A 141,962-nucleotide genomic window follows, 5' to 3' on the forward strand; every position below is an offset into this window, starting at 1 on the left:
ATAGGGATAAGATACAGACAGAGAAGGCACTCTTGGAAATGGAATATCGCCGGGCTATAGAAGATAGGGATAAGATACAGATAGAGAAGGCACTCTTGGAAAAAGAATATTCAGATTTACAGTTGCCTGAAGTCAAGGTGGAAGAAATTCCAGGATGGGAGGACCCTCCCTTTTGCACTCTGGCTGGGGAGTGGGCTCGTAGGTCAGGGCTATGTGAAACTTGGGATGCTCGTCTGCGACGATTTGAACCTTTGGATGTGACCAAAGCTTTGCAGACGGTGGAAAGGAAAGCGAAAGATGATGTTTCCTTTCTGGCACGGCGGGGTTGGTGTTTGTTGACTGCTTATCGCCGGGCTATAGAAGATAGGGATAAGATACAGAAAGAGAAGGCACTCTCGGAAAAAGAAAATTTAGATTTGCAGTCTCGTTTGGCTATGATTCAATGTCAATATCTTGCACTGGGAGATCAGGCTCGTAACTACCAAGCTATAGCAGAAAAGGCTGCTGTAAGAGTTGCCAAATATAAATATAGAAAGAGGAGAGGAAAGGTAAATGAACGAAAAGTTCATATGGCCATAGCATCGGCCGGTCCTAAGTGGGACCCGGACACATGGGATGGTGATATCTGGGATGATGATTCTGAAACTGATTATGAGGAAGAGGAAAAACCGCCCAAACGCACAGAGGCACGTCCTCTTCGCCGGCGGCGGATGGAAATGGATGGTAATCATCCTGTAAGGAAAGATGTGATTGAGGATTTTAACCAGCAAGAAATTTCTGATATTTTAGCCCGGGCTACACAAAAGCCTGGAGAAGCCATCATAACCTGGCTTGTTCGCCTATATGATATGGGCGCTACAGGAATTAATCTGGATTCAGGAGATGCTTTTAAATTTGTAATTTTGTCCAATGATCCAGTAATACGGGGAGCTTTCAGAGACTGGAGCATGAATGCTCACCCCCCAAATGATCGTGGACAAGACACTGATGGTACCACTTTATTGGCTCTTGCAGTAAAAGGAGCTCAAGATAAATACCCCACGGATGATATGTGGCCAGACACTAATAGACCCTGGTATACTTTAAAAGATTGTGTCCAAAAGATGAGAGAAGAAACCATGAAACGGGCTGTGTTTCTGGGGTGTGGTGAAGCTTTAAATGAAATGACTTTAAGTGTCCAGGTGCGAAACAAGTTGATAAAAACTGCACCTCCGGCATACAAACAAATAATTACAACCCTTCTCATGAATGAAACTGAAAGCCCTATATCAACACTTGCAGATAAGATTATGCAGCTAGCAGACTTGGGAGACTGACAGACAACTGAAAACTCTCCAAGAAGAGAAAAAAGAGAAACATTCTTTAAAAAAGATAAAATAACTCGAGGTGATATGTTTTTGGCCCTACTCCAGGCAGGAGTACCTAAAGACCAGATTGATGGAGTTGACACTAGAGAATTATGGAAACTATATAAAGAAAAAGGGCTGAATGTAAAACAAGTGAACAGAAGGGACAGTATAGAGAATGCTTCCAACCCAGTGCCTACTGCACCTAGTGCACCACCTCCTCCCTTGGATCCTCTTCTTGCTGACTTATGTGATTGAGGGAAGGCCAAACCTCTGTATCGATTAGTGCCACTATAAGAAAAGATATTAGACCACATGTACCAATTAAAATATTTTGGAAGAATGGATCTACAACTAGTGTGAAGGCACTTGTAGATACAGGGGCAGAGGCCACCCTTATCTATGGGAATCCAACTAAGTTTCAAGGTACATCAATTCTGATAACTGGATTGGGAGGAAAAGAAATCCAGGCAGTTACCACTAATCTTTCTATGCAAATTGGGCAACTACCCGGGCGCACATATCTAGTTATGATTGTACCAATACCAGAATATATAATTGGGATTGATATTCTAAAAGGATTGACATTAAATTTGGCTGATGGACAATACCAATTTGCTATTAGAGCTTTGTCTTTTCATATTAATGCTGTAATTGTGGGATGTTTGCATCATGAAGTAGAAATTCCACCTGCCACGCAAGTGATCAATCAAAGACAGTATCGCATCCCTGGAGGACAACAAGAAATATCTGAGACCATAGAAGATTATTTGGCTGTAAAAGTCCTTCGCAGAGTAACTACAGCCTGGAATAATCCTATCTGGCCTGTTAAAAAAGGTGATAGGACATGGAGAATGACTGTAGATTACAGAGAGCTAAACAAAGTGACTCCGGCTATTCAAGCGGCCGTCCCTGATTTGATTACTGATATAACAGAATCTCCTGTTAAATGGGGTGTCTCATATGACCAATTGACTGAAAAACAACAAAAACATACCTGGTTTATGGATGGTTCTGCCAAAATGATATCGGGCTCACGGAAATGGAAAGCAGTTGCCTATAACCCATCCACCCAACAAACAATTGTCACCACCGGAGATAATATGAGTAGCCAATATGCTGAACTTTATGCGGTGTATCAGGCACTTCAACAAGAACAGGGGCAACAATGTCATATATATACTGATTCATGGGCAGTGGCACAAGGTTTGGCAACGTGGATGCCACAATGGAAAAAACATGATGGGAAGATTAATGATAAAAAAATATGGGGAAAGAAATTATGGGAAGACATATGGTTATGGTGTCAAAATACAATTGTTACTGTATTTCATGTTGATGCTCACAGTTCTTTAATTTCTGCAGAACGAAAGCATAATTCTCATGCTAATCAGCTGGTGCAGATTCGTGCACCGCACAACCCAGGCTTAGCACAATGGGTCCACGAAAAGAGTGGACACTTGGGAGAACAAGCTTCATACAGGTGGGCACAACAAAGGGGAATCCTTGTCACCCATGATGATATTGCCACTGCAGTACAACAGTGTCAGTTATGCCAACAGTTAAATAAACGGGGAGTTCCACACCCCTACCAAGGTCATATCCAAAAGGGATTATTTCCCGCCCATACCTGGCAAATAGATTTTATCGGACCATTGCCAAATTCTTGTGGATACACTTATGCCTGCACTGCTGTTGATACATATTCTGGTTATTTATTGGCTATACCAGCTAAAGTGGCCACCCAACAGAGTGCCATAAAATTATTAGATATAATCAAGTTATATTATGGAACACCAAGGCAAATTCAGAGTGACAACGGTTCCCACTTTACAGGTAAGTTGATTCAAACCTATACCAAGGAAAATTATATAGAATGGATTTATCATATACCTTATTACCCCCAAGCTGCAGGCCTCATAGAACGAATTAATGGATTGCTTAAACAACAATTGAGGAAACTTGGTCATGGCTCATTAAAGGGGTGGCACAACCATCTAAGTACTGCTCTAAATGTGTTAAATAACAGGCCACTAGGCCCTAATGAGACTCCTCTGTCAAGATTGTTACCAGCAAAGATTACAGAAGTGGCAGCCACCACCCATGAGCTTATGACCTTAACCTATTGGCCCCTGACTCAGTCTGCTAAACCGCCTTTTCGTGCCACGGCCGAAGCGGCTGGATTGGATTTATCTACTGTTCATTCTATTCAATTGCCCCCTAAGAAGCAGTCTATAGTCCCTACTGGGATAGGGGTACAATTTCCCAAAAATACCTTTGGTTTGTTAAAAGGACGCTCTGGACTGGCAGCAAAAGGTATTGATGTACTAGGAGGAGTTATTGATCCAGATTATCAAGGAGAAATAAAATTTATATTATATAATGGTAGTGACACAGTACTAACTGTAGAGTCTGGGGAACGAGTGGGACAATTATTGGTGCTTCCCCTCCTGACTCCAAATGTGTCACAAGGACAACCTCCAAGTGAATTAACTAAAAGAGGAATGCAAGGATTTGGGTCTACAGATGGATGGAAACCTGGAGCAAAGGTGTGGGTGACACATCCACCCAATGCGGCTCCACGTGCCGCAGAAGTAGTGGCCCAAGGGCCCACTGCAACGCTCATAGTAATGTATCCAGGAAATGAACAATTATATCATGTTCCTAAAAATTCTGTTTCTTTGCGTGAATAGATATTCCTGCTGTGTTTGCTATGCTGTGCTGCACTTCCATGTCTGCTGCAGACCTACACACCAACTAATGTCTCCGTAGGACAACCTTTGACCCTGTATTGTTAGACCAACTGCTCTACACCAGTGGGACCTATAACCTGGACTATGAATGGCCGAGAAATTTGGTCTCAGAAACATCAAGCAATCTCTCAGTATAAGCCTATATCTGACCAGTCACGGAGAACTAGTTATGGGGGCTGGTCTGGACTTCTGCAAGCTAATTTGTTAGGCCTAAGTGTTACCTTATCTAATGTTATCTTTGATGCTCTACATGATTTGCAAGATCAAGTTAATAACATTTCATATTCTAAGGGGTTATTTGATTGGTTGCCTTGGGGTTTGGGTCCTTTATTGTGAGATAGTTTTATAATTATTGTAGTCATTGGATTTTGGATTCTTGGATGTGCCTTATGTACTTGTGTACGAAGTTCATTGTCTGTGCATATGGTGTCTTATGGTTAATGGAGACGGCCACGGCCGAATATGTCTTGACATGAGTACAGCCATGTTTGGCCGCTCCATTGACCTACAGCCACCAGCACAAAAAAGAAATACAAAGCTGCTTTCTGCGTGGTGGGAACTGGCCCTTCTCTCACGGAGGGAGTTGCAAGTTGTAACATTTCAAGGCTCTTGGAGCGTCGTAGCACGGGATGGACTGGCCATCTGTGCCGGGCTAGGACGATAACCAAAGAGAACAATGCACGTACGCAACTACTGGGCTGGGACGTTAGCCAGGGGGCTCAGTGCACGTACGCCACTGATAACCATTTGTGCATGGGAACACTAAATGCTTGCTCTGCAAACTCTGTAATTGCTTACTCTGAAAATTATTGATGGTAAAAAAACTGCTAGAAACTGAGCCCTAGTGAGAGAGTTCCACCTAGAGAGAGTTCCACCTGTGGAAGGGACACCTTGCCCAGGACGTGTGATCCTTGCCCAGCCGCGTCGATTGACAGGACTCTCCCGGCAGTGGGGCGTGGATGTTGTGAGTAATTGATTTGATATGAAGTAATTGATTTGATGTGTTCTCTTTTCGGTTAACCTGGTGTTTCTCTTTCTGGTTGATTTGTGTCATTTCTCTTCAGCCGATGTGGGTATTTTCCCTTTCCAGTCGGGCTGATGTTTTTTCCCTCTTAATATTTGACCTATTTGGATCTGTTTGCAGACTGTCACCTTTACTATCCTCTATATAATAAAATATACCTTCAGCCCATTTGTTTGGAGTGGAAAGTGTCTTTTACGTCTCCGATCGAATCCCCGAACCTCTGATAACACCTCCAGAATTGTGAGAAAATAGATTTCTGTTGTTTAAGCTGCCCAGTCTGCGGTACTTTGTTATGGCAGCCCTGGGAGACTGATCAGCACCCTTGGCAGGGGGAGACAACCTTGCAGCCCCTGCCTGAGAAGCAGGACGAGTGCTCCTTCCCTCTGAGGAAGCTCACCCAGGAGGGGTCAGGCTCCTGGACCCGTCTGTGGTCAGTCGGTCAAGTGGAGCTGGACCTGCTCCTCTGGCCTGGCCTCAAAGTGTAGGAACAGCCAGTGATATCCTGGAGGAGGGTTCAGTTATGCATCTTGGAAGTTCCATGCCTGCAGGTGTGAGGTGTGCATGTGGGTGTGAGGTGTGCATGCGGGTGTGAGTGTGCCTGCAGGTGTGAGGTGTGCCTGCAGGTGTGGGGTGTGCCTGCGGGTATGCCTGCAGGTATGGGGTGTGCCTACAGGTGTGGGGTGTGCCTGCAGGTGTGGGGTGTGCTTGTGGGGGTGGGGTGTGCCTGGGGGTGTGGGGTGTGCCTGTGGGTGTGGCATGCAGTTGTAGGGCGTGCCTGCAGTGTGGGGTGTGCATGCAGGTGTGGGTGTGCATGCAGGTGTGAGGTGTACCTACAGTTGTGGGTGTGCCTGCAGGTGTGAGGTGTGCCTTTGGGTGTGGGGTGTGCCTGTGGGTGTGGCATGCAGTTGTAGGGCATGCCTGCAGTTGTGGGGTGTGCATGCAGGTGTGCGTGTGCATGCAGGTGTGAGGTGTGCCTGCAGGTGTGAAGTGTGCCTGCAGGTGTGGGATGTGCCTGCAGGTGTGGGGTGTGCCTGCAGGTGTGGGGTGTGCATGCAGATGTGGGGTGTGGCTGCAGGTGTGGGTGTGCTTGCAGGTGTGGGTGTGCATACCGGTGTGTGTGTGCACAAGGGAGCGCATACAGCGTGTCTGTTCCTTTACATGTCTCGTGTCGGCATGTGTACAGATGGAAAAGGCGAATCAGGCTTAGCATTAAGACTGAATTCCCCCTCCACCCCATGGAGCATGCTGTACGCCCTTGCTTTCTTTCTCAAAAAAATAAATCAACTTTATTGAAGTATAGCTTTCAGAATTAAAATGCATGTGTTTTAAGTGTAGCAACCAATGTGTTCACCTGTCACCAACACCATAGTCAAGATATAGAGGTTTTTTTCTAGCCTATTGAGCTATAATTGGCAAATAAAATTGTAATATTTTTAAATTGTACAATGTGATGATTTGATATACATATATATTGTGAAAGGCTTCCCACCATCGAGTTAATTAACACATCCATCACCTCGTGTATTTACCTTTTCGTGTGAGAACACTTAAGTTCTACTCTCTCAGCAAATTCCAGCTATACAATACGCTATTACCAACTAGAGTCACCACGTTTTACATTAGATGCTCAGACCTTATGACCTTATTTATCTTATAACTGGAAGTTTGTACCCTGTTACCAACCTCTCCCTATTTCCCCCACCCCTCAGCCCCTGGCAACCACCTTTCTGCTCTCTGTTTCTATTAGTTTGACTTTTTTTTTAGATTCTACATGTAGTGATACCATGCAGGGGCTGGCCCGGGGGCGTAGTGGTTAAGTTTGCGCGTTCCACTTCTGCCTCCTGGGGTTCGCCGGTTTGGATCCTGGCCGCGGACCTACGCACTGCTCATCAAGCCATGCTGAGGCGGCGTCCCATGTAGAGCAACTAGAAGGATGTACAACTATGACATACAACTATCTACTGGGGCTTTGGGGAGAAAAAAGGAAAAAAAGGAGGAAGATTGGCAACAGATGTTAGCTCAGGGCCAGTCTTCCTCAAAAAAAAAAATTACAAAAAAAAAAAGTCATACCATGCAGTATTTGTCTTTCTCTGTCTGGCTTATTTCACTTAGCATAATGTCCTCCAGGTTCATTCATGTTGTTGCAAATGGCAGGATTTCCTTCTTTTTTAAAGGGTGAATAATATTCTGCTGTGTTTATCCAGTATCCAGTCATCCGTTGATAGACACTTAGGTCATTTCTGTATCTTGGCTATTGGGAATAATGCTGCAGTGAACATGGGGGTACAGATATCTCTTCCAGATAGTGGTTTCATTTCCTTTGCATATGTGACCAGAAGTGGGATTACTGGATCATATTGTGGTTCTATTTTTAAGTTCTTGAGGAACCTCCACCCTATCTTCCATAGTGGCTGCACCAATTTACATTCCCACCACCAGTGTACCAGGGTTCCCTTCTCTCTACATCCTCACCAGCATTTGTCATCTGTTGCCTTTTTGATAATAGCCATCCTAACAGGTGTGAGGTCATATCTCACTGTGGTTTTGATTTGCATTTCCCTGATGATTAATGATGCTGAGCACCTTTTCATGTACCTGTTGGCCATTTGCACATCTTTGGAAAAATATCTATTCAAGTCTTCTGCTCATTTTTTAATTGTTTTTGTGTGTGTGTGTGCGCTATTGAGTTGTATGAGTTCCTTGTATATTTTGGATATTAACCCCTTACTGAATATGTGGTTTGCGGATATTCTCTCCCATCCCGTAGGTTGCCTTTTCGTCTTGTTGATGGTCTCCTTTGGTGCGCAGAGCTTTTCAGATTGATGGAGTCCCACTTGGTGACTGTTGCTTTTGTTGTCTTTGCCTTTGCAGCGTGCCATTTCTACGAGGATGTCAGAAAATCAGTCGGTGTCCGGTCAGGGCAGGAGCAGCTGAGCTCGGCTTGTATTTCCTTGAGGGTGACTGTGCCAGATAATCTGTTCTGCGATGAGGGAAACGGAGCAGAGCTTGCGTGGAGCTGAAGGATGACTTCCAGCGCCCGGCTGGCCCAGTGCTCTGTGGGACTGAGTCATACTGTTGTCACCACCCCGCATGGTCACAGTCGTCCCTACCCAGCACCCGCATTGTTGGAGACCTTCTGAAGGTCACTGCCAAATTGCGATGCCCTAAATGCATTGTGAGTCAAGACAACAGGCAAGGTTAGTCTGCCCCTTGACAGCACACGGCCCAGCGCAGTCACCCTCAGGAGGAATCAGGGGTGACTGAATGTATTAGGGGGAGGAGGGGAGGGGTATGGATGTGGAGACACATCACCAGGAAGTCCTCCCTGGGACGGATTGGAATCTACAGCCCTGGGAAAGGGTGGTGGTGTGATTCCATTTGTGTAAAATATCCAGAATAGGCAAATCCGTAGAGACAGAGAGCAGAGTAGCGGTTCCCAAGGGCTGGAGGGAGGGAAGAATGAGGAGTGACTGCCTAGTGGGTAGGAGATTTTCTTTTGGGGTGATGAAATGTTTTGGAACTAGATAGAGATGGTGGTTGTATAAAAAAGTGAATGTAATAAATGCCACTGAATTGTATATTTTAAAATGGTTAGTTTTATATTATGTGAATTTCACTTCCATTAAAAAAAAAACAAGAATATATGCCAGAAAGATCCAGCTCACAGGAAGTGCTCTATGCATATACTGTGCATTCTGGAGGGACAGGAGTCCTGGGTGCCCCAGCTGAGTGCACGCTGCTGTCCTGTGTCTTCTCTATTGCCCGTTCCGCATCTGGCTTTCCTGGGTTCCAGAGGCAAAGTGGGGGTACATCAACAGTACACCTCCACCATGCAAATTAAACAGAGTAATGTGCCACATATACACCTAACCAGCAATCAAGCAAAATAGCACTTAGGAGCATCTCTGAACAACGCCCTACAAATAACTGTATTTTCAAAATGCCCAAGGAAATGACAAAGTCTGCTGTTAACCTCAGGCCTGCAGCGTCTCCAGGCTGGGCTGCTTGCAGATGGATTGTGCTGAAGGAGGTGCCGGAGTTGCCCGAGGAGCTGATGGCAAGTCTGATGTACCTCAGGTCCCTTAGCTCAGCAACTGCTTTCTTTAAGAGACAGGAAGAAGGAATACGTTCATCTCCATCTCTTAGGCCTGAGCGCTTCGCTGGTTGATAAACCGATCAAATTAGGAGAACAAGGTGTCAGCACCTGGTGACAGACCCTGCTGTTTGGGGAAGGTGCCATCAGGGTTTAGGTGCTAGATGTTCAGGGGGAGAGAAAGGACCAGAGTCTTGGGGCCTCCCTGGGATATGACAGTGCTCATTCCCTGAGCACTGACTACAGGTGCCTGAGCCGTGAGCTGCAGGATGGCATTGACTCCTCCCTGGCTGAGGACGAGGATGGAGGTGCTCTCAGGACACCCACTCACATGGGCGAGGAAACCAAAGCTCAGCCAGGGGGGAGATGTGCTCTAGTCTGCATGGACTGTAAGGGGCAGAGCCGGGATTTGGACCAGGGCTCTTTGACCCAGAGTCTGTGCTTTACACAAGACACGACCCCAGGGAGTTTCAGGGTTAGCTCACTGAGGCAATGCCCCCTCTCTCAACCATGGGCAAGTGGTATTTCTGTATATTTCAAACATCCCACGTGAATTGGCAAAGAGCCAATGAAGGCCTTTTGGAAGAGAATGGTCCTGAGCCATCAAGGGGTCCTGGAGAACCAGCAGCCCTGAGGCAGACAGAAGCTTGGACCATTAGGAGGGAGAGTCTGGGGTCAGCTCCTAGGTATCTGGGTGGCCCTGCCTGTGTCGACTCCACTCCTTCTTCGAGACAAGAGTAGCCTCGAAGGACAGAATCAGAAAATTCCACCATCTGAGTTCATTGAGCCTCCTCCTCCCCCCAGGGTAAGGCTGAGGCTGGACTGGCCACACTGGTGGGACAGGTGCCGACAGTGAGGCCAAGCACGGCCCAGGAGCAGAGCCAGGATTCTCTGAGACTTCCCAACGTGTTCCCCACAAGTTACACAAAATACCTCCTATTCCCATGAAGTAGAAGACTGGGATTAGGGGTGGGCGCAGTTCCAGGAGCCTGCCAGCAGATGGGAGAGACACAGGCAGAGGTGATGGGGCCTGGTGGAGAGGTGGGGGATAGGCATCATGGGGTTAACGGGACACTCTGGTTGGGGGCTGTCCTGTGAGAGAGCTCCTGCAGAAGTGACATGTCCCTGGAGGTGTATTTTCCCTCAGTGTCACCTCACTGAGCTGCCACTTTCTCTGATGTTCCTGAACAAAACCCAATTCATCATCATCCTAAAAATTGATTAAAAAAAAAAAGAGCCTTCAGCTCAAAGAACGGCTGAGATCTGGGATGACTGATGGCTTTATTAGCATACTTCAATTTTATATTTATCAAATTAAACCAGCAGCCAAGGGGCACTTAATTAAGATTCTTTCTCAGCAGCTGGAGAAGATGAGGGAGAGAAAGGGCTTGTGACCCATGGTCTAGGAGGAAAGTTTTAAGTGCCTGAAATTACATTCTAGAGACCCTCGCGGGGGCTGGGGTGTCACAGGCCGGGAATAAGAGCTGTCTTCACGCTGGGACTCCTGGAACCAGATCCGCGTCCTTTGCTCCTTAAAACTTTTTTCTCCTTTAAGTGTTCACTAGTCAGAGAAGCAACATTTATTCAGTGTCTGGTCCACAGAGTGCCCTCTGCGCTGTGTCTGCAAATATGTAAAAGCACGAGCAACCAGGAAGGGCAAGCTTGAAGAGAGAATCCGAGTTCAAATCCCACTCTTCCTCTTACTAATTGTGTACTCCTGGGCAAGTTACTTCATTTTTTAAAAATTGACATATAATTCACATAAAATCCACCTCTTTAGAGTGTACAATTCAGCGGTTTTTAGTATATTCATAAGATTGTGCAAACATCACCACTCTCCAGTCTTAGAACATTTTCATCGCCCCCAAAAGAAACCCCATATCCATTAGCAGTCACTCCCTATCCCCCTCCCCCAGCCCCTGGCAACCACTTCCTGTCTCTATGGATTTGCCTGTTCTGGACATTTCATAAAAATGGGATCATACAATACATGGTCTTTTGTGTCTGGCTTCTTTCACTTAGGGTAGTGTTTTCAGGGTTCGTCTATGTTGTATCACATAGCAGTATTCCATTCCTTTAAATTTTTTTTAATTGTGATAAAACACACTTAACATAAAATTTACCATCTTAACCATTTTTAAGCATACACTTCATTAATATTAAGTACATTTACACTGTTGTGCAGCCATCACCACCATCCATTTCTAGAACTCTTCATCTTGCAAAGCTGAAACTCTGTCCCCAATAAACAATTCCCCATTCCCCTCCCCCAGCATCTGGAAACCACTCTCCTGCTTTCTGTCTCTATGAATTTGAGTATGCTAGGAACATCATATAAGTGGAATCACACAGTACCTGTCTTTTTGCGACTGGCTTATTTCACTTAGCATAATGTTCATGTCAAGCTTCATCCATGTTGTGGCATGTGTCAGAATTTCCTTCCAATTTAAGGCTGAATAATAGTCCATTATGTGAATATACTGCATTTTGTTTATCCATCCATTCATTGATGGACATTTAATGTGCTGCCACCTTTTGGCTATTGTGAATAACGCTGCTATGAACATGGGTGTGCGAATATCTCTGAGATCCTGCTTTCAATTCTTTCGGGCATATATCCAGAGGCAGAATTTCTGGTCATTCTATTTTTATGGTCATTCTTTTTTTAATTTTTTGAGAATCATTCCTTTTTAAAGCTGAATAGCATTCCATCATATGGGCAAACCACATTTTGTTTATTTATTCATCCATTGATGATGAACAACTTGTGTTGTTTCCACTTCTTGGCTATTCTGAATCACGCCGCTATGAACATTGGGTACAGGGTTTTGTGTGGCTGTGTGTTCTCATTTCTCTCAGGCACAGACCTAGGAGTGAAATTACTTTGTCCTTTGAGCCTCAGTGTGTGTGAAACAGGAGTTGCGACCTCACAGGCTGAGGACAAATTGATGAGATGTGTGCCTAGTGCAAGGCGGGTGCCCAAAAAATGGAAACTAATAATAATAACAATGATTTTATCTTTCTTTGTGCCTGAATCTAGTTCTCAAGTAGTTAGTTATAATTTAGTAGGAAAATAAGACAAACAAAAATCAGCACTTCCTGTGCATCAGGCCCCGTGAGAAGTCCACAGGTGTGATCGTCACTTTAGAGATAGGAGACTGAGGCTCTGAGAGTAGTTTGCCCAAGATCACAGTCGGGAGCAGGAGGCAGGATTGGAGCACAGTCCCCTCTGACTCTAGACTCATGCAGGGGACAAGGAAGCTTGATCAGGGGCTGAGAAGACCCCCGTCCCCATCCTGCATGCTCCGCTGCCGTTGGCGCGCACGTGAGCATCCTCACCGCCTCCCTGTGCTGCATGTCCCGTCACAAGCAGGGCGGGGGCCAGCCACGCCCTAAAGGCTGTGTGGATAAACACCCAAGAAAAGCCAGGAACAGTGTAGAGAATCTGACCCCAGGGGCGATACCCAGAGTGAGTGGGAATTTGCACAAAGGAACCAGGTTTGGGGACGGTAGAGAGTAGGGGGGGTTTGGATGGTGTGGGGTGGGGCGTGGGAGTGAATATTTCATGAGAAGAGGGGCCTGCGAAGTAAAAGTGGGGTGCAAGAGGCAAAGTGAGAAACAACCCCAGCTGACCACGTGTCAGGATGGGCTTAGGGACTGGGGTTCTTAGAACCAGCCCCTCTACCTTCCCCTGCCCTGTCCCTGTACATATTCATTCATTCAAAACTTCTCTATTGAATGTGGCTTGTGTCAGATGCTCTTCAGGACATCTGAAATACATCAGTGAATGAAAGAGATAAACATGCTTCTAGTTGGGGGAAGTACATCTTCCTCCCTCATCTGCCTCCTCCTCAAACCTCTCCCGGGACCTAGAAGGAGTCACGGCTGTCTCACCACATGCTCTGCATGGCCAGGGAGGCTGGGGCAAAGAGGGACTGATGGTGGGGGGACCCCCCCCACGGTGCTCACTTTCATTCTGCCTGGTTTGGGGAAGTCATTGCTCTCTCAGGGTGTGAAGATCCCACATGGGACTGGGTGCCATGAGATCTTGCTAAACAGGGACAGATTCTGAGGCCGTCTGAGGAGGAACCCACCGAGGCTTGAAATCCTGCGTCAGCCTCACCTGAATAGAAACTAGAGAGGGGCATCTTCAGGCAGCTGCTCTTTTGAGATGATCCAGGAGTACTCAGGGAGCAGGAGGAAATCGAGGCAGCTGGGTGGAGAGAGAGCTGGGTGCTTGGTGGCCTGCCATGTCAACATCTCCTCAAGTGGCACCAGCAGCTCTCTGGTGGGAAGGAACTCTTTTCCAGGGGCCCAAACTCCCTGAAGGACACCTGTTCACGTCTGGCCCTCGGACCCCTGGACCAGGATTTTGAACCCAATGAGTGATAGCGGGTAAGGGCATGAGCTGAGGTCTGCCAGGCCTGAGTTTGGAGACTGGGTCTGCACTGAGCCCCTGTGCAACATACTTCAACTCTCTGAACATCAGTTTCCTCATCTGTGAAGCAGAGATATGAGCTCATGCGTGGGGAGTGTGGAGCTTCAAGGTGCCTGGCAGTGGTATCTCTAAGAGGATGGATGTCAGTTTTCTATGGCTGCTATAACAAGTAACCACACATTTAGTGGCTTACAACAATACAAATTTATTATTTTATAGTTTTAAAGAACAGAAGTCCAAAATGCATCTCATGGGGCTAAAATCAAGGTGTTGGCAGGGCTGGTTCCTTCTGAAGGCTCCAGGGGAGAATCCATTTTCTTGCCTTTTTCAGTTTCTAGAGGCTGCTCACATTCTTTCGCTTGTGGCCTCTTCCTCCATCTTCAAAGCCAGCACTGGCCAGTTGAGTCTTTCTCATGCTGCATCCTTCTCACACTCACTTTTCTTCTGCCTCCCTCTTCTAGATTTAAGGACCCTTGTAATTACTTTAGGTCCACCCAGGTAATCCAGGATGGTCTCCCTATTTTAAGCTTGGCTGATTAACACCTCAATCCTGTCTGCAACCTTCATGCCCTTTTGCCATGTAACGTAACACAGTCACAGATTCTGGGGGTCAGGATGTGGTCATCTTTGGGAGACCATGATCCTGTTAACCCCAGACGGCTGCTCCCTTATTCCTGCAGTGACCTGTGGTGCAACTGGGGAAACTGTCCAGAAAGAAAGGGGGTCATTTTTTTTTTTAAGTTGCCTTGCTAAAGCAAATTTAGGTAAAATAGCCCTGTGAACATGGCAGCATATTTAGAATCCCTGGGTCATTTCCTGACACGTTGTAGGTGCTCAATAAATGGAATCTCGGGGGCCGGCCCCATTGCGTAGCAGTTAAGTGCGCATGCTCTGCTGCTGGCGGCCTGGGTTCGGATACCCTGGTGCGCACCGATGCACCACTTGTCAAGCCACGCTGTGGCGGCGTCCCATATAAAGTGGAGGAAGATGGGCACAGATGTTAGCCCAGGGCCAGTCTTCCTCAGCAAAAAAGAGGAGGATTGGCAGATGTTAGCTCAGGGCTGATCTTCCTCACAAAAAAAAAAAAAAGGAATCTCATGATCATGTTAAAGAAGATCTCGCCTGTGTCTCCAGCACTGGGATGGGGTCCACTTGGGAGGGTCCCCTGTCTGGTCTGTCCTCGGCTTCTCTGTGGCACGCCCCCACACACATGCTGAAGCACACACATGCACAAACACAGACACAGACACAGACACAGCAGCTAACTTCTCTGCAGAACAGGGAAAGTACAATAGCTGTGCTCCCGGCTCCCACAAGCTGTGCGGCAGAATGGCCTTCTGGCATAAATAAAAATAAATCCCAGACGCTGCTTTTCAGTTGGAGGATTAGCCTAAATGTTGTGCAATGGAAAGCATGAAATATGCATCGGAGAAACAGCTCTCCCCGCATCTCGGCCTCCCCCAGTGACTCGAGGTGGTTGGCGTCTGTGTGGGGCTGCTTGTCCCCGCCCGGTGAGGCTGTTGATGGTTTGTGCACAGTGTCAGTAAATGCTGTTTGCTGGAGTACTCCGCACTCCAGCAAGGGACAGCGGCCTATTGCCTCTTAACGTGCTATCTGCTGCCCCAGTCGGAGCACATTAAGTGGGGATTTCAAACACTGTAAACCGCTTGTCTCTTTCTTTCCTCTTCCTACCCCAGGCCCCGTCTGTGAGCCCCAGAGCAACCTTGATGCCTTGAGAAGGTGGAGGTGGCAGTTAAGGCTCTGATGCCCAGGGAGGCTCCAGGGGGGGCAGCGAGGGGGCAAGGAGAGCATCTAGGAGCACTGACTTTTCTCTGGGGGCAGTGAGGTGTCTACTGGGGGAGCTGGCCTCGGGGAAGCTGGACTTGCTGGGTGGGCAGGGCTGGCAGACTCCCTGCTCTGCCCTCCGGTGACACCCACAGGGGACCCAGACAGCAGACCTTCAATGGATTTTATTGGTCTTGCACAATGTTCTAAAAATACTGAGTCTACATTTTTAAATTATGCAACTTCACATGAGAAGCCCAGATTTTTGACTCCCTTGAAATAACTGGGACCGCATTCACACAAAACAATGGTGGCTTGTGCCCCCGAGAGACCTCTGGTCCTCAACAGTCTCTAACTACGCTGGCCCCTTTCCACTAGGTCCCTGTAGCAGGTTGAACAGTGTCCCCCCCAAATTCATGTCTGCCTGGAACCTCAGAAAGTGACCTTATTTGGAAATAGGATCTTTGCAATGTAATTAGTTAAGATGAAGTCATTCTAGATTAGTGGGCCTTAATCCAATAACTAGTGTCCTTATAAGAAGAGGAGGGGAGAAAGATAGACAAACAGAGAAGAAGGCCATGTGAAGACAGAGGCAGAGACTGGAGTGATGTATTTACAAGCCAAGCAATGCCAAAGATTGCTGGCAACACCAGAAGCCAGCAGAGAGGCATGGGACAAATCCTCCCTCAGAGCCTCTAGAAGGAACCAACTCTGCCCATACCTTAATCTTGGACTTTTGGCCTCTGGAACTGTGAGAAACTAAATTTATGTTGTTTTAAGCCCCCCAGTATGTGGTAATTTGTTACAGCAATTCTAGGAAACTAAGATAGCCCCCTTCCCTTCTTTGCCTGGCCCACCCTCTAGGTATTTTGAGTAGGACACTCCTAAATAGTGGTACATCATCCACTTCTCCCAAATCCCTTCCCTGGATCCTGCTCCCCCTTTTTGGACAGAGGGCCTCCTCTGCATGGCCAGGGCCTCCTGCTGGCTCTGGGCTTCTCCTGACCCCTCTGGCCAGGCCAGCAGGTTCATCTGGAGGGGAGCGGAGAGAGCCAGGACATGCCAAATTTAGAGTGCCAGGCTGATGCAGAGTTTGCCCCCTGACCCCCAGGTTGGGCTAGCCTGTGGATCTGCTTACAGCCTCAAAAGAGAAAACCAGTGGAAAGGGAAGGGGTTTGGAATCCGTATGACCTGACATCATCAATCCCTGGATGTGCCCTCCTGCAGAAGTGCCGCCAATTCCTGCTCCCCTATTCTCCTCTAGCTTGCTGAGGGTGACTCTGCTTCCGTATCAGAAGGCCAGGGGTATTTATCTAGAACAGTGGGTCTCAACGATGGCCAGTTATGTTGGCATAATCTGTGGCGTTAAACAACAAATGTGCCCAGGCCCCAACTGAGGTACCGAATCAGAACAAGGACTCTGTTTTGTTACATTCTGAAGGTAATTCTGCTGCGAGTCAGGGCTGAGAAACACTGGCCTGTAGGGCGGGGTCTTGTTTGGGCTCCCCGGAAGTGGATTCTGAGACAAGGATTCAAGTACCCGCAGTGTATTTGGGAGGTGACCCCGGGAACACGGGCGGAGGAGTGGGGAATGGGGCAGGGAAGGGAAGGAAGCCAGCACGGGGTGCATTACAGAGCTGGGTACCACCGCGGGCAGCTGCAGCTCAGTCTCGCTGGGGAACTCTGGGAGCTGGTGTGGAACATGCCAGAGTATCCCACCTGGGTAACTATCCATTCCATGAAGGCTGCTTCCGGGGCACCAATTCCTTGGCACTTCTGTCTTGCCCCTGCATGTTCGAGCATATTCCCACAGCCAGAAGAAAAGCCTCAGGCAGTGTCGCATGTCTTCTCAGTAATCCGCCTTTTGGCGTGTAGAGGTATGTGCCCAGGGAACAGGGCATCTGCTATGGGCGAACAGTGACAGGAAAAAGCATAACCACGTGCTGCGAGGGCTCACAGATGCCAGGCAGTGGGCTGTTTACAGGCATCGACAGGCTCAATTCTCATAACCACCTTATGAGGCAGGTTGTAAATGGCCTGATTTACAACCAAGGAAACTGAGGCAGAGAAGTGGTACCCAAGGGTACATGGGGATGCAGATTCACAAGTGTTCTCCTAATGTCTGCAGCACAACAGAGAGCAAGCAGGACCATTTACACTGAACTTTCCTGCAGATGAGTGGCTGACAAGAGGGAAACAGACTCTGAAAGGAAGAGACAGCTGGGTGGTCTGGCTCAGACAGTTTCTTTCGCAGTTTGCCCCACACCTCCCTGCCCAGCCCGGGCCTGCCATCCAATGGCAGCGGTGCTCTCCCCCTGAGCATCTCAAAGCCTATATCCAAGAGGGCAAGACCCAGAGGGTGTGGGGAGTACCCTGTCCCACCTTCTGAATTCTGGCTTCTGGCTGAGGGAAGGCCACCTTCCCAGAGCCACAGCAGACACAGCCATGCCTTTTGAGGAGACTCCATCTACTCCCCTCCCCTTTGGCCTAAAATACCAACCAGGTGTAAATTCGACCCTCTGAGCTTGTGTGAGAGACACACACAATCGGAAGGGCTGTTTCATTCCTTATTGTAGCTATGGCTTTCGCCTTGACACCCAGGACTTAAATTATTGCCTGAGTGTGTGGCTGATGTAGGCACCCAGGCACAAGGTGTGATTCAGAGGCCCAGCAGAGGCCTCTGCCCTCAGATATCTCCTTGGCCAACCTGCCGTGATGCCCACATTTCCTGCCACCATTCGTCACTCTTCTGCACGAAGGCACGGTCAGCACGTCCTTGTTCACTGCAAATTTGTTACCTAGCTGGAGCAACACATTAATCCGTCAACACCAATTCATCATCGGTTTTCACATTAGCAGAGAGCAAAGCGATGAGATAATGGAACACGGGACAGGTGAATTTTGATGAAAAAGGAGCAGGAAAAGGAGGAGCATGAGTCACTGCTGGTGAGAAATGGCTCAGAAGAGGGGCTGGGAGGTGGGCTGGGCAGGCAGCAAAGGGGATGGGAGGGGTGCTGGTTGGACAGGGTCAGGGCAAGAGGAGGGGAATAAAGGTTTTCTCTTCTCCAAAACCAGGCTGCAGCGTCACTGCCTGGGATGGAAAGACCCTCAGGGTCATCCATGTCATTTTACACGTGGTCTGAGGGCTTGGGCTCTTCCTAGCCGGGGGCTTCCATGTCTGCGCCTGGCCAAGGTCTCGTCTCCAAAAGTGCTACTCCTGCCTCAGCGCTGTCCTCAAATCCAGGCCTGGCTCTGGGAGCTGCGCTGCCTCGGTGTGCGTGCAGGATCCCTAACCGTCTCTGCAATGGAAAACACATCTCCAAAGTCAAAACGGGGAGGGAGGTGGGGGCACATAAACGCGTTATAGAGAGTCTGGGCACTCTCATCTCATAGTAGAAAAACCGAGGCCGGGAGACTCCCCTGACTTGCAGGCACCCCCCGCCGGTTCATGGAGGATCCCAGACTAGAACCCAGGACCACACGCCCCTGCTTCTGGGCTCAGCAGAAGAGCCTGAGCGCCACAGGCCGAGTTTGAACTCAGATCAGAAAGCAAAAGGGAGCCGCGGCGGTTTCTGACCAGAGAGGCCAGAGGATGGTGAGGCTTGCAAAGCGAAATCAGAGGGAGTGTGAAGCGACCAGTGCAGAAGCCCACAATGGTTGCAGAGGCAGCGGTCCGCGGGAGGGCCCTGGCACCGGGCGGAAGGGAGGGGGTCTCCTCCTAGCACTGACCTCCTCTGTGCTCTGCAGGAGCCGAAGCAGCCCTCGGCCCTCGGGGCTAGTGGCACCCAGGATGCTTCCGAAAGCAGGGCCCCGGGAAGTTGCACCGCTGGAGGGAGGCACAGGGACCTTCGCCAGCCCGCCCAGGTGCCCCGCCCCGGGCCGGGAGGGCGCACTGCTGGGCTGCGGCCACGAGGTGGCGCCGCGCGCCGAGGAAGCGCGGCGGCCGCTCCCGGGCCGCCCCAGCCGCGGTTCGGCCGCCTCCTCCGAGGAAACAATGCGGCGCTTCCAGGTGTAGCGCGGCGCGGGCCGGACGCCGGACACCGAGCGCGGGCAGCCGAGCGAGCGAGCGGGCAGCAGGGCGGGCGCAGGGCGCCCCCGCCGGGAACCATGAAGGCGGCGCGGCGCCGGGCCAGGGAGCGGCGCGGCCCGGAGGCGCGGGGAGCCGGGGCGCGGGCCCGGGACCGCCTGTAGCCGGCACCGAGGGCGCGGGCCCGGGGATGAGGGCGCCCGCGGCGGGGAGCCCGTCTGCGCGCCGCGGCGCCGTCCCGCCCAGCGAGCGAGCCGGAGTAGGCAGACGCGCGGCCGGCGGTCTGGGGGCGCGCCGCCTCTCGGCCCCCAAAATGTGAAGCGGGAGGGCGGAGACGCAGAGACGGCCCGGCCGGGCGCCCTCGCCGCCCTCCGGCAGCCGCGCCGCGCCCTTCGCCTGCCTGCCGAAGCCGAGCCGATCCCGCGGGCCGCGGCCCGAGCAGAGAAGCCCCGCGCCCCCGCGCCCCCGCGCCCCCCGCCTCGCTCGGACCCGGTTCGGCCCGCGGCGGAGCAGGGCCCGGGACGGTGCGTCTGGCCTCGCCCGCGGCTCGTCGCCCAGACAAGTTTGAACAATGATCACAGTGAACCCCGATGGGAAGATAATGGTCAGAAGATGCCTGGTCACCCTGAGACCCTTTCGGTAAAGTTCTCTCCCGGTTGGCTCGGGGAGGTCTCTTTCTCCGAGGGGGCGCACGTAGGGGTGGGCGAGGTCGGTCTTCGCGAGGGCGTCTGTCCGGGTAGCAGAGGGGGCAGTTCGTGCTTCACCCCTTGGTCAGGGCCAGTGGGGTTGGGGAAAGGGCTGGGGCTGGGGTTCGGGTTCAGGTGGGGAGGGTGTGTAATTCTGGGACGTGTCTCGAGTTGGTGTAGGTTGGAGAGGACTCGGGGTGCGACGGTGGGAACGGGGACAGAGAGCGCTCAGGTTGTGGTCCTGGGCCCGGGAAGTTGCCCCAGCCAGGGCGCTCCTTCCCTGACCCTCGGGGTCTTTCCCCACCTCGCGGACCACCCCACCCCAGCGGCGAAGTTAGGGCGCGTGCCGGGCTGCACCCCCACCCCGCGGGCCGTCGAGCCATCGGTCGGCCAGCCCGCTCCCTCCGCCTGTGCCGCCCCCTTTTCCCCCGCCTTTGGCGCGCACTCCCCTTCTCGTGGCGGGGTGCGGGCTTGCCTTCAACGGGAGGGACCCTGAGATTGGGGCAAGGACACCCTCTGCTGGGGATCTGGCTTCCGATCGCGGGCAGTGGAGAGGCGGGGGCAGCGGCGGCGCTGCGGGGGGCGGAAGGGCGCGTGAGCCGGGACCACGGCGGGAGCGTGGAGGCAGGATGGAGGCGAAGACCGATCCCCCCCCGCGCGGCCAGGCCAGGCAGGGCTGTGGCCGTGCGGGGCTGACCGGGCTCTGCTGGTCCCACCCCAGGGGCCTCCAGAGCCCGGTGGTTCCAGGGCAGCTCCCTCCCTCCCAAGAGCCCGCGGAGCCCAGCCTGCAGTCGGGGCTGGGGAGGGGGCGCTAGGCGATGGGTGCCCAGCGGGGTCAGAGTGCCATCTCGCCCGGGGCTGGGCGGAGCAGGGCGCGGGGCCTCGGTGGGGGCCGCACTGTGGACCCGGCCACAGGTGGGGTCCGGGCTCGGGACGGAGCCCACGAGGGCAGGAACTGGTCAGGCGAGACTACCGAGGCTTGGGCTGTGGGAGAAGCCACCTTTGAGCCCTTTCCCTCTAGCCCTACGGCCAGAGCCCTTGCCCCTCCCAGGCCCCCGCTGGACTCCTTCTGGGCTCCGACGGGGGCGGGAGACCATGGCTCACATGGCTTTGGTCTCCGGATGGGCCGGGCCTGTTGTGAGGACTTGAGGAGACAGCTGCCAGGACGGCAGAGGTCATGCTGGGCCATCGCTGCCCAGAGGATGCAGGAGGATCGCAGAGCTGGGGGTCCCGAGGGTAGGGCCTTTGGCAGGTGATTGGGGGCTGTCAGGAGCCCTTGACATAAAGTTCCCATGGGAAGCAGGGCGGGAAGTGGGCATCTCTGGAAAGGACCTTGCTCCTCCAGGGAAATCCTTGAATCCCTGGCCTGACCCGGACTGTTGGAAGAGTCCTTGCCCCATCTTTCCCACCCAGTGTCGGCCCAGCCCTCTAAGGCCGCGGGAAGCCCAGCCGCTGACCCCAGCTTTGTCTGGACATTTCCAGGCGCAATCGAAGGCAGCGGGATGCCGGCACCACGGACAGCGCTGGCTCCCCTGCATGGCTTCCCTCTGGGGTCCTGCCAGTGGCTCTTAGCTGATGGCAGGATTCTGAGGTGGGATAGCATAGGTTCCCTCCCCCCAAGTTATGTAACCTCAGGGTCTCCGTAGGCTGCCCAGAGACCCACAGCCACCAGTGGAGTTTTCATATCCCGTTCAGGTGGGCGGAGGTGGCCTCCAACCACATCACCGCTGTTTGTTAATCCTCAAGGTCCCTATTCCCTCTGGTTCCCAGAACCTCTGGCAGGGATCTTATTCTGTAGCTGCTCCTGGAACATTGCTTGAACGATGCATGGGTGGATGAAACCATTTTAACTCGGGTCTACTGTAAATGGCCATAGGATTGGGGTCTGGCAGAGAGAGATGCAGTTGAGGTGTGTTGGGGGCTTCAGGTTCTGGGCTAAAGGTTTAGATGCTTTTCTCATAGCAGCTCTTTGGACCCTGGCAGCCCAGATCCCCAGCTCTAAGTACAGCCCCATAGCTGGGAAGGGGGTGGGGGAGTGAGGGACAAGAAAGTTGAGGGGTTCGTCCTTGTCCTCAGGCTGGGAGGACAAGCAGCTGATTCCCCCAGGATCTTCCTGTGTGTGCAACCCCCCTCCTCCTGCACTGTCCCTCTGGCTGCTGTCCTGAGACCAGCCTGACTTCATCTTAGGAATCCCAGGGCCTGAGCCCACCCCTGGGCTTGGTGGAATTCAGTGAGGGGTCCTTCGGTGCCATCTCTCCTGTCCTCCCTGTCATCTCCTGGGGGAAGCTCCCAGTGCCCTCACTGCTTCTCGGTTCTGCCCCCTCTCTGATTTAATTTTTAGCAGCTTCCTTTAAATGTGGGTTGGAAATTTTGTTGTGCTTTTATTTTCTTCCGCAATTATGTATTTTCTTTAATGGACCAAATTTTAATTAAATACTGCTCTGCCAGTTTCAAATAATGAAGATTAAAATGCATAAAATAAGTCTTGCATAGAGATACAAACAAATGTGGTGTTTGAGGATTGGGGGTGGAGGTGAGAGGTCTGGAATTCTCTGGCATGACATGTGGGGCTCCCTGTGGTGAGCCTGGCGCCACAGGAGATGGGGTTCCGTTCCTCACCCTGACCGGAGCGGGGAGTTCCCCTTTCAGCTCTGCCAGTTCATCTAGTCCTCTGATAGATTCAAGATCCCAGAACAGCCGCCACCTCTGGCTGTGCTGGTGAGCTCAGTTCTCCTGTGTGGGGCCCAGGATCAAGTGTGGAAGCAGCAGGAGCCTGGGGCTGGACTTAAGAGTGGGTTCTCTGCTGACTCCTGGTGCAGGCTGACAACCTACTGTGTGCTTGCCTGTGAAGATTTGGGTTAGGGAGAATCTGAGCACAGAAGGTGGCCATGTGGCCCTGCCCTTCTAGATCTCACCATCTAGTAGTGATAAGGGGCACATGCCACCCCCCTTGAACATGATAAGGAGGTGTTCAAGTAAGTTCATGACTGATTGCTGTGGCGAGGCCTGTGTACACAAGTGCAGAGCGGGGCCCAGGTGATTGATGGGATCCAGGTGGGTTTCACCTGCACCAATTACCTGCCCTCTGGCTAGCATCAGGTCCTGCTGTTTCCCTCTATGCCAACGGCTCTCAAACTTTAGCATTTTTCAGAATTATCTGGAGAGCTCGTTAAAACATATTGCTTGCCTCAGCTCCAGAGTATCTGATTCCATCAGGGGTTGGGGCCCCAAAATTTACATTTCTTTTTTTTTTTGGTGAGGAAGATCAGCCCTGAGCTAACATCTATGCCAATTCTCCTCTTTTTGCTGAGGAAGACTGGCCCTGAGCTAACATCCATCACCAATCCTCCTCCTTTTTTTTCCCCAAAGCCCCAGCAGATAGTTGTATGTCATAGTTGTACATTTTTCTAGTTGCTGTATGTGGGATGTGGCCTCAGCATGGCCCGAGAAGCGGTTCGTTGGTGTGCGCCCGGGATCCGAACCTGGGCCGCCAGTAGCGGAGCTCAGGCACTTAACCGCTAAGCCACGGGGCCGGCCCAAAATTTGCATTTCTAACAATTCTAAGTTGATGCTGCTGCTGGTGGTCTGGGGACCAGCTTTGAGGACCACAGCTGTAAATGAGCCAGCCTCTACCTGGAGGCTGGAACTTGCTCACCCTTACACCTAAGCGTGTATCGTCGGCCCTCAGGGTTTTAGTGTGTGGCTCGTGGCCAGTTCCTGGTAGGCGAGTTCTCTTTATCCTGTGGTGATGGGAGACCTCCTGGCCAGGAGCTCAGCCCCCTGATCCTGCATCTTCCATCCATCCCTCCCTTCCTCACTCATTCATTCATACGGAGCCCTTACTGGCTAGGGCACGCGAGCTGACTGCCCCGACCGCCCTCTTGCTCTCCACAGGCTTTTTGTCCTGGGCATCGGCTTCTTCTCGCTCTGCTTCCTGATGACGTCTCTGGGAGGCCAGTTCTCGGCCAGGCGCCCGGGGGACTCCCCCTTCACCATCCGCACAGAAGGTATCTTGGTGGGGAAAGGGGGGCGAGGAACATGTGCAGGTGTCTGGGGGTGAGGAGAAGGAGGACTTTGAGCCTAGCACTCCAAGGCGCTTTCTGGGGCCCTGTCCCAGGCATCTGCCCACCTGGTCGGTGGATGTGTGAGTGGAGAGGGGCCTTGGCTTGGGCTTCGTGACCTTGCACGCTGCTCAGCTTCGGTCCCAGCTGTGGTCATCAGGCTTCCTCTGGTCTGGACTCTCAGGCCAGGGAAGGGCCTCTGAGCCAGGGTCTCACAGGCACCAGAAGAGGCTGCCTCTGTTGCTTCTTTAGTGTGTGTGTGTGGGTCTCTGAATATGATGCTTATCTCTCTCTTTTTTTTTTTTGTGAGGAAGATTGGCCCTGTGCTAACATCTGCCAATCCTCCTCTTTTTTTGCTGAGGAAGACTGGCCCTGGGCTAACATCCGTGCCCATCTTCCTCCACTTTATATGGGACACCGCCACAGTGCGGCTTGCCACACTGTGCATCGGTGTGCTCCCGGGATCCAAACTGGCGAACCCTGGGCTGCCACAGCGGAGCACGCGCACCCAACTGCTTACGCCACTGGGCTGGCCCCACCCGACACCTGTCTCTTTGAGACACATATTCTATGCCTTTGGCCCAGGCTGCGGCTACAGCGGGGGCAGAGGGCAGGCCTGGCCATGGACTTTCATGTCTTATTTCTGAGCTCATAGGACACAGTCCAGACCTTCATTGCTCCTTTCCCACATGGTACTTGCAAGGCAGGGAAATGGAGGTTCAGAGCACGGCTTTGGGGACCAGATGGACCTGGTTTGTTCTCTGGTTCATCATCAACCAGCTGTGTGCCGTTGGCCAGGTCACTGGACTCACCCACAGGGAAGGAAAGTAATGACGTCTTCACGGGTGGAGTTGAGTGAGCTCTTAGGGCAGGAAGGTGTGACAGGGTGATGACCTGGGAGACTCCTCCTGACCCTGGGTCCTGCTCCCCTCTCGCCTACTCAAGGAGGGCTGGAGAACAGTACAGAGGCCAGCTCGGTGTGTCATGGGGCTCTTCTGGTCAACGGTAGGAAGCAGGAACATGGTGGGGAAACTGAGGCAAGTGGGGTTTCTGTAACTGTTCAGGGGGCTGGCTCTGTGGGTCTGCCCCCACCCCTCTGGGGAAGTCGCTCTTTGAAGCCCACCTTCTCGAACGCTCCGCTGTTCCCAATGACGAATATACCCTCAATAGAATGGGTTGTAACCTAGGGCGGGTGCTCTGAGGGGCACTCGTTATGCCATCTGGTGTCTCATCATTAGATTCTTTCTTTTGGTTTAACATGCACTTCTTTAAACTTGCAAAAGCTCCTGGCAGGAATTTCACATTTATTAGTCATTCAAGCCTGAATGTAAATTAATTTATCCCATCTCTGACTTGCAGAGATTCCTCAGTCTCTCTGAGCTTCCATTTTCTCCTCTAATAACTAGGTATAATAATACCTACTTTCCCAGGATTATCATGAGGAGGTAAAAAAATAACATATATGAAGGGTCTTGAGCAGCATCTGGCAAATAGTACAAGCTCCATAAATATTTACTGGGTGGTTGAGTCTGAAATGGGGGCACTGCAGAAAAGGATGTTTAGGGAAGAGGACCAGGGAGGTGCGGGGTTTCTATGCAGGAGACGCCTGAGGATTGAGGCTGGAGGAGGGTGGGGCAGTTGTGAAAGTGCGCTTGAGGGGGAACTTGGGGAGGGACACTGGAGGTCACGGGTGGGAGGATGGATGGTGAGGGAGGTGGAGCGTGGGGAGGTGGGGTGTGGGGAGCAATGCTCAAGCTACCTGGGTGCCACCCCTAGAAAGGGGGTGTGTCTGTCTGGGTGGGCTGCCACAAGGGACTTGAAGAAGATGGACCTCCAGAAAGCTCCAGGATCTGAGAGATGGGAAGCAGGGGCTGAGGGAGGAGAGGTATATGGCTGGGCTCTGGTTCTTCTGCTCATCTCCCTGAGGCAGTTGGGGTGCTGTCCTGGAAGGGGGTGGGCCCAGTGGCCCAGAGCCCTGTGGAGCCCTGCCCCGCTCTGCACTGTGTAGTTTTGCCTGGTAGAGGGGATAGGGGGTCCAACTCCAACCTAGATCTTGTGTATTAGTGGGGCGCAGAGCCATAGAGCGGGGAAGACTTCTCCAAGGTCATGCAGTTAGACTAGAGGCATCTGTGTGTCTGTGTGTGTGTGTGTGTGCGCGCATGTGCTTGGATGTTGTAGCATAATATTCACGGACTGAACACATCCATGCGGCCTGTAACCCAGATCAAGAAACAGCATGATCAACCCCCAGAAGTGCCCCCATGCAAGCCCCCAGTCACTTCTTCCCCAGGGACATCAGGACCCTGACTTCTAATAGCACAGAGGAGTTTTGCCTGTTTTTTGGACTTCATGAGAATGGGCTCGTATAGCAGGTGTTCTTCGTGTGTGCCTTTCTCTCAATACGACATTTGTGAGATTCTTCCGTCTCGTGTGTGTGGTCATAGATATTTGTTTCCACCGCTGTGTGGCATTCCTTTGTGTGACGGCGCCACACGTTTATCCTGTCCCGTTGGCGGACATTTGGTTGTTTCCACTTTGGGGCTTTTGTGCACAGTGCTGCTGTGAACCTTCTAGGACTTGTCTTTGGTGGACACATGTAGGCAGTTCTGTTGGGTATGCCTCAGAGTGGAGTTGCCGGGTCTCCTATGTGTTGTGACATTAGCTCTCAGACCAAGTTTATCTGAGCCCAAGTCTTCACGTGTGCCGGGCTCCTGGGCTGTAAGCTGAGGGCCTGGAGTACGGATTGAAGGCCTGGAGGAGGGGGTGAGGAGGGAGGCCTCTGAGAACCCCGGAGGGGCTCTGCTCAGGTTCACATCCCACTTCTCGTCTTCCCCTTGATTTCTTTCATGCCTTTGGATTAAGTTGGTTTGCTTGGAGAGACCCAAAGCAGGGAACCCGGGGAATATCAGAGAAATATTTGGAAGAGCCCCAAGTTTACATGGTGGGTTTAAAATCCTGATCCTGCGGGAGATGCCCGCCTTAAACGACACCCCGACACCGTGCCTTGGGGAGCCCTGCAGAAAACCTAGGAGGTGCCAGCTTTTCTACACAGGAGCCGCTGGAGGGAAAGATTGAGGTTGGAAAGGGGGGCAGTTGTGAAGGGGTCTGGGGAGGGGCGCTGGAGGTCACGGGTAATAGTGTTTATTCCTGGGGTCTGTGCAGCCCCAGGGCAGAGTCAGGAGAAGGAAACCTACTAAGGCACCACCATTTAGGAAAAAAAATCCTTGCATTGCTCAACAAAGCAACGTGAACACAAATGGGAAAAACTATCTCTCCCCACGTTGCGTGTCAGGCCTGTGAGGGAAGTGGGTTCCCAAGAGGACGTGGCCGGGGAAGGGCAGGGAGGAGAAAGGTTTCTTTTTTTTTTTTGGTGAGGAAGATCAGCCGTGAGCTAACATCCACGCCAATCCTCCTCTTTTTGCTGAGGAAGACTGGCCCTGGGCTAACATCTGTGCCCATCTTCCTCCACTTTATATGGGACGCCGCCACAGCATGGCCTGATAAGCTGTGCCTCAGTGCGCCCCTGGGATCTGAACCCGGGCCACCAGCAGCGGAGCGTGCGCACTTAACCGCTACGCCACGGGGCCAGCCCCAGGAGAAGGGTTTCTTTTTTTTTTTTTTTTTTTTTTTTTAATAGACATAAAGGTAGGTGTTTAATATTATGGAAACACAGATGAAAAAGCAATTAAGTCAGTTTGGTGGGAACAGGGGAAAATAGACATTACGTATGTAACGGGAAGGGAGGGAAGAGAGATATTGATGCTTAACTCATAATCTCCAATCTCAGCTGAGCCCTCACCATCTCCTGATGATCCTTCTATGTGTCACTTCCATTTTTCCATTCTTCACAGCTACTATTTCAAATCTCCTCCATTCCTCTCACATCTCCTATCCAATCCCCTACAGCCCTACCCTCATCAGCTGTTCTTGCCGCCTTCTGCAGAGCAGAGAGAGAAGCACCAGCCTCTGGTCCACTCATCCCACAGCTGGGCCTGCTGCCCCTCCCCCTTCCATCTATGAGGAGGCCAAGGCTGATGTCTCCACTAAGATTCTACAGCCCCTCTGTTCTCCCTTCTCAGGAACCCCTGCTCTCCAGTCTCTCCCAACCTCTGCCTCACTCACATGCTGGTGATTTCTTTTTTTTTTTTTTTTTTTTTTTTAAATTTTTTGTTTATTGCAGTAACATTGGTTTATAACATTGTAAAAATTTCAGGTGTACATCATTGTACTTCTATTTCTGCATAGATTACATCATGTTCACCACCAAAATACTAATTACAACCCATCACCACACACATGTACCCAATTATCCCTTTCACCCTCCTCCCTCCCCTTCCCCTCTGGTAACCACCAATCCAATCTCTGTCCCTATGTGTTTGTTTATTGTTGTTATTATCTACTACTTAATGAAGGAAATCATACGGTATTTGACCTTCTCCCTCTGACTTATTTCACTTTGCATCATGCCCTCAATGTCCATCCATGTTATCACAAATGGCTGGATTTCATCGTTTCTTATGGCTGAGTAGTATTCCATTGTGTATATATACCACAGCTTTTTTATCCATTCGTCCCTTGATGGGCACTTAGGTTGCTTCCAAGTCTTGGCTATCGTGAATAAGGCTGCAATGAACACAGGGGTGCATGTACCTTTGCAAATTGGTGTTTTCAAGTTCTTTGGATAAATACCCAACAGTGGAATAGCTGGATCATATGGTAGTTCTATCGTTGATTTTTTGAGGAATCTCCATACTGTTTTCCATAGTGGCTGCACCAGTTTGCACTCCCACCAGCAGTGTATGAGAGTTCCCTAGGAGAAGGGTTTCTAAAGGGACAGGACAGCCTGACATAGCCTCTTATGGTCTGTGGTCTCGCTGGGGAGGCTCCGAGTTCCCCCTGGGCTGGTTTATATGTTGTGATAAAGTCCTCTACTATGGGGATAAAAATGTGACCGACATCTCGTTCTATATTCTGCACATTCGTCTTAAGATTCAGGGTAGAAGGAGGCTGACGGAAGAATCATAACTTGGAGGAGGTCTAACCTAATTCCCTTCTGCTGTCACTGGGCCTGGCTTAGGCTTTGGTGAGGGTTTTTTGCACGCTCCCTCACCAGGCAACCATCCTCCCTTCCCAGCCCAGTCCCTCCTCCTTCCCTCCTGCCTCTGCCGCCCTTACTTGTCCTGGGAGGAACTTGTTTAACCTCCTAACGACAGGGGACATGAAGTGTGGCTGAGACCTCCTTCCCAATGTTGCTGCAGGTTCCCCAGAGCACGTGTGGCAGTTCCCGGCTTTCTGTCTTGTCTTGAGGAGGTAGAGGTTGGAGGCCATCCCTGGGGACAGGTCTGTAGGCTAGAGGTCCTCGGTTCCGCTGCATGTGTCTGCTCTGAGGTTCCCCCACGGCCTGGCCCTGGCAGACCTACTGGCCCCTGGCCAGGCTTTGAACCTGGGGAATACCAGAGAAATATTTCCTTGCTCTATGGCTGTCTCTGGCCCTGGACCTTGATGCTCAGGGACTCTGGGCCTCTTCCTCTCAGAGGCTGGCGATGGACGGATGGGCCAGGGCTCAGGGCCTGCCCTTTTCTCCTCTGCTGCCCTGAGCCCAGAGCTCCAACGGCCTCAGCTGGTTTCTGCAGTGGCCGTATGCAAAGAGACAAATGTGCACATCGCTCCAGCTGTGCAAACACCAAGTCACAGCCCCCATCTGAAGTGCCACGGAGGTCTCTTATCTGGCAAGGTGGGGGCTTGTTCAGTTTCCAGGAACCAGCGGTAAAGGGTCGGGGGAGTGGGGACAAGAAGCAGTCAAGGGAGGACAGGAGAGGCAGAGAGAAACAGAGAGCGCATCTGGGGAGGGGCCGGTGCCTCCTGGGTGGTAAAGCACCCCCGTCTGTAAAGGTGAGGAGCCGTCTGTATCTCTCGGCATCCTAGCTTTCCTTATTTATATGGAAATGTGGAGGGAACATGTGTGAGTTCTCAGATTGTTGCTGGGGCCTCGTATTGAATACATTTCAATTTAGCCGACACCAAGAGCAGTGAGGTGACTCAGGGAAAGCCATGTCAGGAGCCTGCACTGCTGACAGTCCTGGGGTCAATAGTGGCATCCAAGAGCATGTCACGTGGGGAGGGCCAGCTGGACTGGCTGTGCAAGGCCTGCTTCCCTCCCAGGGACCCACCCCCTGCCTTGTCCTGGGCAGAAAGTGTGCTTGGTGCCCCAGGAGGGCCCCGAGAAGCGGTGAGGTCTGTCTCCTGGGGTCTCAGGAGCTTCCAGAGTCCTGCGCCATCTGCAGATGATGGGAGCTGCCCCTGAGCCCCAGGTGCTGGGGGCGTGTCTTATGGTCTTGGTCCAGTCTGATGGAGGTGGCCTTACAGACCATCTGAGAGGGAGGATCTGTCTCCTTAGCCACATCCATGAGCCCTCAGTCTTCTGGGCTCACTCCTTCTGTTGACATTTTTTAAGAAATGGCTTAATGCCTCCTATGAAGGGCAATCCGGAACCCCCAGATCTCTCCCAGGACTGTCAGGGGCTCATGTTTCCCCGGTCTCCTGCTTCTGTTGAATCTTCCTGTTCAGCGTCTCCCCTCCTGCCTCCTCTGTGTCCCCCACATTGACCTAGTGGAGAGGGTACCCTTTTCCCCCTAAGCCCCTTGCACAGAGATGGGGGGCTCAGACCACTCCTCGGCACAGCAAGCAGATGACAATTCCCTCCTGCATCCCTGCCTTTCAGAGCCCCCTTTCATCCCTGCAGCGGGAGGTTCCCCCATCCTGCTTAGCCCCTCTGGCCACCCATGCCACGGTGTCCCTGTGCCTTTTTCTCTCTCCTTGTCTCCTAGGCTGAGCGGGAACACTCCAGTCTTCCTACCTGACTGTGCAGAGTCCTTTAGCTGTCTCTTCGTCTTGAAGCTCTGGGCACCTAGGCTCCGCTCTGGCCCACCAGGGAGTTAGCAAAACAAAACAGAGCTGTCCCCAAGGGGACTCTGCCAGCTTTTATAGGAGCCATTCTCTCCTTTCCCATTACCCTAATCTCTAGAGGCAAGCAGGGAAGAGCCGACACAGGAGTCCCAGCCTGCAGAACCTCAGGGTTCACTAAGTCCAACCCCCTCATTTTACAGGAGGGAAAACTGAGGCCCAGAGAAGGGAAGTGACATGCTCCCCCATCCAGTTGGTGGCAGAACAGGCCTAGAGTCCAGGCTTTCTGACTTCCACTCGGCCTGTTCCAAGCCACTTTGCTGTCCCAGCCTCTGTGCAGCTCTGCCTGGCTCTTGGGGCCGCCGCAGCTGTAGGCCAGATCTTGCAGCTGTTGGCCCTGTCAGTTATTTTGCAGCCAGCGCAATGGGGCTGGGGGTGCGGGTAGGGGCGCCTGTGTCAGTGAGCTCCTGAGGAGGGGCGCAGGCAGTGAGGAGGGGCAAAGGAAGCTTGGGATGAGCCCAGAGAGAGGGGCAGCAGTGTGACAGGACAGAGTGCCAGCCTGAGGCATGCCGGGGAACACAGTGTCACCCCCGAAGCAGTGATGTGGGCTCAGCATCGCTGAGGTGCTGCCTCCGCAGGTTTGAGCTGCTGCTCAGGCTCTGTGGTCCAGCCAGGCCTAAGTGGTCCGGCCAGGGCATGGCTGGGAGCCTCGGTTAACAGGCTCTGACTTTAGAGTACCCTCAGCCGTGGTCTCGCTCTCCTTTTTTCATCCCACTCCTTTGGGGAAGGGGCCACCCCTGCCTGAGCTATGAGCAATGGCTCACCAGGGCTGCCCGGTGAGGCCAGGCAGGCCGTGCACTACACAACTCCAGGATGCCCATCTGGCGGCCCACACCCCGGGCGGTGCCCTTGGAGTTGTGCAAAACAGCGGCCAGGTCACATCACCTGATGTTCTCCTATTTTTCGAGCTGAAATGATGGGAACCTCCCTCTTTTACCCTGTGCTCCAAGCACTGGTTGAAAGCTAGGTATTGCATTTGGACGACAGGCTGGGCTGGGGGTCTCGGGGATGAACGGGATTTGAAAGACTCAACCGTTCCCTAACTCTGGAGCCGAAAGAGAGAGGGAGCTGTTTGTATCTCGCTTGCTTCATTGATTAACTGATTGGGTTAGTGCGTGAGTGGAGAGGGGCAGAGTGGCAGGAGAGACCCACGCTTGCTTCATTTACAACTATGGTGAAATTTCCCTATCCCAACTGATTTTTTAAAAATCCACCCTGTTTTCCAAGAGGGTAGGTGGGAAGACCATCAGCTGTTTCAGCTGCTGAGGAGGGAAGCGATGGAGACAGTGTTGCCTCCCTTCCTTCCTTTAGATGACCCCCTCTTCCTTTGCTGTCCCCCCCCCGCCCCCATCCCCATTCATGCTCCTTCCCTTCTCTGGAGCTAGGGGCCCCACTCTTCACGGAGCTGTGGCTCCTCCCTATGGCGGATGCGATGCCCAGCTGGCCCTCCCTGGCTCCCCGCGGCCTCCTTCTGACTACAGGCGGCTCAGCTGGCGGGGGACCCCAGCGGAGAGGTGCCTTAGTCAGTGTGAGGAAGCGGCGGCAGCCACTGGACTGGGCCCAGAGCCAGGGGAGACGGGGGACAAGCAAAGCAGAAATGTGATGTGCAGCCCCAGTGACGTGGAGCCTGTCTCGGCTCCCCCTCCTCGGCCCAGTTCCCAGCTTGGAGCAGAGGAGAACAGCCCCCTCCTGCCTCCCCTCACTTCTCCCCATCTCTGCCTCTTGTTCCCAGTGGCCTGCCATGCTCTCTCCCGCCCCGCTCCTGGCATGTGACATTGGGCTGCAGACCAGGCTGGAATTGTTGCCTTGAGCTGGGGACCCTGAGGCTGAGAGTGTTAGTTACCATGACTCTCCCTTGGCCAGACGTGGGCTGGTGGCAGAGGCAGGCGAGAGCCCCAGTGTCCGCCTCCCAGGCCTCTGAGCCAGCTGGGCCCTGGCCCTTTCTCTCCTGAGAAGCAGATGCTGTGGGTGCTCACACCCCTCGGCCCTCATCATCCCCATGCACACGTGTGGACTTGCAGCTGCTGGCGCCTGTGGTTCTTTGCCTGGGGGCTTCCTATAGCCACCAGATCTGGCTCTGCCAGCCCAGGCAGGTGGAAAGTACCAGAATATGGCTGTTCCTGGGAGCAACTCTCAAGCAGTGACTGGTGGGGGAGGGTTCCTGTCTCTAGCTGGGTCTCCCCCAGCTCTCTCGCCCCCCCCGAGGTAGAACTCTGAGGGGGGTTCTACACCTGCTGGTTTCCCCAGCTTGGTGACGTGCCCTCTCTGGGCTGCCTCCCCTTCCATGTGTCACCTCCCCACTCCTCAACTGGAATTTCCTTCGCCTCCCAAATAAACAATTTGCTCTCAACCCTTGTCTCGGGGTCTGCTTCTGGGGAACCCAACCTAAGGTGCCCCCTGTCCCCTCTGGCAGCTTGGGAAGCCCCTAGAAGCACCGGCGTCCCCACTGACTCTGCTCATTTGTTATGAGAGATTCAGAGCCTGGCTCTCGGGGTTTGCAGGGAGCTGGGTTGGGGGTTGCAGTGCCTGGAAGTGAGTACTTCATGGACCATTTGTAGGGGCTGTTTAAACCCTCCACAAAGTTTAATTAAAAAGGAAGGCGAGGACTTGCTCTCCCACACTGGCATGTGCAGCCCTAATGACGGGAATGGTTAGAAAGGAAGTCGTGGCGAGTCCCCGGCTGGGTAACGGGATCTTGGTTGAAGCACCTTATTTTCATTTAATTTTGTTCTTCACAAGGTCTCCCCTTGCCCCTCAGCCCTGGAGGTGATCTTTGGGAACCTGAAGACCAGCTGGAGAGTCAGGACAAGTTCACAGTGGTTTTCTACAGTGGGGTCTGGGGGAGTGGATGGGGAAGGAAGAACAGCAGGACGCTGAGCCCCTCGAATACAGGCTCACGATCTCTCCATGCATCCAAGCCACGTGGGGAATAAGCAAAGTGCGGGTTCCTGGGCCCCCCGCCCTGGAGATGTGAGTCAGCAGAGCTAGACTATGGCCTGGGAATCTGGGTTTTAACAGCCTGGCTGGGAGATTCAGATCCAAGTGTTCTGTCTGGACCTTGATGCTGGGGGGCTTTGAGGTTCCTGTCCCCCTGCCGGGCCTTCCCTGTCATCTCACAGACCTGAGACTACATCTAAAGCTCCATTTTGCAGGCGACAAAACTGAGGCTCAAAGAAGTTAAAAGGTCATCCCAGTGTCACACAGCTGGTAGGGAGTGGGGTCGGCCCAGGGTTCTCTGGATTCCTGCCCAGCAGGGGTTGGGGGTGGCGCGGGGTCACTCTCCTGACCCCTCCTCTTCCTGGGAAGATGGGAGTGGGGCTGCAGTCTGAGCCACCCTGGCCTGGAGACCAGGTGGCCTCAGGTGGCCTCCAGGCTGCTCGGCCCGCCCCTGACTGTGCCCACGCTCTGCCCACAGTGATGAGTGGGCCGGAGTCTCGCGGCGTCCTCCGCAAGATGAGTGACCTGTTGGAGCTGCTGGTGAGGCGCGTGGACGTGCTGGCCAGACGGCAGAACAGCAGCGAGCCGCAGCGGGCTGCTGGCGACGGGCACTGTGCCATGGACAGGTGAGGGGGCACGAGGACACGGGAGGGAGAGAGGGGGAGGGCTGGTACCCCGTGGTGTGCTGGGGGTGAGGGTGCAGCCTCGAAATGCGCTCCCAGAGCACAGCGGGAGGGAGGGCGCTGTTGGTCATTCCCTTTGTGTTAATCTGGAGAGAACTTTAAGAATACAGAAAACCACAGTAATGTGACCCAGAGCTCATTTCTACCACACAGATTCAACAACCGTTAACATTTCGTCACATTGGTAACCCGTCCTTCTTTTTTCCTTTTTAATAAAACATCATAGATGTAAGCTGAAGTGTCCTGTAACTGCTTCCTGGAGGGACAGGTGCCTTCCTGAATTTGGTATAAGGTCTTCCAGTCCATTCTAAATGCTTTTACACATGCATTTTATACACACATACATGCACCCACACGGTAAATGCATAGTGGGTGGTTTTCACAAATCTTACGTAAGCGGCACCCCACGGTGCATATTCTGCACCAGCTTTTTTCACTCAACGTGACGACTTTGAGCTCTGTGCGTGTTGACGGGCGTGTGTGGATGTCCACGTGGGTTGATGGCCACGGTGATCATCTGTCCTCCACCCATGGACCTGGGCCATCTTTGCCAAGAAGCAGTTCCTGGTTTATTCATTCTAAGTTGTTCCTCTACTGAGGCCGGAATTTGCAAGAGTCCCAGGAGTTTGTGCTGCAGTCGCACGTGCATCCTCAGGAGCCTGTGGTTTGTTGGTGTGCAACCAAATCGTGTGTCTTGGGTGTGAGAGTGGTCTCCGGAACCCCGGAGAACAAGGGAGTGTCAGGGCCGTCCCGACTGAGCCCTGGTCCCCAGGCGCGGATGTGGAGGGTGGGGGCTTGGACCCACCCACGCCAGGGAGGCGGGCTCCACCTGGCCCTTCAGATCTCGGGCTTCTATATGCAATGGGTTTGCTCAGTGTGTTCTAACTGCTAAAAAGGTAGTTTGAAACCCACACTTTTGCCCAATTTGGGAAAAGCTATACCTCGGCCAATGTAATTTGCTAAAAGTGTTCTACTGCTAAAAAATATGTTTGGAATCCACACTTTTAGACAATTTTCAGAAAAGCTATACCTCAGCCAATGTGTGTGATGTGCAAGCTAAAGTTTCATGCATTTCTGTGGTTTGGAGTTGGGCAAAATCAGAGAAAGTGACGGTATCGAGTCCTCGTCACTGTTGCGGGGCCCTGGCCGGCCTGAGGAGGGTGGTGTCTGAGGGACCCCTGCTAAGTAGGGCCTAAAACACGGCCCGTCCCTTTGGACTGGGGTGGGATCCTTTGCCCTGTAGGCTGCCTGTCCTGGGCGGCCGGCCGTGGGGCCACCTCAAGCTGGCCTCGCTGATTGAATGTCCTGGATGCCCAGTCGGGTCAGCCTATGTCGGCATCACTGTCCTCATAATCAGTGACATTTACTGAAAGCTCACCAAGTGCCTGGCATCGTCCTCGTTGCATTACCTCCATGATCTCGTCAGTCCAACCCCACAACCTTTAATCTCCGATGCATAGAGGAGGAAACCAAAGCACAGAGAAGTTCAGGAACTCGCTCAAAGTTGCACAGCTGCTAAGGGGCTGGGCCTGGCTCTGGGCCCAGGCCAGCTGGCTGCAGAGCCCACCTTTCTAACCTCTGTGCTCTTGATGGCTGCTTGTTGAACATGTGGCTACACGTGGGTTAGTTTTTTCTCTTTGCAAGACCTTTCGTATCAATTAATTCACAACTCAGAAAAAAAATCCTTTGTTAGACCTTTGCTGGGGTTTTTTTGGTTTGGAAAATGTAGGTGCTGGAATAACAGTGCTGGAGCCTGGGATTCAATGCCGTAGTGGCTGTGAAGGGCCCTCCACTGTGCTTGGCTCCTCGTGGAGCTCTTCATGGGCAGGAAGTCGGGCCTCCCGGGTGGGCTGCGTGGCCATGTGCTGGGTGCCCGGTGCTGACAGAATAAACTAAAGAGATCTGCTCCTGAGATGCGTATTGGACTTACTAGGTGCCAGGCAGGGCTACAGGGGCTGGGGACACAGTAATGAGCCTTGTCCTCATTGCTGTGGGGAGACGAGCAGTAATGAAGAAAAAGAAATAAATGTCAGCTACTGCTCCACACTCTGAAGGACTGGGATGGGTGACTAGGAAACGGTGGTTCAGGAAGCCCTTCCGAGCTGGTGATATTTAAGCTCTATTCTGAATGATGGGAAAGAGCCAGCCATGTGAGGAGTTGGGAGTAGGGAATTTGAGGTAAAGAGAGCAGCGGGTGCAAAGGCCCTGGGGTAGGAACAAGCTTGGTATGTTGGGGGAAAGGAACCAATGTGAAGGCCAACATGGTGGAGTGTGGCGAGGAGCAGGAGAGGTCAACAGGGCAAGTGACAGAGGGCTTTGTCAGCTGTGGTAAGTAGCGTTGGGACATTATTCTAAGCTGTGGAAAGTAACCGGAGGGCTTTCAATGAGGGGGTGATAGGATCTGACTTCTTTTTTTGAAAGATTGCTCTGACTGATGAAGAATGGATTAGTGGGGTACAAGAGGGGAAGCAGAGGAGCCAGTAGCAGAGATGGGGAGGTGGAGGCAGAGGTGTTGGGCTCCCCTGGAGTTCTTCCTCCTGAGCCCATTTTCTCCTCCATGTACACAGGTCGGTCTTCCCCGATGCTGCTTGTGTCTCCTCTGGTCTAGCCCCTCGCCCTCTCTCATACTTTCCCCTTTCCTGTCTGCCCCCTGCTGTGCTCCTGCCTGTCTGGGCTGCGGGTCCAGCCTCTGTCCACAGGTCTGCTCCCCAGGGTGAGGGCAGAGGAGCCAGCTGGCTCTCCGCTGAGCGTCCTGCTGTGGACAGCAGAGCCGAGGGTCACGTGCGCCCGCGCTCCGGGCTGGTCTTTTGGGCTGAGGGTGCTACCACCAGCATATTCGATGTCTCTCTGGTTTCTTCCAGTCCTGGCCTGTCCCTCCCTCCCCTGCCCTGCCCTTCCTCTCCTCGGGGGGAGCACGCGCCCGCCGCCTCCCAGCTCCATCCCGGGAAATAGCAACAATCCATCATGACCAGCAGAGCCCATCAAACCCCACAGGCAGAGCCATAAATTTCAGAGACACTGTTGCTTCTGGTTTCAGGGAGAGAAACGATGGGTGTGTCCAGGGCACGCAGGAGGCTGCTTCTCACACCTCCCCTGTGCACAAACACGCCAGCCCCCTCCTTACCCTCAACCCCCTCCGCCTGACCGGCCTGCAGCTAGAAGCGCGTGCGGCTGTGTTTCCAGCAAACTCGCAGTTACCTGCAATTGGATTCCTCACTTTGAAGAAAAAAAAACCACCCCACTGTCCTCCTCCTGCCATTCTAGAAGCTTCTGGGCTGTCACCTCCCACCCACGGCTGGTGTGTCCTCAAGGAAAGCAAATTTGGTTTTTTAGCCTAGGAAAACATAATTAGCGATTATTTGCTGATTTGCGGCTAATGGCACCGTATTATGTATCCTAAAGCCAAATGGTAATGATCTTTGAATTTTCCACAAGGCTTCTCTGCAGTAGCAAAGATGATGGAAGGATGAGGCAATCTGCATTCAATCAGTCCATGTTTGTTGACCCTCTCCTGTGTGCAGAGTCTGGGCTGGAGTTTGGGGAGTAGGTGGAGAGGACACGGGAGCCAGAGGTTGGAGCTCTGTCCTCAAAGCGTGTCCGTCTGACCCTCGGGGGGAGGGAGGCAGCGCCCGTCCCTGTGCACAGCTGGAGAAGCAGAACAGGTCTGTGTTACGAGCCACTGCACACCCGTCCTGGCCTGGCCTGGGTGCAGAGAGTCCCAGGGAACAAGCCCCGGGGTCTGAATCCTGGCTGCTGACTGGCTCAGGTCACATCTGAGCCTCGGTTTCCTCATTCATCAGTTAGAGACAACACTGACGGAGGGGAGGACCACCTGGCCCTGCGCCCGGCACTGAGGGGGACATTTCATCTCCCTTCCCTGCTCTGTGAGGGTGCAGAGCGGGGGAGACCTGACCAAGTCCCCAGGGATGAGGGGGCCTTTGGGGTGAGCCTGGAAGGAAGGGACATTTTGACAAAGGAGACACAGCCAGGCGGTCCAGACAGGGAATGAGCAAAACCACCTGGAAGACCCAGACACATGCTGAGGCCGAGAGAGGGTGATGGGGAGGAGGGGCAGCCCGGCCACGCTCTGTGGCTGAGGACCTGGTGAGTGACGGGGAGTGGTGGGAGTGAGCCCCAAACTTGACAGCTCTAAAAACAGCCAGCACACTCTAGATTCCCCAGTTTGTGTCTCCTGCTGGGCCGTAGTCCTGGACTCCAGTCTCGAGTGTCCCCCTGCCCGCCTGCCTTTGTGTCCTGGGAATGACTCAAATTCAGCATCTCCTGGACGCACTAGCCCTCCCCTCAGCCCACGTCAGCAGCATCATTTCCATTGCTTGGACCCCCAACCTCGGAGTCGAACTTGACCCTTCCCTCTCTCACCCACGTTCAGTCCATCAGCAAATTCTCTCCACCTTCAGAACGCACCCAGAATCCACCTCTTCTCACCTGCCCTACTGCCACCTCACCCCCTCCTGTCTGTTCCCAACTCGGCAGCCAGAGGGATGGTTTTAAAATATCAATTAGATCAGGTCCCTTCTCTGCTCTCCACCACTCCCTGTCTCACTCAGCTAAGAGCCGGAGTCCTTCCAGTGGCCTGTGGCCCTGACATGCCCGGCCCCTTGTCTCTCTGGCTGTTCCCTGCTGTCTTCCCACTTGCTCCCTCTATTCAGCCCACCTGCCTCCTTGCTGTTCCTGGAGCACAGTGGTCTCCCTCTGGCCACAGGGCCTTTGCACTGGCTGTGCCCTGCCTGGAATGCTCTTTCCCAGATCTGGCTGCGTGAAAGAGCCAGTTTTCTCCCTCTCGTGGTTTTCTCTCTCCCTTTCTTTCAGTGTTTGCTCAAATGTGTCACTAATGAGGCCCTCCCTGACGACCTATTTCAAACTGTACCCCACTCTCCGGGACTCCCCGTCCTGCTTCCCTTATCACCTTCTCACACCCTGTGCGTTTTCCTTATTTGCTTGTTCATTGTCTGTCTCCCAGGCTGGAATGGCCGCTGTGTGAGGGCAGCACTTCTCTACCCCAGCCCCAAGAATAGCAATTTGTACATTCTTGTGTTCAGTAAGTACTTGTTGAAGGAAGAAAGGAAGGGAGAGAGCAAGGAAGGAAAGAAGGGTAGTTTGGGTGCCCTTGGGTCTCTGTTAAAGGTAAATCCCAGGCTTTGTAAGTGTGCCACGGTGCACGGTGTGATGGGGAGATAGAAGCCGCGTGTAGTTCCAGCCAACTCCACCCCAGACGAGTTGGGCCTCGGTCTGTTCTGTACACTGAGAAGGTTGGACCACTTGGGCATCTCGAGTTGTTGCTGCATTGCCTCCAGGAGCCTGAGCCGGCTCAGCCCCTGGGGCACTGGCTGCTGCGTGGGTGGAGACTTTCGAACAGGGTCACACCCTTGGACCTGGTCATTTCATTCTGGGAATCCGTCTAAGAAAAGAGGCTTAATTTCTATGATCATCTTGGTCATTGTGGCCTTTAAAGTGTCCAAATTTTGAGCAACAATTTAAATGCCCACCAGTGAGGAAACAGACAAATTACATCAACCCTGCTCGGTGGGGTTCATGCAGCCGTTAAAAAGTATGTTGACGGGGAAATGCTGGGATTTTAATAGTAAATGAAAATATGAAAAAAGCAGGTTATGTAATTATAAATAGAGTGGGATTACATAGAGTGTAAAATTCAATAAAAATAAAATAGTGCAGAAAAGATGGCAGAAAGGACATACATCAAAATTCTTGTCTGTGGGTAATGAGAGAAGGTTTTTTGTTTGTAAAAAATTTTTTTTAAAAAAGCTTTATTTAAAAACTCAAAAACGCTTCTAGACATTGCTGCCATGTCTGTGTTGGCGGGACACGTGGCTGGGAGACTAGCTTCCCTGAGGGCCTGTGAGGAAGTGTGGCGGGGCGGGCCTGGGACACTTTACCTGTTAAGACAACTTTGGGCTCAATTTTAAAAGACATGCCTCATTTCTCTCAGACCCTGTGCTGGCCCAGCTCCTGGATTTGCCCCCTCCTGACAGGACAGCCTCGTGGTGGATGATCTGGGAGTTCGTCTGGCTCCAGGGCTGGAGAGACACCAGACTCGGGGGGAGGGATTGGCAGCTGGGTGAGAAGGTCTGTCAGTCCTCTGGGGTAGAAACCTATCAAACACGACAATAAATGTGAACGGGTTAAACATCTCTAATAAAGGCACAGATTCCTGTTGTTTGTAAGACAGGCCTAAACCCAATGACTCAGAAATTTAAAATAAAAGGAAGGGCAAAATGTATCTAAAAACACAAATGAAAAGAAAGTTTGGATGGCAATATTTACGTCAAACAAAGTAGAATTTTGAACAAAAGAACATTTAACTGGACGAAGAATGTGGGAAAAATTTCAACATCAACTGATAATAAAAATTCCACTTTTAAGAAACAGTTTAACTTATCAAACTGGCACATATGTTTTAATTATAAGACTTTCATCATCAAGGGTACAGCCAAATAGACACATCTATGTGCTACTATTGAGAAGACAATAGGAAAAGGTCCATATGGTATGGATTATTCTATATGGAATACATTATTCCATACATGATGGAATAAAATGTAACCACTGAAAATCATATGTTAAAAAATATTTAATGAATAGCTATGTACTCGTCACACGATATAAGTAAAAGAGACAAAAGACAGGCACCTACAGTAGGATCTCAATGTGTCTTAATTATAAAATATACATACGAGGGGCTGGCCTGATGGTGTAGCAGGTAAGTTCTCGCACTCCTCTTCGGTGGCTTGAGGTTCACGGGTCTGGATCCCAGGCACGGACCTATGTACTGCTCATCAAGCCATACCGCAGTGGCGTCCCACATATAAAATAGAGGAAGACTGTGCTACATATGCGATAATCAAAGAAAACTCTTCAGGAGAAGGCAGGCCTGGGGTGGGGGTGGAGATGGGGACCCTTTTCCCCCCGGGGCAGCTTCGACACCCTGGCTTTGCCCCACTCATGGAGCACCAATCCCTTCCCCAAGTGATGAGACCACACACAGCCCAACTCCCGCTCTGTTCCTGGCACTAATGGGAAGGTTATCATCTACCTAGCTATCTAATATAAACATCTATGTGTGTATGTATGTGTGTGTGTATGTACAGTCATGCATCACTTAACGATGGGGACACGTTATGAGAAATGCGTCATTAGGCGATTTTGTCATTGTGCGAACATCACAGAGTGTACTTACACAAACCTAGATGGTACAGTCTCCTACACAACTAGGCTGTGTGGTACTAACCTTGTGGGACCACTGTCGTGTGTGCTGTCTGTCGTAGAGCGTCGTCATGTGGGGCGTGGCTGGATGTATGTATGTATGTATATTTCTTGGTGCAGAAGAGAGGAGTCCTCTCTGCTTTTGCTCGGGGAGGAGCTGTCAGATCCTTGCTCATCTGTTTGGAGCCCCCACAGCATCAGGGACTCTGGATGGGGGTGAAGAGGGGCTGAAACTAAAGAGGAGAGCAGTAAAAATGCAGGGAAGGCTGGACCCCAGGGCGGGGGTTTCCTGTGTCCCGCGTGGTGTGTGTGAGGAGACAGAGACAGACAGACAGACAGACACAGAGGGATCACGTCTCCCCGTCCTCGACGCTCGAGTTTCTGGCTGTGCGTGTTTGTGTCTCTCGGTACTGTGTCTGCAGGCACCTGTGTTTTAAAAGGAAAGTGATCAGTTTCATAATAAAATAACAACTCCCAGGAAGCACGCTGGCCAGCTGCTCGGAAATCGATATCCCGCTAATTGAATGCAACCCTCATAAATCACGAGAGGAACGAGAAATTAGACCTCCTTCCTGAGGCGTGCTGGAGCGCTCGGTCACGGGCCAGGGCAGTGAGGACGGAATCGGCGATTACCTCATGGGGCTGGGAGGAGGGGCTCAGCCTCAGCAGGCCCCTGGGGGCCTGGCCTGAGGGGAGCTGATGACTGGAGCGGTGTCCTGAGGGGAAGTGGCCGCTGGTGGCCGGGGCGCTGCAGAGCTCCCGGCTTGGCTCTGGCCCATGGTCCTGGCCCTGGGTGGTGGAGTGAGCCAAGTATCCTGTGGCTGGCGGGTGGCCTGTGATGTCGGCTGCCTTTTCAGGGGGCCCAGAGCTGGCTGCACCAGGGTCAGCCTGGGGGCCAGCGGCTCCAGGAGACCACTTGTGCCCGAGCAAGAGGGGCTGGTGGTCAGTCTGTGGGCGTGAACTCGAGCAGGCATGCAAGGACTTAGAATACCATGGATACTTAGAATATCCCCTGGGTGGCCCCCTGGGGTGGGGAGTGGGGTGGGCAGGTGACCAGAGGCCTGGCTTGGCTTCTTGTACTTTCTGAGTAAGAAATGATCATTTTGGTGCTTATTGGTTTCTGAAAAATTACACAGGCCCAAGTCTCACACTCTGAGCTCATTTAGCTGTTTTACAAATACAGTGGGAGGGAGCACAGGGGGCCAGCATCTGAGTCTCTGCCCTGACCCCAGCCCCACCCCTGGGAAGTTGTTTTACCTTCTCTGGGCCAGTTTCCCCTCCGTAAAGTAAGGCGCGGGGCGTAAAGTAAGGTGCGGGGCGGCAGGTCTCTGAGGTCCCCTCTGGGCTCTCAGAGTGCTGACTCTTGAGCCGGGGGAGGTTCTCAGGAGGGCAACATGACGGGTTTGGGCACACTGAGGGATGGCTCCACCACGCAGGGCAGGTCAGAGCTCCCAGGATGGCACCTGTTAGCCCACAGGTCCTGGGGAATTGCTTGCCCCCTTCCTGCCCCTGCCTGGGGCTGTTTGCAGACCCTCATGTTTCAGAGACTGGCTTGGGCCACCATGGGCACCTTTACAGGAGAGAGAGGTCAGGGGCCTCTTCCAGCCAGTGTCACGCCTGTGGTGGCCCTCGGCCCCAAGGGGTGTGTTCTGGATTCCAATGGACTTTGTTGCAGAGCTGGCTGAAGTAGCAGTAATAATAATTAATGATGACCATAGATAATAATAACCGCCACGTGCTGTTGGGTTCTCTTGAACTTTGATCTTGACCAGCGGCCGAGTGAGGAAGATCCTATCCAGGTCTGTCACTCACAGAGGAGGGAACTGGGCTCAGACGGGAAAAGGACCACCCCAGGTCGTAGGGCTGGAGGGTAACGGGCCTGGCCTGCGTTGTCTGCACAGCCTGTGGTGCTGAGAGCCTGGGCAACCACCTGACTGCCACATTTGTGGGGAGTGGGGTGTGAAAAAGTCCCATGATTCTGCGTGGGGTCTCCGCCCAGCTGGGAGGGATGGTGGGACCCTTCAACTCATGTATGAGCCCTGCTGGCCCCAAGAGCTTCCTGATAATGCAGAATGTCCCCATCTTTTCTGCCCCTGCCCGGCCCCACAGCTTACAGGCTGGGGCCAGAAAGCCTCACTCCGCTCTGCCTGGCTGTGCCCGTAGGGGGCCTCCTGGCCTGGCTCAGGAGTGACCTCCTGCTGCAGCATTAAGTGCAAAGGCTGGGGCCAGATTCGCCTCCGCCAAGAGCACAGGCCCTTACACAGTCCCAGCCTGGAGGGAACAGTGCCAGGCACGTCTCCAGGTCAGCCTCCCAGCAGGGGCCGGAACCCTGTCCTCGCCTCTCAGATCCACTTACACATCTGCTTAAGCAATCTCGGTGTTGGGAGACTCGCCATTTTCAATGTGGTCCATTCTGTTGTTGGGCACATCTAATGGGGGCTTCATCCTATCCGAAAGGGGTGGGACCTAACTTGGAGTGCCCACCACAAGCAGTAATAATGACGACAACCATAGAAGTAATCATTGAAACTAAGTATTGAGCACTCCAGGCAAGGTTAAGTGTGTCATATCATTTATTCCTCAAAGCAGCCCTAGGAGAGTTGCCTCCTGTATTATATTAGTCAGGGGCCTCCAGAGAAGTCCCATGACCTGCTGTGTGCAAGCTGGAGGCCCAGGGAAGCGGGCAGTGTCCTTCAGTGTGAGTCCCAAGGCCTGAGAAGCAGCAGCACCTATGGCCAAGGGCAGGAGGAGATGGACTTCCCGGCTCAGGCAGAGTGAATCAGCCCCTCCTCCATCTTTATGTTATTAGGGCCTCAACAACTGGCTAATGCCCACTCGCATTGATGGAAGGGATCTTCCTCAGTCCGCCAATCAAATACTAATCTCTTCTGGAAACACCCTCACAGGTACCCCAGAAATGATGTTCTACCAGCTACCTGGGCATCTCTTAGCCCCATCAAGTTGACACATAAAATTAACCATCACACCTCCTTTGACAAATGAGGGAGCTGGAGCTCAGAGGGCTCAGATCAATGCCCCTGGCTGGGACGTGCAGCGCAGGGTCGGCCTAGCAGGCTGGTTGGCTCCTAAGCTCACAGTGTGTCTTACACAGTGTTGCTCCCCTTTAAGCCCTTCATGGCTCTCGCAGTCCCTGAGGAGGGCAGGGGGATTCTTGGAGTGGGTTGACGAGATGTGACTGTGTGCATTCCCCCACCCCACCGAACAAGAAAGAAGCCAGCTCAGTGTGGCGGGTGTGGGATCAGGGCAGGAGGTGGGAAGCCTTTCGTGGTGTTGCAGAGAAGTCTGGAACCCAAGAAGATCTGGAGTGTGCAGCCACATTCCAGATGTGGGGAGAGTTCTGACCTCGTCCTGCCCCTTGGGAAATGGAGCAGAGGGCCTGGGGGCAGAGCGAGGTGGGCCTCGTGTACCTGGATAGGAGTAGCTGGGGGGGAGAGTCCCACTTGGGCTGTGAGTGGCTCTGCGCCTCCTTGTTCCTGGCACAGCAGAAGCGCCAGGGCACCCTCCCCCTCAGCCACCCTCTCCCAGGCACACTGCAGGCCCCTATGCTCTCACTGATATGTGCCAACGAGCTGAATTCCCAATATCCGTTGCTCAACAGTCGTTTTTCCATATGTCAGTAAGTCAGGAGTCTGTATACCCTGGGCCACTGGGACTGCTGGGCATCGATGTGCAGGAGCCTCTGGGGCTCTGGACCCCGCCTCTGCTGAAGGCAGAACAAAGCTCTAGGTGCTGGGCCTGGGCCAGCGTTCTCTGCACCCCCACATGGCCCTGAGTGCCGGGCAAGAAGGGAAATGGCAGACTCTGTGTGGCGAGGAGAGGGCGACCCCAGGGTGGTCCTGATGGGGCTCCAGACACGGACACTGACACAGTGGGTTCGGGGGTCCCAAGACCACCATTGATTGGGTTCAATGCTTCACTAGAAGGAACCGAACTCAGCAAAGCTGTTGTTCTCACAGTTACGGTTTATTACAGGGAACGGAGATCAGCAACGGGGAGAGGCGCGTGGGGCAGGGTCCAGGCGAGACCAGGCGTGAGCTTCCGGGCGTCTCTCCCGGTAGAGTTGTGTGGACAGCGCTCAGTTCTCCCAGAATGATGCACCACCACAGGGACGCTCACCTGAGTTTTGGCATCTAGAGATTTTATTGGGTCTCAGTCACGTAGACATGACTGACCACCCACATGGCTGACCTTGGTCTGCAGCCCCTCAAGAGGTCCAGCTGATGCTGTGTGGCCCAAGGCCCCCACCCTAAATCACGTCGTTAGCATAGCCTATCTGGCTGGCCCAAGACCCCCAGGTAAACAAAGACACTCTTATCAGGCGGGACCTTCCAAGGGCTCAGAGGTGACCTCCGTGAGTAGGTGAAGGGACAGACCTTTCTTTGGAATGTGCAGGGTGAGGGTTCTTGGGCGGCCACATGTTGCCCCCTCCCTGCCGTTAGAGGGCACAGTGACATGCTGTGATACGCCTGAGGGTCGCCCCAAACAGACACCCCCCAAGCTGTCCTCACCCTGTCCCTTCTCTCTAATACCACTCAGGGCGACCTTGAGACTGGGCCTGCGTCAGATCCTCCTGTGTGTCCTCCACGCCCAAAGCAGAGCAGGCACACAGTAAATATGAATGGAAGGCTCACGGTCGGTGGGACCTCCTCCCGGGGCATCTCTTCTGGGATCTCCAGCCTTCCTTTTCTCTCCCCGCCTCTCCCTGAAGCAGCCCTGGGCCTTCACTGCTCACACTCATGCCACCCTGCCAGAAGCCCGCCGGTTCAGGCTCATCTGGGTTATCCACTTTCTGCTTTAAAATGCACGCACCAGAGATAAAAAAGGAAAGGAATGAAAATATACTACAAGTGGGAGGATTAAAGGGCTCTCAGTCATTTGTGCTGTTGGAGGAAGACTGGAGGTGCATTGGGCAGTGGGAGTGAGGCTGAGGGCACCGTTCCCCATCCCCCTGCCCGGGCATACAGAATTCCAGGTTTGTACCCTGGTAACAGGCCCAACAGGGTTAGGGTGGATGTTGCCAGGGACACTCCTTCGCCAGAACTCTTTCAGGCTTTGCCACCTGCAGGGGGTGTTGGCTGTTATCCCAGCAGAAACGGCACTGACCAGGCTGCCTCCTTACCGAGGACAAAGGACTGGGGCCCTGTACCACCTTGTAAACTCTGCATGTGTGCCCAGGCATGTGTCTGGAAGGCCCGGCTCCCTGTCCCCCAGAGTGCCTGTGGCTCAGCCTCCCCCAGGAACATCTTCCCCCATCTGCCCCTCTGCAGCACGGCAGCCAGTTTCAGCAGGAACCAGGCTGCCTGGTTGGAACCTGATTTTCCCACGTAATAGCTGTGTGACCTTGAGCAAGTTACTCAACCTTGCTGTGCCTCAGTTTCCTCATCTGTACAATGGGGCCGTTAAAAGGAATCGTGATGTTGTCATGAGAATTAGATGAGACAGTATACACGAAGAGCTTGGCAAGTGAGTGCTCAATGCGTCTTGCCTGTTGTATTATCCCGATCATTTGCGGGACACTTTCCTCATGTCTTCCTAGCCGTCTAGGATAAGCCCGGCCTCCCTGGGCTGCATCATGACTTCAGGGGCCTTCTTTCAGAAAAATTATTAAAAATTGCATTGATCTCCTAGGGCTGCTGTAACGAAGTACCACAAACTGAGTAGCTTAGACAACAGAAATGCATGGTCTCACATTTCTAGAGAGTGGGAGCCCGAGATCAAGGTGTGAGCAGGGCTGTGCTCCCTCTGCAGGCGCTTGGGAAGGGTCTGGTCCAGTCCCTCTCCCGGCCTCTGGCAGGTCCTTGGCTTTGGCAGCATCACTCCGACCTCACACGGCGTTCTCTCTGCGTGCGTGTCTGTGTCCAGATGTCCTCGTTTTGTAAGGACACCAGGCATGTTGGAGTTGGGGTCCACCTCACTCTAGTATGACCTCATCTTAACTTCACTAATTACATCTGAAATCACCCTATTTTCAAGTAAGGTCACATTCTGAGGTAGTGGGGGTTAGGACTGCAACATATGAATTTGGGGGAGACACAATTTAACCTGTAGCAAAATTATATTTTATGGCTGCTTGGTATAAAGATGAATATATTAACATTACATGTTAAAATGTTTTCTTTGATCTACAAGGTTTATTTCCTGATTTTTAGAGAAACTAAAACATGTTCGTGGACTACTAGAAGCGCTGCGTGCCCTGGCCCTGCCCCTTGACATGTCAGCCCCCCGCCATAGGGTGACAGCCAGGGGGTGACAACCCCATGGCTCAGGGTTCCGTCTGCTGGAGGCAGCTGTGCTGTCTTCCCAGCCATCCCGCCTTTTTCTTTTCTACTTGGGCATTTCCCGGGTCACAGACGGGCTTGGTTTGAGGCCTCGCAGCACCTACTTTTATCATCCTTTTTATTTTTATTTTTTAATTTTTTTCCCCCCAAAGCCCCAGTAGATAGTTGTCTGTCATAGCTGCACATCCTTCTAGTTGCTGTACGTGGGACGTGGCCTCAGCATGGCCGGAGAAGCGGTGCGTCGGTGTGCGCCCGGGATCCGAACCCGGGCCACCAGTAGTGGAGCGCGCGCACTTAACCGCTAAGCCACGGGGCCGGCCCTATCATCATTTTTTAAAAAGCTTCTCAGGGAGAGAAGCCTAATCATATATTATTTGAAAATAGAAAGTGCTGCGCCAATGCGAAGTCCAGTGTAATAATAGTGACGCCATGTGATTCTGTTGTGAGCAAGTTGAACTTGTCAAATCAGACAGATGCCATCAGCGCTATTTAAAGCCCCTGCTAGTGGTACGTTGTATGCAAAAACGCTTATCACGTGAAAACTGCTGAATCCCCCAAAAAGTAAAGTGCTTTGCTCTGTAGTTAGGCTTATGATACTTCCTCTCGGGGATGGGGTGACTGCTGTAGGTAGGGAGCAAAAGCATCTCAAGCATTTATTGAGCGCCTACTGTGTGCTGAGTACTTTAATTCAGGCTTATGTCTAATCTTTGCAATACTCTGTGAGGTAGTTGCGATGATTCAGATTTTATAGGAGCTGACCCCTGAATTCAGAGAGGTTAGGTAACTGGCCCAAGGTCACACAGCTGTCAAGTGGAGCCAGGATTTGAATCCAGGACCTCTGACTCTAAGGTCATCACTCCTTCCAATAAATCTCGGAATAATGTGGAGAGTCGCAGACCCAGGGCTGAAACGTTAAGGTGTCCCCCAGCTGTTCTTCATCTCCCATGAAAGCAGCAGCAGAATTAAGCTTGGGCTCCAGCAAGGGGAGCATGGGTTGGAGAGAAGTTCCTGACAGCAGGGTTCAGGGGAACCTGGACTCCCTTTTTGTGATGGATTAAAAACCATTTTCCTTCAATTCTGCAGATGGTGATTGTATTCGTTTCCTGGGGCTGCTGTAAAAAATGACCACAAACTGGGTGGCTTAAAACAACAGAAATTTATTCTTTCCCAGATCTGGAGGCTGGAAGTCTGAAATCAAGGTATCAGCAGGACTTCCTTCCTCCCGAAGGCTCCAGGGGAGGATCCTTCCTCACCTCTTCCAGCTTCTGGTGGCTCCAGGCGTCACTTGGCTTGTGGCCACACCTCTGCCTCCATTGTCACACGGCCACCTTCTCCCTGTGTGTCTTCGTGTGGCCTTCTCATAAGGACACCAGTCATCAAATTTAGGGCCACCCTAATCCAGTATGACCTCACCTTAACTAATTACATCTGCAAAGACCCTATTTCCAAATAAGGTCACATTCTGAGGTTCCAGGTGGATGTGCATTTGGGGGGACACTATTCAACCCAGTACAGTGATGGAGCCCCGGGCACGTGGCCCAGGCTTGGCAGTGCCAGGCTCCACATAGGAAAGTGTGCCCCTGTCCTTGAGGACTCAGTGCTCCATTGGAGGTTTCAGGCTAGCCTCACAACCACACCCAGGTGTGGGGGCTCAGAGAAGTGATCAGGCTCCCGAAGGGTGGATGGAGCAGAGCCTTGAGGGAAAGGTGCCTTCAGGAAGGCTTGGAGTGGAGTGGGCTCCCTTCCAAACTCTCTGGTGGCCTGGCAGGAGCCCCGGCTGGTCCCCGATGCGGGTTGTGTGTGCCCTGGGGTCTCTGTTTAGAAGTCAGGAGGGGCACCTGGTCCTTCCCTGCCGGAGCACCTCCTGTCGTGCCCCGGCCCCACCGCACCATCCCTGACCTGGCAGCCGTGAGGCCTGGCCATCTGCGCTGTGGCCGCCTCCTTCGATCATCTAAGGGGCTCCCTCCAGTCAGAGGAGTGTCCGTCCTGCCCCTGTCGGTCGGCGGGGCAGGCAGTTCCACAGCCTGCATTGGGAACTTGTTGCAGAGCCTCGTGGACGTCAAGGTCATCGCGCTCCTTCTCTGGTCTAACCCGCGCATGCTCAGTGGGCGTGGATCGCCCCCCAAAGGGAGAAGATTGGCTCTTGAGGGTGAAACAATCTTAGACATCACAGTGGTCTGTGGTCCTCCATCGTCTGTAAACGGGAAGCAGAACATCTGTGGTTTTAACATTTCAAGGGGGAAAGTGAATAGTGGAAAAAAAGCCAAAAAAGGCTCTTTTGGGGGACAATAATGAAAAAAGGCAGAGAAACCCTGGTCCAGCCAAATCCCTTTTGCTGCAGCTCCAACCACACCAGTGACAGTACGATCACTAACACGGACAGTGCTTCTCTCACACGGGCGCTGCTCCTCTGCGCACTTTCCGTCTTTCCTTATTCAGTCCTCACTATGACTCTATGAGGGAGGTGCCATCATCTTCTCCATTTGAAGAGATGAGAACGCCCAGGCACAGAGAGGCTAAGTCACTTGCCCAGGGTCACACAGCTCGTAAGAGACAGAGCTTCAGCTCATCTCCTCTTGTATTTCTATAAATTGATGATGAGCCAACTTCTCTTCCCAACAGCATTCCTTGACGAACTAAAGACCAAGGAGAAATATTTCTACTTCCTTCTGCCTGAGGACTTTTTCAGCAAAAGAAGCATCCGTCTTTAAGTCTCTTCTCATTCTCATTAGTAATCTCATAGAAGGCCATTGTGGGTGGAATTGTGTCCTCCAAAAAGGTGTATTGAAGTACTAACCCCAGTACCTAGGAATGTGATCTTATTTGGAAATAGGGTTTTGGCAAAGGTAGTTAAATTAAGATGAGGTCATACTGGATCAGGGGGCCCTAATCCAATGACTGGTGTCCCTCCAAGAAGGGGAGATTTGGACACACAGAGAAGAAGGCCAAGCAAGCACAGGGCCAGAGATGGAGCAATGCATCCACCAGCCAAGGAATGCCAAGGATCGGGGCTGGGGGAGACTCTCCTCAGAGTCTCCAGAAGGAACCAATGCTGCCAACACCTTGATTTCGGACTTCTGACCTCCAGAACTGTGAGAGAATAAATTTGTGTTGTTTTAAGCCACCCAGTTTGTGGTACCTTGATACAGCTGCCCAGGAAAGGAATACAAAGGCAATGCCATTTTCCATTGGAGTTTTTAGTTTGTTTATTTTTGAGAGGATTGACCAGATGGTGTGTACATGTGCGTGCACATGCATGTGTGTGTGCGGAGGGCTCATCTCCCCCTCCTGTCACCCTCTTCCCCCCTCCCTGTGTCTGCCTCGCCCCCGAACGTCTCTGCACTAGCTGCCCTTCTCTGTGGGTGGGGCCACTGCCCTTCCTCTCCTTACAGAAAGCGGAGGGGGGAAGGGTGGCCTGAGAGGGCAGGCAGCCTCGGAGGGTCACCCCTGTGCCTTCTCTGGTGGGCAGGTCACCAGATCGAAGAGGAGGGCAGGTGGGGTTTACAACCCCAAGAGGAGCCCGGGTTGGAAAAATCTTCCTGCATATAATTCTCATTATGTGCAGCAGTAAAGACCCGGTCCTTGTAAAGGAATCAACAGAGCTTAAACTGGGCCTGCAAAGCCAGAGGATGAGGTGAGAATCAAAGGAAGTGGAATTAGTGCATTCAAAAAAGCAAGCAGCTTCCTGGAGAAAGGCCCCTGGGTCTTGCCTGCACTGAGACCCATACACCAGCAGAGAGGGAGCTGTCTCAGTAGAAGTTCTTGCAAGGAGGTAAATACTGCATAAGATGTGTAATAAACTCTGAGAGCCAAGGAGTAATCAACACAAGGAAATAAATTCTCCCAAAATAAAGGCAGCACAGGTATTGATGTGGGGTGGAGGGCTGTGATGTTTGTGGCAGTATACTTGTTTAAGATCCTGGGAAGAATTCATTCTCGGGAACCCAACAATAATTTACTAGAGCTTTAATAGTTGCCAAGTCCCCAGGCTGCTTTGGGTGGAATTTATTTTGGCACGATACAGCTCCTCTGGGAGGAAATAGAGAAAGAGACGCAGGGCAGCCGGCTATGCCGAGGAAAAGGGCTCCGACACCTGGGGGTCCCTGGACAGATCCTGTCCAGGCTCTTGCACGGAACTCCTCTGCCCTCTTCAGCCTCAGGCTGCTCTTCGACACACGTGCAGACACGCCTGGCACATGCAGATACGGGCTTTCCCATATGGTAACGTGTGCAGTGGATGGTTAGGCAGCCCCTCCAGCCCAGGCTGGGGCGGTGGACGGCTCCATTTCCTGCCTGGCCTTATCCATCACAGCGTTTCAGTCCATGGCAGGGCAGCATTTGGGTGCCGGGAGCACAGCAGTCCTGCTGCTTTTGCTCCCCAGGTGAGGCCCTCTTGGGAAGGCCACCAAGGCAGGCTCCGCCAGCTAACCCCTGGCTTCTCCCACTCCCAGGTTTCCCCCTGGGGCCGGGCTCATGGAGCGGATCCAGGCCATCGCCCAGAACGTCTCGGACATCGCCGTGAAGGTGGACCAGATCCTGCGCCACAGCTTGCTCCTGCACAGTAAGGGTGGGGGCCAGGGGGCACCCCTCTTCCCTCAGGAGGCCTGTGTCCTGAGAGGGACCTCTGGGATGGGGCCCTGACTTTTCCCTACAGCAGCTCCTCTGGCTCCTCAGGGCCCTCCTTCAGGCTCTCAGTGGGGTGACTCGGGCTCATCCCACGCTGACCTGGCATGAGAGTGCTGAGGACAGCAGAGGTCCCTGGAGACCAGGGTGGCCCTTCTATTCCTCTTGATGTGGGGAGTAGCAGGCTGGGGGCTACAGGCCTTAACTCTGCCCTCTACATGAGGTCTGCCCATCCAGGCAGCTGGTTCCTAGCCATTCAAGCCAGCTCCTTACTGGTTCTGAACCCTCTAAGGAGGGTGGGTGTGGTGGCAGAAGGGGGCAGCTCAGGTCCTCAGCAAGTTGACCTTCTCCTCCTGCAGTGTCTGAAGGCCGGCGGGACCAGTGTGAGGCGCCCAGCGACCCCAAGTTCCCTGACTGCTCAGGGAAGGTGGAGGTAAGGCCTGGAGCTGAGGGTGGGGGTGGGGGTGGGGGTGACCAGGAGGGGTGGGCTCCTCCTCGGGGGGCCATGCCTCAGACTGGCTCTGGGACCCCACTCCTGGCAGGGATATCCACCAGCAAGGCTCTCTCTGCCCAGCCCCTGGACCCTGACCCTGGATCTAGCTGGCGGAGGCCAACCTCAGAGAGACAGCCTCTCTGCTTGGGCCATCTGCCTGGCCCTCCAGCCCAAATTCCCCAGGATGTCATGTTTCAGTACTTTCTTACAGCAAAGGAACTATTAAATATATGCCTACTACCACCAGCAGCCTGATTCCCGACAGGTTCAGACAAGGAGGAGACTCAGTCTCTCTTCCTGTCCTCCTGGCCCAGCTAACCAGCTGGACGGAGAGCCCCTCTGGCCCCGCCTCCGGTTGCATGAAGTCTGTCCTTCCAGGGAGCCAGTCCACAAGCGTAAAAGCTAGCTCGCAACTGGTTCTGAATTCTCCAAGGGGGTGGGGCGGCAGCACTGCAGATCCCTTCCTCGGTGACCACGTCGGATCACTGTGGGTGATCTGGTCCCAGCCCTTGCACCCTGAGAGACTGTTCCCCAACCTTGGCCTCAGCTGAATCCTGTTCTCAGTAACGCGGATGGGGAACCAAGGGAGAGGGAGACCAGCCAGGCCCCTCGCTGCTGTGCCTCGTGCTGTTTGCCCCAGAGCTTTGCCCGCGTGTGCCCTGACCCGGCCTTATTCTCTTTGAATTCTCCTCTTTCTGGGCCTGGGGGATGGTGGTCCTGCCCTGCCTTCCCTGAGGTCATGGGGCCCTGGTCCAGTCTCTCTTCTCTACTTCTGGCCCTTGCTGCCTCTTTAGGGTGGGCCCCAGAAGCCTCGTCCTGAAGGACCTCAGGGTCCCCAGGGACGTGCATGCGGGGGGGCCCGTTGAGGGTGTGGGTGGGCTGGCGCCGGCTCCCTGACCCAGGCTGGCCCTCTCTTCAGTGGATGCGTGCCCGCTGGACCTCTGACCCGTGCTACGCGTTCTTTGGGGTGGACGGCACCGAGTGCTCCTTCCTCATCTACCTCAGTGAGGTCGAGTGGTTCTGCCCGCTGCTGCCCTGGAGGAACCAGACGGCTGCCCAGACGGCCCCCAAGCCTCTCCCCAAAGTCCAGGTAGGCCTGGGAGGCAGGTGGGCCAGTGAGGGGCTGGTGATGGGTCAGCTGGCCTCCCCAGGTGAGACATCCTTGGGGGACGGTGGGAGGAATGCTTCGCCCCCCTGGTAAAATGAGGCCGCCAGCTCTGCCTGGTAGATGGGCAGGTCTCAGCCCCCCAGCCTGACAGTGCCCGTCCCACCTTCTGGGGATGCTGCAAAGCTGGGCCTGCCTGAGGGGCAACCTGAGGCCCTGGAGGCACTGCTTCAATGGACTAAAATAATAGTAATAACAGCTGTCACTTATGAAGGCTTCCTGTGTGCCAGACACTTTATGTGCTTAAACCTCCCAGCAGTCCTTATGCAATCGTATTTGACAGATGACAAGTCTGAGGTCTAGAGAGTTGAGTTAACTTGTTCAAGGCGTCTGGTTATTCTGGCTCCACTGAAAGGTGGCCTGGCCTCCCTGCCATCTGGACCCTGGCTCTGACCACTACCCTCACTCCCTCCTTGGAGCAGCTGGGATCCCTGGGCACTGTCATAACTGACTACCTCCTGAAGGGCTCAGGACAGGAGGCTGATTGGAGCTGGGCTGGGACAGACCACTTGGCTGGGGGGTGAGAGCAGGGCTCCCCAACTGTGGGGGCTGGTGGGCCTCTTAGAAAGTGCTGGAGAAGCTAGAGCAGGCCCCAGCGTCATGGGGAGGGTGCCAGCCCCTGTCCCCAGGGTAGCGCATGACAGTGGTGGCATGGCTGCGGGTCAGAGCTTTCGAGCACTGAGGTCTGGACTCCCCTCCAGGCAGTTTTCCGGAGCAACCTGTCCCACCTCCTGGAGCTGATGGGCAGTGGGAAGGAGTCTCTAATCTTCATGAAGAAACGGACCAAGCGGCTCACAGCCCAGTGGGCAATGGCCGCCCAGCGCCTAGCACGGAAGCTGGGGGGTGTCCAGAGGGACCAGAAGCAGGTACCTTACCCTCTCTGTGCATTCGGGGAGCTGAACTCACAGAGCTTAGGAAACTAGCTCAGGACCCCAGGCTTCCAGGTGGGCACTGGGTCTGCCCTCGGGAAAGTTTTATTGAATTTACTTGAGTTTGAGCCGGGGGTGGGTTGGGGAGGCAGAGTCAAGATAGATGCATGTGGTGGTCCCTGGCCCTTTTCAGCTTTGGGGTAGAACCACAAGCCCTCTCCCCCACTTAGGGGTCCTGCATTCTGTAGACATTTGTTCTTGTCAAACAGAAAAGTCATGGCATTTGCCTGGAATGTTGGGAATAATGTAGCCTGTTTTGGGGAGATTCATTGGTTTGTCCGTCCATCCATCCGTCCATCTATCCATCATCCACGCAATACTGACCTGACTCTCACATCACTTGTTTATTTCTTTCAGAGCCCCTATCGTTTCATGAGATTCTCTCTTGTCTGTGTTTACTGTTGTTCTCCTCTTCCATTGGGACATCAGCGCCTTGAGGGCAGGATGTGACCGTCTTGTTCACCTGTATCCCCAGTGCCCCGTGTGGTCACTCTGCCCCTTGGCCCCGTGCTGTGCTCTGGTGCCAGAAAGTGCCTGCCCAGGCGCAGGCTGGAGACGGCGTCTGCTGCTGGCCAGGTCTTCCTGGGGTGGCAGGCCTGAGTGCCGCTTCTCCTCCACGCTGACCCTCTGTGTCCCCCCACCAGATCCTCGTCCACATCGGCTTCCTGACGGAGGAGTCTGGGGACGTGTTCAGCCCGAGGGTGCTGAAGGGCGGGCCTCTGGGGGAGATGGTGCAATGGGCAGACATCCTGGCGACTCTCTATGTCCTGGGCCACGGCCTGCGGGTCACAGTGTCCCTGAAGGAGCTGCAGAGGTGAGTGCCGGGTGGGGGAGGGGAGGAAGGGGAACCCGTCTACTCCACCTGCAGGTCCCTGGGAAGCTTCTTGGGGTACTGTCGGATAGTGACATTCCTCATCTCCTCCTCCACCTGCTCGGTCTGCCTCCCACCCCCTCCTCCTCCACGCTGATGCCTGGCTGTGTTTGGGATGCACCAAGGAAGTGAATTTGCATGGTGCTGTTCAAACAGGGTCCCATTCTCCATCTCGGGGCCAATGGGGGCCCTGGTGTTTGCTCCCCGGGGCGGACACACGTTGGCTTGTGGAATTGAGCCATGTCACACAGGTGGTGTCCCCTCTGCCTGCCGTCCTAGTGGGCTTGGTACAGCCTTGGGGTTTCACTTCTGGAACTGGACTCCTTCTTGGGCATATTCTGGGGGCTGGAGGCCAGTAAGACCTGGAATGTGGTGAGGTGGCTGGTGATGCCTTGCCCTTCCCCAGTGCTTGCCTTTCCAGTTTCTCCTCGATGCTGTTGGAGGTGGGACACTGGTGGTTAGAGGGGGGTAGGATTGTATGATAAGGGTTATTTTAATGACTTATCTGTGGGATGTAGAAATACAGACACTTTTTCTTCTTTTATTTATTAATATTTGTTATATGATATTTGATACATACAGAAATATATGTAACGTGTTACGAAGCACAAGATTAGAGTGATCTCCCACGATTGTGCCATCCAACCTGAGAATGAACATGACCAGGACTCTTGTGTCGCCTCAGTGCTCTGTCTCTCACCCATCCCTCTGCCTCCCCCTGGAGGAAAGCTGTAACTTGGATTTTGTTTTTATCACTCCTTTGCTTTTGTAAAAAGATTAGTTTTTCCCATGATCCTGTCTCCATAAACAATATATGGTTTAGTTCTATTTTGTTTTGGTTTTAAGCTTTGTAAAAATGGCATCTGTTGTGTGTAGTCTCTGAGACTTGCTTTCTTCACCCATGATTATGTTTCAAAGATTCATCCATGTTGTTGCATGCAACTCTCTTTCATTCATTTTCACTGCTGTATGATATTCCATTGTGTGAATGTACCATAATTATTTATCAATTTATCGTGCGTGGATATTTTTTCCTGTTTTTACAAGTTATTTTGGACGATGCTGTGGTGGACATTCTTGTACATGTCACCTGGTATACCTGTGTCAAAGTTTCTTTTGGGTATAAACTTAGGTGCACAACTGCTGGGACTTAGGGTATGTGAAAATTCACCTTTACAAGATAATGCCAATTGTTTCCTTAAGTGATTGCACTGATTCACTCCCCCCGTGTGAAGATTCCCAGGGGGCACATTCGCACCCACACTTAGTGTTGTCAGGCTCCCTAACTGAGGTGTGAAGTGGATCTTGATATCTCTGTTGTGGTTTTAATGTGCATTTCCCCGACAGCTAATGTGGCTGAGCATCCTGTCATGTTTGTCTCTGCTTCTTTCTTCTTGATGAAATGCCCATTCACGACATTTGCCCACTTTTCTGCTGGATGGTTTATCTTTTCCCTATTGAGTTGTCAGAGTTCTTTATATATTATGGATATAAATCCTGTGTGAGTTATATGTGTTTAAAAATCTTCTGATTTGTGGCTTGTCTTTGTAATTCTTTATGTGTTTTATTTTTTGGAGGGACAGAAGGTCTTGATTTTAATGTAATCAAAGTCATCAATCTTTTTCTTTATGGTTAGGGATTTTGTGCTTCATGGATTTCTATTCCTCCTTTTCATCGGTATCTGGATGAGACTGTTCTAACTTGGCCCCAGGGCACAACTAAGGAAGGGCCCCCTACCTTGTTTGCCTGCGAATTAACTTTTCTTCATCAGCCCATTAACTTACTCTTAGGTGGTTTTCAAGCTAAAAGGTGATTCTGTCCAGAGCCTGCCCACCATCTTGATGGTCTGTGGGTTCTAGAGGTATCTTTCCTTCTGATTGGCATGAATGCTGATGCTCTGTGGCACAGGAGTGTTGGAGAGAGGAGGATGCTGATGGGCACAGAACCATCAACAATCTTAGGTCACTTAGGTCTTGGGCAGTTACTCAGCCTCTGCAGTTTTTCTCTGAGACTTGGAATCTGCCAGTAACTCAGGTAGAACTTCCCATGACCTCAGCCAGAGGGAGGTACCAGGACCAGCCTTATTGAGTAGGGGGAGAAGGAGGCTGAGACGGGGTTGTGCTGTGAGGCCACTAAACAACCTAGTGGTTTGAAGATTTTCATCCCCATGGCTTGAAAGTCACACCACTGAATCCTTCTGTTGGGTTGATGCGCTTGTCTGCAGCAGGCCTAGTGAAGATGAAAAGTGTCTTCAGAGAGAACAGCACATATAAGTGAAAATGTAGAACACGGTCCACTTCCAAGGGGAAGAGGTGACAGGGACTAATGAGGGGGCTGCATGGTTGTGGCAGTGTTGGGAAGCACAGTCTCAGGTGGGGGGTGGCGGGTTCTGGGGGAGGAGGTGAAAGCCTGGTTTCAAGGCCACCTTGAAATAGAGCCTCTGCCACCCCCTCTGGCTGATTGTTCCCTGAGCTGGAAGGACCTGGGCTGGGAGCTGTCCCCGAGAGCTGGTGCTGAACCTGCAGACTCGCTACCCAGTGCTGGGAGAGAGGGAACCAGCACGTCTCAAACTCTGGCTCTCACCCCTGTGGCATTTTGTTGTCAGATCCAGCTGTTCGAGTTGTGCAGACCAGTTCAGAGCTGGGTCTGCCCCCTTACCGCCCGCCGGTGCACACTGCTGCTCACCATGCTGTGCCCACCCCCAGCTCCCTCTGCATAGAGAGCTCAGGAGATACATCAACACTGGGTCTGTGGAGCAGAACGCTGCAGAGGCAGCTAACGTTTGCAAATAATGAAAAGAGGCATCTTCGCCTGGCCTCACAGCTTCCTGCAGGAAAGTCAGATGGGGCCGGGGTGAGGAGGAGGAAGGAGAAAAGGGACCTGGTGTGTGGGAAGCCAAAGAAGTCTTGGGCAACTTGTGGATGGCACAGCTAGCGGCTGTGGGTAGTCACGGGCCAGACCTGCCCCAGGTAGAGCAGCAAGCATGGGTCTGGGGGCCCTTGTCTGCTGGGTCGCTAGAGACGCCAAGATGCAGTGGGAAGAATTCTGGGGCTGGGGGCTGTCCAGAGCCCTCATTCCAGGCTCTGCCACACACAAAGTCCCCTGTGAGTGTGGAGCGTCTTTGTAACAGCGTCACTGACACCTCGCCCCACCTCAAAGGTAGGTGAATTCATGTTTATCAAACAGCATTCAGCTTGATTCCTCCCTTCTGACTGTGCTTCTTCTGGGGCCGGAGAGGTGAGAACTTCCTTCCTTTATTGCTCCCTCAGGGAATGGGAAGGCTTCTCCCATGCATTTGTGACTGTCCAACCCCATACTTAGAGAGTCATCCTTCCACGACAGAGCAGGTATTTGACAAGTCTCCTCAAGAGGCGAAAATTTAACTCATTGATTCTGCTTTTCAGCCTGTACTGGGGTGTCTCCTCTCTCAACCTTCACCCTGAGTCCTTACCTGCCCAGAGCACTTCTTCCTCCTCTGGCCACTCTTTGTGTCTTGTGCTGAGCCTGTGGTCAATGAGGCTGCCATTGCCCATCACGGGGCCCGAGCAGTGACGATGAGGGTCACTGCACTGGGGAGGCCCTGAAAGTGAGGCGCTGGTGAGAAGTATCAAGATCAGAAATACCCCTGGCTGCCATCGCTTTCACTACACACATGCACCCACATGTGTGCACATGCACGCATGCCCCTGTGCACAACCACATATGTACACACATGTATGTGTGCACACATGCGTGTGCACATGTGCCCTATGCTTGCACACACATATGCACATCCCTGCACACAGGTGCATGCACACATGTGCACACACACACATTCACACATCCCACAGAGAATCCAGATCTTCCCGCCAACATGTCACTTCCTGCCAGGCTCATGCAGCTCTGAAATTCCCAGAAGCAGGGGCTCCAGGGAGAGGTCGCCCCATCTCTGATTTGCTTTTCATTAAATGGGCAGGCCCAGGGCTGTGCCCAGACGGCTCTGCCTTGGTCCCCTGCGGGGTGTCGGTGTGAGTGATCACTCTTGCTCAGACAGGGCAGAGTTGTGTAAACAGCCCAGACACCTCAGGGAACAGCCTTGGGAAGGTGCTCTCTAAATCCGCTACCAGATACAATTTTAAAACAACTAAAAGAATAAAAATCAAAAAAGAAAATAAACTTCCCCAGGAGACACAATACAGTTAAGTCTATAAAATTAACGGCATCAGCTGTGGTTGGATAGCATTCCAGGTGGGATTCTTAACCCTGGCTGCAGCAGAGCTGCTCATCTGGGCCCCTCTGGGCGTCTCTGATTTAACTGGTCTGGGTGGGGCCAAGTATCAAGTTTTCAAAGCTTCCCAGGTGATCTAATGAGCAGCAAGGGTTGAGAAGTGGGAAAGTTGAGGCTGTACCTTTTCTAATCACCTGTTTCTCACACACACACACACACACACACACACACACAGACCAGCTGGGGGATAGCTGTGGGACTGGGACATTGTAGACTGTGTGAACTGGCCTTCATGGCTTGTTCAAAAGAGCTGTCCTCTGTGTCTCCAGCGCAGGTCCTGAGGGGCAGGATTAGGGCCTGGGATGGGGGCTCAGGGCCCTAGAAGATTTGTAGAAAGAGTGCTCAGATTTCTCCCAAGCCTGTATTTGTACATCTGAAAGCACCGACGATACCCTTGGTTGCAGGGGTGGGGGCCGACTGGAGGGGGCGGGCCAAGGAGACACCCTTGGAGGTGGCCCAGACAGTGGGGTGTCTCATGCCCGACCCGGGGCATCAGGTGGGAACCTGCTGATCTGGAATGTACTTTGAGCCATGCCATTTCTTGATGTACTTTTTTCCCGTGACAGATGTAAGCTGTGAGCTCCTCAAGCTCATTGTCTGCCAGGGCCATCCTGACACTACGTAAATGCAGCCTTTCCTCGAAGCAGAGATGTAAATGCAGATGTGTATTGGTTTGCTAGGGCTGCTGTAACAAAGTACCACAGACTGGGCAGCTTAAACAACAGAAATTTATCGCCTCACAGTTCTGGAGGCCGAAAGTCCAAGATCAGGGGTCAGCAAGGTCGGCTCCTTCTGAGGCTGTGAGGGAGAATCTGTCTCAGGCCTCTCCCCTAGCTTCTGGTGGTTCATGGGTGATCTTTGGCTGCTAGAAGCATCACCCCAATCTCTGCCTTCATCTTCACATGGCCTTCTCTCTGTGTACGTGTGTGTGTCTGAATTTCCCCTTTTTATAAGGGCACCAGTCATATTGGATTAGGGCCCACCCTAATGACCTCATTTCAACTTGATTACCCCTATAAAGACCCTGTCTCCAAATAAGGTCACATTCTGAGGTACTGTGGGTTAGGACTCCAACATATGAGTTTTTGGGGGACACAATGCAACCTGTAACAAGATGGTGACCGTTGGAGCCTGGAAAGGGGTGGTGGGCAGAAATACCACTGAATACGTGCACGGCGTTGCCGTGGGTTCTGCAGGAGGAGGCAGGATCATCCGGAGGCCTCGCCTCCCAGCCTTGGGGAGTCATTCCACACGAGTGGCACCAGGTTAATTTGAAAATAGGTCAACGAGATGTGAAGGTAATCTGAATTCTGAGAGTCGTGTCTTGGCTTCTGCAGCAGAAACGTCTCCCTGGGCTGGCGACATGACCCGTGTGGGGAAGGCAGCAGGACAAAAACGCTGCTGGTACATTTGTTGTAGTTGATTCACAGATGTTCATGGCAGATGTCTTGGCCACTGACTAAGCAACAAGGCTGGACGGATGAGCTGCTTTTCTCTGCTCCTCGTGTTTTGGTGTTTTAATTAACTGGCTCACTGGAGTGACGTTTGGGGCAATGCACAGAATCCTCATCTGCCTTTGCCGCTGCAGGATGTTTCCGGGGTGAGAGAGGGGGTGTGCGGGAACAATGCGCTCCGTGCGAAGCGTGCAGTGAGGTGATGTCAGACGTCCCTGCCCGTGCCCCGCCACGTGCACAGAGTGAGAAGCAGAGGCAAAGCCAGAGTCCCCGTAGGCTGCACCCCTTGTCGTCCTCATGAATGCCCAGATCCACAGTGGGCATTTTGAAGTTAAGCCTTTCCCTTCCCGCCTGCCCAGAATTGGCTGTGCTCATCAATTTTATTTGCATAATTTCAAGCATCATTAATAGTACATGGCATGAGGAAAAATTACTGAGCTCTTCTTCCATCCATGAGTGAAATTGGGTTTAGTAGAAAATTATTTGACTTAACTGGCAAATGATGCAAGCTGAGAGGAGAATGTTTAAGCAGGACGAGGAGAGAGACTCTTGGCTGTTGAGCTCACGGCCGGGTGGAAATCCGTCTCCTGGCCCTTTTGCTGGTTCAACATTTGTTCAAGGGAAATACCGGGCAGGGTCCGGGAGAATGATGGAGGCAGGGGCCGCATCCTGTTCCTCGGGCTCAGCCCAGCTTGACAGGGCTCTTTCAGCTGAACCCTCTCAGGAGCCAGCTGCACAGGCCTCGGGGTTTGAACCCATTCAGATCTGGCTGTGACTGGCTCCAGCTGGCCTGAAGCAGGCTGAACTAGCCCGCTTGAAGCAGCCACTGGGTGGATGGTGCTGCCATTCTCTGAGGGGAGGGAGAGAAAAGCATTGGGTTTGGGGGGCACTTGAGGAAGACCTTGAGGTTGGGTTCAGACCATTAGAATTAGCGGTTCCCAAGTGGAGGCAGCTGAGTGATGGGCCGGGGGCTCAGAATGGAGACAGCATCTTGGCAGCCGATGGTAATTGGACACAATCATGAATGAAATTGCCAAATGATAGGAAAAAAGGCCTGAGAGCAAAGTCTTAAGAAATGGCAACATTTACAGGCCTCTTAGAGGAAGAGGTGCTGGCAGAGGAGACTCAGGAGTGGCCAGGAGAGTGTGGCCAATGATGTCAAATGCTCACAAAAAGTAAGGAGACTGAGAGATGTCCAACAAATTTAGCCACATGGAAGTCATTATTGACTCTAGACAGAATAGTTTTGATTGAGTTGTGGGATCAAAAGTCAGAAGTTTATGGGTTGCAGGATGAGGGGCTGGTGCGGAAACCCGCAATGAGTTAGGTGCTGCTTCAAGGAGCTTGGCTGTGAGGAGGAGGGGAGAGAAAGGGGACAGGAGTCCACGGACAGTAGAACTGTGGGAAGATGTACGAGTTTCCTGGGGCTGCTGAAACAAAGTGCCACAAGCTGGGTGGCTTAAACAACAGATATTTATTGTCTCTCAGTTCTGGAGGCCAGAAGTCTAAAATCAAGATGTCGGCAGAGTTGGTTCCTTCTGAGGCTGTGAGGGGGAATCTGTTCCAGGCTTCTCTCCTAGATTCTAGGAGCCTCTGGCATTCCTTGGCTTATGATGGCCATCTTCTCCTGATATCTTCACATCCTCTTCCCTCTGTCTCTGTGTCCAAATTTCCCCTTCTTATAGGGACACCATCATATTGGATTAGAGCCCACTCCAGTGACTCCATCTTAACTTGATCATCTGCAAAGACCGGATTTCCAAATAAAGTCACATTCACAGGTGCTGGGGGATAGGACCTCAACATCTTTTGGGGGGATACAGTTCAACCCATAACAGAAAGTATGCTTGCGTATTTTTCACGATGGGGGAGTTGTAAGCACGTTTAAATCCCGTGCGAAGGAGCCAGAACAGGGAGCAGTGGAAGATCCAGGAAAGAGACAGCGTCGTGCGTGGCAGCCCGAGAGGACGGCCCCGGGAGGAAGAGGAAGAGAGCAGGATGTGGTGGCGGTGCTGTGGGGCCAGGGACTGGTCTTTATCTTATCTTTGACGGAGGAGGGACGAGCATCCTCTGCGAGTGAGGTGGAGGGGGCGGGAGGAGAGTGGACAAGACTGAAACACACCCCAAAGGCCCCCCCGGATTTGTAGTGTGATAGCCTTTAAAAACAAGATTTGAACCAAATATGGCAGTTTTGACAAGGCCAGGAAGTGGGAGCACAGGTATCGATTGTATCATTATATTATTTCCTATAATTTTCGGGATGCTTGAAATATTTTATAATATATAAAATACATAGATCAGAGCAAGAGAAGGGAGAGCTGCATCTAGGATCTGCTTGGCGCTTGGCAGACTCTTGTGAATAGAGGCTCCCCACCCCCCTTCCAAGAGGAGGCATGAGAGGCCAATGATTAATTTACACTAAAACACTGCATCCTCTTGGGCTCCAAGGAGGCATTTTAATCTCCTGTGTGGTGGGATCATGTTCAGCACAGCCGAACGCCATGGAAGGTTGGGGACCTCTGCTGCTGGGGGCCCAGAGCTGCACTGGTCCCTGCCCTTCATCCTTCCTCGGACCCAGGAGGGACGATTCCTTGCAAGGCCGCCCCCCATCTCCCGCTCCATGCTGCACTGAGCCAGTGACCAAGTCTTGATATTGGCCAATAAACACGACCTCATGTTGCAGTGGCTGAGTCACCTTTCCTGGCTCTGGCCTGGTCCACATTGGGGCCAGAGGGCTGCAAAGGAAGAGACTTTTAAAGGAAACCGCAGGCTCCCATGAAAGGTTTGTGCAACCCAAGTTGGGTGGGAAGGACTTGGAGGGAGTCAGGTGAGAAATGAGGAGGAGGGCTGGCTTCTGAAGGCTCTAGAAGGAAGGGTAAGGAGGCGGGATTCGTTTGGGAAGCATCAGCACGTCTTCAAATCTCAGGGGCCAGGGGTTCTTGTAGAGGGAGGTGGGTCCAGTGTTCTCTGCCCACCAAGTACAGGGCAAGAGGAGGTCTCGTCCAATGGCAGCTGGAGAGGAGGAGGGCGGACAGCGGGACGAACTTCCTGGAGACCGAGAGTGCCCCACAGAGAGGGGAGAAGTCTGCTGCTCTGGCCTCAGAAGAAGGGCAGGGCTGGCCTGGGACTTTTCTGCTCCTGGTGAAGCTGGTGGAATCATAGGATGGTACGAATAACCCCTAGCGCACCTTCCAACTTTCCCTGCAAGTGTAAAGGGGCTTTGGTGAAAGGGCAGCCTTTTCCTGGGAGCCAGACTGGTCTTTGCTAAGCTGTTCTGGGGTGGACCCAGGGCCCCTCGCCCTTTGCATCCAGTACTCCAGGGCTGCGTCCTTCCTTAATCCACATCTCCCCAGGGTTTATTCTAACGAGGTTGAACAAACACCCATCTGTGTGGCCTCTGAGGCCCCTGCACAGGTTGGTTCTCAACAAAGGCTGGTGGAAATGGATAGAATAGAGAGAGCCCCCGGGGCCGGCTCGGTGGCGCAAGCGGTTAAGTGCGCGTGCTGCAGTGCGCGTGCTGCGGCGGCCCGGGGTTCTCCGGTTCGGATCCCGGGCATGCACTGACGCACCGCTTGTCAAGCCATGCTGTGGCAGCGTCCCATATAAAGTGGAGGAAGATGGGCATGGATGTTAGCCCACGGCCAGTATTCTTCAGCAAAAAGAGGAGGCTTAGCACGGATGTTAGCTCAGGGCTGATCTTCCTCACAAAAAAAAAAAAAAGAAGAAGAATAGAGAGAGCCCCTGGTACATGAGAGTCACCCAAGGAACTGAAAAACCAACATCCCGACACCCAGGCCCCACCCCAGAGCGATGAGGCAGCACCTCTGGGGCCGGCCTAGGCGTTGGGCCATGACGTCGTCATCTCGGTGATCCTGACCTGCACCCAGAACCGCCGTCCTCATACACTGAAAGCACAGCTTGGATGAGAGAAGCCTCGACTGGATTTGCGCTCAGCATCCACAGGCATTTGTTATATAAATCGGGGCCTGTCGGCAAGGAAGGAGGCAGGGATCAGCCGAAGGGATGTGTTCCCGTTTCTCTTCCTGCAGCAGCGGCACGGCAGCCCCCGGGAGCTGGAGGATGAGTCTGTGGTTTCATCCAGCTCTCCTGGGAGCGGCGGCCCTATTCTTAGCCGCGTTTCCTTAGTAGGAAGGAGTGCTGGGGAAGGAAGCTCACTGTGGACAACCCGCCCGCCCCCCCGGTGAGGCGGGGAGCTGCCCCTGCGTTTGGCTTTCGGAACCCTCCGGCCCATGCTCCCTTCGGCTTTGGCTAAGGCGCAATTGGAATGTGCTCCCATCTGCTTTTCCTTTGAATTCCCTTTTCCTCTGAGCCCTAACGCCACTGGGGACCTGGCAGTTCTCCCTAGCTGTGGTCGGGAGCCGAGCGTGGGCCCATCATGATGGCAGCAAAGGCTGCTTCTATTGGGCACAGGAAGGTCAGCCCATCCTGGGCAAGAGAAGAAAACACTGCAGGAGAATAGAATCCCTTCCTCGCTAGTGATCCTAACCTCCCTTCCTCAGGCAGCTCGTTAGCTGCGCAGGTGGCTCTCTGGGCCCCTTCTTTATGCCCCCTGTGCTCTGGGGAAGAGCCGCGGCCTGCTCCAGTTATGGCCACGGGAGAGAGACGGGGCAATGCCATGGTGCTCAGGAGATGGGCACTGGATGGGGTCAGAGGCTAACAGGCCCCCGGGGAGAGCCCGTGTGCTCCCAGTAATGAGATGGATCTAGGGAGGCTGGAGTCCCTGGGAGCTCTCTACACCTGGAGCCAAAAATCTTTGAGCATTTTGTGAGAATTCTTTTTAATTAGGTCCTTCCCACACAGAGAAGAGACAGGGAGAGAGAATAATTTGTTCCAGAGTTTGAGCAGTACCTGGAGAGATTATTTCCAGCCTCAGACCAAAGGCACAGGGAGAAATAAAGCCGGAGAATTTTCAGTCGTGAAGGGACCGTGGAGATCCGTCCGAGCATCAGGTTACAGGTGTGGAGGTGGACACTAGAATGGTTCTGCGTGTGCACAGCCACCAGGCAAGTTCACGCTGCAGCCCATGCCCAGGAATGCTTTTCCTTGTGCCAGAACTCAGCATTTTGATTCCCAGCTGAGTGTTTTTTTTCCTCTTGAGCATACATTATTTTTTTCTCCCTGCTTGTCCCATGTAACCATCCTACCTTTTGATCTGTTAGCAGACAGTGACTGAGTTGATCCTTCCCCAGGTGTTTGCTGAGCCCCCACATTGGGGCCAGCTGGGAGTCCAGGGCAGGGCCCTGGAGAAGATGGGATGTGGGCGCCTCTGGGAGGCAGGGTGCTGGGCATGTCTTGTGGGGCTGGACACAGGCCCCATGAGTGTGGACAGTTTGACTTTTGGCTTTTTTTTTTTAATTATAGTAAAATATACATAACATAAAATTTACCATCTTAACCATTTTAAGTGTACAGTTCAGTGGTATTAAGTACATTCATATGGTTGTACAACCATCACCACCATCCATCTCCAGAACTCTTTCATCTTCCCAAGCTGAAACTCTGTCCCCGCTGAACACTCACTTCCCTGACCCCCACAGGTTCGCCTTCATGGGTGGATGAACTCGGGGTGGGCGCAGGGGCTAGGCGATAACCAGGTGACCTGCCGAAAAGCTCCATTTCCCTAGGTCACCCCCTTCCCTCACCACTTTCATCTGTATTTAGACTCCGCCTCAGGTGGCCTGGGGACATTCAGAAATGTATTCCAACCACCCAATTTGTCAAGTCCACCTAAACTGCATCCTTCCAAGCACTGGGTAAGGCAGTGGACGGGCCGGGGTGCTAAGTGGCTGCGTCTAAGGTCCCTTCACGCTGAGATGCTGCCTCTTCCCAACTCACCTGGGGGTGCACTGGTTGTGGGGGAGGCGCCGCGAGCCCCCCGACACAGCCCCGGGCTAAGAGTCCGGAGGGAAATGAGGAACTTGGCATTGGAATTATGAAAACACCTGGACTGGGGCCTTTTGAGGAGTTAGCCGGAAGGTGGAATTGTACAGCTGAGCCTCCCTGGGTGCCTTTGGCTGAAGGCTGTCAGGAGACAGCGTTTTCACTTCATGTCACTGCTCCAACCAGCCACTTAGCGTAAAATTGCCCATAAACGTGAACTTATTTTTTTGTGTGTGAGGAAGATCAGCCCTGAGCTAACATCCATGCTAATCCACCTCTTTTTGCTGAGGAAGACCGGCTCTGAGCTAACATCTATTGCCAATCCTCCTCCTTCCCCCCGCCCCCCAAAGCCCCAGTAGATAGTTGTATGTCATAGTTGCACGTCCTTCTAGTTGCTGTATGTGGGACGCGGCCTCAGCATGACCGGAGAAGCGGTGCCTCGGTATGCGCCCAGGATCCGAACCCGGGCCACCAGCAGTGGAGCGCGCGCACTTAACCACTAAGCCACGGGGCCGGCTCAAAAGTGAACTTGAATTACAAGTGATAAAACCACAGCCCCCTCTCCCCGTGGCTGACCCTCTCGGCTCTCCTCGGGTGAGCACAGATTCCGTGTGACGAGAGAAATGAGGGATCCGCAGACACTGGTCTCCAGTGACGTCACCTTAAATTGAGAATCGTTGTTTTCTAGGCTGGGGAGACCACGGGACTCCTCGTTAACTCCTGGGAAGGGGCCCTGTCGTCTCTGGGCCAGTTGTCCCTTCTCTGCTTCCTGCGTGATGTCCTTTCAGACCGCACTCTGCTCATGGGGCTACTTGTGTCTACTCTAGACCAGCACGCTGCTCACTCTTTGGAAGGGCGGGAGCTTGACGACCCTCCGAGATGCCCATCATCCTTGGGCTCCTCTCCTCACCCGCCTTCTCTCTCCTAGTACGCCTTTCTGGACCAAATTTCAACCTTTATACCATTTCTTCCCAGGGAGTTCACCTGGTTCATGGGTCAGTTTATTCCATCATGAATACAAGGGATATACGTATTTGAGCCAGATCCTGTCCCCGCTCTGGGCTTTCCAAGATGACCTGGCCCCACCCTCAGGGGGCGCCAGTCACGAGGAGGTGACTCACGACCATGCAGAGGGAGGGGCTGAAGGAGGGCTGGGGGTGGGGCGGAGGGAGCACTGGCTGCTGGGGGAGGGGTTTCTCACTCTGTCCATGGGTCCAAGGAAGGCTTCCTGGAGGAGGAGGTGAGGTTTGCGTTAGGATCAGGAAGTGAGAAGTCTTCTGGAAAGGATCAGAACCTCGGGGGCAATGTGACCAGGTGGAAAGATCTCTCTAGAAAAGAGGCAGGCGAGACTAGAGGGAGGCAGAACAGAGAGGAAATTATCTAAGATTATAGGTGAGAAATGACGGGGCCTTAAGTGAGGGGCGTGTGTGTGTTGGGGGGTGGTTAGGAATTCAGAAGGTGAAACCGACGACTAAAAGTAATAATTCGAGGGACTTCCCTTCACCTGGCCTCACTTAATCCTACCAGGAACCCTCCAAGGTGGACATTTTTGTCTTTGGCTGATGAGAAAAATGAAATTCCTAGTGGCTTATGACTCTTCCAAGGTTAGAAACAAAACGAATTTCTGCTGGCAGCCCGGGGCCCCGATTTCGGGGCTGTCGCTGTGGTCCGACCATGCCATGTTGTACTGTCTGATGTCGAGTGGGCCGGAGGAGGCAGGAAAGCCTGGCCCGGGGGGGGAGTGTGGGCTCCGGAGCCCCACTGCTTGGGTTCCAGTCCCAGCTCCACTGCTTCCTGGCTGTGTGATCCTGGCTAAATTACTAAAACTCTCTGTTTCCTAATCTGTAAAGAGGGGAGCAGGATGAGAAAGGGTCTGATCTCGTAGGGTTGTTGCCCGGATGATGAATTAATAAATTGAAAGCACGTAGAATGAATGGTGCCTGTGTTCAAAATGTTAGCCATGAAGGTGAAGAGGGTGGTACCCGCCCTAGAACATCAGTGTGGAGTCGTTCTCCACACTGAGAGCTGTGGCTTGCTCATCTGACCTCTCAGCGGCCCTGGGGTCTGGGGCGGGGGCCAGGGGTGTGATCAGTGTTCGGGCAACGAAAGGAAGCCCCCGTGAGTTTGTTGGCACCACACGTGGCCACAGAGGAACACCATGTTGCCTGGAAACCAACCAGAAAGGCAGTGTGGGAAGTCAGCCATATTACTGTGTAGGTAGCACAACTAGCCCCACCTACAGTTTATATTTTCAGAATTGTTAATCTTCCCAGACCCAGATTCCATGCGGGAGGAGCAGCCACTCGCTTCCTCGTTTCTGCAGGGAAGGGACGGAGGAATCATGGTTCTGTCCTTCTGTCTGTGGTTCTCAGTTGAGAGGAGGGAAGTGGGGAGGGGGCGAGGGAGTGTCATCTACCTGGAGCTTCTATAGACTGGGACAAAATGATGCTCCTTCCTGGAGGATTTTGGGGGTGAGACAGCCCACGTTTGAAAGAAAACAATAGGGACGTCCTACAGACTAGGATGCAAAATCTGCTCGGCGCTTGAAAATACCACCGAGTATTTCATGAAGTCTCCAGGTTGTGGGGGCTGCTTCCTGTGATGGCTCCAGACCCCTGGGCTCTGTGCTCATTCTCCGTTGCTTCCTGGGTATTTCAACAAAGAAACTTAAGAAGTATGCCTGCCTTAGAAGCCCTGGCTTTGAGAACCCTGTGTGGCAGTTCACATGGAAAGAAGGGAGTCATTGGAGAGTTGGATGGATGGGGGTGGGGCTCTTGGCCATGAAGTTTATAGATAAGAAATGAGGAGGAAACGGTTATTAGATTTTTGCCTTCCCTCTCCGCACTTAGCAGCCAAGGTTCTATCATGGCCAGGGGAGTGGTGGGGGAGGGGGGAGGTGAGTGAGGCTGGGATGCCCTGGTTGGTGAGGGCAGGCACAGAGAAAGCCCCTCCCCTCCTGCAGCCCCTCTCTGCAGGGCACAGGCCGACCTGCTGCTTCGGTCCCTGTGGCACACAGCTGCCCTGACCTCGCGGCATGGCATCAGGTTCCCATAAACCTCATTGAAAAGGTGCCACTGTGGGCAGTGTGCTCAGGGGACAGGGTACACAGCACGGCTGTGCCAGCTCCTGACCGTGACAGGCTGAGCGTGAGCAAGGAGCGCAAAGCTGTCCAGGCCGGTACTTTTCCACCTGGCTTGAATTGTCTCAGGGAGCTGGAGATGTGACCTGGGGAGCCGATCAATCATGGCCCCTGGCTGCTGATGAGCTCGTGACCTGAGTTTGCTGGTCCCTGGCTCCCTGAAGGGGCTCACTGGAAGGTCTCACCGATGCCTTCAAGGGAGGTGTAAATTGGGGGGATCGGGCTGCTGTGGGGCCCCCAAAGAAAGGGAGGTTTCTCTGGGGGCCGACACCACTGCCCACCTGGCTCAGGGGCTTGGTATAGACTTCCTGGGTGAGCTGTCTAAACGCCTCCTGACCCCCTGCAGGAGGGTGTGGCATCAAGCTAAACAGGGCTCCTGGATGGTGCGAAGGGGGCCTGGGCAAAGGGATTTACATGGGTGGCTGTGGGTGCTGGGCAGGGGGCTTTGAGCCCGGCTCCAGGGAGGGGGACTGAGCCGATTCTGGAGGAGGCCACGAGGCCCTGTCCTTCAGGCACCAGTGAGATGACCCATGGGCTCCAGCACTAGGTTAGCAGACGAGTCCCTTCCCAGATGAAAACCCCATGTAAATGACCCAGCCAGGCAGGGTCCGCCTGTGAGACTGGGCTGGGCAGCTCATGGGCCAGGAGCCAGAAAGCAGAGCAGGATTATATCTTTTGAGGCGAGAGGTTTGGGACCCTTCAGCTCCAAACACTGAAGCCGCACCAAGGACCATAGCGGGCCTTCGTGCCGCTTTGTGAAGGTTAGATAAAGGCGCCCCCTCTGGGCGGACACAGCCCTGCAGGGAGCATGTTTGTGTGAGTTAACAGAAGGTGCCCCTTCCACCTGGCAGGTAGCCCAGGCCAGGTGCACTGCTTAGCAAGCTAGGCCAGGCTGGATCTCGGTCCCACTTGCCCCTCGTTGGAGTCTCTTGTGCAGTGAAAAACCTACATGACTGTACATGGCCACTCTGTTCACCTCCTTCCCAAGAGTCTGCCAGTACTCACGCGCCAACCTCACTTTCAGTTACAGTATCCCTCCATGTTTATCACCAGGGCGCACTCCAGGTCCTCCACATGCAGGGCCCTGTGGGAAGGTGAATTTGGGGAAATTTTCCCTTCCCTGCCTGTGGGTCCCTCTTGGGGCTCAGACTCTGAAGGGCTCTTCTCTCAGTAACTTAGGGGTGCCGCCAGGCCGGGGGAGCTGCCCGCTCACCACGCCCCTGCCTTTCGACCTCGTCTACACGGACTACCACGGCCTGCAGCAGATGAAGCAGCACATGGGACTCTCCTTCAAGAAGTACCGGTGAGAGGGCGGGGGAGGGCGGGGACGGCACACGGTAGCCCCGTCCTCAGCGGAGCTGCCCACCCTGCTCATGCCCTGCCAGCTGGTCCCCAGGTGGGAGACTTGCATTGTCTCGGGTTCTGCAGTAGAGGGGGAGCTCTCCTGCCTTCTGTCCCCTCCCTCCCCCACCGCCTTCCTTCTCCAAGGAGCTCTGCCTCCTGGCTAACTCAGGTGACAATCAATAAACCACAGCGAGTGGCTCCAGTGTCCCTCTGCTGCATGGCAGGCTGAGGAGTGGGGGTCAGAGGTTACCTAGATGGGGGGCAGAGGAATTGCAGGAGGAACGGGACAAGTGGCCGAGGCCATGACCTCTGCTGTGTGGGGGCTCAGCACCCCCTCCCCTCTCCCTTCCTCTACCCCCTCCAGCTCTGGTCTGGAGGAAGACCAATGCCATCGCTCCCAGTCTCTGCAGCCAGCAGATACAGGGTTTAATTTAGCACAGAGAGCTCTGCTATTTATTACATTTGCTCCAGTCCCATTGACTATCCCACATGATTTTATTAGGAAAAAAAAAGTGACAGGCAGCGTTATTGCTTTTATTATTAATGCATGTTCTCCCTGCACCCGGTGCCTTCTCCTCCTACCCCTGCCCCGTGTCTGGGGGAATAGTGCCGACCTCAGCAGTCTGGACAATCCTGGGTCACCTGGAAGGACATGGGTGAGGGAGCTCCTTGTGGGGGGCATCTGAGTCTCAGTGGTTTTCTTCAGGTGCCCACTCCCGGGGGGTGGGATGGGCGGAGGGGGTAGTTCTGGGGCTGTGGCCCATCGAGAGTGGCCTCAGAGTGGGACAGAGCCTCTGCCCAGCTGGGAGGTCCACTGGAGTGGCCAGGCTTGCAGAGGAAACTTCGAGGCACTGCCTTCCCAAAGGTGGTCCCGTGGCAGTGGCTAGTCCCCCCGGGGCCCTGCCTGTCTGCATCTCACCCTCAATAGGCCAGGCACATTGGGGGTGTCAGGCCCTGGGCAGAAGGGCTGTGGACTCGCTGCTCCCTGCCCAGGAAAGTGCAAATCCTACAGATGACCCCTGGGGCAGTGGGGAGGGACCCCCACTCCAGGCAGTGTTTCCCCTTCTCTGCTCCCTTGAGGCAGTGGTAATAACTAACGGTTTCTGAGTTAGTCCATGGTTTAGGTGTATCCACATGGCCCTGAGATAGTTGGGCTGTTGTTATCCGCACTTGACAGATGGGGAAGCTGACCCAGAGAGGTTAAGGCATTTGCCTGCGGTCACACAGCTAGGTAGTGTCCTTGCGAAAGCTCTGACCACACATGGCACTACCCTGACCCAGCCACAGGCCGGTTACAGCGCCCATGGCTGGGCCAGCCCTAGCCCAGGGAGACGGCTGACCCTGGTTCCTGGTCCCCGGGGGGCAGGTGCCGAATCCGTGTCATCGATACCTTTGGGACAGAACCCGCGTACAACCATGAGGAGTACGCCACGCTGCATGGCTACAGAACCAACTGGGGCTACTGGAACCTCAACCCCAAGCAGTTCATGACCATGTTCCGTGAGTGTCCAGCTGCAGGGAGGGGCGGGGCGGCAGATGGGCCTCCCGTGGTTCTCAGGGGGGCACGGGGTGGGTGGGGGTGCGGGGAGGCTGGGCCTCATTCCTCCCTCTCTTTCCTCCCGGGCCGGTGCAGGGAATGGGGCATGCCCAGGCGTCTGCCTTCTCCGGGAAAGCCTTGTTCCCCTCTCAGCGAATGTGTGAGCCAGAAAGGAAGCCTCTGGTGGTGTTTAGGGAGCAGGAGACGTGGAGGGAGCAGCCTTGGGGGGATTGCATCCCGGCTTGCGAGAAACGTGGTGACCTTCCCAACACCAGGAGGGTGTGGCCATTGCCCTCCAGGAGCACACGTTGCTCTCAGAGAGCGCCTGAGCACAGAGTTCCAGAACAAAGAGGGTTCTGTGGCCTTCCAGAAAGAGAGACGTTCCAACGTGGACCTGAGAACTTCAGTGGGTGGCAAAGGAGCAGGACAGGCAGGCTTTTTAAGTGGAGGGGACAGATGTGGTGAAGATGGATGCGGAGAGAACCAGAAGGTTCTGGAAACAAGGGCTCCAGTAGGCTCCTGCATTGGGGATAATGGGAAGTGAGGGTGTAGGTAGGGGCTGGGGCCCCTGTGAAACTCGGATGATGGGCTTCACCAAGAAACGCAATTAGAGCTGAGCTTTGGCTATTTTTAATGAGACTCTAAAATATATATACATGCTGACCTACCCTCTTAAATGAAGCGTGCCGAAAATAATGTAACCTTTTCTTGACAACTCAGGGTCAGTTCCCTGTCTCTCTGGTGCACAGGCCTGCCCCTCTGGGGACGGCAGAGGTGTGCAGAGCTGTGTCCTCTCGCTAAATGGTCCTTCTCCTATCACTGTTTGATGTGGCGCTTTTTCTCCGCGTTGGAGGCCATTGGCTGTCGCTTTTAATCGCTGTCAGCTCCTCTGCCTCCAGCGGCGTCCTGCGCGTCTCATCTGCGGCTCTCTGAAGGCTGCAGGTCAGGAAGCCAGTGAGCACGCTCGTTAGGATTGTATCTCAATTAAAAGCAAGCGAGGTTCTGAGCAGGGTCCTGAGGCACTTGCTGTGAGTAAAGCGTCTGATCTGTATTGAGCCCGTCAGATTAATGCATCTTTTGGGTGCTTAGGTCCTCTTTTGTCTCACTCTCCATGTTCTAGGCTGTATTAGAGGCAGATGCGATTTCTGAATATACAAGTAATGGCTTGACTGGATCCCAGAAGGTTGGGAAGGTTCCTTGGAGCCCAGATGAGGGAACTGAGGCCCAGAGAGGTAGAATGTCCTGTCTGAGGTCACACAGCTCTGTGGGCACCAGATTCCCTCCCCAGGGCCCATTTCAAGGTTGCGTGAGGCTTCTCCAAGAGAAGAGTGACTGTCCTAACAGCTCATCTGATGACATTGTGCCCCCAGGAGAGCGACTGGTGTGGGATGGGGCCCAAGGAGCAGATTTCTGGAGGGAAAGGACTGGGGGGTAGTGGTGGTGACGCTCTAGGCTGTGGACACAGCATATGTGACAGCAGAGAGGGGAACTATGGAGTTGAGAGCCTTGGGTAATTAGCCCACTTAGAAGGGAAGCAGTGAGCTATGAGGCTGAAGAGGGATGTGGAGGATCTGGGAGTGGAGGAGTGGGGTCTTTTAGCAAAGGTTCCTGAGTTTACACTGGATACCGTAATTCAAGATTCACTGTAAATTCTTGAGCTAGGGCATGTCATGGAGAAAAAGTTTTTTGAGGGACACTGTTCTGGCAGATTGCAGATGGCCAAAGGGGCAGTGGTGGAGGAAGGGGAAACAAGGGTGGGTTAAGAGGCTTCTGCAACAATCTCCACTGAGAAAATGAAGACTTGTCCTGAGGTGGAACACACTGGGTGTGGAGTTCCAAACCTGGCAAACTCCTACTCGTCCTCCAAAACCCCAGGTCAAATGTCTCTTTTTACTGTCATTTTCACTGATGCCCTCATCTCCTATTCCAGGCAGAATGTATTGCTCCTTCATCTCTTTTTTTTATAACTCTTAAACCCAATTCTGTAAAAGCATATATTGAAGTGTATTAGACTTGTTTGCTCATACGTTGATTTCCTCTGATAGACTATGAACACTTAAAAAGGGGCCATGGACTGATTTGTCTTTATCTCCCTGGAGCCTATCCAGGTCCTCAGAAAATGTTAATTGATTGAATAAATTGAAGAAAGAGAGAAGAAAAAACAGAGAGGCCTGCCGGTTTTAAGGACATACCACGTCCAGGAAGGAATTCATGAGCAGACCTCCCTCCCATTCAGCCAGTTGATTTCCCCAGTGAGCTAACTGGGAGGCTGGCCGCCTCTCCTGCTTCTGCCCCCAGGAGCTCTTTGCTTAATGGTCCCTGTTATTTTAATTGCTTGCGATACTTCCCTGTCCCACGCCCAGGAGTTTAGCTAATTGTGTTCTAAACCTGTCCCTTCTGGTGAGTTGGTAGAAGGAAGGATTCTTCAGCTCAGAGAACAGGGAGGAAACGGGAACTGGGGAGAGAGGCCTGGGTGGCAGCCCCAGTGGAGCCAGAGGAGAGGCAGAGAAGGTGGAGGCTGGGCGGGCTAGCAGGGTCAGGCAGGGTCCGGTCTGCCCTCCTGGGGCCTCTCGCCTGCCTGGGCTGAGCCTCCTGAGACGGGAAGCTACCTGTGCCCCGACCACTGCAGACATAATTCCAGGCCTCCAGGGCCCCTCCTTTTTTTGCCCCTGTAGCTCTAGAGGAGAGAGATGGTTTTGTTCTGCAGCCAGCATACACCGGTCCATACAGTGGTTGGATTTTCAGACCCAAGAATCCGTGAGCTTTCTGGGGCAGTTTGACAGAAAACCGTCACCTCTTCTAAGATGCACCAGATAGTGATTATGGCTTTTTTGTGGGTGTTGAGAGTGGGTAGAAATACTACATTATATCTGCACATTGGATTAGAGTATAAATCCCAATTTCAGAAACGCTAAAATGTGAAAAATGTGCATCTGAAATGAAGAAATAGCATATTTGGAAGCAGGGCTGTTCTGGGAAATCAAGGAAATGTGGCTGCCGCCCCCCTGCCCTCCGCAGCCTCTCCCACCTGGGCAGGGGGAGCAGATGTAATGGGGTTCCGTGAACCTTCTCGTGGAGTCCTCTGCGTGGAGGGACGGACCTGGTGCCTCGTGTGCTGGCGCCCGGTCCCCACCGCGGCAGACAGAGCCCATCAGGGGCGCAGGGAACTGGAGCGCGAGCTAACACGCGTCTCCTGCCCCTGGTGCGGTGGACTCTGGGGACGGGTGAGGAGTCAGAGCATGGCCTGTGCTTTAACACAGACGTAACCACATGGAGGGGCACAAAGGGAGGGCACGCAGACCCCAGAGAGGGCTTCCACGAGGAGGTGAGCTGGGAGTGGGGCTGTGAAGGCTGAACAGGATTTTCTCATCCGAGGAGAGGGAGGAGGGCACTCCAGGCAGAGGGACCAGCAGGGGCAGAAGCCTGGAGGTATGAAAGTGAAGATGTGTCCGTGCATTCATGAACCGGCAGGCCAGGCCCTCCCAGGTGCCCGGACACAGACGGGAACAAAACCGAGCTCCTGCCCTCACGGGGCTTATACTCTAACAATAATGCATCACAAATCAACGTATACTATTACTCTGCTCAGTGAGGGCCGTGACAAGAAATAAAGCAGGGTAAGGGGACAGAGAGTGACCAGGGTCGGGAAGACTACTCAGCAGGCCACGTAAGCAAAGGCCTATATGGAGAGAGGGGGGCACCCAGCAGGGACTGGGTGGGGAGATGCTGTCACAGGGGGATGGGGCAGATCCCGCAGATTGGTGGGGGGACTTCGGCTTCTGGGGCCAGTGCAGGGTTTTATGCAGAGGAGGGATCTGATTGGACATAAATTTGAGAGGGTTGCTCAGGAGGAAAGACCATGCCAAGAGAACCACAGAAGAGGGGGCAGCGGTCACAGTGGCCCAGGACAGAGATGCTCGAGCGGGGGCCAGGGCGGCAGTGATGGAGGCGATGTGAGACACCCCACTTGGGGTGGGGGCTCTGCTGATGGACGCCCTGGAGTGAGAGCAGAGGAGGAGCCAAAGCCATGGGCCTGAGCAAGGGAGGAGGACTGTGATGAGAGCAGGGTCCTGGATGGGTCACACGGGCCCTGGGCCTCAGCTTCCTCGTCAGAAAACAAGCAAGGAGGACCAGGTGACCTCTCAGGTTTCCTTTTGCTCCAAGGCCCTGTGACAGTCTCCGGGAGAGGGAGACGCCCAGGGCCAGGGCCCTGATGGGTACTCCCCCCCTCCACCAGACCCCTTCCCGCCAGACTCTTTCCCCATCCCTGCGAACGGGGACCTCTCCCACGGGGCCGGTCCCCGTAGCCCCGGGGTGTGTCCTTACCTCCTTCCTGACCCTGTGGTCTGGCTGCAGCTCACACCCCGGACAACTCCTTCATGGGCTTCGTGTCTGAGGAGCTCAGCGAGACGGAGAAGCAGCTCGTCATCGGCGGCAAGGCCAGCAACATGGCCGTGGTGTACGGCAAGGAGGCCAGCGTCTGGAAGGTGAGCGCGGCCCGCCGCCCGCGGCCCCCGGGGCCTCCCGCCTCCAGGATTCCGCTCCCCTCTGCCGACCCCAGCGCTGGACCTGGAAAACATCCCCCGGTAGTGGTCAGAAAAGAGGTCCCTACTGCCACTGGAAATACCCGGGCTGGGGGCTGGTCACTTGTCCCCCTCCCCGCCCCCACTCTCTGCAACAAACCCCAATGTCCTTTATCAGGACTGTGACTTAACCCTCCACCCTCCGTAGGACGGTCAGTAAACACTGTGAGCCTGGCGGGGGCGCAGGTTAGGCTAGACTTGGAATCTGTGGGATGGGAGCCAGTGGAGAAGGCAGGAGAGGACCAGGGATTAGCACCCCACCTTCAGGGTGGGGTCCCCGGAGACAGCGCTGCCTGTGTGGGAGGCTGCCCGCTCACCTGGTCACTGACCTGCTCTCTCTCCTCTTTTCTCTGTGCCCCCGGCAACGAGGCAGCTCCAGGTATGGTGACTGTTAGCCACGCGCTCCCTCCGCCTCCTGCTCCCCTCCCCTCCGTAGGGTCTCCCCTGGGGGTCTCCCCAGTCAGGCTCTCTGCGGTTCGTGGCTCCTGTGGATGGACCAAGGTGGGGAGGAGCGCCGTGGAGACAGTGGGTTCCCAGGAGGGCTCTTCCCTGGGGCCCTCTGTTGGGGGAGAGGCAGGCCCAGAGGTCAGGGTCCGGCTTGGCAGGGTGCAGGGCAGCTCCCAGGACGGGTCATGGACCTAAGGCAGGCGACACGAGGTAAAGGTGAATAATAAAGGTGCTGATTGTGGGGAACATGGAGCAGCACCTGTCCCCTGTGTCAGGCCTGTTTGTTGCAGGATCGTCTTAGTCAATGATTCTCACCCGGCATTGGTCAGGATTAGGTCCAGCTGTCAAAGGACAGCCCCGAATAGTAGTGACTTACAGGAGTATATTTCCTTTCCCGTTCGCAAACCCCGAGGTGTCCGTCCAGGGCTGATGTGGACCTTCTCGGGATCTTCTCACTGTGTTGACCCCTCGTTTTGTTTCCAACCCCAGTCTTGCCCCATGGTTCCAGGTGGCCACAAACATTTCAGTCGTTATGTCTGCACTCCAGCCAGCAAGAAGGAGGGAGGGGCAAAGAAGAGCCACGTTTAGGGAGATTTCCTGAACGTTACACGCATCTCTTCCCCGTGCTGCCCCTTGGCTAGACCCTGCTCGCGTGGCCGTGCCCAGTTTCAGGGGACGCTGGAAGCGGCTCTGCCCCAGGCAGCCCTGTGCCCAGCTCAGCTCTGGCCTTCTGTGACTGAGGACGGAGGAGACAACAGATATACACGGGGTCATCCTGTGGTCGGGGAAGTGATAGCGATGGCTGATATTCGTTTCCCAGAGCTCACCATGTCCTAGGTGCTCACTTGCATTCTCTCACTTACCCGTCTCCCTGTGAGGTAGGTCCTAGGTGCTGTCAGGCCCGTTTTACAAGTGAGCAAACCCCCGCACAGAAAGTTAGAGTGACAAGCTAGTAAGTGGCAGAGCTGGGATTCGAACCCACATCTAACTCCAGAGCCAGGACACTGAACTCCGACTCCCGAGCATCCCCGGTTATGACGGCTCAGATCGTGGCAGAGAGAAGCTGTGGGGGCAGGACTAAAGGTCCACGAGCTGGGCTGAGATGTCACTGCCCACCGTGGGTGTGGGGAGTGGGACGAGAGGTCACCTCACATGATGCCATATGAGCTGGCGGCCACAGAAGCCCGGGGCACTGGGAAGGGGGATAGCACAGACTGTGTCTGCTTTACCAGAAAACACTGTTGAGAAACTGCCCCAAGAGAAGGAGAGGGTATGAAGTCTGGAAGAGAAGGGTTTCATCTCCAGCTCAGGAGCTTCTGTGATAGCCGGGAGCCATGCTGTTCAGCAAGAGACCTCAAAGAAGCTGCTTCCAAAAAAAGATGTCTTTGCCCTGGTCTTTGTGACCGAAGGAAGTCAGAGTGTCTGGATGAAGAGAAGAATGAGACAGCACTCTGGGACAAATGCCTGGAGTTCAGGCGACCAGGTGGCAGAGAAGGGGAGGAGGGGGCAGGGAGGATGATGAAAGGTCAGCGCGTGCTTCTGGGAGCAGCAGCCAGGATGAGGACGAGGGTTCGGAGACCTGTCTCGTTCTGGGTCCCTGGAAAGCAGAGCTCGAGGCGGAGGCTTAGAGGCTGCTCTGCTTTCAGAGCGTGTGGTCCCAGGGAGCAGGGGTGAGGTGGGGGAGGCAGCTTGTTCAGGACGGGGCAAACCCATCCTTGCTGCTGGGAGGAGACGTTCCAGACGGCAGAAGAGCCGTCTGGGGGAGCCCAGTGGGGCTGCTGAGACTGCAACCAAGGATGAATTGTGAAATCCACTCACAGCTCTGGGCTTCTCCTCAGCTTTACTGAGGTGTAATTGACAAAGAAACATTGTGTGCACTTAAGGTGTACAACATGATGGCTTGATGTACATGCATATTGTGAAATGAGAACCACATTCAAGCTAATTAACACATCCCTCACCTCACATAGTTATCTTTTTTTTTCTTTTTTGGTGCGGTGAGAACATTTAAGATTTACTCTCTTAGCAAATTTCGAGTATGCAATACAGAATTATTAACTACGGTCACCATGCTGTACAGTAGACCCCTGAACTTAGTGATCTTATAACTGGAAGTTTTTACCCTTTGACCAACATCTTCCCCCACTTCCCCACCGCCAGCCCCTGGCAACCACCATTCTACCCTCTGTTTCTATGAGTTCAATTTTTTTAGGTTTCACATATTGGTGAGATCATGCAGTATTTGTCTTTTTCTAACTCAGAGTCTTAATTAGCCTTTTTAAATGAAATAGAATAACTTAGAAACAATAGAATAAAAGAATATCAGAGGATATTATATGTATTGAGTAAATATTGTTTTGTGAAACTTTAAATTTACATACATAAAGACACATGTATGTGTGTGTGTTTATATATATATTACACATATGATTAAGTGAAAAAAAGTTGCTGAGCAGTATATGTAACATGAACCCATTTGTGCATTTGTGTGTGTGTGTTTTGAAGAAAATGTATAGATGCACATAATGCACCAAAGATCTGAGGAAGGTATACAAGAAACCGTTAATAATAGCTGTTAATAGGGGCCAGCCCAGTGGCATAGTGGTTAAGTTCTCGTGCTCCACTTTGGCGGCCCAGGGTTCACAGGTTCGGATCCTGGGCAAGGACCTACTCCACTCCTCAAGCCATGCTGTGGCGGTGTCCCATATACAAAAAAAATGGAGTAAGATTGGTACAGATGTTAGCTCAGGGACAATCTTCCTCACTGAAAAAAATAAATAAATAATAGCTGTTAATAGTAGCCGCCTCTGGTAATGGGGTTAGGAAGTTAGTTGGGGGGTCGGCAGCATTTTCTTCACAGTTTACATCCTTGATTTGGTTTTATTTCCTTGAGCATCATTCAGTTTTATAATATGTAGTCCTTTTACATTTAGTGTGATTACTGATATATTTGGCTTTGAATCTACCATCTTACTAGTTGATTTCTATTTCTTTTTCTTACCTGTTCTATGTTCTTTTTCCTCTCGTTTCTTACCTTCTTCTACACTGGTATATATTTTTAAATCTACTCCCTGTTAGCTGACTAATTATATTCTCTTATATTCTTTAGTGGCTATTCTAAAGATTATAACATTCATCCATGACTTAAAGTCTAGTATAAATCAATACTTTTACCTTTTTTTGGGTAATAAAAGAACTTAAAATGCTATAACTTCATCCCCCCAATTTATACCCTCTCATTGTATTTTAATTCTCTTTATATACGTTGTTGTTATTGGTAATGTCCAGGGGATTCCATCTCCTCGTGACCCTGTGCACAGCAGAGCGGAACCCTGCCCCGTCTTTTCTCGCCATCCTCTCACCTTCCGGCGCTGTCTCAGGCAATGCTGCACTGCTATTCATAGGGTTTTCGTGGCCAATTTTTTCGGCAGTGAGTGGCCAGGTCCTTCTTCCTAGTCTGTCTAGTCTGGAAGCTCCGCGAAACCTGTCCACCATGAGTGACCCTGCTGCTATTTGAAATAACAGCATAGCTTTCAGCGTCACAGCAACACACAGCCGCCACAGTATGACAACCAACAGACGGGTGATGTGGTTCCCTGACCGGGACGAACCCGGGCTGCGCGGGTGAGAGCAGCAAGTCTTAACCACTAGACCACCAGGGCTGGCTCTGTGGGGTATGTTTTAAACCTCACAATATATTATTATTATTGTTTTATAGAGTCAGTATCTGTTTACATTTAGCCACATTTGTCCTTTTTACTGCCCTGTCTTCCTTCTTACGTCTCTGAGCTTCCACGTGGGATCGTTATCCTTCTACATAAAGAACAACCTCGGTCTGTCTGCTCTGTTTCTGATTCTCTACAAACGCCTTAGGGGAGGCGTCTACTGTGTACAAAATTCTAGCTTGTCTCTGGCTCCTGTGGTTTCTGTTGAGGAGTCGGTGTGCGTCTTTTTGTTCCTTTAAAGGTAATTTTCTTTTCTTTGCCTGCTGTAAAGAAGGCTGTTTGTTTGGTATTCAGTAGTTTACTGTGACATGCCTTGGTGTGGTTTTCTTTTGATTTATCCTACGTGGAGTTTGTACAACTTTTTTGAATCTGTGGTTTGATCTTTCACTAGTTTTAGAAAACTCCCAGCTGTTGTCTCTGAATACTGCTTCTGCCCAATCTCTCCGTTCCTTTCTGCATCCATTAGATCTTTGCTGTATCCCTTTGTCTCTTTTCTGTAATTTCCACACTTTAGTTTCTCTGTGCTTCATTCTGGATATTTTCTTTTGTTCTTTCACTGAATGAATTCTCTCTTCAACTGTGTTTGATCTGCTGTTAAATTCATCCATTTAGTTTTTAATTTCAGCCATTATGTTTTTTATTTCTAGCATTTCCATTTGGTTTCAAATCTTATCTTATGTTTCCTTGGCTATGTTCAGCATTTTTATCTTAAAGTCTGTTTCTGGTAACGCCAGCATCTAGATCTCCTATGGGCCTGTTTTTATTGTCTGTTTCTCTTGAGTTTCGATCATATAGTCTTTTTTTTTTTCTTTGCTGAGGAAGATTGGCCCTGAGCTAACATCTGTGCCAATCCTCCTCTATTTTGTATGTGGGATGCGGCCACAGCATGGCTTGATGAGCTGTGTGTAGGTCTGTGCCTGGGATCCGAACCCACGAACCCCAGGCCACTGAAGCAGAGCACGTGAACTTAACTACTAGGCCACTGCTGGCTCCCTCGATCATATAGCCTTGTCTCCTCAAGTACTTGATTTTTATTAACCAAAGGTATTTAAATTTTCTAATTTAAAAATCTACTTTTAGGGGCTGGCCTGGTGGTGTGGTGGTGAAGTTCGTGTGCTCTGTTTTGGCGGCCTGGGGTTCGCAGGTTAGGATCTCAGGTGCAGACTTACACACTGCTCATAAAGCCACACTGTGGTGGCATCCCATGTACAAAGTAGAGGAAGCTTGGCATAGATGTAGGCTCAGCAACAATCTTCTACCGGCAAAAAGAGGAAGATTGGCAACGGATGTTAGCTCAGGGACAATCTTCCTCAGCAAAAAAAAAAAAATCTACTTTTAATAGTTTTATTGGGTATAATTGAGATGCATTATACTAAGCATGTTTAAAATGTATAACTTTATAAGTTTTGACATACGTATATAGCTGTGAAACCATCACCACAATCAAGATAGTGAACACATCCACCTCGCCTAGATGTTTCCTTCTTCCCTTTTCCATCCCCTCTCCCATATCTCCTCTCTTCCTCCTCTCTAGGCAACCCATGATCTGCTTTTTGTCACTATAGATTAGTTTTCATTTTCTATAATTTTACATAAATGGAATCATATGGTATATACTCATTTTTGTCTGGATTTTCTCGCTGAGTATAATTATTTTGAGATTCATCTGTGTTGTTGCATGTGTCAATAGTTCATTCCTTTTCATTGCTGAGTAGTATTCCATTGTCTGGCTCTACCTCCCTTGGTTTATCCATTCATCTGTTAATGGACATTTGAGTTGTTTCCAGCATTGGCTATCACAAATAAAGCTGTTATGGACATTCATGTACAAGTCTTTGTGTGGACATATGCTCTCCTTCCTCCTGGGTAAATATCTAGGAATGGAATGGCTGGGTCATATTGTATATTTTAAGAAAATTGGTTGTACCATTTTACAACCCTACCAGCAACATATGAGTTTCAGTTTCTTTCTTTTTTTTGAGGCAGATTGGCCCTGTGCTAACATCTGTTGCCAATCTTCCTCTCTTTCTTTTTTCTCCCCAAAGCCCCAGTACATAGTTGTGTATCATAGTTGTAGAGCTGTGGCTCCTCTATGTGGGGCGCCACCTCAGCATGGCTTGATGAGCAGTGAGTAGGTCCGCGCCCAGGATCCAAACCGGCGAACCTGGGCCGCCAAAGCGGAACGTGAGAACTTAACTGCGACCCCTGGGCCGGCCCCTCCAGTTCCTTTACAAATTCGGCAATAGTTGGCATAGTCAGTCTTTTTCATTGTAGCCATTCTAACAGACTTGTAATGGTATCTTATTGTGGTTTTAATTTGTAAGTCCCTTAACATCCCTAACAATGTTAAAGATATTTTTGTGTGCTTATTTATCTTCCATATATCTTTTTTGGTGCTGTGCCTTTTCAAAAATTTTGCCCATTTAATAAATTAGTTGTTTATTTTCTTATTATTAAGTTGTTAGAGCTCTTTACATATTCTGGATGTAGGTTCTTTATCAAATACATACTTTGTAAATATTTTCTCCCAGTCTGTGGCTTGTCTTTCTCTTAACAGCACCTTTCAAAGAGCAAAAGTTCTTTATTTTAATGAAGTCCAATGTTTTCTTTTATGGATTATGCTTTTGGTGTATCCAAGAAATCTTTGTCTAACCCAAGGTCAGAAACATTTTTCTCCTATGTTTTCTTCTATAAGTTTTACAGTTTTAGGTTTTACATTTAAGTCTATGATCCACTCTGAATTCACTTTTATAATATGATATGAAGTATGAATTGAAGTTCTTTTTCTTTTCCTTTTTTTTTTTTTTTTTTTTTTGCGTATGGATACCCAATGTTTCATGATCATTTATTGGAAAGACCATCTTTCCTCCACTGAAACGTCTTTGCACCTTTGTCAAAAATCAATTGACCGTACACGTGGTCTATTTCTGGACTCTCTGTTCTGTTCTATTGATCTATCTTGCTGCCAATGTCACGCTGTCTTGATCACTGTAGCATTATAATAAGTCTTAAAATCAGGTAATATGAGTCTGCACACATCTTTTTCTTTTTCAAAGTCATTTTGTCTATTCTCGGTCCTTTGCATTTCCAGATGAGTTTTAGAATTAGCTTGTCAATTTCTACAAAAAAGCCTGCTGGGGTTTTGATTGGTATTTCATTGGTTCCTTTTTCTTCTTTTGGAAGTTCTGGAAAATGAATATGAAAAATTATAGAAATAATTTGAGCTCAAGGATGATGCTATCTTCTTCCAGAGAGGATTTACTTTTACTCCTGGCTTGTGGCTGGGGGCCCTAGCAATCCCAGATCACCTTAATCAATGATAGTGATTGAGATGATTTAAAATGGATTCAGCCTCAACAAGGGCTGCCCTGGTTCCAGTCTACCCTTTCTTCCAGACTGTAATTCCTGAGAGTTCCCACCCAAAGTGTGGATTTGCTGTCAGGGCTCCCCCTACTTGGCAGGCCCTGAACTCTGACTTGTCCCCAGCTGTGCAAGGTGACTAGAAGTTCTGCTCGGTCACTTAGATGCTGCCCCTGGAATCAGCAGGTGGCCCCAGGGGGAAAGCCGACCCCAACACTGGCCTCGACAATCTCTTTTCCTTCTTCTCCTGGATCTCGGCCTTGTAATTCTTCACTCTTTGTTAGACTCTCAGGCCTTCACAGGAGAGTTTACATTTCCGCTGGTTCCTGGTTGTTCTCAGAGGCAGGGCCCATCCGCATTGCCTGGTGTGCCAGTCCCCGGAGTGGAAGGCTCCTTATGAAAAACTTATACACTTTGAGTTTCAAAATGTGAATCGTTAACAGCTATTCTGAGGTCCATTGATAACATCCTTCAAGAGCTGTGTTTACACGCTACAACTGGGCTGCAGCTCCTTGCTCTCTGGCCTCGTGGCTAGCCAGCAGGACGCGGGAGAACCATGGGTTCTTTTTCTCTGACCCATTGGCCTGCTGGGAACTCGCCCTCCCTGAAAGGAGCCCCTTCCCTGTCCACCCTTCTCCGTGATCTCGAAGCTACTTTCCCCTCAGTTTACCCTTTCGTCTCTTCTACGAGCCTCCAACAGCCCCAAGAAGCAGAACCCAGCAGCAGATCACATGCTTATCCCCACTGAGTCCTACACTGACGCAGCTCCCCACTCAGGGCCCCGGCCCCAGGGTCAGACGGGTGCCCAGGGGCTGAGGGTTAGCCATTTACCTATGCTCTGCCTCCCTTGGTCCCCTTCCCCTGCAGGCTGGGCCTGTTTCCAGTCCCCATGGGCTGGAGGGGAAGCAGAGCCTGGATTTGGGACTCTTGGGTCTGGAGGGGCTGAGCCTTTGCTAGTTTGGGGGTGGTTTTCACACACGGGGGTCCTCCATGAGGACAAGTGCTCTGTCTTGTCCCTGCTGCGTTCTCAGCACCGAGCTCAGTGCCAACACATAGCAGGTGCCCAGTCAATACGTGCTGCATGGATGGACAGATGGGGGATGGGGGGAGGGGGAGGGATGGGTAGGTGGATGGGTGGTTGGAGGGCTAGGTGGGGGGGTAGGTGGGTGGAGGGAGGGAAGCAGAGATGAATAGAGGGAAGGGTGGAGGGATGGATGGATGAGGGATGGGTAGGTGGATGATCTGGGCTCCAGAGAGCTCCACGCCTCCCCAGAGGTCCTTGGAGGTCGTCAGGGGTTCAGGGGAGGCCAAGCAGCTCCACGTGGACGCATTTAAATGTTGGTCCTCGTAGGGTTCCTTTGGAAGGAAACACTTCCATGGCTAAAAATAGCCCTGAAGCCTCTGGTCTAGTCCAGCCTCCACAACTCACAGATTAGGAAATCGAGCACCAGAGAGGAGAGGGACCGTGCCCAGGGTCACACGGCTGGTTAATGGCCGAGCTGAGAGTGGCCGCACGTTTTCTGACTTCCAGACCAGGGCTGGCTCTTGGGCTGGCTCTGTTCTGCGGCTGGGCGAGGCTCCCGTCTCCTCCTCCTCTTCCAGGGGAAGGAGAAGTTCCTGGGCATCCTGAACAAGTACATGGAGATCCACGGCACTGTGTACTACGAGAGCCAGCGGCCCCCCGAGGTCCCGGCCTTCGTGAAGAACCACGGCCTCTTGCCGCAGCCCGAGTTCCAGCAGCTGCTGCGCAAGGCCAAAGTGAGCCCCGCCCCCCTCCTCCCCCAGCCCGGCCGGACATGCCACGGGGGTTGCCCCTACATGCTCGCCACGCCTGCCACCGTCGCTCATGGCCCCTTCCACGTGTGGACACCGCCCAGCGTGCTCTGCTGCCCTGAGCCTCATGTCCAGGCCTCCTGGGGGCTGGTCAGAGCCAGGGGCAGAGATGGGGGTGCCCATCAGGCAGGGGAGGCCCCACAGTGAAGGGGCCTGGGCGGGGCCAGGAGGCCCTGAGGCCCAGTGTTGAGGAAGAAGAGTCAAGCTGCCCACCTGTCCCCCCTCAGCACCAGTCCAGCCCAGCAGACTCCAGGTCAGGCCTGGCTTTCAGAGCACTGAGGGGGTGGTAGGGCAGGCTGAGGGGGGTCCTGGCTGGAGTTCCATTGGGCTGTTAGTTCTGACTGACTGCTTCTGAAAGTCTCTGGAGCAGTGGCTGGCACAGTGAGCACAATCCTACTCTTGGGCCCTAAAGTGTCAGCTGAGGCCAAAGGGTCTCCGGCCAGCTTTCAGGCCCTCTGCTGATCTCATGATAGCTTCTTTCCTCAGGCTTCTTGGATGTATATGTGTGTGTATGTATGTGTTGGGGGGCAGGGTATCTTTGTGCAGTGAGCAACCTGAACAACCTTACACAGCAACCCTGAATTTAGAATCATTTATTGAGCACCTTCCAAGGGCCAGCCCTGTGAGCATTCTTACCCCAAATTAGGTGCTGAATAAATGTTTTTTGGAAGAGTGAGTAACAGTCCTTTGAGGTCAGCTGTAGGTGTGGGTCTGAAGCCTTCTAAGCTTGAGACCCTCGCTCATCTCTTTTCCCCTGTTAGAGCAGGAAGAGGCCATTGATATCACCTAATCGGACCTCCAAGGCCTAGAGTACACAGCTGGGCTGGGCTCTTTACTGCCCCAGCTGCCTCCTGTACAATCCCAACCCCAGCCTCCCCCCTGGGGCTCCTGGGCTGTCGTGCCTCACCTTCCTGACCATTGGGCCGCCTGGCTCCGTCAGCTCTTCATAGGGTTCGGCTTCCCCTACGAGGGCCCCGCCCCCCTGGAGGCCATCGCCAACGGCTGTGTCTTCCTGCAGTCCCGCTTCAGCCCGCCCCACAGCTCCCTCAACCACGAGTTCTTCCGAGGCAAGCCCACCTCCAGAGAGGTGAGTGGGAAGGACCCTGGCCCCATGTCGAGGGTCTGAGCTGGGGACCCTGCATTTCCTGGAGGAGGGAGACTGAGGCATAGGGTAGGGGAGAGATGGGACAATGGGCGAGGGCCCTCCCCTGGCCCGGCCTGGCCCGGCTGGCGCTGGGAGAAGCCGCCTCTCTGCCCCCCAGGTGTTCTCCCAGCATCCCTATGCAGAGAACTTCATTGGCAAGCCCCACGTGTGGACCGTCGACTACAACAACTCAGAGGAGTTTGAAGCAGCCATCAAGGCCATCATGAGAACCCAGGTGAGCCTCAGATCCAGTCAGGACTGCCACCAGCCCATGCTGTGGGCCTTTGCTAGAGTTAGAAAAAGATGCCCCTCATGGTGAATTCAGACTCACAAGCCTGGGTTGGCAAATTTGAGCATGGGCACCCACTCACCAACTTGGGGGTGAGTGTGTGTGTGTGTGTCGGGGGACAGGGGGGAACAGTGCCTTTGTGCAATGAGCAACATGCACAACCTTACATGGCAGCCCTGGGTCCAGAATCATTTACTGAGTGCCTTTGGGGGCCAGGCCCTGTGAGCATTCCTAGCACGAGTTAGGTGCTGAGTAAATGTTTCAGGATGAATGCGTGGAGGTTCTTTGAACTCTGATGTCGGTGTGGGTCTGTGGCCTGGTAGCAGCACATCTCAAACTATGACGTCATACAGATCATCTGGGATCTTGTTAAACACAGGTTTGGATTCAGCATGTCTGGGGCAGGGCTGAAACTCTGCATTTCTAACGAGGTCTGGGGTGGTGCCGGGGGCACTGGCCCAGGGGCCACCCTTTGAGTAGCAAGAGGGTAGAGCCTCCAGGGTTTCCTTCAGTGAGTGTGAGTGTTGGAGTGTGTGGCTGCACACGTGTCGGGGGCGGTGAGTCAGGAGGGGCGTGTGCCGCTTATCTCCTCGGTGGGCCCCTTCGTGGCTTTGACAGCTCCTTGTCTTCTTCCGGTCCCTTCACCTGGGGGAGGGTCAGGCGAAGGGGGCTCTGCTCCCCGTGATCCCTCTGGAGCCTCCTCTTGCTGCAGCTCAGACACCAGGCTGAGCGAAAAGAACCACGCCTGCCCGGTGTCCCCTTCCCTGTGCAGTACCGCGGTCCCCGAGCGTGCCCTCCCTGGGAGGGTGTGCTGCTAGGGACGAACTTGTGGGTCCGGGGCAGAACTACAGAAAGTTAGACTTGGTGGGGCAGGGCCATGAAGGACGTGTTCCTTCAGCAAGGGACAGCCCTGCCCAGAGAGGACGCAGGGCTGCCCGGCGGGCTGCTTCCCCGGGAGCTGGGGGCACTGCCGTGCTCAAGGCAGAGGCCAGCAGGGATGCACCTCCCCTGGGGGGCTAGCTCCTGGCCTGGAGCCCTGCAAGGCTATCCTCACCCTGAGGCAGGGTTGCATTGTGTTCGCACCCCCCTGCATTCCCTCTATGAGTCACTCCATCTCGGGACCCCCAGCCTTAGCTCCCCCTCAGCAACGGCCCCAGAAAATCCCTACCCACCCCACCCCCTCCGTTCCTCTCCTGATCACACCCTCGTCCTTCCCTCCCTCTGTCTGAGTGTGAGTGTTTCTCCAGTGAAAGCACCAAGGAGGACATTGCTGTGTCGTAGCCCACGCCCATCCTTAGTTGTAACGGACGCCGCCAGGTTGACCTGCAAAGAGGCTGAACCCCTGGACCCTCCATCAGCGGTGGGGAGAGCCCTCCGCTCCCCCCTTCAGAATCGGCTTAAGTACATCACCTCCTCTGCTGTGGTTCCTCCAGGTCAAGGACCATCTTAGACTGGGTTCCAGCAGGAGGTGACCCCGAGGCAGGGATGTAAACCAGGTAGTTTATTTGGGAGGTAATCCCGGGAAGGAAGGTCCTGGAGTGACAGTGAGACAGGGGGCACGGGCACCTGACGCTCCATGCCGGTAGGGACCCCTGAGAGGTGGGGTAGATCACATCCCAGATTGTCCTGCCCAAGAAGGGAGGAAACCGGGGTGTTTATCCCCCAACTCCATCCGTGGCTGGCTGAGGGCTGCACCTGGGGGTGCCAGCTCTCGACACTCTGGCCTACCCCTTCTCAGGCTGAGCAAGCCAGAGACAGCCTTAGGTGGGGGGCTCCTCAGGGGACCTTCGTGCAGAAGAGAGAAGCCATTGGTGGAGACTGACCACCTAGCCCCGAGCAGTGGCACCACCCTCTGCCTCTGCCCTCTGCCTCCCAGGTGGACACTGCCTCCCGAAGGCCCCCACACGGCAGATGGTGTGGGGGAGGGCGCTGTGGGAAGCTGCCCTGGCGGGGACCGCTACCCCCCACTCTCCTCCTGCCCCTTCTCTCCTCCCCTTGCAAAAGCAGTCCTTCAAGACTTCCATCCCAGGAGGGCAGGGGAGTGGAAGGGGGCCGGGGAAGGCTTCTGCCCATCCCCCCCAGCTCAGGTCTGGCCTGACCTCCAAGATATACGGCTAAGCTGAGTGAGCAAGATGCCCAGCCCTGTGGAGAGCACGTTCCCATCCGCAGGATGAGACGCGGGGTGTGTTGGGGGTGGGCTGCTGTGCACATGGATGTGCTCATCCACCTGTGCATTATTTCTGGCTGGACACACAAGAAATTGGTAACAGGGGCTGCCCTGGGGAAGGGGCTGGGTGTCTGGGGTGGAAAGAAAGCTTACTTTTCATTGGTTTTCCTTTTGATTTTTTTCTACGTGAACATCTAATTTCGTTAATTAGTTAATTAAAACTTGCAATAAGAGGAGAGTCAAGGGCCCAGGGTGTCGCAGGTCCACCAAGCTGGACCCCAAACCAGCCCCACCCGTTGTGGGCCCGCCTTCCTCCCGGACGCTTTACCCCAACCCAAGAATCACCTGGAGGTGTTTCAAATGCAGATTCCTGGGCCCTCCAGGCCGTCTGATTTAAAAGGACAGGGTGTGGCCTTGGAATCTGCATTAAACAAGCACCTGGGCACTTCTGATAATCCTATTTTAGAAAACTGATTTAGGGGCAGCTGACAGCAGCTGAGAGAGCGAATGAGGGCCACCATCAGGGGACACAGCTTGTTCTGCAAGTCATGGGCCTCTCACTGGGAGAGGGGGAGGGAAGGCCAGGAGTGGGGAGAGGTGAGGAGGAGGAGGTGAGAGAGACGGGCACCCACCCCAGCTGTCCCCAACCCCGGAGGGGGGCCCTTTGCATCTCCTTTGGGCCTCGGTGGGTTTGCCCGTTGGCAACCCTCCCCCCATGGCGAGGCCGTTGGAGACAGGAGAAGGCGACACCAGCGCCAGCCTCCCCCGCTCGCTCCCCGCAGGCCAGCCGTCCTGGCAGGCCCAGCACCTGTCATTCTGTCGAGACCGATTGCCGCGCGCAGACCTGTAATTAGACCTAATGGGGGTAATTTCCAGGCAGGCCGGCTCCCCGGCGAGAGATTCGCGGCAGGTGGGACGTGGCTGGCTGAGAATGCTCCCCTCGCACAGGGGCCTTTGAATTACCGAGTGACACGGCTTCAGACCACGAGGGGGAACAACTCCGGTGGGGGGTGGTTGCCGTGGAGCAGACAGCGTGACATTTCGAGGGAAGTCTCTTCTCTAGGGGATTTTATTTATAAGCAAGGCTTGAAGGCTTGTCCCCGAGAGACACCCTGGCTGCCGGGGACTTCACGGGCCATTGCCTTGGGACCGAGAGCTGGTTGGAACTGGGCCGTGTAGAGCTCAGGGCTGGAAAGGCTGTGCCGGGTGACAGGCTGTGAAGTGGTGGCTGGATGCCGGACCTGGGAATCCAGAACTGCCCCCGGATTAAGAATACCTGCTCAGGGCCGGCCCCGTGGCTTGGTGGTTAAGTGCGCGCGCTCTGATGCTGGTGGCCTGGGTTCGGATCCCGGGCGCGCACCGAGGCACCACTTCTCCGTCCATCCTGAGGCCGAGTCCCACATACAGCAACTAGAAGGATGTGCAGCTGTGACATACAACTATCTACTGGGGCTTTGGGGGGAAAAAATAAATAAATAAAATCTTAAAAAAAAAAAAAAAAAAGAATACCTGCTCACAGTGCGGGTGAAGTCAGAACCGGGGACAAGGTCAGATCGGTGGGGTCTTGTCCCCAGAATCAGTTCTGGTGGCCCAGACCAGCTTGAAGGGGAGCAGCGGCTGCTGCTTCCCTGGGACCCTCAGCTTGAGTGTCGGGATGTCCCCTTGGCCAGAGGGCCCAGGGTGGGCCTCCAGCCCTTCAAAGTGGGGTCTACGGGAAGCAGAACCCAGTGTGGCCCAAGTGGACCTCTGACACTGCCCATCTCTGTTGAGGGAGAAGGAGGGATGTGGACTTGGGCAGGACTATAAGATTTCACTTCTTGGGCTAAAACTCCCGATTTCTAGAGCTGCTGGCAGGAAAATGGCATAAATAGGAGACGGGCTGGGCTGGGTGTGGTGCCAACACACACAGCTGTCGGGGAGTGGGGAGGTCGGAGGCCAAAACAGACCTTCCTCTGAGTCTGGGATGGGTCATCCGCGTGTCCCTTTGTCGCCCCTCTCCTGCCTCCTGCCCATCCTGCTGACAGATCCCCCCAGGATGGTGTGTGCTGGGCCTGTGGGCGTTAATGGTGGGGGGGTCAGGTGAGAAGAGTGGAGAGGAGGTGGGGTGCCCTCTCACGGGAGGTGGATACCCCCTCTGTCACCTCTTCTCCCTATCCTCCTTTCCCCACGGGCCCCACCTACTCAATCCGTCCACTCCCATGCACCCCCAGCATGGGCTGCTTTGTAGCTGTTAGATGTTTAAACGGACGGTATGTGGCCTCTGTCTGGGGGTCCGCATCTTGTGTGGTTCCCAGGTGCCTGGCCTGGGCAGGAAGCTTTACAAATGTCATCTCATTCCATCCGACTGGGAGATGCCCCTGTGTCCCTTCACGTGAACATTCCACATCTTGGGCAGGATACAAGCAGAGCTGGGTTGTTTTTTCATTCCATGACTAGTTCCTGAGTGCCTACTGTATACCAGGCACTGTGCCAGGCACCAGGGATTCAATGGTGAACAGGTCATAGTCCCAGCCCTTCAGGGGCTCATAACCTGAGAGACACGAGGGAGAAATCAGAAATGACGACGTGTGCTAATTCTACGCTGGGAGGAAGTGGTCCAGTAACAGGAGTCGGGGGAGGGGTTCAAGGACTGCTTCCTGGAGGAGGTGTCGCCTAAGAGGGGAGGATGAACCCACTGGGTTGATGTGGGAAGAGCAGGCATCCTGGCCAAGGAGGGGATGGAGCTCAGGGCGGCTGGGATGGGGGTGGGGAGGGACGAGCCAGCCTCTCGGGTCCCAGTGGTGTGAGAGCCACCTAGATCTCCTTCCCAGTGCCGAGCATGGCTGGGCCCCGGCAGCCAGGTCTGGGGGTCCAGGGCTCCTCCTGCCCCATGTGTCTGCCTGTCTCTCCCACAGGTAGACCCCTACCTGCCCTACGAGTACACCTGTGAGGGGATGCTGGAGCGAATCCACGCCTACATCCAGCACCAGGTAGGGGGGTGCCCCGCTCTCTGCCCCCGGGATGGGGGCCTCCACCCCGACCCCATCAGACCAGAGGAGGAGCCGCCTGTGCCCGGGGTGGTGCATCCACTAACCCCCTGCTCCTCCTGCAGTCTCTCCTGTCCCCTTTCCCGCAGCGGTTGGAGACGGGCAGGGAGAGCAGTGCTGCTCGGAGTCCTGGGCCCCCAGCTCCAGAGCCCCCAACCCCACGTCACAACATGGAAACACAAAGACTTTCATTTTTCACTTTCATAACAAAGTTGTTTCAAAGTTTGGTAACTGACGTAGTGAATGAGAAGTATGGAAGACCCCCACCCCCACCCCCAGGATGAGTTGGTGATACTGCGGGGTGAAATTAAGAGCTCTGCCCTGAGAAACCAGGGGAGGGGCCCACTGCTGTGAGAGCAGGAGTCCTGAACCCCCCGAGGGACCTGAGCCGCCACAAGGGTGCATAGGTGGCCTGGGCAGAGCGCGGCTCATCACCCAGGTCTCTGGGTGATGCCTGGAATGAGGGGCAGGGCCTGCGGGTTGTGGCACCAGGTTAGGTTGTTAGGTATTGAGACAGATAGTGTATGGCCTCTGTCTGCACCTTGCCCCCAGCCCCACAAACATTAGGGACTGAGAGAGGGAGCCCATCGCTTGACAGACGGGACTACAGAGGCCCCGAGAAGGGAGGGCTTGTTGGGGTCACAGTGAGTGGTGCAGGGCCAGCGCCAGAACCAGGGACTCTCAGCTCCCAGCCACCTGTAGGGATGTCAGGAAGCTCACAGACCCTGCAGGGAGAGCCCCTCGGGCCAGCCCCGTCCCTGTGCCCACCGCGGGCAGGGTGCATGGGCCCCGGGCTGGAAACCCCGAAGCCCAAGCCAAGTGTGACCAGCAGCGAGACAGCGCAGGGTGGACAGCATGCAGACAGGCCCCCGCCGTCCAGCCGTGAGGCGCTGGGCAGGACCCCCCGTAAAAAGCTGGAGACGTATTCGTCCCTGTTGATGGGGTGCTGTGAGGACTAGATGCAGTGATGCCTGGCAGGCTACCTTCACGGAGTGAACGCCCAGCAACCACGCCATTACGATTACTGCAATCACAAGGCCACCCCCCCAGTGTCAGCCAGCGGCATCTGTGTCCCATTTCCCCTTCTAACACTGCTTTCCTTCGGGCAGGACTTCTGCACAGCCCCAGGCCCTGCCCCTCCCGGGGCCCCAGCCCCGCAGAGCCCCTTCATCCTGGCCCCCAATGCCACCCACCTTGAGTGGGCCCGAAACACCAGCTTGGCCCCTGGCGCCTGGCCCCCAGCGCACTCCCTCCGGGCCTGGCTGGCCGCGGCTGGGAGGGCCTGCACGGACGCCTGCCTGGACCACGGGCTGATCTGCGAGCCCTCCTTCTTCCCCTTCCTCAACAGCCAGGACGCCTTCCAGAAGTGAGTGAGCCCCCGCCCTGCCCCTGCCTCGACTGGCCCAGCCCAGCTCAGCTGTCACTCCTCACTCCCATAACTGCTTGGCCCCAGCTCTGCCAGCAGTGAGGGGGACTTAACGCTGTCCAGTGAGTCAGGTGGTCTAGTGGTTAAGGTCCGGCACTCTCCCCACTGTGGCCAGGGTTCCTCCTGGTCAGGGAACACCACCCATCTGCTCGTTGTCATACTGGGTGGTGGCTGCATGTGGCTGTGATGCTGGAAGTTCTGCCACCGGTATTTCAAATACGAGCAGGGTCACCCATGGTGGGCAGGTTTCAGCGGAGCTTCCAGACTAAGACAGACTAGGAAGAAGGACCTGGCCACCCACTTCCAAAAAAATTGGCCATGAAAACCATATGGTTAGCAGCTGACTATTGTTTAATATAGAGCCGGAAGATGACAGGATGGTGCAAAAAGACCGGGCAGGGTTCCACTCTGCTGTGCACAGGGTCACTAGGGGTTGGAATTGACTCGCGGCACTAACAAAGTGAGTCAGGAAGGATCCAGAAGGGAACTTCCAGGCAGGTATCCATGGTATGGCTACCATACTCTTGGCAAAGCCTCAGCCCCAAGCCACCAGGGGAAGCTCCCTGCCCGGTCCCTGCCTTCCCCATCCCTCCCTCAGCTCCTGCCCAGCCTGTCTGGGCGTCCTCTAGGTCTAGGCCGTGAAAGCTGCCCAGGGTTCCTCCTGATGGGTCAGCCTGCTGCCCCACCCTCCTGGCCACTCTCCTCTCCTCTTCTCAGCAGGTAGGAGAAGGAACTGCAGCCAGGGTTTGTCCTGGCGCCTCCTAGAAACATCTCCTTCCCAGGCTAGTGGTCTAGGAGGGGATGGGCCAGGGAGGGGGAGTGGGCAGTGTCAGGCCTAGGCAGCCCCTGCCTGGCCCTGCCCGCAGAGTGACCGCTGCCTGTGGTGCCCACCCAGGCTGCAGGTGCCCTGTGACAGCACCGAGTCGGAGATGAACCACCTGTACCCGGCCTTTGCCCAGCCCGGCCGGGAGTGCTTCCTGCAGAAGGAGCCTCTGCTCTTCAGCTGTGCCGGCTCCAGCACCAAGTACCAGCGGCTCTGCCCCTGCCGGGACTTCCGCAAGGGCCAGGTGGCCTTGTGCCGGGACTGTCTGTGAGGGTGCCCACCCGGCTGGCAGGAGAGAGCACCAGCAGGTTCCGAGCCCCGGCACCCGCGCTCCCCTTGATGCCTCCACGCTGGAGCTGCCTTCCTCGGCCGGGAAGTGGGCAGAGCACACACGTGCACAGGGTTAGGGGAGGGCAACTCATCCGAGTGCCCGGTGCCCACCCTGAGCAGGCTCCTCCTTCTCATCTGGGGGCTCATGGCAACATCGTGGCCAAGCAGATGTGGTGTTGGCCAGAGGGTCCCACTGATGCAGGAGCTGGTGGTCGGAGGCCCCTTGCTTTGTGCAAGGCCAATTCTGGACCAGAGGGAGAGAGGGCCCTGGTCCTTCTGGGGCCCAGGATGGGGCTCTGGATGTACGAGAGAGGGATCAGGGGCGATGCTTGCCCAACGGCCCCCTGAAGGGTCCAGGGAGTGGGGAGTGAGGTATGAGGGGTCAGCCTTGTCCCTCTGGGGCTGTTTGGGGTTTGGGCAGAAGGAGCACGGGACTGGGGCCAGGTCAGGCTGGGGAGCCTGTTCATGCCTCCTCTTGGTCCTACCCTCCGCTTTCCCAAACTCCCCCCCTTCTACACTTGGGGAGCACATTGGGATGCAGGGACCACCTAGACCCTGGGTTGAATTGTTTCCTCTCCTGCCTGTTCCGACTCTCTTCACCTTGGGCTTCTCCTAAAGCCCATCCTGGCATGACAGTGACTCCAGACCGTGGATTTGTTCCCAGAGCCTCAGGCTCTGGAACCCCACTCTGGGGGCAGCACCTCCACAGGTGCTGAACACCCTCCCCCTCCCCCCAGCTTGGGATGGAGCTTCAGCCCCATGGCACACCTGGCCCAGCTCCTGACTGCCCAGGCCCACTAGCCCCCAGCCAGCCCCCCCATCAATGCTGCGTTCGTGTCCCTACCTCCAACTTCCTCCAGCCTCCAACCCCTTCTGGATCCAACCGTCTGTCTCTGTGCAGCATGCCTGCCCCGCCCCAGGACGCCCCGTTCCCCTCCACCCCAGAGCCCTGCCTGATTGAACGAGTCAGGCCTTCAGAAACACTGCCACCCCTCCCTGGGTTTTATAATCCCACTCCCTCCCCGGGCGACCCCACCCCCCCCAACCTAGGCCTGCCCCTCACCCTTCCCGGGAGGCAGCCCAGGACCTGCAAGTTGGCAGAGGGGGCTAGCCCCACGGTGGGGCTGAAGGCAGGACGCCTCCCTGTCTCGACCTGGGTGGCCCCTGCGGCCACAGAAACTCGATGGTCACCAAGGACCTGACCTGTCGGGGGAAAGCAATAGAGACACTCTTTTCTCTCTCTTTTTTTAAAGATTTATTTCTTGAAATAATAAATATTTTATTGGGATGTGAGGTGCAGAGGAGGAGCTGTGCTGTTTCTTGTCTTTTCCCGGGACGTCCAGGGCTGGAGGCGAGAGGGGATGTGAGTGCCCGGGGTGGGGGAGTGGATATCTGGGGCCCCCCGGCCCCCGCTCCACGTTGTCACTCGGAGCACACGGCGGGCTTGGGTTGCAAGGCTGGTGCTGTGTTGGGCTGCCCGACGGAAGTGCCTGTGGGTGCAGACCCATGGGCCCCTCCTGGCTGCCCCCGGTACTGTGACTCCAGGGACCCTGCTTGCCAAGCAGGGCTGTACCCGGTTCTGTCCCCGTCAGGCTGGCCTCCGCTGGCCCTGGCAGTGTGAGGTCAGAGAACACAGATGCATTCTGATGAGAGCCTGAGCAGATCAGGATAAGAAGACTCGCTAATATTGACCAGGCGTTGACACTGGGCTATTTGACACATGATTGTCATTTTCTGTGCTCGGGTAGGTAGTGTTATATCCCCATTTTACAGTTGAGAGTTTAAGTAACTTGCCCAAGGTCACACAGCTTGTAAGCAGTGTGGTTGGGGACAGGGCCGGGAAGGGGGGAGGTGGCGAGTGATCATTTCCAAGTTACTGTGAGGATCAGATGACCCTGTCGAGGGGCGTCCTGGCATGGTGCCAGCCCACAGGATGTGATCCTCCAAGGCGCTCCACAGTCAGGGGCTTCCTTCCAGCCAGCGGTTCTCCACTGGGGGCAGTTCAGCCCCCCGAGGACAACTGGCACTGTCTGCAGATATTCTTGATTGTCCCGACTGGGGGGTGGCACACGCTGCTGGCATCTAGGGGGTAGAGGCCAGGGATGCCGGTCAACATCCCACCGTGACAGGACGACCCGCACCAGCATGAATGATCCGGCCCGAAGTGTCGGCAGTGCCGGGGAGGAGACCCCCGTCCTAGGCCAGTGGTTCTCCAAGTTTGGCACCAGATGCTGATCTTATTAAAACGGGGTGCTGGGCCCAACCCCGAGGCTCTGATTCAGCAGGTCTGGGGTGGGGCCTGGGAATTTGAGTCTTTAATAAGGTGATGCTGCTTCTGCAGGCCCAGGGCCCTTTGCAAACCACGGGTCTAGACCAAGTGGGTACTAGCAGGTATATTGCCTGTTTGTAACTGATTTTTAATTTGCATGTCCCTGATGACATAAGACGTGGAGCATCTTTTCATGTGCCCGCTTGCCATCTATACATCTTCTTTGTGAGGTGTCTCTCCAGGTCTTTCGCCCGTTTTTTAATCGGTTGTTTGTTTTCTCGTCGTTCACTTTTAAGAGTTCTTTGTATCGGAGCCTCACTTTGAATCCTGTCTTCACCTTTTAACGAGGTGGAGCAGGGCGGAGGGAGAAGCTGGAGGGCAGGCTAGCAGCAGGAGAAAGAGAAGTTGGACCCTGGGAAGCCCGGATATAAGGCCAGCTGCCAGCGCCTGCAGGGAGCTGGCCCCCACCTCCCACCCACTGCTGAATAGCGGAGGAAACCACAGGGCCTGGCCTCCTCTCCACCCTGCAAGGCGGCTTCATCCTCCCCTCGTACAGGTGAGGAGACAGGTCTGATGAGGCCCCTGCCAGCCTTTGGAATCACCTGGGGGGCGTTAGCCAATCCCCGCCTCCCCACACACACGCCCAGGCTGCGCCCAGACCAATTAAGCCAAAGTCTCTGAGAACGGCCCAGCATCAGGTTTTCAAAAGCACTCCTCCGGGTTTCTAAAGCACCTCCAGTGTGGACTATCCAGCTTCCACATCGCCTCGTGCCTGGACGGCTCCTCCCTGCTCCCCCAGCACTGCTCTCAGAGGGATGGGATCAGGTTGAGGACCAGCTACAGGAAGCCTCAGGTGAAGCCATGCCCCTCCCACCCCCATGCCCCAAGGGGCTCCTCCCTACAGCCCAGGGCCCCTAAATGAGGAGGGAAGAGACTGGGTCTGGCCTGGGGCAAAGAACTCACCAACCGGCCCCAGCTGGCTCCAAGACAGAATCCCGAGTTCCAGGGCGGGAGAGAGAGTGCTGGAGGCTGCTGACGAGCCCTCTGCCCCAGAACCAGGAGGCAGGTGGGTGGCAGAGGGGGCAGAGTCTCCTGTGGTCTCTGCGGGGCCTGGGAGTCACCCCAACTCTGGTTTCTTCTCTTGGTCACCAAGACACCCTCTTAGCTGGGGCTGGGCCTGCAGGGGAGGATGTGCCTTCCCAGGGCCTGGCCCCGCAGGTGCCCCCCTTCCATTTGGCTGACTTCAAAGGCCCCTCAAAACCTCAACCTGCCGCTGCGGGACCTCACCTCGTTCTGCACCATTTCCTCCTGTGAAATAAGGAAAACGGTCCCAGGACACGCGGGGGTTGAGGAGGAAACCAGCCCAGGCAGATATGGCTCCAGGTGTGAGGTGCGAGGTGAAGCGGGCGGAGCCCTGGGCTGTGAGGGCTCAGGACTGCCCCCAGGTGCCTCCAGGGGGCCAGGCTTCCCGCCCCTTCCTGGCAGGTGAGGACAGTGAGGCTCTGGGAAGAGCCGCTCCCAGCTTGCTCTGCCCAGACCGGACACCAGATAGTCTGACCCCAAACCCTGAGGGCCTACTCCAGCCGCAGCTGCTGAGGGGTGGTTGTCCTAGGGTGGAATGAGATGGAAGGTGTTGTGGGGAGAATTGTGTCCCCCAAAAGATATGTCAGAGTCCTAACCCTGGTACCTGTGGATGTGACCTTGTTTGAAGAGAGACTTTGCTGATGTAATTGGTTAGGATGAAGTCCTACTGCATTAGGGTGGGCACTAAATCCAGTGACCAGTGTCCTTATAAGAAGAGGGAAATTTGACACAGACGCACACGGGGGAGCAGGCCATGAGGAGAAAGAGGCAGAAATTGGAATGATGCAGCTGCAAACCAAGGAACCAGGCAACCACCAGAGGCTGGAAGAGGCAAAGAAGGATTCTTCCCCGAGCCTTCGGAGGGAGCGCGGCCTGCCGACGCCTTGACCTCAGACCCCCAGCCTCCAGACCGTGAGAGAATACATTTCTGTTGTTTTAAGCCACCGGGTTTATGATGATTTGTTACAGCAGCCACAGGAACTAATACAGAAGGGGTCAGGTTTCTGCTGCCTTGAAAGATAATAACAGAAGAGGGAGGTAACCGCCAGTCCAGAGGCCTGAGCTGAGTGTCCTCAGAGTCACGAGCCGAACAGCCCCCTGGCCAGGCTGTTGGCCCCGGCACACAGCCCAGTCCATCCCTTCTCAGAAAAGCGTGGTGCATGCTCAATTAAAGCCCCAAAGGAAAAAGAGCGTCGGCCCCAGGGACGCAGGCAGATTGTGGACCACACCACTCTCTCCCCAACCCCCCAAACAAACACCTAAACACCAGCCCGCAGGGCACCTGGGACCAGCATCCTGGCGCTTACAGCAGGAGGGGGCCAGTCCGTTTAGCCTGACTTCCCAGGTTGATGCTGGGACTGTACCCCTCTTGTTTGATTCAGCCTTAGATCTCTTCTCGCTGACTGCTAAAAATAGCCCAGGCCCGACTTCTGCATCTGTTTGAATATTGGGCTCAAGAGACTTGTGATTCTGGAGAAATAGCGCAGCTGATTCCGCCTATGTTGGATGTGAAGCGAACAGAACAGAGGCCGTTTGGTTCAGCTGTCAGCTCCCCGAGTTGGCCCTGGCTGCCCAGACTTGACCATCGGCCGCCTCTTCCTTCGAGACCCTCTGGGGAGGGGTCTTCTCCAGCAGGTGAACCAAGGGCTGGGGTAGGATTGGGCTTTTGGCTTTTGGAGTTTCAGGCTGGGGGCTAGGCCATGTGAGGGCTTCTTGGGATTGCACGAGATACTCCTGGATGCTTGATACCTTTGCCCTAGATCCCCCTCGGTCCCTTAGTATCCCTCACCTGTGCCCACCCCATTGCGAATTCCCAGGCTTGTCTAAAGCTGGATTTAGACATCCTCATTTCCCTGTCTTGTTCCCCTCTACCCCTCATTCATTCATTCAACAAACATTCCCCCAGTGCAAGGGCTTGGTGTGGTGCTTGGCCCAGAAGGTACAAAGTCTCCCATCCAGTGCCTGTGTCTTGGGCACCAGCGTCCAGGGCCTGGGACTCACCCTGCTTCCTGAATCCGATGATGCTTGGTTATCATCAGTGTTGGAAACTGCTCAGCTAGTGTCTCCATGAAGGCAGACCAGCCTCCTTGTCTCCCTGTGCTGGAGGCCATCGTCTGTTAGGAGTCTCAGTTCCCCATGCCAACCCCAAGGCCACACCCCTTATCTCCACAGAGGGATCAACATCCAAGCCCCTCGGTCCCAGGGCCTGGCAACACCTCTCAACTGCATGGCCACGCTCACACGGCCACGCTCACACGCTGACCATCTGCTTTTCAGTCTCCAGATTCGTTTGGTCCTCTCAGCTCTGCCTTCCCCTGGACGTTGCTGTTTGTAGTGGTTTCTTTCATTTTCTGGTGTTTTGTAAAGAAAGGCTTTCCAGTGACCTGGGCTGAAATAGGACAAAGTTGGGGTCTACATTTAAAGAATGGCTTCTCTTGTGGGACAGAAGAAAGAACCTGGAGCTTGGAATCCGCTGGCCCTGGGCCCAAACCCGGACTTTGACACTGTTACGAGCTGCGACCCTGTGGAGTTCACTTCTCTGAGCTTTGGCCCATCATCTGGTTAAGCGCAGACAATACGATTACTATGATTTCCTATTGCTGCTCTAACAAATCACCACAAACTTAGGGGCGTAAAACAACGCTAATGTATTATTTTATTATTATTATTTATTTATTTTTGGTCAAAGTCCAAAATGGGTCTCACGGCTAAAATCAAAGTGTCGGCAGGGCTGGTTCCTTCTGGAGGCTCTGGGGGGAATCCATGTCCTCCTGGAGGCCACCTGCATTCCTTGGTTCACGGCCCCACTACGTCTTCACAGCCAGCAATGGCCGGTCGAGTTTTTCTCCCATCTCTTCCTCTGACACTGGTTCTCCTGCCTCCTCCTTCCACTTTTAAGGACTTTGTGATTACATTGTGCCCTCCTGGATAATCCAGAATAATCTCCTTATTTTAAGGTCAGCTGATTAACTATTTTAATTCTCCAACCTTAATTCTTTCTTGCCATGTGTATCAGTCAGGGTTCCCAAAAGAAACAGATGTGTATATATATATATAGACGTATATATATATGTACAGTCATGCGTCACTTTATGGGGATACATTCTGAGAAATGCCTCGTTAGGCGATTTCGTCGTTGTGCGAACATCATAGAGTGTACTTGCACAAACCTCGGTGGTGTAGACTACTACACACCTGGGCTCTATGGTACTGATCTTACGGGACCACTGTTGTGTATGTGGTCCATTGTTGACTGAAATGTCATTATGTGGCGTGTGACTGTGTAGACATCTACATGTACAGGTGTGTATACACATAGAAAGAGATTCATATTAAGAATTGGCTCACATGACTGTGGAGACTGGGTAGTACAAACCCTGGGGTGGACTGTCCGGCTGGAGACCCAGGGAAGAGCTGACGCTGCAGTTCAAGTCTGAAGGCCATCTGCTGGCAGAGTTCTCTCTTTCTCAGGGGAGATCAGTCTTTTGTTCTACTCAGGCCCTCAACTGATTGGATGAGGCCCACCCACACCATGGAGGAAAATCTGCTTTGCTCAAAGTCTATCTCTTCTGGCGACCACGACTACCACTGCATTAGTTAGGGCTCTCCAGAGAAACAGAACCAATAGGTTGGAGACATATATCATGTGACTATGGAGGCAGTCAGGAGGGCTGATGGTGTAGTTCCAGTCTGAGTCCAAAGACCTGAGAACAAGGTGAGCCAACAGTGTAAGTTCCAGTCCAAAAGTCAGCAGGCTTGAGACCCTAGAAGAGCCAATGTTTCAGTTGAAGTCTGAAGGCAGGAAAAGACCGATGTCCCAGCTCGAGGCAGTCAGGCAAGGGGAGGTCCCCCATACTCACGGAAGGGTCAGCGTTTTTGTTCTATTCATGTTCTCAACTGATTAGACAAGGCCCACCTGCATTGGGGAGGGCCATCTGCTTTTCAGTCTACCAATTCAAAATCAATCTCATCTGAAAACACCCTCACAGACATACCCAGAATAATATTTGACCAAATATCTGGGCACCCCATGGCCCGGTCGAATTGACACATAAAAGTAACCCTCACAGCTCCTTGCAGGTAAGCTCTGAATCCCATCACACACCAGAGTGCTAGGGCTAGCTTGCATTGGCTTGCAGAGATGGGTGTTAAATTCTCAGGAATTTTACAAGCCAGTTGCTAAATTGTTGGTGGCTTGAAACTGGCCGTGGCGGGGGTATTTATGCTGTGAGAATTGGCATGCACTGCGGATCAGGGTTTTTATTTGCGTTTTGTTTTCCGGAGAGTGGGTTCATCCACATGTAAGGCACCTCGGCCACTGTTCAGCGAGTGGTAATTCTTGCTCTTTCCCCCTTTGCTGAAGCCAGAAGTCCTCACCACCCAGTGGACGGGCTGCCCGCAGGTGAAGTCTCGCCCAGGGGGAGGTGTTTTGGCCAGTAAGGCCCTCCCCCCGCCCCTCGGCCTTCTTTCCTCCCGCAGTTTGGCGGCCTGCTCCGCCCAGGCTGCTCTCTCCCGCCCCAGGCCCAGGCGAGCCTGATCAGAGCCCCGCTCATCCCAGGATTTGACAGCCGACTTCGGGCTGAGCGAGGCCCCGCCTCCCCCTAGCCACTGCTCGGGAAAGTAATTAACAATGCTTAATGAATGTATTTATTGAGAGCCATTTACCACAGAAAGCCTCAGGGTACACTGCCCTTACACATAATTAAAAGTGGCATCTTTTAAACTTGATACGAAATGGAACGCTGGCTCTGGTGCCCAGCGCGGGTCCCCCCTCCTCCCTCTGATCCCAACTTTGCAGATGGGGCCTGGGGAGGTGGGAGCAGGGGCCTTGACGTGCAGGCAAGGACGCAGCCAGAGAGCGTGGCGAGGGTCCGGGGGGTGGGGTGGGCCTTCAAGCCTGACAGGGCTGCTGCAGCAGTGGCCACCAGCAGGGAGCGAACCAACGGCCTACAAGCCGGTGGCCGCCCTCCACAAAGGGGCAGGACAAAGCCACTGATGCCAAGCTCAGACCACTTGGCCCCTGTGAGCCAGCTTAGTCCAAAGGAAGGCTTTTCCTCCTTAGACCCAGCGCCCATGCTCCTTCCCTAGCCAGCGACAGTGATTCATTCATTCATTCATTTAGCAAGTGTTTATGGAGAACCTACTGTGTGCCAAGCACTATTCTGAGGATACAGTTGTGCACAAAAGAAGGCGTCTGCTCTCATAGAGCTTATATTGCATGTGGTGGAAGACAGACAGTAAACAAATATTTAATACCTGCTATGGAGAAAATTACAACGAGAAGGAGAGGGAGTGTGGAAGGTGGGAAGGTGGTTCGTGGTTGCCGGTAAGACTTCTCACTGGGATGACATGTGGTCAGGAAGCTGGAGGAAGTGAGCCAAAAGGAAGAGCGTCCCAGGCAGAGGGAACAGCCTGTGCAAAGGCCCTGAGGCAGGTGTAAGATGGAGGAAAGAGGCTAATGTGGGTGGAGCAAAGACAGGGAAGGGTGAGTGGTGATCAGACTCCGTTCTCTCAACAGAGAGTCCTAAACTCCAGCCTGGTGCCTTGTGCTGGTCTAGACCTTTGAAGTACAGTGGACCCCAAAATGGAAACGCAGTTAGACGGCAGAAGAAATGTAGCAATTGAACCCTGACCTGCCAGGGCTTCTGATGATCAGCCAGGTGGGGGACCCCGCCCTGGAGCCTGGGCATCTCAGGCTTAACCCCGGACAGGCGGTGCCTGGAGAGCCTTCCCTCTGCATCTCCCACCTCTCCAGCTGGGCCCGGGAGGTGGCTTCCCCGTGGGGCCTGCCTCCCACTCAGCTTTCTGTTTCTCTCCAACCAGGTCCTCTCCTCACTTCCCTGGCTGCATCAGCCTTGTTCTATTCTTGTTGAGATCCCCTTGGGAAACCCCTACACGTGGCTGAGTCACTGCTGACTGCAGATAATGATCGCATCCTTCCCCTTCTCCTGGGGGAAAGGAGGGAATTAACAGGGCGCGTCAGGGTGCCGGGGCCCCTCCCAGCGGCAGGCTGCAGATCAGCCATGACAGCGTGGACCATCTGCAGTTGCTCTGCTCGCTTGCTCTGTGTGTTTCTCTAAAATCAGGAGACACTTAACCCTCTGTGTCCCAAAAAAGGCTAATGAAAGCTGCGTTGGGGTGACACTGAGGACCCCCAGTTCCTGCAAGGGGCAAGAGAAGTAGTAAAAGAGATTAGAAAGGTGTCCACACCTGCTGTCCCCAAAGGGGGCCACGCTGAGCGCTGCAGACCAAACCTCGCTGCTTCCCTCTCATCAGCAAGCACGCTCCAGGGCCCAGGACGGTGCTCCGTTTCGAGACTTCTACCCTTGGAAGAGGGCTGGAAGCAGGGCAGGTAACATCTGGATGTGCGGTGACCTGGCACGGGATAGGAAAAAAAAGAAAAAACGTTTGTGGCCAGGTTCTCGGCCTCTTGGTGTCCTGACATTTCCATTTCACTTTGGTAAAAGAAACAAAGTTGGCTGTAGCCCAGAAAGTAGTAGGAGTCATCCCTGATTCTGGAAGCTTCCAAACCATCCATTAATTAAAAAGCACTGGCAGAGCGCAGCTGGAGCCCAGCACTGGTTTAGGCCCTCGAGACACAGCCTCGTCCCCTCTGTCCCTGGAGGAGGAGGGCTCGCATGAATGTTTGATGCTCCAGTGGAATTACAGCTATGAAAAGCACACACACTGCAATTCAGGTTTAGGTTGAAAGTATTAATTTCCTGGTTTTAATTATTCAATAGAAATTAATGAAAGTGCAGGAGGAATCTCAGAGGAGCCTCTCACCAGCGGGGTGGGCGTGGGCAGAGCAGAGTTGCATACAGTGGAGTCTGGGAAAGTGGGGTGAACCAGAAGGCCAAGGGCCCGGCACCTACCCCAACCCAGCCAGGCTGTGAGCTTCCCGAGGGCGGGGACCAGGGTCATTCATTTGGGGGCAGGTGATGGGGAATATGAGGGGCTCCATCTCTGCCGGGTGCCATGCTGGCCATTGGGGAGATGAATAGGCCCGGCCCTGCCCTCAGGAAGCTCATGGCCCCTGGGGGAGACAGCTCGGTGACTCACCCATCCCGCAGCTGTGGTGTTATAGAAACACAGAGCAGGGTGGCTCAGCCAGCTGGGGACGGCCCTGGGAGGTGGGGAAAGAAAGGAATGGGTACATCCCCAAGGGGGGGATTCCTGGCAGAATTCACGGTCTCTCCCTCTGAGTGAACTCGGAAAACCCCCCTTTGGGCCGGCCCCGTGGCTTAGCGGTTAAGTGCGTGCGCTCCGCTGCTGGCGGCCCAGGTTCAGATCCCGGGCGCGCACCAACGCACCGCTTCTCCGGCCATGCTGAGGCCGCGTCCCACATACAGCAATTAGAAGGATGTGCAGCTATGACGTACAACTATCTACTGGGGCTTTGGGGGAAAAATAAATAAATAAAATTACAAAGTACTTAAAAAAAAAAACCCCCCTTGAACAAAGGCACCATTCTTAGGTCCTGATGACCACTTGGGGCAGGAGAATTCACCCTTGTGGCATGTGTAATTTGTCCTCCCTGGAAAAGAAGCAGAATTCGGAGAGCTCTTTTTATCTCATCCACCCCGAAGGGCAGCTGTCCTCTGAGTCCGGAAGACTGAATTATTGTGGGCGCACAGCTCTAGACCCTGGGGAGCGGGAGGAGGAGCTACCAAGGGAGGTAGCTTCCCCAGGAAGGAAGAGGAGCGGAGCTTTGGGGGTGGATGATTCTGAGGGTGCAGAAACCTGTGTCCCAGGCCGATGGGGATCCCTGCAAGGTGACAGGCCCTCAGAAGGGATGGCACACGGATGAAGGGGTGGATCCCAAGAGCTCTGGCCTCGGGAACCCTGGCAAAGGAGTCCCCACACCCAGGCTTAGCTCCAGGGATGGAGCGGCCTGTCTGTGGATGGACCGCAGAATCTTGGAGGATGAGCATCTCCGCTTCTTGTTGTCTTTGAGGTATTTTACAACTCCATAAATTGTAGAAAAACAACAATGATGAAAATAATTCTTGTCCAGAGGAATGCATATAAACTAAGTCTGCAGAATGCAATTAATTATTGCCCTGTGGCCAGTTTTGCATCTGTTTGTGAATTCATTTCAGCATTCCTGACTGCCTACCTGCCTGTGTTCTTGTTACTGCACAAAGGGCACGATCTGCTCGCTGTGAGACAAACGCCAATTGTCAAGATGGTGGCAGAGAAATGGCATTTTATTACAGCTTGCTAGCAAGAGGGAAGATGGCTGACTAATGTCCAAAAGAACCATCTGAAAGGGCACAAAATCTTTCAGCAGTTATATAGGCTGGTGGGTTATAGGGGAGGAGGTTAGGAATGATGACCTTCTGGTGTTACAGACTGGGAGCTGCCACACCAGATCTTTCGGTTTTGTTGATGATGGCTATCAGCATAGACTCTCTGTTCAGGGGTCATCACATTCCTAAGGGACTCAAAAGAACAAAGTTATCATCTTATCGCAGCTGGGAGGTGCATGCACAAGCAGGGGTCATAAAATCTACAGAGCAGTTAGGTCTCCTGGAGGGTCCACGTCCAGCTGGGTTGGTTAGTCAGAGGTCATTCAAAGTTGCAATAGGTTTCTTTTCTACAATATAGCTTCCCTCATGTCAACCTTGTGTTGAGCTGGTATCACTCTTGAATTCTCATCTGAACTGGTTGTAACATCTTGGTTCCCTCATTAATTAATGAGTTAAAGAAAATCTTTGACACATGTTCATTTTATATTTGATTGGGCCACAATTTTACCTTTATAAAAATTATCCTTTAGCAATGTCTCACAGTCCTTGAGGCGGGTACTATAATCCCTCATTTACAGAGAAAGAACAAAAGGCACAGAGAGGTTAAGAAGTTTGCCCAAGGACACACAGCTAGGTGGGGCCAGGATTTGGACGCGGGAATCTGGCTCTCGAGTCTGCCCGCCTGGCAGAGTGCTTGAGCTCTACTATCTGAGTGAGTGCCCACGCTAATCCCACAAAATGAGGACATTATTTACTGGTGAGAACAGGGAAGCAGAGAGGTTGAGGAACTTATCCCAGCTCCTGCTCTTGGTGAGTGACGGATGTGACAACATGACAGCTGTCCTCGGTCGTGGTGGCTGACGTTGGCGTTGGGGCTTAACGTTTATGGAGTGCTTTCTAAGTGCCAGATGCTGTGCCAAGAGCCATACCCAGATCGTCTCATTTGCTCCTCACAGCCCTACAAGGAAGATAATTTTATTATCCCATTTTACAGATAGGGAGACTTGGGGGCACCCAGAGGGTGAGTAAATCGAGTCTTTCTTGTGGTTTATTTGGGGCTGAGCCCAGCAAGCCGAGGTGCCTCCACCAGGGCCCCGTCTGGGTCTGCCTGCAGATCTGGTGTGTGTGCCCCAGGCTCCTCATTCCCGCCGCCAGGCCTCCCCACCTCCACCACGGAGGCTCAGTCCCTTGACTTCTGAGAGGCTGGTGGCGGAGCAGCCAGTCCTGCGCAGCTGATCTCTCTAGCTGGGCTGTGCTTTGGGGCACTGGCCTAGAAAATCTGCTAATTACCGTTGAGGGGGGAGCCCCAGCCCCCTGGGCCTCGGCGAGGGCAGCGGGGGTCAGGGATCGGAGGTGCCCACCGCTGGCCTCATCTGTTTACCAAGGACTCATCAAGCTAATTGAAATGTGCCAAATAGCTGCCCGGGGGCCGCGTGAGGAGAGCAGCCGGGTTCCTGGGTCGACTGCAGTGTTGATGAGATATTAAAGAGGAAAAAATGCTGGAGCTACGGCTTCATTTGCAAAGGAAATGACTTGACAGGGGCTCTTCATCTGCAGTCTTTCAGCCCAGAGGTTTTGATTAGCTGTGGAGGAAAAGGTCCCTCCTGTTTTATGCATGAAGAGCTGCGCCAGGGGCCGCCAGGGGACCCCACCACTCGCCACTTCCACCCTTTCCTTCCCTTCATCCCAGTTGGGGAAGGAGGAGAGGGGTAGGGGTAAGGGTTCCCAGGGGGCAGGATGATCGCCAAAGCCCAAGGGCACCCTTTGGTGGTGGGAATGGAAATTTCCTAGAGTGAGGCGTCCCCTCCTCCTCTGTAAAGTGGAGACTATAAGACCACTGTCCTGGGGCTTGGAGGGAATTTAATGAGCTCAGCATGCAGGCGCCTGGCACGAAGTGGGAGCTCCTTTCTGGTTCCAGCCACCCACCCAGCAGCTCCATGTAAGCCTCTCCCCGCCCAGAAACCTGCTGCGCCCCCAGGCCCCTCCACTTCCTCCAGCCCCGCCTTGTGCCTACTCTGAACGCAGGCCCCGCCCCCCTTTGGGCTCAGTGGCACACAGGTCTGCTGGGAAAGCGAAGTGGAGGGGGGCATTGAACTAGATGCTTTCAGAAGTTTTCTCTCAGATTATCAATTTTGGGGTCCATTCCCCTTTAAAAGCTAGCCATTCTTTCTTAATCCTTTCCTTTCCTTCTCATCACACCCCTTTCCCCCTTCCTTGGGTTTTTTCCACCTTCTGTAACGGCTACATTTGCGAGACTGCCTGCTCTGCAAATGTGATTAACTGCTGAATTAAGCCCTGCTCGCTGCGAGGGCTGGAGGCTGCCTCCTGGCTGGGGCAGCAGCACAGGGTTATGTGGCCGCAAGGCCAGGCGGGTGAGGAAAGACTGAGCCAGAATCTTGACCAACAACCATGTAGCTGTTTCTCTGGGACAATGGGTGTGGGGGGCTGGGTGCCCAGGGTTCACCTCCAAAATTCCTGAGGGTCACACCCCAGTGACCTTGGGAACACCCAGGCTGGGGGCCTCATGAGCTCAGCCTTGCAGGCGTGGCTTCCTCTCAGGGCAGTGCCAGGCTGTGGCTGAGGTGGAAATCCCGTCACTGTGTATAGCGCACACGGCCGTGAGCACCTTTCAGACCCCGGTTAAAGTCCAGCTCTGCCACTTCCCGGCTAGTGGTCTTGGACAAGGTCCTTAACCTCTGAGCCTCAGTTTCCTTACCAGAAGAATGGGGATGATTGTCCCTACCTACAAGGGTTATTGGGAAATCAGAGATGACGTAGCTAATGCACGCAACCATGGTAGGTCTTCAGTAGACAGTAGCTATTACTCTGCAACTCATCAGGTCGTGTTACCTGTGGACCAGGTGGGGGAATGATGAGGAACAGCTCTGCCTTAGGCTCAGATGTCCCCACCCCACCAGGCACCCTCCCTGGGGGGAGAGCTCATTTCCTTACCCCTACAGCAGTCAGAGCAGGAGGTGGGCCCAGGCGCGGCTCTAATTGAAGGGCATTAGTCACACGGAAGAGAGGAAGGAGCTGCCCCAGGGTTGGTCGGATGGCTCCCAGGGGACCCTCTCAGGGGGTCCAGGCCCCTGGAGGAAGCCTGGTTGCAATTTTCCTGGAACACAAACGTGGGTGGGGATTCAGGACTTGGGCGCTGGGTGTGCAGGAACATCTCCCCTGCTGCTTGGCGTGGGCTTCGCTGATTTCTGAAGGCTGGGGCTGTACTGCCCAATGGACGGTGGTCCTGCAGGGCCACAGGGACGATGCAGAGCCATTAGCATCTAGACCTTTGAGTCACGGGCTGGGGTTGGAATTCTGGCTCCACCCTTTCCTAGCCACATGAATGGGAGCAAGCTACTTAATTTCTCTATGTCTCAGTTTTATTTTATTTTATTTTATTTTATTTTATTTTATTTATTTATTTTTTTTGGGGGGAGGAGATCAGCCCTGTGCTAACATCCGCCAATCCTCCTCTTTTTTTGCCGAGGAAGACGGCCCTGGGCTAACATCCGTGCCCATCCTCCTCCACTTTATGTGGGACGCCGCCACAGCATGGCTTGCCAAAGCAGTGCGTCAGTGCGCGCCAGGGATCCGAACCAGCGAACCCTGGGCCGCCGCAGCGGAGCGCGCGCACCCAACCACTTGCGCCACTGGGCCGGCCCCTATGTCTCAGTTTTAAACTAAAATGGGGATAGTATTAATAAGAAATAAATGAGACACAGCATGGGAAGCACTGCACCTGATGTGTTACAAGCGTTGATAAATGTCCAATTTCCTTCGTATTATGAGAGCTTCTATTTCCTGCCAAGCCCCAGGTCAATCTTGGGATGAGGCTTCCACGTTGAGGGCTATGCACATGAGCATCTTCAAAGTCCCCTCTGAAATGCAAATGCATAAAATGAATACACCCACACAGCAAAGAGAGCCCTGGGGTGGGGGTCACTGGTCCCTGGATGGGACAGCAGATGGAGGGTATTGTTGGGCTACACGGGTGGAGAGCACTGCAGCCCACAATACGCTGTGACACAAATGCAAAGAGAGGGGACGGCGACTGGCCACAGACAGAATCCCCCAGAGACACTGGGCTCAGGTCAATAGACACTTATAGAACACAAGAGCAAAAGGGAGGTTGCTGAGGACAGGAGAGTCGCTGGAGGTCTGTTTATGAGACAATCGCACTTGTAGTAGCTCACCCTGACACCCCTGGGCATTTCACCCAGCCAAACCCTAGAAGGCTCCTTGCTAAAGAAGTTGAAACAATTTTTGGGAAAGCTAAGACCACTGAGCTGCAAGGCTACCAAGTATAATTGTGGCACCTGGGAGGATATTATAAAGCCCTACCCATCCAGCACTGAGAGGTGGTGGGGAGCTGGGCTAGCTCTCTCTAAAATAAAGCTGCTCTCACCCTGCCTGTATGGAATTCTCACCCTGGAGGATGGGAGGCCAAGTGACACAATAGCAGAGGAAACACCGACCTGGCACCCAGTCCTGTCCTCTTACACATAAACGAGCCACGAAGGACCACCAGGCATTTGAGGAGCGCCACTAGCGTAAAGGAGAAGACTCAGGAAAACAACAAAAACACTGGCCCAGAGGAAGCGGAGATGATTCATGGAACAGAAGATAGCACTGAAAACCTCTGCTGAACATATTCAGGGAGATTAGAGAAGATGTTCCATCTATAAACCAAGAACTCAATTTTGTTAGGGGGAAAAAAACCAGAGAACAACTAAACAGCTCTTGAGATTAAAGAAATATGCTTGCTGAGATTAAAGGTCCAATAGAAGCACCAGAAAATAATCTCAGAATGCAGAGCTGAAGGAAACAGAGGTGGGAAATAGAGGAGAGAAGAGAAGCAGGCTCAGTGAAGAGAGTCAGCTGAGCACCACACTACTGTCAGTAACACTGGAGGCTCAAAGAAGAAGGAACATCCCTGCCGAGTTACATGGGAACACTACTTCCAACCTAGAATTCTATATCTAGCTAAACTATCTATCAATACACCTCAGGGCAGAGTAAAGACATTTCAGACGTGGAAGGACACAGTTTATCTTCAACACATCCTTTCTTAAAAGGATTTTAAGAAAGTTGCTGGATTATATTCTCCAGAGAAATCAGGAAATAGATGAAGAAAGAGGAAGATACAGGATCTGGAAAACTGGATCCAACCTGAGGACTCAAGGGAAGTTTCAATATAAGGTGACCAACTCACTGTGGGTTGCTCAGGACTTTCCCGTTTTTAGCACTAAAAGGCTTATGTCCTGGGAAACCAGGATGGTTGGTCATCCCAGGCCTAGAAATCAGTCAAGATTAGAGCAAGAGGTATCAAGATTCTGAGAGTGAGGTTTCCTGGGGGAAGGGGGAGCCATAGAATTTATAGTAAGATGGGGAAATGATGCAAGTCCAACTGTGGATAGAGCAGACAAGACTTGTAGTTTAGAGACAGATTATATGTGTTAAGAACTTTGTGTAAAAATTAAAATGTGTTTGTCAGAAGGAGTGGGAAAGCTTTTTGGGGAAAGGGGTGCATGTGAATATATCCTTGTGACAAGGGAGGAGTCAGGAGATACTGTCAAAAGTTGATGCAGCACGAAATAGAGGTTCATATGCTAACAGGTACTCAATAGAACCAAAATAAAAATAATAATAACAACAACAACAATAACTTCCAAACTGTGAGAGGCAGAGGGGAAAGAGAAGGAAGTGAGCCAAATCCTTGTGTTCATAGTGGGAAGCCAATAAAGTCTTGATACAGACCTGAAGAAAATATTTGTGAAGCACGTATCTGATAAAGAACTTGTATTAGAATATATAAAGAACTCTCATAACTCAATAATAAAAAACAAACAATTGCCTGATAAAAAACAGGCAGAAGATCTGAACAGACACTTCACCAAAGAAGAGGTGCAAATGGCCAATGAGCACATGAAAAGATGCTCAACATCACACGTCATCACAGAAACTCAAAACCATGATGAGATACCCTGATGCACCTATTGGAATGGTTCAAGTTAAAAAAAAACTGACAATACCAAGTGTTGGCGAGGATACAGAGCAACAGGAACTCTCATACATTGCTGGTGGGAGTGCAAAATGGTGCAGCTGCTCTGGAAACAGTCTGGCAGTTTCTTAGAAAGTTAAGCATACGTTTAGCACAAACCTGGTGTCCCACTCCTAGGTATTTATCGAAGAAAAATGAAAACCTGTGTTCACACAGAGACTTGTATGAGAATGTTTATAGCAGCTTTTGTTCATAATTACCAAAAACTGGAAACAATCAAATGCCCATCAACAGGTGAATGGATAAACAAACTGTGGTGCATTCACACAATGGAACACTACTCAGCCATCAAAAAGAATGAACTACTGTTACATGTGCAATAACATGGATGAACCTCAAAAGCATTATGCTGTACATCTTGTTGTGGTAGTGGTTATGTGGCTGCATATTCTTGTCAGAACTCATAGAACAGTACATGTAAAAAGTGTGAATTTTACTGTATTTAATTATACTTTAATAACCTATCTTAGAAAAAAAGCCATTATAGACTTAGTCTACATTTAGAGAAATCCAGATCTCAGGGGCTGTGGTCTCAAGCCCCTTGCACTGTTCTATCACGTCTAGAATGTTGTGTTCTCTCCTGGGCACCCTTTTCCCCTAATTGTCTATTTAAATGTTTATTAATTTGTTTTTTGGAATAAGTAATACATACAAATGATATAAAATTTAACAGGTACAAAGGTTATGCAGTAAAAAGTATATCTTCCTCCTACCCCTTTCCCAGTCTCCCATTCTCCTCTCCAGAGGTAAATACCGTTACCAGTGTCTAACATAGACTTGCAGAGATGCACTTAGAAGAATGCACGTGTGTGTATGTATAGATGTATAGATAGCCATATCTAGAGATTATCTATTTATCTATCTGTCGTTCCTCCCTGCCTTCCTTCCTTCCTTCCTTCCATCCATCCACGCATCCATCTATCTGGAGAGAGAAGGCGAGGGTGTTTGCTTCTTACACAAATGAGTCTATATTATACTTGTTTTCCTGCACCTTGCTATTTTTTAATTTGACATTAAGTCTCAGAGATTATTCCGCATAAATGCATCCACAGTTGCCTCAGCCTTTGTAAAACTGCACGGTATGCCATGATGCCATGATGTCATTATGCAACATAGTTAATTTAAACAGATCCTTACTGATCAACAGTTTCCAATACTCTTCTCTTACAAGCAACAATGCCACAAATGCCTTTGTATGTATAAGTGCTGGGTGTCAAAGTTTAATTTTCAAAAAATGAAAAGCATGATTCTTATACCAACATAAAGTGATTATGTGTCGAAGACTTTTGAACTCATTAATGAAGGAACCAGCAGGATGGTAAAGTTGGTTCAGAGAATGCGAGAGACTGGATACATATAGGCACTGAGAGAAATCTGGAATAAGACAGCTGTGTTAGATACAAAGCTGGTTAATGTCTAAACTCCAGGGCAATAAAACTGTGACCTCTAGGATTAGCTTTTCTACAGGACAGAAGTCATTTGCATCTCTCCCAGATAAAATTCATTTGCATTGTTATTAGACAAGAGTCATTTGCGTCGCTAACAGTTTTCTACAAGTTGACATCTGCCCTTCAGAGTTGTAAAATACCCTAATCAATAGGAAAAAGTGGGTCAAACCGAGGTGCAAATGTCTCTATAATTAGACGATCCATGTGTGGGTCTGTAGACCATGCCCCAGGGGACACTGAAAGCACAAGTAGTCGTCATCTTACCTATTTCCCAGTTTGGGATTATTTTTCTTAGTGTAGCATAGCTGTGGGATACATTCCCAGGAGACTGGCTGGGTCCTAGGGTGTGCGCATTTGTAATTTCCACGGATGCAGCCTTGGAGCCCTATCGAGCTTGTACCAGAAGGGTTGCCTCTGTGACCTTGCTGCTCGTTGTGATAATTGCATCCACTGGGATGCCATGTGGCCTCTGTTATTTCAGGGAGGGGAAGATAGAGACTGGAGCGATGGGGTCCTCTCCCTCCCACTGCCGGTCGGGCAATGGCACTTCTCACTACTAGCCCTGGCTTACAGACGAGTCACCACTGCATCTCCTAGTGACACTGGTGCCTGCTCCCCAGCACATTCCTTGTGCTTTGGTAAATGGTGTGTCTTCTGGGCCCTTCCGTGGTACATGCTCCTCTGGTGGTTTTCTGGCCTTAAGCAGTATACCTCCTCTAACACACCCACTTCTCTGGCCTTTTGATCCCTCCTTCCCTTGTCTGCCGTTGGATTCTGCCGTTTCTTCCTCACTTGGTTTGGGCCACCACCTTCCTGTGCTTCCAGGACTGTCCTAACAGCATGTTTGCATCATCTCTTGGGGCCCTTGCCGGGCAGTTGATTCCTGTGCCCCGGAAGAGTGTTCCCCTCCCCAGTCGTATGTTCCACCCACTCGATCAAGCACCTTCAGCACCCAGTTCCACATGGGTTTGTCTGGCTCCTGGCCAGCTCCCCCAGTTCCCTGGGGTATGGTCCTTTTCCTCTTCTATCAGGCCCAGAGCATCCTCAGCTGAGCTACGCTGCAACTTGACCCTGCTTGTTGGTGGCCAGGAGGGCAGGTGGGGGCAGTTTCTGAAAGAGATGCGTGTTGTTTTGCAGGGGAGAGGCCTCTACATTGCTTCCAAGTGGGAGGAGGGGGTGTGGAGTGGATGGTGGTGCTGGCCCTTTGCAAGTAGGCATGGGCCTCTCTGCAGGCTCAGAGTTTGGGACCTCTTGGGATTCAAGATTTTGGGGAATGTCAACCTGGTTGTCCCTATCCCATGGATCGTGGTCCCATTCTTCCCAACCAGGGCCCTGACCTTGGCATGACAGATCTTTCTGGATTAGGAGTTTAACCTGCTATGGGGTTCTGCTATCCTTAGGGTCAAATCTTGGGACTTGACCTCACTTTTTAGGTCTCATCCCAAGAGACCAAAATCTCTTAGGTTTTACCAAGGAGGCCTTCCATCTTTCATGCTTAGCTTTTAATTGCCAGTTAATTACTCTCAGCTTTTCATTATCTTTTCCCAAAACATCGCTGTCCTTATTTGATAAGTGTTTCCTCTATATTTATCAAATGCCAGATAGATCTTACCAGCAGGTGCATTCTCTCCCCCCACCATACCAGTTCACCACAGGTAAAATTTTCACACCACTCTTGGGGTTCTCGTTGCCATCAAGACTGTAGATGACCCCAGCTCCAAAATCCAACCCAGTGTGGGCATTTTTGGACCACTTCTGGCACCCACTGCCACAGGTGGTGTTCCCGAGGACACAGACTCTGAGTCAGAGATTAGCATCATAAGGTTGATTAGGGGTGCTCTTGGGATCTTGCCTGTGGGAAGGGAGGAAAGGAAGCAGACCGGGCCAAGGGAGAAGCTAGGCCGCGATGCAGTCCCAACAGAAGCCGCAGCTGACCCTGCAGGGAGTTCAGAAGACGGATGACCCTTCAGAGCCTACCCGAGTTGGGAGGAGAGCGCCAGGACTGGGTCGGGTCTTCTCCTTAGGGAGTCAAGGTGCTCACTTCTCTTCCCTGTGTGGTGGTTGTGGGGTGGGTTCCACCTCCTTAGGTGGGAGCTGCCTTTCCAATCTCAAATCCTCCTTAGAGCCCTGCCTTAAATTTGCCATTTAATGGCGTCTCAGTCTCTGCTGGTTTATATCATCCCTTAACTTTTCACCACACTGGTGTCTGGCTAAATGCAACATGGGACCCTGGACTGGATCTTGGAACAGAAAAAGGACTTTAGTGGAGAAACTGGTGAAATTCAAATAAAGTCTGTAGTTTAGTGAACAGTGTGGCCCCGATGTTAATTTCCTAGTTTCGACAAAGGTACCATAGCTGGGTAAGATGCTAACATCAGGGTGAGCTGCGTGAGGCATACGTGGAAACTCTGCACTTTCTTTGCAACTTTTCAGCAAATCCAAAATTATTACAAAATAAAAAGTGTATTTTTAAAAAATGGCAAATCTGGGTAAAGGATAGACAGGAGTTCTTTATACTTCTTGCAACATTTTTATAAATTTGAAAATATTTCAAAATAAAAGTTCCTACATTCGTGTTCTTAGCGGCGTTACTCACAATAGCCAAAAAGTCCATCAGCAGATTTAGATAAACAAAATGTGGTGTATATATACAATGGGATATTATTTAGCCTTAAAAAGGAAGGAAATTCTGACATGTGATATAACATGGATGAACCTTGAGGACATTATGCTCAGTGAAATCAGCTGGTCACAGAGGGACAAATACTGTAAGAGTCCACTCATGTGAGGTACCCAGAGTCGTCAATTCATAGAGACAGAAAGTAGGAGGGTGGGGAGTGAGTGTTCACTGGGGACAGAGTGTCAGTTTGGGAAGATGAAGGAGTTCTGGAGGTGGATGATGGTGATGGTTGTGCAATAAGAATGTACTCAATGCCACTGAACTTTACTCTTAAAAATAGTTAAGACTGTAAATTTTACGTGTATTTTATGACAATTTTTAAAAGTAAAATAAATAAAAAATATTGTGTCTGCTGTATACAGAAGGCTGCAGGGCCTTTGGACCCCAGGTTATCACCTTTGAGGAGAGGCTTAGGCAGAAGTGGGCCATGTTGAGGTCGTCTCAAGCGTGGGTCCCCAGTTGCCAGGGTCTAAGGGCGATGATGCCAGTGGACACCTGCCCCTGGTCACTAGACTGGACCTTCCCTCTGCTCCTCTCAGCAGCCAGAGCCCTCTCCTGCCCATTCCCCTGGCACATGCCCCTAGAGAAGGGGAGCAGGGGCCTCTGGCAAGCAGAGCAACTCTGAGAATCGCACACTCAGGCGTGCTACGAGTCCCAGGGACTGCTCCAGGCTCCGCAGGGAGGCAGTGGTGGGGGAAAGGGCCTCGGGCATTCCACCATCTGCAGTGTTTTGTCACTGTTTCCTCCTCTTTCCACACCCACCCCAGCTGCCTCTGCCACCAGCCTGAGAAGATAGCAGAACATTGGCTCTATCTGATGCCCCTTCCAGCCTGCAGTGGGCTGGCAGCCCCCGAGAGCTTCCCAGGGGGGCCCAGCGAGTCATTGCCCTCCTGCCCCAAAGCTCTCCAGGACCCTGGGCTAGCTGGAGGGGTCTCCCCGGGAAACCACACCCATCAACCTGCTCCTGATCAGTGACGAGGAGTGGGCACTGGCTCCCTCGCTGGACTTGCAGACAGGCAGGTTACCTGATACCTCCAGCCAGAAGCCCCGTCCCTGCCAGCAACCTAAAGCCCCAGGGGCCACCTGCCCTGTCTGTTCCCCAGCTGTGGGAGGGACTCCGGAGCTCTTTTAGGACATTTGATATAGGACTCGGTTAAATTTGAATTTTATAAACAAATTCCATATAAGTATGTACCAAATATTGCATGCATTAGTTGTTTATCTGAAATTCAAAGTTAACTGGCGCCTGGTATTTTTATTTGCTGAATCTAGTGACCCTACCCAGGTGCTCAGCGGGCACAGAGCCCTGCTTGGACTTACCGAACAAACAGGACAGGGCCAGAACTCCGAGGCTGCCCTAGCCCAAAAGTCACCAGGATCCAATGACCTTGAAGACACAGACTGTGCCCTCCTCAGAGTGCCTGGGGGCAGCAGCCACAGGGCCCACTCCCAAAGAGGGTGAATGGGACAGGAAAGGGGTCTCAAAGATGTTTCCTCTGAGCCAAGCCAAACGTGGCAGAGTGCCTGGAATGAATGAATGAGTGCATTAATGAATTGTTGACCTAACAGTGGGATGTAAATTCACCACCTATTGTCTCCTTGAGCCTGAAGAGAAGTACAACTGGTGGCAAATAGAACTGTTATAGAACCAGAGGTGTAATTTCGAGGGCTCCAGTCCGCAAAATACCACATGCATTGGTGTTTTTCAGACTCGTGACTAATCCACAGCAAGCAATTTTACATTGCAATCCAGGACACGAGTTCACACATACTTAACAGAAATACACGCAGCAATACTTACCCTTACTATGCACGATATACTCTGATATTTACAAGCTGTTCCTTAACATTCTACATTTTAAAAAAATGTTTGCAACCCAGCAAATTGATTCAACGTCCCAATCATGAGTCAGAATTGGCAGTGGAAAAATACTGCCGCGTAGTACAATAGATAAGGTTGGAAGGCAGCCTGAGCTCCAGCTCTGTCATGTACCAGCAGGGAGGGCAACTTAATTCACTTCTCTGAAACTCGGTGTTTCTCTAATCTGTAAAACCACATATGGTTCCTCGTTCACGGGGCTGCCTGGAGGACCTAGCAGGACGGTGAGTGAAGACACAGACCTTAGCATGGGGTCTGGCCCTCTGAGGGCTGTCCATGGTCAGTGTGAGCCATGACAGCAATCTAATCAAGTTTTGATAGAACACTAACCAAAACATGTGGCCAACGACTCGTCCTCATCTTGTCAAAGCTAGACTGTGTGAGGGAAGGGAGGATATAACGGAAAAACAGAGAAAGTGCCTCTGAGTTTCAATTTTGAATTAAATTTGATTTTGAATTTTCAAAAGTTGGTTTTGAAGGACTCAGGACATAAAGTTGATGCCCTAAGTAAGATTGGTGTGAAGAGATGGAGAGCCAGCCACCGCATCGCCCCCTCCTGATACAAAATACATAAAGTCCTCTTGCAAGGATATAAGACAAATGACCCAATTTTTTTTTAATGGACGAGAGATTTGAACACACACTTCACCAAAGAAGATATGCCGATAGCAAGTAAGCACACGAAAAGATGCTCACCACCATTAGTCATTAGGGAAATGCAAACCAATTAAACCACAACTAGATAGCACTACACACCTATTAGAATGACGTTGGGGAGGACGCGGAGGAAGTGGAACTCGCAGATGCTGCTGGTGAGAATGCAATATGGCGCAACCACTTTGGAAAATAGCTTGTTCGTCCCACAAAAAGTTAAAGGGGACTCTACCATAGGACCCATCATTCCGCTCCCAAGAGAAATGAAAATGTATTTATCCAAGAGAAATGAAAGCATTGCCTGTACACAAATACCCAGCAGCTTTATGTGTAAAAGCCCAATGCTGGAAACAACCCAAATGTCCCTCAGCAGGACACAGCAGTACAGCCAACACTACCCAGTAATTCAAAGGAACGAATTGGTACCTGCTATGATAAGGGGGGAATCTCAGAATAACTATGTTGAGTGAGAGAATCCAGACAAAAATGAGTCCATTCTGTATGATTCCATTTATATAAAGTTATAGAAAATCCAATCTATTGTGACAGAAAGCACATCAGGGTTGCCTGCGGTTGGGGGGTGGATAACAGGGGCAGGATTTCAAAGAGCGAGAATACTTTTGGGAGTGATGGATACATTCATTATCTTAATTGTGCTGATAGTTTCATGTGTGAAACTCATCAGGTTGTATACTTTAAATATGTACAGTTCATTGTGTGTCAATTATAGCTTAATAAAGCTGGTTTTTTTAAGCCAGTCTTGAAGGACTCAGGATCTAAAGTTGATGCCATGAATAACAGATTGGTGGGAGCAGATGAAGAGCCACCCCTCCTGCCATGCACACACACACACGTGCACACATACATACTACGTATGTACATAGACACACATCACATGTGCACACATACACAGAAGCCAGGGAGAGGTTGGTGGGGGTCAGCCACAGCAGCAGGCACTCCCCCACCATCACAGGCTCCTGGAGCTCCCACGGGAACCACGTCACCTCCCACAGACCACATTCACCAACCTGTCAGCAGGAGTGACACTCACGTGTGCCCTGAGACTTTGCTCAGCCCTATCTGATGTGCTCCGGGGGGGCAACCACCCTTTCTCCATGTAGGAAATTCATTGCTCATCCACCACCTGTCACAAGGGCGGGAGTGAATAGAACCAGCTTGAGAGCTGCCCTGAGGCCAGCCAGGGTGAAACACCCCTCCTTACGTCACTGTCATCATCATTCCTGTTGTTTTGAGCATCCCAGATAGAGGTGAGTCTGATGAGGGCAGAATTCTGAGGAAGGGAGGGGGCTGCCTGTCTGTCTCCCCTCTGAGCATCAGAACCTGGGCTTTGAGACTCTGGGACCCCAGGATCAGACATCTCCCCATCACTTACCTTGAGGTTTGAAGAGGATGACAAAAGAGTTTGTTGAGATTGGTTGTGTCCAACTCCGGGATGGACCTTAGATGCAACAGTTATGCATTTATGCTGCGTTTCCATCCCCTGAACCACGATTTAGACTCATTGGACTCTGACTCCCATCTCCAAGTCCTTTCCACTGAAGCCCAGTGACAACTCTTCCACAGTCTGACACTTCTCTTCCTGGTGGCTGCAGTTCCTGGGGACGCTGCCCCCTCCACCCTGCCCCCCAATAGTGCTCCTGATGCTCCCTCACTGGGAGGACAGACCCCACCCCTCAGCCTCCCTGCTCCGCTGCCGTCCAGAGTGGCAGAGCCTCCGAGGTGAGGCTGGAGTCAGGCACGTCACTGGATTCAGGACTTCAGGCCATGACAAACTGCCTTAAATGACAGTGCAATGGACTAACGTTTGTGTCCCCCCAAATTCGTATGTAGAAACCCTAATCCCACAGTGATGGTATTTGGAGGTGGGGCCTTTGGGAAGTGATTAGGTCATGAGGATGGAGTCCTCAAGTATGGGATTAGTGCCCTTTAAGAACAAGCCTGAGAGCTAGCCAGCTCTTTTTGCCACATGAGGACACAATGAGAAAGTGGCTGTCTGCAGCTTGGAAGAGGGTCCTCACGAGAACCCGTGCTGGCACCTGATCTCGGACTCCCAGCCTCTGGAGCTGTGAGAAATATGTGTCTGTTGTTGATGAGCCACCCAGTCTATGGTAATTTATTACAGCAGCCCGAACTGACTAACAGGCTCAGCCCGGAGGAATCAGTATGGGGCCACTGTCGGATGAAGGAGGATGGAAGGGAACAAGGCTCTGCGGAGAAGGGGTTGGCCTTCATCCTTTGCAACGAATCCCAGTCGATGGCACACTCGGGGCTGCCTGAGAGCGCATGGCAGGTGGGACTCCCTCTAAACAGTCTGCCCCAAACCCCAGAACACCTGTCACATCGTGCACACTGGTGTGTGTGTGCCACGCAGGGCCGAATGCGAGCAGGGGAAGTGTGTTCGTGGTGTTCCCGCACACGGGCTGGGCGGGGTGCGCTGATGGGAGACAAACCCACACACATCCCCTCGGGAGACCCCAGCTGGAGCTGGGAGAGAAATCCCTGCTCTGCCCTCAGCACTTCATGCCCAGGGACGGCCCGGGAGACCCCACCCCCTCACAGAGTGATTATCAACTTGGCGGGGGAGGGAACGCCCCTCATGTGTGCTCAACTTGGACACGTGCTCACAACCAAGTGGTCAGAAAAGGTTTTTGCTTGAACAGGTCATGGTACAGAAGCACAGGCAGGCTTTTGCAAATAGCGGATACCTTCCTTTGGAGACACGGAAAGAGGCCCCCCGGCCACCTTGCTGTGTAGGGCCAGTGGGGCCCTGCAGTGACCACGTAAGCGAGGGAGAGTCAGAGCCCTCCGGGGCAAACTCAAAGAGAAGTCAAGACAGGTCCATCTTGGAGAAGGCAGAGAACACACAAGGAAAACAAACAAACCGAACACCCCTATATTTTCTGAACCAAAAATTATGGCCCTGGATTCCCTCCTGAAACTCGGGAGTGAAGTTAAGTAAAAAGATGGCAGAGGCCAGGTCCATACCACGTGACCCGCCCCGGGCCAGCTCTCCCCGGTCTGGGGGCTCAGCTATTCCCCGTTCCTCTGCATGTTTTCCTTCTAAGAACCACACCCCGCCCCCCCATGACTCCAGGTAACCACAGTGCGTCTCTGGAGTGTCACCAAAACAGCCATAAACGTTGTCACGTTCTGTTATGCATTTAACAACTCTTCTTTATTGAAAAGAATAAAATGTCATGAGCAGAAATAGAAAATCCTGCAAAAATATATATCCGTTAATATGATAGTTGAAATGGCAAGGGTTGTGGGAAACCTGGGAAGAATGACGTCTGTCATCTTGCTCAGGGCCACTGTCTGAGGGGTAAGATGCAACCCTCTTCCACCGTCACCCCTTACTCCCCAAAATCATCTCCAGGGTCCAGGCGGACTTCCCCAGTGCAGTGAGGGGGGCTCTGAAACCTGGGAGGGAGTCATGATTTTGTGAGTTGCATTCTATTTCTGATGTCCCAGGGGTGCTTGCTATTTAAAAGGGAAACTTTAGGAGTGCTAAAAAGAACTTATTATAATGAAAAGCAGCCCTCTCCACTCTATCCTTTTTTGGTAAATCTAATTTTTGACTTGTCTCTGTGTTTAGAGCTGGGAGGAATATCTGTGAGGGAGAGCATGGGGCGGCCGCAGCGAGCTTGTCGGTCGTCGTCAGTGACGGTCCAGCTGGATGTTCTAGGGCAACAGGGGACGTAGGGAGAATTTGGCCCTGTTTGCACGTCTACAGGGAAGGAGCTGCAAGGACTTTGAGCCCTAACCCCTCAGGTCAAGGGAAACGAGCTGGCTACTCGGTGGAAGTGGCCTTTGCCCTGTGACCCCAGGTGACCCCGTGTGACGGTTTGGCAGAGCCTTGGCGCCCCCCTTAGCATCCCTCGTCTCTGTTCTCGCTATCCTTGCCCAGACCCTTACCGGCTGCCTAGACCAGTTTGCTCCCTACCCATCCTCTGTGCACTGTCCCAGCGTGAGTTACCCCGAGTAGACCATCCCCTAAAACTCAGGTCCACCCTTAGATACCAGCAAGAGGGACCCTTGCCCTGAGACCCACACTTCAGAAGGCCCCACTCTGGCCCTCCCCTGAGGACACCCTCCTCCAGCGCAAGGGGCCTACCTGGAATTGGGCCAAACTTCACAGGGTAAGGACCTCATCCTCCACGAGACTACTCTCTCTTCAGACACCAGCTGCAAGTCTGGGGGTCCCCAGGACACCCACAATTCTGGTTAGCTGGCTACAAATTCAGGGGTTCCCACTACCCTCTAAGATTCAATAATTTGCTAGAACAGCTCACAGAACTCAGGAAAGAGCTAAACCTATGATTAGGGTTTAATTACAGCAAAAGGATACACAGCAGAACCAGCCACAGGAAGACTCACAGAGTGAGGTCTGCGAGGGTCCCAGACTCGGAGTTTCTGTCGCCCTCGGGGACACATCACCCTCCTAGCCTATTGATGTGTGACAGACGACATGCAGAGTACTGACAGCCAGGGCCGCTCACTTGCACTTCTGTTTCCAAAATTCTTATTGGCATTTCATTACGGAGGCAGAGCTATCTCCAGCACCCTCCGCTTCCCAGAAGTTGGGCTAAAACTCCCACCCTCTAATCTCATGCTGGCATGACCAGCCCGCGTCCTGAGTCATCTCATCAGGGCAAATTGTCTGGGGTGGTCAGAGGGGCCCCCCATGAATAGCAAAGACATTCCTATTACTCAGGAAATTCCAAGGGTTTAGAGGTGACCTCCCAGGACCCAGGGGCAAAGGTCAGACAATTCTTTATTACACAGAGTCCATGGGTCCAAGGGGAGATGCCCTTGCCCCCCATCTAGAGCATGCTCTGGAACTTGGGACTCCAGAACCCCTGCCCATCCCCCAGGCCCACCCTTCTGCAGGTGGTCAGCACCATGGTGTGCACAGCCCTTTTTGCAAGGGGTTGGACGAGGCTGGGCTGTGGGGCTCGGGTAGGGGGAAGGAAGGCCCCAACTGCCTCTCCTGGGGCCCCCGTGTTCCAGCACAGAACTCCAGCAGTTGGAAAAGTCTGAATTTGAACCCGGCCTTCGAGGTGTTATAAAGGCGTATTGTCAGGGAAGTAGAAAGACTGGAACATATTTTATTGAAGAGTTTGTTAGCTGGACCTAGAACTTGTAAATGTTCACACTTGACATGTGGTATGTGCACCTGCCTTATGCTCTTGTCCTGGGGCCCCCAAATGTCAGGGCTGGGCCTGTTAAAACCCTTCAGTGGTTCCCTTCACCTCAGGATTAAGTCTAAGCTCTGAGTGACGCACCAGGCTCCTGTTTTAATTTTCTGCCTCATCTCTCACCACGCCCCTCCAGCTCTCACTCTGGCTGCAGCCATACTCAATTCCTAGCAGCTTCCCCAGAGCACCAAGATATCAAGGCTCTTGATTTCTCCCAGTGCCCCCTGCTAGGAAGCCCTCCAGCTACTCCTGGCCACACAAAGAAGAAGCCACTGGCTCGGGTGGCCCCCACTGGGCTCTGACCATCCTCTGTTGCTCCCGTATCTACAGGTCTGACCAGCAATCCCCAAGGACAGGAGACTGGTCTCATTCACCTGTGTGTGCACAGCCCCATTTGGGTGCTGGTGGGTGGTGCTCTGCGTCTGTTCCCTTCATGGAGGGCAGAAGGGAGAAGAGGAGGATGTGAGGGGAGGGAGGAAGAATTCTGAGGACACCTGTGCATCCATTTCCTGCAGACTAGGGCTTGGGTCTTTCAGTCTCTGTTCTTTCAAGGGGCTGGAGCTTTAGCTGAGATCCTCAAGGGACTCCGGCAGCATGCCCTGTGTATGAGTTCCCTGTTGCTGCTATAACAAGTGACCACAAACTTAGTGGGTTAAAACAACACACATTTATTCTCTCACCATTCTGTAGGTTAGAAGTCCAGCACGGGTCTTACTGGACTAAAATTGTTACCGGATACCTACCCAGGTTCTTTACCCTCCATACAACAAGGGCCAAATAAAACTGGAATGCCAGGCTTATGGCAAGGAAAGAGTTTTTATTTTGGGTGATGTCAGCTGGGAGACAAGAGCTCTCAAACTTGTCCCGTGTCTCCCTGAAAGTTGGGAGGCAAGGGATTTTAAAGGTTGTGAGGAATGTGGCTGCTGGTAGGGAGGGGGAGCCTGTGGCCTTGCTGGTCGGCGCTTTCCCTTCAGCCTGTGTTTAGCCCTGTGAGGCTGCTTGCGGGGAGGAGAATGGTGGATAAGGGAATTGCAGGTGGGTGTCTCCGTGGTGGATGGCAGATTCTGGTGCCAGGAAGCCGAGGGGTTGAGGTCTGAGAAGCTTTAGCTTCTTGATATCAGTTTCCCTGTAACAAACCTCAAGGACTGGTAATTAGCCAAAACATCAGTGTGAGCCCGGGTTGAGGCCACCTGGGCTTTTAACAGAGGCCACCTGGGCTTTTAACAATTAGTAACTGCTATCTGCCTTGTGAAGTTCAGGGATACAAAAAAAAAAAACAATAGTTACATATGAATGTAACTTAGAGAAGCAGGGAAAGAGGATGAGTGCTTTTGGTTTTAACCCCATAATTCTGGGTTTAATATAGGGGCACTGATATCAGGGCCAGCATCAAAATCAGGTGTCGGCAGGGCTGTGTTCCTTCTGGAGGCTCTGCCAAGGAGTCCATGTCTTTGCCTTTTCCAGCTTCTAGAGGCCCCCACATTCCTTGGCTCACCGCCTCTTCTGTCACCAAAGCCAGCAACGGTCTGTCAAATCCTTCACACAAGCACATCTCTCTGGTTCCAACTCTCCTACCTCCCTCTTCCTCATTTTTAAGAGCCCTGTGAAAAGATTAGCCCCACTCAGATAATCCAGGATAATCTCCCATCTCAGCGTCCTTAATTGAGTCACATCTGCAAAATCCTTTTACCACGTGTAAGGGAAAACTCTTTTTCTCCTCTACTCTCAATACCTCTGACACCAGATGTGTATGGGGGGATGTTTCCCACACCAAGAAAGTCTCCAATTCTCAGCCCACACCAGCTGGGTGTCCTGTAATGCAACTCAGTTCTGACACTATCTATCTGGAGGTAGTGTCAGACCCCACAGTTCAAGAGCTCGGTCCCACAGGACTCCCCCACACAGATTGTCACCAGTACGTCTGACCGACCGGCTATAAATCAGAATGCCCACGACCACCTCATCAGGTATTAATCATTTGCTAGAAGGGCTCACAAGACTCAGGGAAACATTTACTTATGTTTACCAGTTTATTATGAAGGATATTATAAAAAATGCAGATGAGCAGCCAGATGGAGGAGTCCACAGGGCAAGGTCTGGAAGCTCCCCGAGTGCAGGAGCTTTTCCCTCCGTGGAACTGGGGTGCACCATCCTCCTGGTGGGGGGGATGCACTCACCAACCCAGGAGCTCATGAATCCTGTTGTTCAAGAGTTTTTATAGGGCTGGATCTCTAGCCCCGTCTCCTTCCCTGGAGGTGGGTGGGGCTGAAAGTTCCAACCTCCAATCACTTGGGCCTCCTGGTGACCAGCCCCATGCTGAGGCCATCGAGAGTCCCCACCCTAAGTCACCGTATTAGCATAAACTCAGGTGTGATCAAAAGGGGCTCCTTGTGAATGACAGAGACACTGCTGACGCTCAGGAAATTCCGAAGGTTTTAGGAGCTCTGTGCCTGGAACTGGGGCCACAGACCAAATATATTTCTTATTATACCGTAGCATGTAAGGTAATACATTCACAGGTCCGGGGATTAGGATGTGGACAACTTGGGGGCCATTATTCTGCCGAGGACACCTTGTGACTGGCTCCCAGGCCGTTCCTGAATCAGAGGGAATTTGATTCAAGTTTTGTGGGCTCTGTGGATGGAGGGCATGGCCAGGCGCCCCAGTCAGGCTGCAAGGCTGAGCCCCAGGCCATAGTCCCACCTCAGGATCAGCAGAGGGCTCCTTCCTGCCTTTCCTTTGAGACGTTTCCTTTTTACTTTGCCTCACCCTCAGATAAAAGGAAAATCGCCGTAAGTTTTGCATGACTATGAAGGCAGCTAATGATATTGATACGGGCCCTGATCGGTTCCCCTATATTAAACCCAGATTATATGGGGTTAAAACCAAAAGCACTCATCCTCTTTCCCTGCTTCTAAGTTACATTCATATGTAACTATTGGTTTTTTTAAACTTCACAAGGCAGATAGAAGTTACTAATTGTTTTGTTTTGTTTTTTTGCGAGGAAGATCAGCCCTGAGCTAACATCCATGCTAATCCTCCTCTTTTTGCTGAGAAAGACCGGCTCTGAGCCAACATCTATTGCCAATCCTCCTCCTTTTTTTCCCCAAAGCCCCAGTAGATAGTTGTATGTCATAGTTGCACCTCCTTCTAGTTGCTGTATGTGGGACGCGGCCTCAGCATGGCTGGAGAAGCGGTGCGTCGGTGCGCGCCTGGGATCCGAACCTGGGCCGCCAGTAGCGGAGCACGCGCACTTAACCGCTACGCCACGGGGCTGGCCCGGAGGTTACTAATTGTTAAAAGCCCAGGTGGCCTCAAGCTGGGCTCACTCTGAAGTTTTAGCTAATTACCAGTTCTTGAGGTTTGTTACAAGGAAACTAATATCAAGAAGCTAAAGCTTCTCAGACCTCAACTCCTTGGCTTCCTGGCGCCAGAATCCACCAGCCACCATGGAGACAGAGACGGTTGAAGGACACCCACCTGCAATTCCCTTATTTCACCCTCCTCCTCCCTCCAAGCAGCCTCACAAGGCCAAATGCAGGCTGGTAGGAAAGCGCCAACCAGCAAGGCCACAGGCTCCCCCTCCTTACCAGCAGCCACATTCCTCATAGCCTTTAAAACCTCTTGCCTCCCAACTTTCGGGGAGACGGGACAAATTTGAGAGCTCTCGTCTCCCGACTGATGTCACCCGAAATAAAAACTCTTTCCTTCCCATAAGCCTGGCGTTCCAGTTTTATTTGGCCCCTCTTGTATGGCGGGTAAAGAACTCATGTATGTGTCCGGTAACAATACCAGGAAATCCTGCAGAGGCCTCCCTATCCCGCCTCCTCCCAGCCCTTGCCCTAGGGAGCTGTTTCCTCCCAATTTGTTCTTTGGGGTTGGTGGACGTTTATTTGTTTAAATGCACAGCCTACACCTGTGTGCCATCTCCAAGGAGAGTTGGTGGGAACGGGATACATCATGCAAGCACATTTGGAAAGAACTGGGTGCAGGGAACATCGCCAATCCAGGGGCCTCAGAGATCTTGGGCAGTTTTCTTTCCCTGAGCTTGCACTGTCCACACAGGCTTATTCCTCCCTCACCCGGAGATAATTGGAGGAGAATGTAAGAGACAATGGTCATTTCAACCTCAGGCTTCCTGCTGAGGGTCAGCGACATCCGTCATTGTTCCTCTATAAATTAATAGAGCGGCCCATCCCCGGTTGCTATAGTAACCTCCCCCCAGTGCTTTTGTGATCATGAAATGGAATTCATTGCAAGTGCCATTCAGTGAAGTCTTCTCCAGACAAATTGATGGAGGAAAGAAATTACCGGAAGCCCAGCACCTCCGATCGGGTCTTTGTTTCCAGGAGAACAGTTCAACTGGCTGATGAGAGACCCAGAAGCCACTGTAGAAAAGGACGTGATTAATTAAGGAGTATTACAGAAGTTGCTCTGACCCCGGTGGAGAAGCGCGCTTCGTGGATCCCACACACAGTTCCTGGCACTGCAATTAACCCAGAGCCCTCCAGAAATGTCCAAGACAATGAGGCTTCATTTTTCTCCTTCTCTCTCACTCTCTTGGGCTTGACTTCAATATTTCCCACCTCAAATCGCCTTTACTGGTTCCTGTCTCTCTGAGGAGTGCGACGTGCAGGAGAACAGATGCGGCTCAAATGCAGAAAATCTGGGAGCCCCAAACCGTTGGTGTCCTTGAGGGGGTCATGGGGGGTCCTCCAAGCAGGCAGGATGGTAAACAAGCTCCGCCCGTTTGTAACAACACTCCAGGACCCGGCTGCAAAGAAAAGCTCCCTATTCCACATGAATCCCTTTTTATACAAAAAAAGAAAAAGTATTTTTTCCAATTACATAAGTAATTCAGATCCCCAGTAGAAAAATTAGGAAATAGAGAAAAACACAAGGAATAAAGCAAAGCCAATTATAATCCCCACTGCCACCAAATAACTATGATAGCGTTTTGGCGTAGATCTCCCCAGTCCTGCATAACGGCCTTGTTGACTTGTGACATTGAGGAAGTACCACTTTAGTTTTGTTTCCTTCTGCCCCTTAATCTATTGGGCAGAGGAAGTTCATCTTCTCTCATCCCAGGATGAAAACACTGGAAATGCCATGGCTTCTCAGCAACTTCTCTTAGGCAATAGCTCCATTGCCACTTGAGGTGCAAACAGTCTTAAGTTAGTCCTTAGGATACTGAGCCCATGATATTAATCACATTCCCAAGCTGGACTTGGGGTTGAATCTCTTCCCCCCCAGTTCAGCCCACTCCAGTCCAGAGGCCTGCAGTGGGAGGGGAGGCAGGAGGAAGGGAAGGAAGGGTGGGGAGAGAGGTGGGTAACCTGTAGGATGGTTCTCACTCACGTGGATGGCTTACTCTCCTGACTCCCATGGGTTCCTTCAAGTTTCCCTGCCCAACTGTGGGGCTCCCATGACCCGTGGGGTGCTCTTCATATTCTGAGTGGTCCCAGGTGACCCCTTCCTCACTCTGGACATCCATCAGGAGCCCCTCCAGTATCCTGCGGGGCACTGCCCACACCCCCATCAGATGGCCCCATTGGACAGGTCCCTGGGAGGCCCCTTGTGGGATCTCTCTCTGGTCCACAAGGAACACTGCACTTCCTTGCTTGGACCCACAAAACCTGGGCCTGTGGGCCATCCTCCCATCTCCCAAGCCCTTTTCTGACTCTACCGTCCGAACAGCCAAAGCCCATTTCCTTGCCATGATGTCTCCAGGGGGGCAGACCCCCATCCTCACTCGCTGGAGCTTTTTCAGGCTGGGCCAGGTGTTGTTCTTTGCACCTCTCAACTGCGAGGGACATATTTCAAGCTCTCCTAGAGGTCCCCTGAATTCTCATGATGCCTGGGGTTGGAAGGATCTACCCCTAGGCCCTTTCACCAACAGAAGGGTGGATGGGACTCACAGCAGAGGAACAGCTTGTGCCAAAGCCGTCTCCTCTCCATCCATTCCTCTGGCCGTGTGCTCTTGCTGGCTCTCTCCCTTCTAATATTCTGGAGAGACTGAGGGGGTTTAAGAGAAAGGGACGGATTCTCCTTTATTCCCACTGTAAATTCTGCATGTGGTGGGATGGGTTCACGCTATGTATGGCACCAAGTCTTCAGTCAAACTCAGGGGAAGAGCACTGTTCTAACAGCCTCTTTGTCTCAGTCCATTTGGGCTGCTGTAACAAAACACCCCAGGCTGGGTGGTGTATGAACAGCAGACATTTATTTCTCAATTCTGGAGGCTGGAAGTCCAAGATCAAGATGCCGGCAGATTTGGTGTTTGGTGAGGGCCCGCTTTCTAGGTAGCCATCTCCTCACTGTGTCCTCACATAGCGGAAGTCCCAAGGGATCTCTCTGGGGGCTCTTTTATAAGGGCACTAATCCCATCATGAGGGCTCCCCCCTCATGACCTACTCACCTCCCAAAGGCCCCACCTCGTAATACCATCACATTGGGATTAGGGTTTCAACATACAGTTTTGGAGGAGGACACAAACATTCAGTGTAGAGCACTATTCCACAGCATTCTTTCTACATGTAAAATGGGGACACAATGGCAGCCACATTTATTGAGTGCTCACTGTGTGTCAGGTGCCACGATAAACACGTTACAGGGGTTAAAGTGAACCCTCACTGAACGCTCACAGCCTCAGGAATCAGACACTGCGTAGACAAGCGAAGGGGCTCCCATGACCCCTGGGGATGATTGGAGGAGAATGCAAGAGATGATGGTCATTTCAACCTCAGGCCACAATGGGTCTGACCCAAAGAGAGTTCAGGCCTCGGCCCTCAGCTACTTGGAAGTGCTCTCTGGGCTCTTGCAATGTCCTGCCTGATGGGGTTTTTTCCCCAAAAATGGACACAGCAATATTTCCAGTCCCACGTGCTCTTCCAGAACCTTGACACTCCTCATCAGGAGGTGAGGTCTACTTACCCTCCCCTTGAGCCTGGGTGGGCTTGTGAGCAGAATGAGTTGAAAATGATGCCGTGTGACTTTGGAGACCAGGTCATGAAAGGCTATGTTGCTTCCACTTGGCTGGGCACTGGCTCGCTCTCTCTCATGGTAGCCACCATCTGCAAGGGGCCGTGGAGAACTTCAAATGTGGCTAGTGTGGCTGAGCAACTGAATTTTAAATTTTATTTAATTTTAATTAATTTTCATTGAAATAGCCACATATGGTGCTCTCACTTACTCTCTCTCTCTCTTTCCATTGGCCTACGGAGCCCTGAGCTGCCAAGTAAGAGGTGCGTGCTGCAGAAACCATGTGGAGAGACACATAAAGAGAAGGAAGCCCAGGAGCCCCAGCATCCAGGCCCCAGCTGTTGCGTGTTGCCAGCCCAGGCTCCAGACATGCAGGTGTGGGCAAGCCCTCAGATGCTTCCAGCACCAGACACTGTCTGGTGGGAACAGTATGAAAAACCCCAGTAAGAGCCACCCCCTGGGCCCAGTCAACCCCCAGGACTGTGAGAGACAATGCTAAGTATGGTTGTTGTTTTAAACTGCTAAGTTTTGGGGTGCTTTGCTACGCTGCAACAGATAACCAGACGAGGAGATAAAAAGCACAAAGGTCCCTATGCTAGACTGTCCCAATACCCACCAATATCCACTGCCCCTCCCTAGACTAAGGATCACGGGCAGAACACGGCCCACGGGCCAATTGTCACACTGCCTTGTTTTATAAATAAAGTTTTATTGGAACACATATTCATTTACATTTGTCTATGGCTACTTTCTCATTAAAATGGCACAGTTTAGCAGCTGTGACAGAGACCATGCAGCCCACAGTAAAATGTTCTATAAAACATTTACTACATGGCCCTTTACAGAAGAAGTTTGCCAACCTCTGCAGTAGAGGATTAGATTAGGCTGACCCTGAGGTCCAGGTGACCTGCTCCAGCCAGTTAAATGTGAGCAGAGTGACTGGGTCACCTTTGTGTGGAAGCTTTGAGAACCAGCTCGTACTTTGTGCCTGGGTTTCTTTTCCTTCAGGAAAACCCCCCGTGGTCTAGGTGGAGGCTGCTCCATCAACCTGAGTCCCGGAGTGAAGATAAAATTTGTATTCATTTCCTGGGCTGCTGTAATAAAGTACATGAACTTAAAACAGCAGAATGAGTTCTCTCACAGTTCTGGAGGCCAGAAGTCAGAAGTCAAGGTGTCATAGGGCCACGCTCCCTCCAAAGGCTCCAGAGGAGAACCCTACTTTGCCCCCTCCAGCTTCTGGCATCCCTTCCTTGACTTGTGGCTGCATGGCTCCAACCTCTGCCTGTCATCACGGAGGGGCAGGGCCGTAGCTGACCCGGATGGATGCTCAGCATGAGCTAAAAACAAACCTTGTTCACAAACAGCCACTGAGACCCGGGGGCTGTCTGCACCACTGCACAAACTGTGTGAGTGATGCTAGATGCTGTGACCCCAAGGAGAGGCGGGCTGCATGCCTCGAAGCCGTAAGGCAGGCGTGGCCAGTGACCAGGTCGGCAGACAGTTACAGGAGGCCGGGGCGCACCTCGGAGGAGTACCGTGGCTGTAGAAAGCTTTGCTTTGTAATATTCCAGAATGATCAGATTTTCTTCCACCAGCATGCTTTTATTTTTTTTCAAGTGTGTCAATTACAATTTTAAGAATAGAAAAGTGAGCTGTAGGTTGCAGCTCTCAGGGACAAAGCAGAGCCCATTTATTTGACAGGGCTGTGGGAAGCAACCTGGAGCGCCCTCCCCCAGCCCTGCCCAAACAGAAGCCCCTCATCCTGACGGTCCCTGCTCTGAACTGCAATCTGCTGCCAGCCCCTGTCTTAGCGCGGCTCTGGCTGGAAACCAAAAATGATGCACCAGGAAGACTGCAAATCTGTCTGAATCTACATATAGATTTCCCAGGGCAGGTAGGTGCCCAGCTTTTCCTGATGAGGGGAGTTTGTTCTTGATTTTCTGATTACCCAGAGGTCAGGTTGATTGTGCAGATTTTTGCAGAGCAGCTGTCTGGGTTTTGGGGGTGGCGCAGCTGGGAATTTAACAAGGGAACTTGGTAATCCTGGGGTGGGGGGTCCTGGTCAGATGAACTGACTGGGGATTCCTTTCGGAAATCTATGCCACGGAGTCAAAACACTCCTTGTAAGGAGCAGGGTGAAAACAAACTTCCAGTTCCTTCCCTTCCACTTTCCAGAATCACTGTCTGGAAGGCAAACTTCCTCTACCCCACCTCCCTCCAGTTTCTTTCTTGCCTCTTCCCTCCTCTGGCTAATTCTGCAACCCTCTTCTGAGGCTGGGCTGGTCGGCTTAATGAACCTCACTGACTTGCCACTAGATGAATGGTGTACCATTAGCTGCCTGCTTAACAACCATATTTCTTCCTCCCGATGAGGGCTCAATATCTCTCCCGTGAAATATGGCTTGAAGAGCCCCCATCCCAGACCTGAAGGACCGAGCAATTACTCAGCGGAGATTCTGGAGCGGTGGCAGCTTGGCGACAGCCACCTCTTCTGTCTCCACTGCTTGAGTGGAGATCAGAAGCGGGCAGGCTCCCATTTTACCAGAGATTGATGCTTTCACGCCAGCACTTTCTTGGCTCTCTGTGAAGCTCTCCCTCCAGTGTCCTCTTTCCATCCTAAATTCTAGAGTCATGGGCCTCGGTGTGCTCCCCCGGGGCCAGGATGGTCTGCAGGCTGGACCTCTGCCAGAGGAAGGTAGCTAACCTGGCTGGACCATGGTGGTGACCTATGGCAACCACAGTGTAGAGTCCCATAAGGGCATGCTAAGTTGAAAAGAGATAATAGAGTCAGACACAGGGCATCTACTCTTTGGAGGGGTCCCTCAAATCACCCTACCTGAGTTGCCTATTTAAGTAGGCCCTTCTCTGATCCAAAATCAGGTATCCCCAAATCCATGTCTGTAGAGCCTGCCTCTGTGGTCACTCCATCGTGATTTATCCTCCCTCTCCCTCCCTGGTCTTGCCCCTCCCTCCTACATCCTCTAGCTAGGGACCCTTTGAAACATGTTGGTGTCTGTTAAAACCAGGTGGAGGGCAGGTGGATGGAAAGAGAGAAGGGCTTCCAGCAACATGGCAGACCAAGAGAATGGGATTTTCTCTCTTCCCTTCTAGCACAAGGATAACCACAACAAAATACAGTACCACCACCAAAAGTTTTTTTAAATGAGTATTTATACTCAGAAAAAAAGAGAGGAAAGTCCCCAGGGTGGGAACTAGAGAGTTAAAGACTGGAGCAGGAAAGCGGAGGGGCCGAGGTTCTAGCGGAGGGTCAGGAGGTTTGCGGAGGGGCCGAGGTTCTAGTGTGGGGACAGGAAGTGACGTTTGAAGCTCACTCAAGGTGATGTGGCTGGAACGGAGCCCCCACTTATAGCCTGGAGACTGCAGGAGCTGTTCATGGTTGCCCTGAAGATGGTGCCGGGGGAAGGAAAGATTCCACCTATTGGGCCAGTGACTTAGGGACTTGGATTAAAAAAACCCACCTGTCAGAAATCAAAACCCGAGGCCTCTGCCAAAAATGGGGGCAAGGTGTGATTTTACATTACCCGAGAGGTGGAGGAAGCCCAAGTCATGAGGGCAACATAAAAACTGAACCGTTTAAACACCTGAGCTCTGGCAGAGACAAATATGAAATTGCTCTAGAAGGGCAATTTCACAACCTAGAGTATATTGGACTCCCATGGGGCGGGGGCAGACACTCTTAATATGAACCCACAATAGAAAAATTACAAAACATGTATGTGAACAAACCACCACGGAAAAGAGATTTTAGAAGTAACAAAAGGAGAATTAACTTCCCAATAACTGAAGCTAATAGAACATCCAAACATCTTAAACACATTTAAAGTGTATTTAAAATGATGTGGGAAGTAAAAGAAGGAATTGGAGCCGTAAAGAAAGAATAGGACATTTTGAAAAGAGAATAAGCGGACATGAAAAACATGAAATAGACCTAAAAGTAAGCAAAACTTTCATTGAAAGGATAAATTAAATTTATGAGATAAATAGCAGAGTTGACAACACCAAATGCAGAATTAGAGAAATAAAAGATAAATAGAAGGAGTACACAGATAAAAAATATGAAAACACAATAAATGTGGAAGATAGAATGAGTAGGTTGAACGCACATCTAATAGATGATGTAGAAAAAGAGAATAAAGACAATGGAGGAAGTCAAATTTAACATGAAAAAATTATAGGATTTTTTCATAATTGAAGGAATGAGTCATCAGAGTGAAAATCACATTATCCAAACACGACAAATGAAAATAAATATGCATCTAGACACATTGTCAAGAAACCAGAGAGCATCAAAGACAGAGATCTTAAAAGCAACCACAGAGATAAGACTACCTACCTAAAATAAAATGACAATTTGTTTGACAGAATTCTCAGCATCACCAATGGTTGCCAGAAGACAATACTATAATGACTGCACAGTACTGAGGAAATGTGTCTGTTAACTTAGAATTATATCCCCAGGTGAACTACCATCTAAAAGTAAGGATTGTAAGAGAGACATTTTCAGACAGAGTCAAAGAGTGTTTACTATCCACAGATCCTCACTGAAAGAATGATTAAGAAGCTTGCTTCAGCTAGAGTGGAAATTAAATCCAGAAGAATTTAAATGAGAGTCAACCAAATAAGCATCGACTATATAATTAATAGTGATATTAATAATGATAATGATGATGAATCAAGGGGGTTAAAAAGAAAGTGAAACTAAAATGCTAGCTAACAGTACCATGCAAGATGGGAGGGGAAAATTAGAGAAAATACATGATAAGGAAGGTAATAGATGTAAGTCCAAATATATCAGTAGTTACAATAATAGTAAATGTATTACACCTGCCTATTAATTGACAGAGACTGACTGGGTGAAAAAAAAATCCACCAATACAAAAATTTTCAAGATACAACTGAACCTAAAGGTTGAAAATAAATAAAGGTTGAGAAAAATATGTATACAAAAGAAAAAAGAAAGCTAGTATAGCAATATTATGACCAGACAAAGGAGTCATTAAAACAAAAAGCAAGTCTTTACTCGATACTATAAGAAATAATTCTTCAAGAACATATGCCAGTCCTGAGCCTCTGTGCATCTAACTATTTGGTCTTGAATACAGAAAGCGAAACTGCAGGAGAAACTAACAACTCACAATCACAGTAGAAAATTTTAACATATCTCTGTCAGAAAATCATAGCTTAATTAGTAAGAATATAGAAGATTTGAACCACATGTTTAACAAGCTTGATCTAGCAGACACAGAAAATAAATATTCTCTTAAAACACGCATTGACACTTAAAACTTAATCAGATGTTAGGCTACAAAAGAAGTTTCAGCAAATACCAGCGAGTTGATATCATCCAGATCACCTCCTGACACTAAATAATAAAATGAGAAATCCCAAACTAAAAAGCGTACTACTAAATAAGAAAAATAAAGCATAATAAAAGTATTAAGTATTTAGAACCGAATGGCACTGAAAGGACCACCTTTCCAAGCATGGGAGATGCCTAAAGCAGTAACGAGCGACTAAAAACACTTGTTAACAATTACTAGCCAACATTAATAAAGTGAGCATTCAACACAAGGAATTAGAAAAAAATACCAGTGAAATTAAATAAAGAATGGGAGGAAGGAAAGAGTAAAGATAGGTACAGAAATTAGTGAAAGAGAAAATATACAAAAGAAAGAATTAACAAATGCAAAGTTGGTTCTTCAAGAAGACAGAGTAGATGAACGTTTGGAAACAAAAATCACACAAAAAAGGAAAATCACAGATGAATATTATCAAGAATGCAAAAGAAGCCACAAATATATAGTAGGATTCTTTAGAAAAATAAAAAGAGCACTACAAACAACTTATGTCAAAATTTTAAAAGAGATGAAATAGACAAATGCATAGAAATGAACAAAACTATCTCAAAAAGTATTAGAAAACCTGTAAGCACTGAGGGCGTTAAGCCAGTAGTCAAAAATCTGCTTGCAAAAAGAGTACCAAATCAGACAGTGTTACAGGGAAGTTTTACCAGACCTTCAAGGAGCACATAACTCCTATCAAATATAAATTGTTCCATAGAAATTTCCTGGGACGGGAGCAGAAGGAGGGGATCCCCAACTCCTTATATCAGGACGGCAGAACTTTGATGCCGAAAACAGGCAAGAACAGTACCTACAGGGAAAATAGGAACACAGATGCACAAATCCTAAATCAAAATTAGCAAACCAAATCCAGCAATCTATATATAAATGCTTTCTCATGAGCACAGAGTCTTTAACTCAGGAATATAAAGACAATTTAACACTAAAATATCTGCTAAAGTAATTCACCACATTAAAAGATTGAAGGAGAAAGTCCATATGTATAATTATCTTATCAGATGCAGGGAAAGCATTCAATAAAATGTTATATCCACTCATGATTTTTTAAAGAAAATTCTCAGCGAACTAAGAATAGATGGAAATTTTCTTAAACCAATAAGTAACATCCACCAAAAAAGCATCATACTTAATGGTATAACATTACAATTATTTTCCTTAAAGCCAAGAACAAAATAAGGATGTCTGCTACATCATTTTGAGTCAGTATTTTACCAGGATCTTCAGCTAACATAATAAATAAGAAAAAAATATTACTTAGGATAAATATTTGGCTGCATTTAATTGATATCAATGCAAATTGATAATGACTTAAACAAAATAGGTGTTTCTTTCTCACATCGGTATCTAGAGGAGGTCCAGGGCCAACACGTGTGCCCCATGAGGTCGCCCAGGGACCCAGACTCAACCTGTCTTGTTGTTGTACCATCCCTAGCATGCTGCCCTCATCCCGTGGTCCGCCATGCCTGCCACTATGTCCACATGTGCAAGTCCGAGGATTGCCAAGCAATTTTGAAGAAGACAGATGAGAAACTTGCCCTCCCGGATGTAAATACTTACTGTAAAGGAATATGGAGCAACAAAACAGTATGGTTTGGATCCAAGACAAACAGACCAATGGGAAAGAAGAGGGAACCAGAGGCAAGTGGTCAGTTTGTGGAAACTTGGCAACGACAGAGGTATCGGCACAAATCAGTGCAGAAAAGAGTGGGCCCTACAATAAGTGGTGTTAGGATACCTGGCTATCCACATAGAAAACAGGAAAGTGGTATTTGCCTTACACTATACTTGAAAGTAAGCTCCAGATGAAATAAAGACCTAAAAGTGAAAAAGCAAAACTTTAAATCTTGCAGGAGAAAATATAGGAGAACATCTGTATGATGTTAAGATAGAGAAGGACTTCCTAAGATCCAGAAAGCACAAATTATACAGAATAAGATTAAGTATATTTGATTACAGTAAAATTTAAAGCTCCTAAACTAAAAAGACAATGTAAACAAAGTTAAAGACAAGATGCACTCTGGGAGATGTTTTAAAACCACCATATTGCTCAATAAATATTGAATAAATGGATGAAGGGAGGGAGGGAAGGAGAGAGAGATGGATGCATGGATGGAGGGACGAATGAGAGACATTTAATTCTTCTGCCTATCCTAGCAATGGGCAGAAAGCCTGGGTGGTTGTTACTGTTTTAAGATATAGTGTGTTAATAGAGAATTTGAGGTATGGTAAGGAGAACATATCAGGAAGTGACTGCTATTGAAAAGATAGTTAATTACTCACAGTTCCCAAGAGAGGGAGTACACACCATGCCACAGGGGGCCACCGGGGGAAGCACCAGCGTGGGTCAGGAGGCCGAGGGAGAGGTGGGAACTGTGGCCAAGTGCCTTTACTGTGGTTTCCATGGAAAGGAATGGAGGAGGCAGGGTAAGCAGGCTTAGGATTGGCTGCTGTGAATAATTCAGCAGGCACTGGGGCATACCTGGGGTGATTAAGGCAGGTAATATAGTGGGTGATATAGTGGCCTGGAGTGTGAGAGCCTGATGAGGGAGGCGGGCCCTCGATTTGTTGGTTGTATTTGGAAAGTGTGGCCCTGGGAGGACTCCCTGTGAGCCCAGAGTGGAGAGGAAGAAGGGAGGTGGAAACTGGCAAGGGAGCAGGAGGCCAAGGCAAGGTGACTTAGGCGTATCATCCAGCTGTCCAGAACAAGGCGTGTAGGACAGATGTTAAGACACCAGCTTTACAGAAACCAGATGTGGTTAGTACAGTTACACACCAATTACTGCTCCCGTCCCCTGTCTTTTTTATTGCGCTGCTCTGAATTTCCTTGCCTGGTAAACAG

General features: G+C 52.3%; 1 protein-coding gene across 3 annotated transcripts; it reads left to right on the top strand.

The window, feature by feature from the left end:
* The first annotated feature begins 19,526 nt into the window (after positions 1-19,526).
* Positions 19,527-98,506, top strand: MGAT5B (alpha-1,6-mannosylglycoprotein 6-beta-N-acetylglucosaminyltransferase B). Of its 3 annotated transcripts, none has more exons than XM_087441673.1 (17): positions 19,527-20,105; positions 24,047-24,159; positions 34,592-34,739; positions 52,789-52,898; positions 53,320-53,393; positions 54,373-54,543; positions 55,320-55,484; positions 56,192-56,361; positions 72,351-72,482; positions 73,890-74,023; positions 78,417-78,547; positions 87,778-87,933; positions 88,949-89,095; positions 89,271-89,387; positions 94,503-94,577; positions 95,744-96,000; positions 96,956-98,506. In XM_087441673.1, exons 1-17 carry the CDS (start codon positions 20,038-20,040, stop codon positions 97,152-97,154), a joined length of 2,367 nt encoding a protein of 788 aa, XP_087297799.1. In that variant the 5' UTR covers positions 19,527-20,037; the 3' UTR covers positions 97,155-98,506. The 3 variants fall into 3 exon arrangements, with proteins under 3 accessions (XP_087297799.1, XP_087297801.1, XP_087297802.1); XM_087441675.1 differs by having other exon boundaries at positions 89,027-89,095; XM_087441676.1 differs by lacking the exon at positions 19,527-20,105 and adding an exon at positions 34,329-34,383 and having other exon boundaries at positions 24,079-24,159.
* Positions 98,507-141,962: the final 43,456 nt, after the last annotated feature.

This window comes from Ceratotherium simum, chromosome 16, assembly GCF_057802395.1.
Source record: "Ceratotherium simum simum isolate JZ-2026a chromosome 16, ASM5780239v1, whole genome shotgun sequence".
NCBI lineage: Eukaryota > Metazoa > Chordata > Mammalia > Perissodactyla > Rhinocerotidae > Ceratotherium > Ceratotherium simum.

What these genes read in the sequence shown, in the direction of transcription:
- MGAT5B (XM_087441673.1), top strand. Translation starts at nt 20,038, where the DNA reads ATGATCACAGTGAACCCCGATGGGAAGATAATGGTCAGAAGATGCCTG. An exon ending in CCACAGCTTGCTCCTGCACA is followed by an intron (nt 52,899 to 53,319) that starts GTAAGGGTGGGG and finishes CTCCTCCTGCAG; the next exon opens with TGTCTGAAGGCCGGCGGGAC. An exon ending in AGGAGGCCAGCGTCTGGAAG is followed by an intron (nt 78,548 to 87,777) that starts GTGAGCGCGGCC and finishes CTCCTCTTCCAG; the next exon opens with GGGAAGGAGAAGTTCCTGGG.